Consider the following 144,179-nt stretch of genomic DNA (forward strand, 5'->3'; position numbering starts at 1 on the left):
GAAGAGCAGCTGACCGGACCAGGCACCGGTGGAACAGGCACGGGCCGTGCCGGACTGGACACACGCACCACTGGCTTGGTGCGAGGAGCAGGAACAGGCCGGACCGGGCTGGCGACACGCACCACTGGCTTGGTGCGAGGGACAGGAACAGGCCGGACCGGGCTGGCGACGCGCACCACTGGCTTGGTGCGAGGGACAGGAACAGGCCGGACCGGGCTGGCGACTTATGATAGCCAGTGGGACAACCACTTTTTTTATGGGGGGGTGGGGGAGGGAGGGGTAGAAGGATTACTTTTATACTATTCCAGGTATTCCTTAAAGAGGTAGGGTTTCAAGTGTCTCCGGAAGGTGGTCAGTGACTCCGCTGTCCTGGCGTCGTGGGGGAGCTTGTTCCACCATTGGGGTGCCAGAGCAGCGAATAGCTTTGACTGGGCTAAGCGGGAACTGTGCTTCCGTAGAGGTAGGGGGGATAGCAGGCCAGAGGTGGATGAACGTAGTGCCCTCGTTTGGGTGTAGGGTCTGATCAGAGCCTGAAGGTAAGGCGGTGCCGTTCCCCTCACAGCTCCGTAGGCAAGTACCATGGTCTTGTAATAGATGCAAGCCTCAACTGGAAGCCAGTGGAGTGTGCGGAGGAGCGGGGTGACATGAGAGAACTTGGGAAGGTTGAACAGCAGACGGGCTGCAGCGTTCTGGATCAATTGTAGGGGTTGAATGGCACAGGCAGGGAGCCCAGCCAACAGCGAGTTGCAGTAATCCAGACGGGAGATGACAAGTGCCTGGATTAGGACCTGTGCCGCTTTCTGTGTGAGGTAGGGTCGTACTCTGCGAATGTTGTAGAGCATGAAACTGCAGGATCGGGTCACAGCTTTGATGTTAGCGGAGAACGACAGGGTGTTGTCCAGGGTCACGCCAAGGTTCTTTGCACTCTGGGAGGAGGACACAATGGAGTTGTCAACCGTGATGGCGAGATCATGGAGCGGGCAGTCCTTCCCCGGGAGGAAAAGCAGCTCCGTCTTGCCGAGGTTCAGCTTGAGGTGGTGATCCGACATCCACACTGATATGTCTACCAGACATGCAGAGATGCGATTCTCCACCTGGTTATCAGAAGGGGGAAAGGAGAAAATTAATTGTGTGTCGTCTGCGTAGCAATGATAGGAGAGACCATGTGAGGATATGACAGAGCCAAGTTACTTGGTGTATAGAGAGAATAGGAGAGGGCCTAGAACTGAGCCCTGGGGGATACCAGTGGTGAGAGCACGTGGTGCGGAGATGCCCAACTCAGAGAGGGTGGAGAGGAGGATCTGATGGTTCACAGTATCAAAGGCAGCAGATAGGTCTAGAAGGATAAGAGCAGAGGAGGGAGAGTTAGCTTTAGCAGTGCGGAGAGCCTCCGTGACACAGAGAAGAGCAGTCTCAGTTGAATGACCAGTCTTGAAACCTGACTGGTTTGGATCAAGAAGGTCATTCTGAGAGAGATAGCAGGAGAGTTGGCTAGAGACGGCACACTCAAGAGTTTTGGAGAGAAAAGAAAGAAGGGATACTGGTCTGTAGTTGTTGACATCGGAGGGATTGAGTGTAGGTTTTTTGAGGAGGGGTGCAACTCTCACTCTCTTGAAGACGGAAGGGAGATGGCCAGCGGTCAAGGATGAGTTGATGAGCGAGGTGAGGTAAGGAAGAAGGTCTCCGGAAATGGTCTGGAAAAGAGAGGAGGGGATAGGGTCAAGCGGGCAGGTTGTTGGGCGGCCGGCCGTCACAAGTCGCAAGATTTCATCTGGAGAGAGAGGGGAGAAAGAAGTCAAAGCATAGGGTAGGGCAGTGTGAGCAGGACCAGCGGTGTCATTTGACTTAATAAATGAGGATTGGATATCGTCAACCTTCTTTTCAAAATGGTTGACGAAGTCATCCACAGAGAGGGAGGAGGGAGGGGGAGGAGGAGGAGGATTCAGCAGGGAGGAGAAGGTGGCAAAGAGCTTCCTAGGGTTAGAGGCAGAGGCTTGAAATTTAGAGTGGAAGAAAGTGGCTTTAACAGCAGAAACAGAGGAAGAAATGTAGAGAGGAGGGAGTGAAAAGATGCCAGGTCCGCAGGGAGTCTAGTTTTCCTCCATTTCCGCTCGGCTGCCCGGAGCCCTCTTCTGTGAGCTCGCAATGAGTCGTCAAGCCACGGAGCAGGAGGGGAGGACCGAGCCGGCCGGGAGGATAGGGGACATAGAGAGTCAAAAGATGCAGAAAGGGAGGAGAGGAGGGTTGAGGAGGCAGAATCAGGAGATCGGAGGGAGAAGGATTTAGCAGAGGGAAGAGATGATAGGATGGAAGAGGAGAGAGTAGCGGGACAGAGAGAGCGAAGTTTGCGACGGCACATTACCATTGCTCTCTTTCAACGAACCAACCCCTCCTCCAACGGTATGAAACACACAGAGAGAGCCAAGCTAATGTTAACTAGTCACCCATGTCTTGAATTCCTTTTGAACGACTCTGGTTACCAGTATGTAAAAATTAAATTAAAATAAATGTAGGTTATAACTTACCCTTAGTAGGTACTGTTAACTAGTTACGTGTAAAGCTAGCTACTGAATCGATTTAGCCAGTTTGAGTCTGTCCCAACAGAGAGAAAGCGTCTCCAAACATTACAGCTAGGTCGTTCCAGCTATTGTTTAGTTAGCTATCCAGGTAGCAACAAGCTAGCTACATTTCGAGTACAGTAGCTACTAACTACCTAACGTTAACGCTTCAGATAATGAGGTTAGAAAAACAGCTGAATGGTAGGTAGCTAGCTGGCATAATTACAGGTACTCTTAAGCGTATACCAGGCGGTGATGCAACCAGTCAGGATGCTCTCAATGGTGCAGCTGTATAACTTTTTGAGGATCTGAGGACCCATGCCAAATCTTTTAAGTCTCCTGAGGGGGAATAGGTGTTGTCGTGGCCTCTTCACAACTGTCTTGGTGTGTTTGGACCATGATAGTTTGTTGGTGATGTGGACACCAAGGAACTTGAAGCTCTCAACCTGCTCCACTACAGCTCCGTCGATGAGAATTGGTAGTTACCCTTTAATTGACGCACACACCTACTGTAGCAAGAGGCTGTTGTTTTGCTGTGATTTTGTAGCGCACATGTGATGTCAGAGTTTGCAAAACAAATACCCACTGGATTGATTAAAATAATCATGATATCATTCTGCCAGGTAAGCAGAGCCTCGTGAAATTATGCAATTACATCCTAAAGTTTGTAGCTAACATTTAAAGGTGCACTATGCAGAAATAGCACCGCCATTTCCTGGTTGCTAAAATTATAATCGTTTGCCTAATTTCAGTTTATGTGACAAAACAAGCAAGTATAGTTTAGAGAATCATTGTACCATCTAAACCAAAATATTGTATTTTCAGCTGTTTGAAGCTGGTGTACAAAACCAAAAGTAAAAGACGCAAAAACGAAACTTGAGAATGGGAAGCATAGAAATACCGCACATGGAACAGATCTACTGTTTCTTAGACTTGCTTTCAATGAGAATGACAGATCTATAACTCACATTTCTATGTGAATTTAGTCAGGTCGTCCAAAAAGTGACATATTGCAGCTTTAATTGAGAAGGTTTTTGGAAAAGCCTTTCCATCTACCAGAAGACTGTTTTCCTTAGCTAGCATCATCGCTAACAGCTACACAAAGTGGTAGATGCATGCACCGCGCACACACACACAGACAGGGACATTCTCATTGCCTCTTCAGAAAGTTGCAGTAAATAGGAATCACTGATGCATTCTGTTCATATATGATAAACTTGGGCAAATTAATGCATTTTAAATACATTTAGTTGATTCCCTAGTATGCTCAATACATTTTTGAATATTGTTGAATTCCGTTTTAATGTCTGGATTCCATGATTCTGTCCACATTCTGCGCACAGCGTATTTTATAAGACTCTAGGATAGGAACGTATTATTTTCCAACATACACAATACCGGCTCTTCTAGCAGCCAAGAAAAACAAACGTGTATAACCTTTGAGAACAGGACAGGTAGGCCTATAACCTACGAGAACAGGACAGGTAGGTCTATAACCTATGAGAACAGGACAGGTAGGTCTATAACCTACGAGAACAGGACAGATAGGCCTATAACCTACGAGAACAGGACAGGTAGGTCTATAACCTATGAGAACAGGACAGGTAGGCCTATAACCTACGAGAACAGGACAGATAGGCCTATAACCTACGAGAACAGGACAGGTAGGTCTATAACCTACGAGAACAGGACAGATAGGCCTATAACCTACGAGAACAGGACAGGTAGGTCTATAACCTATGAGAACAGGACAAACAGATTTACACATTTTCTTTCTGGACTTCAGAACAATAACACTATACACACTCCACTCACTCCAGAGGACTGCATGAGTTATAAACCTGTCAGATATAAAACACAGTATAGGCTAATCAAAATCACAAACTGCAGCTATGAGCAGAGTACGGGCCCCCCTATTCCTCTGCAATAAATGCTTCATTTCCCAAAATCCTCAGGAAGGGAAAAGGGAGGATCTGCTAGGTCTTGGAAAGGGAAATGTTTATCTTTACTGGGACCCTAAATCATATACAGTGCATTCAGAAAGTATTCAGATCCCTTGACCTTTTCCACATTTTGTTACGTTACAGCCTTATTTTAAAATTGATTAAATTGTATTTTTTTCACACAATAACCCATAATGACAAAGCAAAAACAGGTTTTAAAAAAACGGAAATATAACATTTACATAAGTATTCAGACCCTTTACTCAGTACTTTGTTGAAGCACCTTTGGCAGCGATTACAGCCTTGAGTGTTCTTGGGTATGATGCTACAAGCTTGGCACACCTGTATTTGGGGAGTTTCTCCCATTCTTCTCTGCAGATCCTCGCAAGCTCTGTCAGGTTGGATGGGGAGCGTCGCTGCACAGCTATTTTCAGGTCTTTCCAGAGATGTTAGATCGGGTTCAAGTCCGGGCTCTGGCTGGGTCACTCAAGGACATTCAGAGACTTGTCCTGAAGCCATTCCTGCGTTGTCTTGGCTGTGTGCTTAGAGTCGTTGTCCTGTTGGAAGGTGAACCTTCACCCCAGTCTCAGGACCTGAGCACTCTGGAGCAGGTTTTCATCAAGGTTCTCTCTGTACTTTGTTCCGTTCATCTTTGCCTCGATCCTGACTAGTCTCCCCTCGACTCAATCCTGTCTCGGAGCTCTCCGGACAATTCCTTCGACCTCATGGGTTGGTTTTTGCTCTGACGTGCACTGTCGACTGTGGAACCTTATATAGACAGGTGTATGCCTTTCCAAATTATGTCCAATCAATTGAATTTACCACAGGTGGACTCCAATCAAGTTGTGGAAACATCTCAAGGATGATCAATGGAAACAGGATGCACCTGAGCTCAATTTCGAGTCTCATTGCAAAGGGTCTGAATAATTATATAAATAAGGTATTTCTGTTTTTATTTTTAATACATTTCCAAAAAAATCTAAAAACCTGTTTTTGCTTTGTCATTATGGTGTATTGTGTGTAGATTGTTTAATTGAATCCATTTTAGAATAAGGTTTTAACGTATCAAAATGGGGAAAAAGTAAAGGGGTCTGAATACTTTCCGAATGCACTGTACAAAGGTTATTGTTGACTGGTAGTGTTGCATACCAGAACAATTTCACACCGCAGAGCTGTGAATTGTGAGTCGGGGTCAAGAGCACTGTCAAGAACACTACTTTCCCCTGACATGGTTGTGTTTTACACCAAGCTGGATACAGTGCAATAACCTTCCAGTAACATCTGGGCAATTCCACTCTGATTGGATATGCAATGTGATTATGACCTTGTAGTCACTCAAGGATTTCTCGTAACCCTTTTGTGTACCACTACCAAGTTTACAATGCACGGAACCCTCAACTGTATTCTTTTAATAAACTACAGTTCCTATATTTCCCACTGGTGAGTTGTATTCATATTGTTCCGCCTTTCCTTTTTCCTTTTATATCCTTCCTATTCTTTCGCATGTCCGTTTATTTTTAACCTCCCTGCATCCTTTGGGGTTTGAATCACAAAACAATTTTGCTTCCATTTACCGCTCAGTCTTTGTTTTTTTGTTTTTATGGGGTCTCTGTATGTATTTCGAGATTGTTGTCCCCGGTGACTGTCTAGTCTAGCAATGTGGAAGCCAACCATAGTCTTGAAGGGCTGCAGGTAGGCTACTATAGAGTTTAGCTTATGCCTTGTTCCAATTAGGTACAGTATTCCTCGTCATTTAAAGAGTCACTAATGATAAACATTAATGATTGGCTGAATTCCACTTACTGGTCTCCCAGGTCTAAAACAAAAAGTGTAGGCTCTATAACCAGAGAAGAAGAGGCGAAGAGAGAGGGTTTACTCTGCCCAAAATCTGTCCACAAAAATAAGACCACGAAGTGAGGAATTTCTGCATGGAAGTCAATGTGTGTTGAATTTGGTCAACAACAAATGTTATTGCTAATGTGCTACGTCAGGCTTATTTGATCGAATAGAATGTGAGGCTTATTTGATCGAATAGAAGTTTCATAATGGTTGGGCTCTCGCCTGCTCCCGCCTGCATTCCATCTTTGAGGATATGTATTTCCATTGTGAGAGTGGTCACTCGACTATCTTGTCAATAATAGATCATATTTGCTATAACTCAAACACCTCAGTACCTGTGGCACTCCAGGACCAGGGTTGCCTATAATAAGCCTGATTAATATGAAGGGCAGGTTTATCAAGCAGATTATTGCTCTGCTGTTTTCTGTTTCTCAAGGAGTAAATTACAGGCAATTTGCTAGTTGTTCCTGAGGAATAAGTGGGCAATAAGGACTACAATAACAATATACAAAGTATCTATATCAAGTTGATGATGTAGAATGTTACCATCCTGCAATTGATATCACTTCAAGTTCAAGACAGACGTCACGTGACAGTCAGTGGATATTTTTTTCTCCCACAAGGCTGTATCAAAACAATGCGCGGCTTTTGCTGTTCTGTTTAGGTTGAGAAGCGTATAATATTGGGAAATATTGTGTCACGATTCAGACAGACGACCAGAGGACCACAATTGCGTCACACCAGAAAGTTTATTAAACTTAAGGGAAAAGGGAAGTAGGGAGTGAATGAAGGCTCCAGGGGTAACAGGGATCCCGTCCAATGCGCTGGGTCTGTGCCCCCCCCAGTGGCAGCGATGCGTCCTATGAAGCCGGTGGTGGGTGGTCCAGAAGTCCTGGGGGAGACACAGACACAACAGGGCGGAATGAAACCAGGCAGCAGTACAGTTCAAGGGAAATCCAAAATACGTAGTAGCAAGGCAGAAGGCTGGTCAGAGTTACCGGGATAGAAGAGTAGTCAGGAGTCGTAATGGCAGAAGCAGGTCTGGATCTCCTGAGGCAGAAGAGTATCCAAAAACAGGCAGGTCCGGGGTCACAAAACCAGGGTGAGCCAGAAGCGCGAGCAAACAGGTTCCGGGTGTGAGCTTTGCAGACGATCTGACACCGGAGAGCTGAAAGACAGGGCCTTAAATACTGGGAGAGGTTAGTGGGTAATGCAGCGCAGCTGGCAGAGTAATTAGAGCCGAGCAGAGCAGGGACAGGTGGAGCTAGTTAGGCTGAGTAGAGAGAGGGAGGTGAGCAGAGTGGAAGATAGTGGAAACAAATTAAGGTGGTAACCCGGTGGAGTGAGAGGGCTCATGACATATTGTTGTAGGACATAACTGAAATGTTATTCATATAATACGAATAGAACCTGAGTGGTTTGTGCCAACATAAAAAATAACTTGCTGATGTTGATGGACACAGCTCGAGCTGAATTAGCCTTTGACTAGTGACCTCTTACCTACTTTCACGTTATGTAGTGTTACTATCATTTGTGAGTTATATCACAAATATCCATACCCACGAAAGCTATATTAGTTAACTTTCTTTGTGAAATTGAATCATTATTTATTTATTCTGTTTCTGTGTTTCATTGTTGTCGTGCTATGCTTTGATAGCTAACTGGCTAGCTAGGCTAGCACTCTTTCATACCTTTTTGAGAAACTCCTTCAGTGCAAAATGTTCTATTGTGTAGAGTATATAATCAGCCGTTGTCTGCGAACTACTGGTGGCTTTGGGTTTAGATGACACATTTCCAGTCAGCTTCATTGTACTGCTAACCAAGGTTAATTTGTAGAAATGACGGCCACCTACAAAGCTTCTTCAAGCAGAGCCATTTCTGTGCAAGTGACAGTTGTGTGTGCGTTTAGGATTCGCTCATACGCAATGGTCGTGTCAGGTATAATTGCAGTTGGCATAGGTTATGCCAGGCAAAGTATCAAGGTGTAGCGTACCAAGGCTGAACTTTATAATGGCAGGTGGTGACTAAAACATACTTGCTGCTTACTTTCCCGTTGACCTTTTTCCATTGAAAAAGCACTTGAAGAAAAAAACTACAGATGGTGCACACTCTGCAACATGGGAGACAAGCACTTTACTGACAATATAAACCATCCAACAAAGCTCTGACAATCATTGTCAAAAACAACTCTTATTCACTGCTTCAATCCAGGGAGATTCATTTACATGGGTTCATGAGGTTTATATTTATATATTCAGAAATGTACATCTGTTTTTTTTTTTTTTTTTTTTTTCGCTTCCTCTCGGTTGGCTAATGGTGATCCAGCAATGTTTCTTAGGTAGGGGGAATGTCCTTGTGCACTAGAGAGGGTCTAATCGGTGAAAGGAAAGCTCCTCTGTCTGTTCTGACTCCTGTCCTCTTCAGCAGACGACACATCCACCTTTCAACTCCTTGAATGGGTTCTTGTCCTCTGCGATGCCTTTGACCAGGGTGTCGTCTTCCACACCGGCCTGAACGGCCTCCATAAACTCAGTACAGCACTTAGACGTCTGTCGTACGAAAGAAGGGTAAACCGTTAACACACAACTGTAATATCAAGAATGCCATTACAGTCTCATTTGATGACCAATCCATTCCACTTATTGTTATTACATAGATATTACTTTTACAACTGGAAAAATTATCAATCAAAGTAAGCTGGTCGAATTTACCAGCCATCTCTCAAGCTTGACTTCAATCTTCTTTTGGTCTCTTTCCATTTTAGCCTTATCCACATCTGTCAACTCGTCCATATTTATCACCCCCGGCATTGTCTGTCAAATAAAATAAATACATTGTTGCCGAAGGGAAGGTAAACATTATTCTTAAAGTAGAGCCACACTCACAAAAACTATTTTAAAATGTGTCTCGTAGAAGCTAAATAGTCATCATTGCATGCATTAGGTGGTACTTCATTAGTTGTTTTGTTGATTAGGGTTGTGAATATTCATTGATAATTTTTTTAAATAGTCCCCAATCCTATGCTCAGATTATCCCTTCCCTATGATTGCTAGATTAATTAATTAAATAATATTAATTTATCAAATATATATTCATTACATAAAAGACAAGGAACAAAAAGACTTACAGCGTCTTACAAGGACCAGTCTTCCACCCCTGAATACTGCCAGAGAAATCCCTCTCCTCTCCCTCAATCCGGGTTATAAAGTAATCTGCATAAACATCCTAATCTCTTAATCTGATTAAAACCAGGCCCTTTATTCCAACACTGCAGAGGCCAAAGGTTCACTCTCCGAAGTACAGGTGTTATGAGTCTCTTTTGTTTTAACCACATGGCAGTTGTGTTGTTGAGACGTCGAAGAGTTGCAGTGTGAGTGGAAGAATATGAATAACATGTGGATACGTACAATATGTTGCCTGTGATTGTCTTCACTGTTCCAGTGCAGATAAGGGTCAAGGGGAATGACACAGCAGTTCATGTTAGCATGATAAGAAGACTAATCTGTATTTACCTTCAACCTGTCATGTTGAAGGATACATCATCATTAGGATCATCTGCATTGTTGGAAAAGGACCTGTAAGTAAGCATTTCACTGTTAGTCTAAACCTGTTGTTTAGATATAAGGGATGGATGAGCTTGAACTGAAATCATAGAGATACGGCTGCATCCATGAGATAAACTGGCTGGTTCGAGCCCCGAATGCTGATTGGCTGACAGCCATGGTGTAAGGGTTGGTGTGAGGTGTGACCCAGGTGCGGTGCAGGATAGACAGTAGGCAGTAGGCAGAGATGGTGAAACCAGGATCTTTACTGGTGGTCCCAAAACCAGGATACAAAATAACGGACTTGTCACAATAAAATAAAGGAGGAGCAAATTGGTCTCCAAAAACAGGCTGACAGCAAACATTCAAACTACTAAATACGACTGAAAACAACAATGAAACAGGGAGAACACTTCTCAAGTACCTGTACATATGTCTCGCGATCAGACACTGATTAGTACTGTTTGGCATTGAGAAACTAGCAGAGAAAACAGAGCAAGGGAACACAGGGAAGTGAGGGCATAAATACACAGGTGAACAGGTAGACACAGGTGACACCAATAGGGTCATGATTAGTTCAGACTGTGAGTGAGGAGGTGCCTAAGGTTGTCGGAGGATGACACCTAGTGGGTCGCTCCGGAACTGCGACCCCCTCCTGTAACACCGTGGTATGTGAGACCATATACCACAGGTATGACAAAACTTTAATTTTTACTGCTCTAATTACGTTGGTAACCAGTTTATAATAGCAATAAGGCACCTTGGGGGGTTTGTGGTATATGGCCAATATACCACAGCTAAGGGCTGTATCCAGGCACTCCGCGTTGCGTCATGCTTAAGAACAGCCCTTAGCCATGGTATATTAGCCATATACCACACCCCCTCAGGCCTTATTGCTTAAGTATAGTCTAAGTAACTATAAGTCTACATTTTCTATGGCTTTGGGATGAAGCAAGGTAACAAGCGTTTTCAGTGTAGAGTCTAGATCTAGGAAAGATACTGCAACTGATGCATCCATGAGATGTGTTCCTATGTATCTATTAGCCTACATGTTCTATGGCTTTTAGATGTAGCATAGTGGTCACTGGTCAGACATTATCCTGTCAAGGGAGAAAGAGTATTGTGCCATGGCGAGAATGGGGTGGCGAAGGTCATTTCTACTGAAAGGATGACAGCCTCCTCTACAATATACTGAGAGAGATGGGATCAAGGTTTAACTAAGAGGACAGTCAGGGAGAGAAAATGGCCTTGGTTTAAAATGAGTTTGTGAATGGGTTCATGTTATGAAATCATTTCCCCCTCCTGTTGCTGTTCTCTACTAGCTCTCCACCTATGTAATTGAAATGTATTGAGATTGAGGAATAGGCCTTTCTCTTCTTAGACCAAGGCTCCTATTCAATATTCAATCAATTACAGGTCAGGTACTGAGGATAATTCTGCAGTCTAGCCTACATTTGAATTGTGCTGCCTGTACGTTTTGGATTCAGGCACAGAACAAAACAGGGTGTACAGTGTGAAACAGAAAGAATCTCCACTGCAAATGAATTGGAACATGTTTGGTGCTCTGCATGAGGGGAGACAAGGTAGGTTTCTATCCAATTTGCGACAGATTTTCATGCATATATTCTAAAATCTGCATAAAACAATATGTGCATTTTCCCACCTGGTATGTGTTTCTATCAAACGGACTTTTTGCAGATAGAAGGCTGTGTGTGATGACATCGTGCACATAAAAATTACTTTTGCGGTTAAATTCCCATGTAATGAATGAAAAATACAAGTTAAATGTTTGTTTTTTTCTGTACTTTTTAACCACTTATTCGTGATATTCAATTGGTAGTTACAGTCACAAAATATGCTACAAAAGGTGGGATCTTTTTGTGTCAGTAAAATTAATTATGCAAGAAATTGCGGTGGCAACGCTTTTATGCACAAATATTGATATAATAACCATCATATTGAAGAAAACTTGGAGTCACGTGATGACATGTTGCGTGGTCCTCCCACTACAACTCGGGAAAGCATGCAGTTTATTAGGCTACAGATTAAATAAATTAGGATGAACTTCACAGGGTGGTGAAAGTGAATGGGGATGAGTTTCATGCTCATTTCCAATAAATATCGAGGGTCTTATTCTGGTGACATGATGATCGATGCTTTGCCGTTTGACAAATACAAATAATCTCGCTATTTTGTCCATAATAGTCTCATTATGTAGTAGGCTATACCAGCACTGTATCTGCGATTTGTTGGCTAGAGCGCACGTGGCAATACCAGAGTGGGCATATTCCCTATATAACTCACAAATGTTTGTGACAAAACCACCAGTAGAGTTCAAAATGCGATGGAAACCCATTTCAATTATATTTTTTATTCGGTACATGGGAATTTAACGACCAAAGTTATTTTTATGTGCACCACGTCATCATACACAGCCTTTTATCCTCAACAAGTAAATATGTTGGAAACACATCTCTGATGGGAAATGCGGAATTTTAGAATATTCGCATGAAAATCTGTTGCCAAACCTGGCTAGTTCACACACATACTGTACATCTATATAATTATATGGAAATTACAAATGAGTCATTATCAGCTATAGCCCGCCCCTACGGTTCGTTGGGAAAACCTTTATAAGAGTATAGATGTCTGCACTTCTCGTGCGTAAAGTTAGAAAAGTTTGGATAGTTGAATTTGGAACCGATCTACAACAATGGAGTTCAGTTTATTGATTTTTCTGATGCTTTCATGCTCGCTTTGTTACGTTTTTGCATTGTCACCGAAACAAGGTAAAGAAAAATGTGATTATCTTGTATGAACTTTATTCTTAATACCGTGACTGCTAGTCACATGTTGATTGTATTCCTTTTGAGAGTTCTCAAAGCACCAAACTACCTTTCAATCCCATGATAATCAATTAAATAGGCGTTGGCTCATGCCTTTCTAGTAGTGATAAAGTTGTTGTTGACATGTACTTCAGCATGTGAAATTCATTTACCTAGGGGCTCTATTCGATCCGTATCGCGGAAATACAGCGTTTCAGTTTGATTGACAGTTAAAGGCAACGTTCCCTCATTAGCGGAGACCGCATTCATGGTAAACGCTTCAGGTTTAATAGGAATTTACCTTTCAATTTCTAGCATGCTATCTGTAACGCTAATTACAAAGCCAGCAATAGTGTTGATGTTGTGTGTTTCTTCTCATTCCAGAGGTGTGTCTTCTTCAAGTAGATGATGGACCTTGCAGAGAAGATATCCAGCGTTACTACTACAATACAATCACTCAACAATGTGAGGAGTTCAGCTATGGAGGCTGCCAAGGGAATGAGAACAACTTCATGAGTTTTCAGGCATGTAAGAAAGCATGTTTTAGGATACCAAGTAAGTTGACCTTTATTTGTATTTTTTATAAAAGTCTGTATTCGTTTAGCAATTTTGCCTTTGCATTGAAAATTTTGCTATTTTAAATAATGTATTCATTTATTTGATATGCCATCAAAACTATTGTAACCATTCAAATCGTGAAGTTTGTGGAAATCTGGCCATTAAAGCACTATTTAGTGTTTTTGAAAACGTTTTGAAATGGACACTTAAACTTATTTAGGGTAAATGGCAATACACCGTGACACGTTTCACTTTTTAATAGTTATTCTAAGAATGTGTGTCTTTGCACCTTCTCCCCCCACCAGAGATCCCCCAGATCTGCAGGTTCCAGAAGGAGGAGGGTCCCTGCCGTGCCATGCACTGGCGCTACTTCTTCAACATGACCACCATGCAGTGTGAGCAGTTCATCTACGGCGGATGCCAGGGCAACGAGAACCGCTTCCAGGACCAGATGTCTTGCATGGAGTACTGTAGACCACACAAAAGTATGTGGAGAATGGTCAAAGTCAACAGTCAGGCTGTGTTCTATCAGCTGTGCTGCACGATAGGGAAAGCATTTCCACATTCAGTGTTGAGTACATAGGCTCATTCCACGTAAACAATGCTATTTAGAAACAGATTCTACTGTGTTCTACTGTGTTCACTCTGTTGTGTTATTAACTTTGTATTAATTTTGAGGAAACATATTTAACTTTGCTCGCAAGAATTACACATTATGTAGAAACAAGATTAGAGGAACCTTTTTCATGAAATCGGCCGAGCAATTTGATTGTAAACACCCACATCCTCGTCACACCCTAGCCATGAGGTCATGTAATAGTTGATGTTTACAGATGTAGGATCTTAATTTACATCTTAATTTGATCACACTGTTGCAGGACAACTTTCCTGCAATGCAGGACATTTTAAACTTGTAGTGTATTTGAGGTTTAAAAAGGCTTCTGAAGTTTGTAATTTCCACTTTAAAATGTCATACTTGATTTTCCCTTATGAAATGTATCAACCCCTACAAACATTACCATTAAAGATGCACTATGCAGAAATGTCTTCACCATTTCCTGGTTGCTAAAATTCAAATAGTTAGCCTAATTTCAGTTTATGTGACAAAACAAGCAAATATAGTGTAGAGAATTATTGTACCATTTAAACCATTGTGAAATATATTTTCCATTACCAAAACTGTTGTATTTTCAGCTGTTTGAAGCTGGTGTACAAAACCGAAAGTAAAAGACGTAAAAATGTAACTTAAGAAGCATAGAATTAGCACACATAAAACAGATCTACCGCTTCTTAGACTTGCTTTCAGAATGACAGATCTACAGTGAGTTAAAAAAGTATTTGATCCCCTGCTGATTTTGTATGTTTGCCCACTGACAAAGACATGATCAGTCTATCATTTTAATGGTAGGTTTATTTGAACAGTGAGAGACAGAATAACAACAAAAACTCCAGAAAAACGCATGTCAAAAATGTTATAAATTGATTTGCATTTTAATGAGGGAAATAAGTATTTGACCCCTCTGCAAAACATGACTTAGTACTTGGTGGAAAAACCCTAGTTGGCAATCACAGAGGTCAGAGGTTTCTTGTAGTTGGCCACCAGGTTTGCACACATCTCAGGAGGGATTTTGTCCCACTCCTCTTTGCAGATTTTCTCCCAAGTCATTAAGGTTTCGAGGCTGACGTTTGGCAACTCTAACCTTCAGCTCCCTCCACAGATTTTCTATGGGATTAAGGTCTGGAGATTGGCTAGACCACTCCAGGACCTTAATGTGCGTCTTCTTGAGCCACTCCTTTGTTGCCTTGGCCGTGTGTTTTGGGTCATTGTCATGCTGGAATACCCATCCACGACCCATTTTCAATGCCCTGGCTGAGGGAAGGAGGTTCTCACCCAAGATTTGACAGGTACATGGCCCTGTCCATCGTCCTTTTGATGCGGTGAAGTTGTCCTGTCCCCTTAGCAGAAAAACACCCCCGCTGCAGGATTTCAGTCCTTCACGGCGTAGTGTGTTACCAATTGTTTTCTTGGTGACTATGGTCCCAGCTGCCTTGAGATCATTGACAAGATCCTCCCGTGTAGTTCTGGGCTGATTCCTCACCGTTCTCATGATCATTGCAACTCCACGAGGTGAGATCTTGCATGGAGCCCCAGGCCGAGGGAGATTGACAGTTATTTTGTGTTTCTTCCATTTGCGAATAATCGCACCAACTGTTGTCACCTTCTCACCAAGCTGCTTGGCGATGGTCTTGTAGCCCATTCCAGTCTTGTGTAGGTCTACAATCTTGTCCCTACCATTAAAATTATAGACTGATCATTTCTTTGTCAGTGGGCAAATGTACAAAATCAGCAGGGGATCAAATACTTTTTTCCCCTCACTGTATAACTGACATTTCAATGTGAATTTAGTCAGGTCGCCCAAAAAGTTACATATTGCAGCTTTAATTATAATCTACATACTAATTCACATTTCCTGTTGCTGTAAGATTTTTTTTTCCTGCTGGCTCAAATTAAGATCATACATCTGTAAGTAAAGAGGAAATTAAACAAGATAAAAGGAACAGTACAAAAATACCAACCCTGACTCTAACAGCCTGCTCTATCAATACAATACTCAAGGGTCTCACAGTATGCGAGTTCCTTAATTTTCCGCAAAAATTGCCCTGAAATTATTCCATATGGCCCTCTATACAGTTGTGCTTCTGTTTATGTTCAGAAGCCGGAGATGAGCCTCTTGGTCTAAAATGAGACAATGCTAGCCGAAGAGTAGACTGCAATTACAGAGTTCTTGTTGTCCTTTTTTTTAGACACCTTTATTCCGAAATGATTCCATCCAGTGCCCTCGCTCAATTTTACATCTACTAATGTTATTAAGACACCAGAGATTAGCTTCTTGGTTTAAAACTAGATAATGTTAGCTGAAGATTAGCCTTCTCTCTCACAGAGTTCTTATAGTTGTTTTGTGTGATTGCCAGCTACTCCTGTGCTCTGCCTGGATCCCCTGGATAAAGGAGGCTGTGCTGCATCTATACCACGCTACTACTACAACTCAGCCTCCAGGATGTGTGAGCGGTTCATCTATTCAGGCTGTGGAGGAAGCAGCAACAACTTTATATCCAGGCAAAGCTGCGTGGACGTCTGTGCTAAAGGTATGATAATGGTCATGACACACATACGCATGCACATACGTGCACGCACGCACACACACACACCTACCCACACAGGTGTACCTGTGTGCATATGCACGCGCACACACATACAAACACGCACACACAGTATCCTCTATTCTTTGTTTATCTGAAGATAGAACTGGGGGGGTGTTGTTGAATATAATGAACAACAGACTTATTACATTTGTCAGCCCAACAACCATTTACATGTTCCCCATAATTGCAGTAATGGCTACAGGGCTTCTCATTAGCGCAAGCTAACACACTGAATATATTTTTAGTATCCCAGTAATAATTTAAATGTGGCAGTTTATAGACAGGTTAAAGTTACATGTAGCTGTGTTTTTTGGTGATTATGTGACTGGAATACTGAATAGATGAACCGCTCTGTCACGAGTTACAAAGCCAGAACCCAGAAGCAGACCAGGACAACGTAAGTTGAAACGAAGGTGAGTGTTTATTTACAAATTCAAGAGTGATGCTGAATAGTCCAGGGAACAGAGCGGGCGGCGTTGATTAGTTGTTGGGGGTGCAGTGGTTGATCCAATCATGGCTCGGCAGCCGCCGACCACCAGGCAGAGGTTGGATGAAGGTTCCGGACGAGTGACTGCAGATGGAACAAAACGGAGGTAAGTAAACAACAAACCAACAAGGTGCAAAACAACAAAACTAACGCTAGGAGCTCTAAGACTGATACTCTGGTAAACCTACTGTTCATGGCTAACGATCCGGCAGGGAATGGATGTTAGGCCAGAGCCTAAGAAGGGTGATGATCAGGACCAGGTGTGCAGATTGCTGATGGGATGCAGGTCCCCGGAGCGTTCCAGAACCCTCGGGAAACTGGAGATCCCGAGCAGAAAAACTAGTCCACAGACAGGACCCGACTCAGACTGCCGGGATCGTTACAGTACCCCCCCTCCGACGAACGCCACCGGGCGGACTCCCCGGAGCGCCAGGATGGAGGCGGTAGAAGTCACGGATGAGGTCAGCATCTAGGATCTGTTGCCGCGGAATCCAACTCCTCCATACCCCTCCCAGTCCACGAGATACTGGAAACCCCGGCCCCGCCGTCTGGAATCCATGATGCGTCGCACCGTGTAGGCAGGACCACCTCCGATCATCCGAGGAGGAGGAGGAGGAGGCGGAGGAGGCAACAGAGGACTGAGGAAAACAGGCTTGAGGCAGGAGACATGAAAGGTGGGATGGACTCTGAGCGTCCTCGGGAGTTTGAGTCGAACTGCCACCGGATTGATCACCTTCTCCACCACAAACGGACCAATGAACTCGGTAACAACTTCCTAGACTCAGTCCGTAAAGGAAGATCCCGTGTGGCCAACCAGACCCTATCTCCGATGGTGTAGGTGGGAGCGGGGATCCGGCGACGATTCGCCTGGAGCTGATACCGGTCCGAAACTCTAAGGAGTGCCTTTCTGGCCCGATGCCAGGTCCGGTGGCAACGACGAATATGGGCCTGAACAGAAGGCACTGAGAGCTCCTTCTCCTGAGAAGGGAACAAGGGAGGTTGGTAGCCATACAGGCACTGGAAGGGAGACATCCCAGTGGCAGATGTAGGGAGAGTATTGTGGGCATACTCAACCCAAGGCAACTGAGAGACCCAGGAGGTGGGGTTGGAAGAGGCCAGGCAGCGTAGCGTGGATTCCATCTTCTGGTTGGCTCTCTCCGCCTGACCATTAGATTGGGGGTGAAAACCAGATGTGAGACTGACTGTAGCTCCAATGGCCAAACAGAAGGACTTCCAGACAGCAGAGGTAAACTGAGGGCCACGGTCGGAAACGATATCACTGGGCAACCCGTGGACCCTGAAAACCTCCCTAACCAGGATCTCGGACGTCTCCGAGGCAGAGGGAAGCTTGGCAATTGGCACAATCATATGGTCGGTGGGGAGGAAGTGACAGAGCCTTCTGCTTACTGAACACTTCCCCCAAATCGTGATATGTCTCGGGAACCAGGGACAAATCTGGGGGTTTAGCCTCAATCACCTGACTGGGAACCGAATGGGGACAGGCAGTCTTGAGACAGTTAGCATGACAATCAAGGCTCCAACTCGTTACCTTGCCCGTCACCCAATCGAACGTGGGATTGTGTTCCTTCAGCCAGGGGTATCCAAGGACCAGAGGAACATGGGAAGACGGCAGAATGAAGAATGAAATCATCTCCGAATGATTCCCCGACAACAGCATCTTAACCGGTTCAGTCCTCATCGTGATACGTGCCAGACTACTGCCGTTCAGAGTGGTCGCTTCAATGGCTTCCGGCAATTGCTCCTTGGAAAGCCCCAGCTGTTCCACCAACTTCGGCATCAAGAAAGCTTCCATCGGCACCTGAATCGATAAAAGCGTTAATCGCTAAGCTCTGATTCCTGTTCACAAGGGTAGCCGGGAAACGGGGTCTGACAGAGGTACTGAGAGGTTGAAACTGGCTCGCTAAAAGTCCTCCCAACTTTAGCGAGCCGGGCAGTTTGACGACCGCCGGGAACAAGTGGAGATGTAATGTCCCGAGCTACCACAGTAGAGGCAGCAGTTGGTCTTACGTCTATGTTGACGCTCCTCCTTGGTTAACCCGTGCCGCCCCACTTGCATGGGTTCAGAATCGGGAGAGAGGACCTCTCCACTAATCCTTTGTGGTGGAGAATGATCGACGTGTTCTGGTCCACCACCCGACCCGACTGGGAACTGAGAAGCTGATCGATTGGACGGACCCCATTGCTTCTCCCTCCTTCGCTCTCGGACTCGATTATCCACCCGAATAGACAAGGCTACCAAGCTGTCCAGGTCACTAGGCTCCGGATAGGAGATCAACTCATCCTTGAGCTGCTCCGACAGACCCTGGTAAAAGGCCGCTTGCAGAGACTCCTCATTCCACCCACTCTCCACAGCCAACGTCTTGAACTCGATCACGAAGTCGGCCACGCTGCGAGTTCCTTGGTGAAGCGAAAACAGGCGCCTAGCTGCGTCCCTCCCTCGGACGGAATGGTCGAAGAGCTTCCTCATCTCGGCCGTGAACCCCTGGTATGAAGCCATGCAGGGGTCTTGTCGTTCCCAAACGGCTGAAGCCCACTCCAGCGCTCGACCACGCAGCAACTCAATCACAAAGGCTATCCTAGCCTTGTCTGTGGCATAAGAGTAGGGCTGTAGATCGAACACTAACCCACACTGCATAAGGAAAGAACGGCATCTTCCCAGCTCCCCCTCATATTTATCCGGCGTCGGAACCTTGGGCTCACGGAAGGGCACAGCTCCAGACGCGGCAGGCGAGATGGGTGAAACCGGTAGTGGATCCTCCACCGGAAACTTGCGCTGGTTCTGGACCTCCGTCAGACCGGTAGAAAGGTTCCGAACTGACAACGCTATCTCCTGTAGTGCCGTGCTATGTTGTCCCAACATCTTCTCCTGATGGGAAATGGCATGGCGAACAGAGTCCAGGTCCGCTGGGTTCATTACTGGCCGGATCGTTCTGTCACGAGTTACAAAGCCAGAACCCAGAAGCAGACCAGGACAACGTAAGTTGAAACGAAGGTGAGTGTTTATTTACAAATTCAAGAGTGATGCTGAATAGTCCAGGGAACAGAGCGGGCGGCGTTGATTAGTTGTTGGGGGTGCAGTGGTTGATCCAATCATGGCTCGGCAGCCGCCGACCACCAGGCAGAGGTTGGATGAAGGTTCCGGACGAGTGACTGCAGATGGAACAAAACGGAGGTAAGTAAACAACAAACCAACAAGGTACAAAACTAACGCTAGGAGCTCTAAGACTGATACTCTGGTAAACCTACTGTTCATGGCTAACGATCCGGCAGGGAATGGATGTTAGGCCAGAGCCTAAGAAGGGTGATGATCAGGACCAGGTGTGCAGATTGCTGATGGGATGCAGGTGCGGAAATCAAGAGAGCTCCCCGGAGCGTTCCAGAACCCTCGGGAAACTGGAGATCCCGAGCAGAAAAACTAGTCCACAGACAGGACCCGACTCAGACTGCCGGGATCGTTACACGCTCACACATCCTGGAGGCTGAGTTGTAGTAATAGTGCGGTATATGGATCAGATTATAAGAAAAATGCTTTATGACTTTGTCAATTTCTAACTGGGGATCAAGCGCAGCCAGCTTTCAATGCAGTACAGTGCCCCAAAACAGCTGGATTACACCTCAATCTCTCAATATTGGCCACATTAATTGGATATTTGAGTAATATAAAATACAATTATACTATAAATGACAAGTATGTGTTGTTTAGATTAATCTGCACACAGTTTTCAATAGTTTTAGATGGTTTTAGTCGTGGTCAGGCTCTTCCTGCCCCCCAGCAGGCAAACCGAACGTTCTGCACGTGACTGTGATGTATTAATAACCTGTATGTAATTTTCTTTGTTTCAGCTGGGAAACCATGGAAAATCAGAAAAACAGGCATGAAGAGAACAACCACCAAAAACCGCATTAGAATAAAGCCTAATAACGGTATTAAACGGTCAACAATTTGATTCAGTGATTTTTATTCAAAGGGACATGAATTGACTGTAAATGAACAGACATTGATATGTTGAATTGTATGTTTTTTACTGCACCAGAAGTAACTAGCTACTTGCACTGCCTTTTCTATAGACCTAAACTGTGATGCACAGATGAAAATAGCGAACCAACCACTCAAATGTGAATCAACCTACACCAGCAGTATTTTTGCTGAGTAGCTTTCTCAAGACAGTGTCGGGGGCCAGTATGAAAAATGTATGCACTCACTAACTGTAAGTCGCTCTGGATAAGAGCGTCTGCTAAATGACTAAAATGTAAAAAATGTAATGTATTGTAGAATACATTTACCATGGCAACTATCATACAATATAGCATTTTATTTTTGTTAGCAAAATAATTAATGTATTTTTTGTGTTTTTAACATAGTACTTTTCAACAAAAACCTTTGGTTAGCCTTATATGGCATATTTTGGCATATTTAGGATATTATTTAAAAAAAAGCTAAACTTTGCCTTGTCTGGATAGTCCTGTTATTAAGTATGAATAAGAACTGAATGTGTGTTAATACTTCTTCATTTTCCTCTGGCTCCTCATTTGTCACGTATGCTTGCATCGTCACCTTGTCCCTTCTGGGTTTCCACTAGATAGCACAGCCACAATGTCCAAATTGGCTATTATCATAAAAAGTAATGAGAACAAAAATGCGCTTTTTGGTCTTCATTTAAGGTTAGGGTTAGTCATAAGGTTAGCAGTGTGGTTAAGGTTAGGGTTAGGTTTCAAATCAAATTTCAAGAAGATAAATAGAGAAACAGGCAGGTTTTATGACTTTGTGGTCACAAAGTCAACACAACAATGCAATCTGTGGTACATAATAACACACGGACACATTCCCGCCCATTATACAATAACATGACATGACATTTCACATGTATTTAGTTGTTTTGACATGAACCCTAACTTACAAGTTTTTGTTGAGAAACAAACATCAGAATAGAAAAGTAATAACCTGTTCTGTTTACTCTCATACATTTTATTGTATCTGGAAATATTCGTTTTGGCAGCATAATCAGTATACACAGTGCTTGACTTGGTCAGGAGCTCACCGCAACTGAGTACTGGCACCTCAAAATGTCTACTGCTTCAGTTCCTGCACCTCTGATAGAATATTGGCTTAAAACTATTGCAGAGTTCCTGCACCTAAATACAGTATAAACAGTACCGGCACACAAAATGAGTACCGGGACCAATTTCAGTCCAAGTCAAGCACTGAGTACACAGACATGTCTTTCTTGTTTTCAGTGTTGTTCCCTACCATCTCAGACATGGAAAAAAGTTTCATACATCTTCTCAAGTAGAGTCTCATAAAACTGGGCCTAGGAGCCATTTGTTGTCATCCACTCCGTTTTACCCATCCTGTGCTTTTTTCACATGATTCAATCATCCCATAAAATAACAGTTGTGGCGCTGTGATCCAGCGGCAATAAATATTTATGGAAGTCATCAAAGGTAAATTGCTAGCCCATTCAGCTGGGATATAAATAGCATAAAACCTGTCTGACTGGTTCTCTATTAGGAGTCCAGGGTAAATCATCCATTACTGAGGAGATGATGTCATAAATAGACTATATCTGGCCGTGGCTATCTCCCTGTCCTTAGATGGAGTCACAGGATGCTAGCGTTAGGAAGGAGGCGGACAGTGACACAACTCAGCAAATCCAATAGAACACCACCGGACCAGAAACGTAGGAAGCATTAAAAAGGATTTAGAAGGAATTAAAATGTTCCCATATTTTTCTGTATGCAAATTGCTACTTTGAAGTTTGAACTCCTCGCTTTTGTCAAAAAACAAAGACACATTTCAGAGAAGATCGTTCTTAAGTTTAATCACATAGAAAATGTATCCCTGTTTTTTGTTGCTTTGTTATGAGATAAAACCTCCAGCAAAAGCCATTAAAAGCTGCCCATCTCTGTAATAGACTTGGTGGTTTATTTTCTATTACAGACAAACCATCTGAAATGGAACCTATTCATTCTAAATGGTGCTGATTATGAGAGATTTGACTCACATAAGAGTACTTGAGGCCACTGTATTAATCACAGGACATTAGGTAGGGCAATTTACTGGTAATTCATTCACTGTTTTAATTAAATTACTTTTATATAGAGAACCATGAGTTCCATGTGCTAATCAGTCCATTTCATGAGTAATCAGACCCTTTAGCCCTATACCTTACATAATGTATAAGCCTAGCCTGTTGTTCTAGGGCAATTTTCAGTTCTATATACAATTGTCATTCTCAGACCCGTCGCCAGACCTCAGTCTTAAGGGGGGCATATGAAATGCATGGGAGGGCAGGGCACAATTATTATTAGCCTACAGTACGTATATTTAATAATAAATTCCCTCAAGTGGGGGGGCACAAGCATTTTTGGGGGTGGGCCCGGCCCCCTATGGCCCGCCCATAGCGACGGGTGTGGTCATTCTATATACATTTAAATAATAAAACATGAGTATTTTTCATAAAAGCGATTGCATGTATACCAAATAATCATGTGTTCTATAAATAATATAATTGAAAGTGCTGGAAGCTAAAAGATGGTAGTTAACCAAGTTTGAGGATGACTTGGGGACTTAGGTAACAGAACTTTAGGCGCCTCCTCGTGGCAGAATTACACCCGTTACAGCTGCCCTTGGCAAACAAAAATGGATGTGCATTCCAAATGGCACCCTATTCCCTGTATAGTGCACTACTTTTGACCAAGGCCCATAGGACTCTGGTCAAAAGTAGTGCACTATATAGGGAATAGGGTGCCATTTGGGACGCAGACACTGTATGCTTGAGAAAGTGGAAAGCTATGCAACACAGGTAAACCATCCAGTAGCTCCATGTGGACTGTATATTAGTATCCATAATAAACAGAGTCTATTACCAGCATTATACCAGAGTATATTACTTCTAACTACTTTATATGTGGATGGATACGGTCCTCCGTCTGTTAGGACCTCACAGCTTGGCAAGCAGGGCCCAGAGCATAAACAGCCACTGGGTGGGGATCCAAGGCAACGTTTATTAACTGCTGGATTGAGCACGCAGCAGCACCCCTCTCCTTTCCATCCCTTCATCATCCCTCTGAATTATCCCAAAAAGGGAATCAAGAAGTTTGTTCATGTTGAGGTGACTGATATAATAAAGAACCGAATTAAATAATCCTATGAAAGAAGTACATTTTCTGACCTTTGCTCACCAGCTGGCACTTTTTGGTGTCAGTCTCCAGGTACGTCTTAAATGGCACCCTATTCCCTATATACTACACTACTTTTGACCAGAGCCCTATCAGCCCTGGTTAAAAGTAGTGCACTACAAAGGGACTACAAAGGGAATAGGGTGCTATTTGAGATGCATCCTAAACCAGGTGGTCCTCTGTAGCTCAATGTGGTCCTCTGTAGCTCAATTGGTAGAGCACGGCGCTTGTAACGCCAGGGTAGTGGGTTTGATCCCCGGGACCACCCATACGTAAAAATGTATGCTCACATGACTGTAAGTCGCTTTGGATAAAAGCGTCTGCTAAATGGCATATTATATTATTATTATAAACCAAACATCTTCTGACTGAGTGCTCTGGCGCCTGGCTGTTTCCGTACCAGCACATGGCATCACACTTTCCCCAGAGTCCATCATCCAGTGTGGGATTAAGAGGAGTGTCTCTCTCTCTCACCCCTGCATGAATTGATCTCTCTGGTCTGGTCCAAGGCTGGGCTGGGCTGGCCTGGCCTGGCTGACACTCCCTGTCTATCTGTCTCACCGCCTACGTTCTCTGTCACGTGGCCATGTTATGGAAACACAGATCAACTGTACTGTATACCTCTGCTGGAGTGATGTAGTGGTGAAAAAAGTAGTTGTGGTGAAAAAAGTTACTCTCCCTATACTTTCAATGCATTTTTCTGCAAAGGGTGGGTAAACTGTCAAGCAAAAAAATTAATAAAAAACTGGGTAAACTGCGTTTACTTGCGTTTACCCTCCACTACACTACTGCTCTGCTGTAGACATTGTAATGGGCTACTGGACTATGCATTGCTGGACTATGCCCGCCCCCACATCCAGAAAGCTTGGTATCTTAAGATCTACATGCACAAAATAAGAGCATTAATGTGATTTGAATATTCAAAGGATGTAATCAAAGGCTCTATCATTTCATCTGAATACCTACGAGAAAAGTAAAACTCCCCTAAATTAAATATTCTGCATTCACTGAACACTGGGTTTGATAGTGAATATTTTATTTTAAATCATCTGTGTTTATTCACAGACTTTTGTTATATGATGGGCGGAAGCATATACCTTTAGTCTGTAGGTAGAATCTTCCTTTGTTTTATGATAATAATATAATATAATAATATGCCATTTAGCAGACACTTTAATCTAAAGCGATTTACAGTCATGCGTGCATACATTATTTATTTTTTGTGTATGGGTGGTCCCGGGGATCGAACCCACTACCTTGGCGTTACAAGCGCCATGCTCCACCAGCTGAGCACCTTTAGTCTGTTGTTAGAATCTTCCTTTGTTTTATGATAGGCGGAAGCATACACCTTTAGTCTGTAGGGAGAATCTTCCTTCATGGCACACATGCTATGACTCTCAATGGAGATAAAGTAGATCCACCACTGTAGCCTGCATGCTGCTCGCGTGCCAGTTCGTTTTCAATCAAAGTTTGGAAGATTAAAAATTACTCAAACAAATCCCCTGAATACAGACACATTTCTTTAACCTGATGGATTTTCCAACACATTCACAAAGTAAAGAGAAAAACTTTTTCAATCTGTGCACTCCACGTGGCAGCCTCCAAAGGTTAATAACTTTATATCAAAAAGAAATGTCATCCGTTCTCAGCAGACTTGGCGCTATTGTATTCGTGTGTCTTAACAAAGTAATATTTTTTGTTAGGTTTGTGGATGGAGGCTGCTCTAGAGTGCTCCACCTCCTGAGAGCTGAACTTAGAACCCCTTGAATAAGCAAGGCGTATGCAGATGAGAGGCATGGAACCATCCTTCTTCTGTGATTACCTCCGTAGATCAAACAAAACGTTATTCTGCCAATCGAGCAAAGCTCAGAGGAACGGTCACAAAATGCTGGCCTGGCACCAGGGGAGACTGAGTGCCTCCAGCCTAAGGGTATATATGCTTCCAGCACCACAGTTTCTGGAGTAGAGTTGTAGTGGGTCTACAGCAAATATAATGCGTCCCACAGTATTGCCACTACAAAAAGTGAGTTTCATTGTCTACACACAATAAGTCAGACAACATTTTGACCATAAAGGTCTTCTCCAGCTGATGGGCTCTACAGAAATTGTAATTTCTCATATGACAGTGACATGTGATGTGTGTGACATCACTTACCCCACTGTGCGTAGACCTGCAGGTCTTAAGATTGTGACTTTGATAAACAAATTTGGGAGGTTTGAATCTGGATGGGCATCCGTCATTTTCGACCCTTCCATAATCAAGGACCTGTAAATTCAACACAATCTACAGATGTATTTGTTACCAAAGATGCAAATTGGAGGAGTTGGAGGAAGTCTCCAGATTTTGCCAGAGGGATCCTCTCTGTGGATCCAGACAATTGATGCCCGTGACATTATCTGCCAACGGTCGCCAGTACATGCCTTTATTTTCACCTCTAGAGCCTGAAATGTAGCATCTCCTCGTGAAACAGGTGCCGGACTGGTTCCATTTCCTCTCTAGCTGGCTCAAACAATGGCCATGGTGGGCTTAAGCTGGCTGAAGATCTCTCCCTTGCTTTTGAAGGTCACTGTGGCTCCCTCATATCTATTAAAACATGGAAAACAGTGGGCCGCTTAACCACACTGCTAACCTTATGCCTAACCCTAACCTTAAATTAAGGACAAAATGCAAATTTTAGTTTTCATTAATTTCCACGAATTTGCCAATTTTGACTTTGTGGTTGTGGTAACTAGTGGAAACCTAATGCTGCCTGATGAAGGGTCAAGTGAGGACAGCTTGGCTCAGTGTTTCACGCCGTCTAAACCTAAAACCTAAAACCTAAAACCCAGGTGTAATTGCCTTTTCAAAAGACCAACTCTCCCTGGTCTCTAATGGACAGATGAACTAGGGGAGAGAGGCTGAGAAGCTGGTGAGAAAGCCCCTGTGTAGTGTGGTTATTATCACCAGGGCTGTGTCTGAAATGGGACCCTATTCCCAATTCCTACATAGTGCACTGCATTTGACCAGAGCAATGGAGGCTGTTGTCAAATGTAGGGCACTATATAGATAATAAATTGCCATTTCGAACGCATGCCAGGAGTTTCTTTTCTCTACCTTGTTAAATGAATATTGTGGCATCACTGATGCGCAGTGTGTATTAAAAGCATCACTAGGAGATGGGAGTTTAATTTGATATGCGGCAATTAAGGTTAATCAAATGATCTCGTGGAGACATGAACAAACACTCCTCACATATATGGAATTACTTGTGTGCCTTTAATATCAAGCAAACCTTTTGAATTCAAGAAAATTCTTAGTATTGCAAACAAAACGAATGGTTCATCCTATTTTTTTATATCCCAGCTAGCAGCTTAAAACGATCTCTAATACAGCGATGTTAGATAGCTAGCTAGCTGGCAATGCTGAGAGGCAACAGTATTTTCTGCTAACTAACCAGCTAGTGTATAAAAAAACCTTCATTGTTTTTTATTTAACTTTTCCATTGCGGATAAAAAGGGCTCAGTGGCTACTAGCTACCTAGCCCAAACTGGAACTGACTAGCCTAGCTAGCTAACGTTACCTTTACAACAAGGAGGACATCGGGAAACACCCATAGGTAAGTGTCTTCTGTGTCTTGTAATTTCCCATTTAGAAGATGCATTAAGACAATTAGCTAGCTAGCTAACGCACATGGTTATATAATTGTTATTGCAGCCAGCAAGCAAGATATGATGCACTGAAGTTACTCTGAAGTTACTCTGAAGTTACTCTGAAGTTACTCTGGTGGTATGTGGCTATTCAAGAACAAGGGCACTACAGGTACTAGCCCTTCTCATGACTCCAGTGCTGTATGGCCTTTGGTTCTCCAGAGCTAGGTCACTACTATCTGAAAGCTTTTCATTAAATAAAATAAAATAAAATAAAATTGTATTTGTCACATGCGCCGAATACAACAGGTGTAGACCTTACCGTGAAATGCTTACTTACAAGCCCTTAACCAACAATGCAGTTTTAAGAAAATAGAGTTAAGAAAATATTTACTGACTAAACTAAAGTAAAAAAAAAAATTTTAAGTAACACAATAAAATAACAATAATGAGGCTATATACAGGGGGTACAGGTTAGTCGAGGTAATTTGTACATGTAGGTAGGGTTAAAGTGACTATGCATAGACAATAAACAGCGAGTAGCAGCAGTGTAAAAACAAAGGGGGGGGGGGGTTGTCAATGCAAATAGTCTGGGTGGCCATTCGATTAATTGTTCAGTAGTCTCATGGCTTGGGGGTAGATGCTGTTAAGGAGCCTTTTGGACCTAGACTTGGCGCTCCGGTACTGCATGCCGTGCGGTAGCAGAGAGAACAGTCTATGACTTGGGTGACTGGAGTCTTTTACCATTTTTTGGGCCCTCCTCTAATATATAGGTCCTGGATGGAAGGAAGCTTGGCCCCAGTGATGTACTGGGCCGTACGCAATACCCTCTGTAGCGCCTTACGGTCGGATGCCGAGCAGTTGCCATACCAGGCGGTGATGCAACCGGTCAGGATGCTCTCGATGGTGCAGCTGTAGAACTTTTTGAGGATCTTGGGAACCATGCCAAATCTTTTCAGTCTCCTGAGGGGGAAAAGGCATTGTCATGCCCTCTTCACGACTGTCTTGGTGTGTTTGGACCATGATAGTTTGTTGGTGATGTGGACACCAAGGAACTTGAAACTCTCAACCTGCTCCACTACAGCCCCGTCGATGTGAATGGGGGCGTGTTCGGCCGTCCTTTTCCTGTAGTCCACAATCATCTCCTTTGTCTTGCTCACATTGAGGGAGAGGTTGTTGTGCTGGCACCACACTGCCAGGTCTCTGACCTCCTCCCTATAGGCTCTGATCGTTGTCGGTGATCAGGCCTACCACTGTTATGTCGTCAGCAAACTTAATGATGGTGTTGGAGTCGTGCTTGGCCACGCAGTCATGGGTGAACAGGGATTACAGGAGGGGACTAAGCACACACCCCTGAGGGGCCCCCTTGTTGAGGATCAGCGTGGCAGATATGTTGTTGCCTACCCTTACCACTTGGGGGCGGCCCGTCAGGAAGTCCAGGATCCAGTTGCAGAGAGAGGTGTTCAGTCCCAGGGTCCTTAGCATAGTGATACGTTTTGTGGGCACTATGGTGTTGAACGCTGAGCTGCAGTCAATGAACAGCGTTTTCACATAGGTGTTCATTTTGTCCAGATGGGAAAGGGCAGTGTGGAGTGCGATTGAGATTGCGTCATCTATGGATCTGTTGGGGTGGTATGCAAATCTGTTGGGTCTAGGGTTTCCGGGATGATGGTGTTGATGTGAGCCATGACCAGCCTTTCAAACCACTTCATGGCTACCGACGTGAGTGCTACAGGGTGGTAGTCATTTAGGCAGGTTACCTTTGCTTTCTTGGGCACAGGGACTATGGTGGTCTGCTTGAAACATGTAGGTATTACAGACTCGGTCAGGGAGAGGTTGAAAATGTCAGTGAAGACAATTGCCAGTTGGTTCCCGCATGCTCTGAGTATACGTCCTGGTAATCCGTCTGGCCCCACGGCCTTGTGAATGTTGACCTGTTTAAAGGTCTTGCTCACATCGGCTACGGAGAGCGTGATCACACAGTCGTCCGGAACAGCTGGTGTTCTCATGCATGCTTCAGTGTTGCTTGCCTCGAAGCGAGCATAAAAGGCATTTAGCCCGTCTGGTAGGCTCGGGTGACTGGGCAGCTCGCGGCTGGGTTTCCCTTTGTAGTCCATAATACTTTGCAAGCCCTGCCACATCCGACGAGCGTCAGAGCCGGTGTAGTAGTTTGTCTGAGGGCATAGCGGAATTTCTTATAAGCGTCCGGATTAGTGTCCCGCTCCTTGAAAGCGGCAGCTCTAGCCTTAAACTCGGTGCGGATGTTGCCTGTAATCCATGGCTTCTGGTTGAAATATGTACGTACGGTCACTGTGGAGACGACATCGTCGATGCACTTATTGATGAAGTACACTATACATTATACACTATACAGTACTATAGACAATTTTGTTTGGCATTTGTTTCTTTTTTTTGTGGCCTGGCTCTCACACTGTCTGTCCTGCCTGCCTGCCTGTCTGTCTGTTTAGGAGTTCCAGATGTGGCTGGAAGAAAGTGGTGGAGGGCATCTTCACTGAGTTGTGGGCACATGTAGGAGCTCATCCTCATGGAATTCATCTACACCAGCTGATAGTAGGTATTCTATATTAGGTAGGCTTACTACTACTTGGATAGATAGGAGGTGGAGGTTGCAAGCACAGAGGTAGATAATGTCTACAGTATCTAACGCTACAAGTCATTACTTGGCACTGATTCTCCTCAAAGGTAGTACCAATATGAGTTTGACCTAAAAGTCATGTTATTGCATCCCGATTCTCCACCCTTCTCCCCAAAGTGTCCACTTGCACACTTTCTTGCATGGATTTAGCAATGCCAGGGTTTTTTCTGGATCAAAATGGGGTTTAGGTGGTGGGTGTGGTGGGGGCGTGGCCAACGTTGCACTCCAAGACCAAACATTTTTTCAGCCCTCCATACACATGTAGCAGAAACGGCAAAGTTATTTTCAAAGTTGGAAGAAGAAAAAACATAAATGAAAAGATTGCTTGCCCACCCCGTTCTCCCCAGTGAATTACATGTCTATCTTCTCAGCATTGTGTATCGCTGCTGTTTGAGACTAAGAGATGAGGCATAGAGATGACAAGACCATCATGCATTTCAGTATAATAATATGTCATAAATATGCAGCTTCACGCCCCCATAACCCCCTCTCTGTGTGTGTGCGTGCGTGCGTGCATGTGTGTGTGTGTGTGTGTAGAATACAGACGGATAAATGCTAAAGCTGTAATGACATTGACGTCAGTCGAACAACTGGAAGTGCACTAATTAGGTGGGTATAGAAAAGAAAGAGCGCCAGTCAGAAGAAAGCGCACACTGAGATGCTCGCGCCTCGACGCTCTGTGTCTTTAACAGAGTGCTGAAACCTACCAGGCAGTCACAATCCTAGGAGGAACTCCGCGAAACCGGAGGCAGTTAGATGCACTTGGATTACCGGTTGGTGAACTGTCACAGAGTTAACGGCTACAGACTGGTGCATTATCACCGCAAAAACGTAAACCACGCGTCAGTCATAAAAAGTAGCTTTCATAGATGCAATGAAATCAACAAAGGCAATTGTCGCAGTTGATTGATTTTATTATTATTTCTATATCGAGTGGATATTCCTTGTCCGGGTGAAAAAAAATATTGTAAATTGACATTTGGTTGAGTTAAATAGAATCACGGACGATGGAAGTCATTCTCAGAATAAGCCTGTCTACATAGGCTGCACCACCGCGCTCTATTGGACCCCTTACAGAATTTAAATCTTTCAACCAATTTTTTAGCAAGGTAAGAGCTTTCAATTATGTTGTTGCATTTATTCAATCCCATTTGGATTCATTCACTACTTTTAACGTGACTGTCACAATCGTAAAAAAAAAAAAAAAACTACAATAAACGAGTATAGCCTGCCAATAAACCTGATCATTGTTCAATTTTGCCATTTGACATAAATAAATTGCGTGCTCAGCTTGTGCTGAGCGGCTGGCAGTGACCTTTGCTTTCCACCAACTCTGTTTATAATACTGGCTGATATGGCAAGAATGAGACCAAGGGAATACAATGTTATAAACACCAAAGAAGCACAATGGTAAATGTTTTATGAATTTATCCGTGACCATAAAAGGGCATATGTGTAGGTCTACTGGTTGGTTTCTGATTGATGAGCTCCCTACACGCATTAGTCATTAGTCAATGGGATGGCATATTTCGTTGACCATATCAAGCAATCGGTCTCACACAATTTAACATGGTTTGTAGGAATGTGACATTTATTTAATATCATAACAAAACAAATCACAAAATTAAATGCTGTATTGACTTTTAGAATGTTTCATACCTTAAAAGTCTACACCCATCCCTCCCAAATAGACTAATGCTGTTGACACATATTCTAGATTTTAGTTTCAGCATGTGAAATATGCTGATTCTCCCAAAGCTTATGTAGAAAACATTGCTTAGCCTACAATTTCCCGTTCCCATACCATACTGTATAGGCACTCTCAAGTCATTTGGGCAGATTTGTAAGTATAATCAGTTCAGGGATCTAGCAGTACCATTTAGTGGAGCACATCATTTTACATGTGAATCAAAGTAGCCAGTTGAGCATTAAACATTGTGCAGCACTTGCCCCTCATGAGGAGTGTGTAAAGGAGATGTCATTGTGATTGGGACTGGGGAGACTGTGGCTGTTGTCAACATACAAAAAGTGTATCATTGTCAACCACCAGGCTAAATTATAATCAGTGTGGTATATCTTAGTATTATCAAAGCACCACAAGGTGTCCACTCAGATGATTTGATAGTGAGAAGAGAACTGCTGTGACACAACCTGGAACCATTCCCATTATACATTGTTGTAGCATATTTATGAAGAAGATCATTAGCAATCAATTATGTCATTCCATAGGCTACTTATGTCAAATCCATACTTGTAGAGCATCAGTAAGGCTACGTCCCAAATGCCTCGTTGAATAGATGAGTTCTGTTAATGTAATCATGTTTAAGGAAATGTATTACCCTCTGTCTGTCCGTCTAACTTTATGTCTGTCTGTCTGTCTGTCTGAACGGGCATTGATTTGAGACGGGATGATGGGCTGAAGAGGCGATGTGCACAAATATGATGGGATCCTGTCAGAAACACGCATGAACACACACACACACACACACACACACACACACACACACACACACACACACACACACACACACACACAAAGTTGCAAAGGTCTGGTTGCTCTTTCTATCTGTGAGATTGGGGAGTGATACATCAGCTGTCTGATCAGTGACGAGCAGAGCGGCAAATATGCCAGACTGACGGGACAGCAGAGAGAGCCAGGAGGGAGATCAAATTTAAATGAAAGTTAAACCTCGGTGCTCTCATGCCCTGAAATGGCACACACACACAGAGAGAGATTGAGATTGGCACGCACGCACACACGCACACACACACACACACACACACTCACACTACCCACCCACCCACTCCCCTCCTCCACACACACTACCCCTCCACCCACCCACTCCCCTCCTCAACACACACAGGTGAGGACACAGGACACAAAGACATATGTAACTAAGAGCTCTCTGTACCACACAATATGCTGCCCATATTCATTATATCACGTACGCCACTCTGCCTCTCTCTGTCTGTCTCAGGCTATGGCTCTGTTGTCTACAACGCTCCATTCATTGTACAGGGTAATCTGACAGAGCAAAGATACTCGTCATAATTGTTTCCAGTCTAAATAGAAATGCTGCCCATTTAAAGGTACAGTCTGGGATCCGGGGAATCCGTTCAATAGTAACATTAAGACTAACATTAAGACTAGCATGTGCAACTTGGAATGCATGTAAAGTGAACTCAGATGAACAGTGGAGAAGACTCTTGTGCTGAAACTCTACAGAATGCATACTGCAGATAAACACAACAACAACCTCGCCACACTCATTCTTCCATGTTGTTGTCTTTCGAATCCCAGACTGTAGCTTTAAATGAAATGGGATTGAAATATGTTAGTTGTTGTGGGGACATGTTGTCCTTCGGCCTTTTGTGTAGTGTAGGTTGTGTGTAAGACGTGCTTTTGTGCAACTTCATGTTGAAATAGTTTTCTATTTGTCTTCCTCTTTCATTGACCTTGTAAAATTTCACAGCATCAAATTGTACTATGGGCTAAGTCAAGACGTTAGCCAGCCAGAATGACGTGTGGAGGTTTTTCCATTATAAAATACACAGTAGTGCATGAAGCCAGTGTGAGAGAATACAGCTCCCTTTCGGATACTTGTTCTCGCGGATGTGTGGATGCAGCTGCTCTCACAAACAATTATTAAGTCCCCGTAACATAGTAAAGACATTTACAGAACTAGCGATGATATGATGTAGTTATTACATTACATGTGTAAGTGTTTCAATATGTGTGCTGTCATTTTGAAATTAGTGCATATCACTCATGTTCTTGAAGCAACACGATCGGCTGTCTTCGACCTACCCATGAAATGACACCGTGGTGAAATATTTTCTTAACATTTCCTTATTCATTAAACTGCTCCAACACAAAGAGGAGCTGTTCTCTCTGGGTCTATTTTTGGATAGTCCCGGTGCGCCAGTTCTCCCCACCCTAATCGGTGAACAATTTCCAGTGATTGCCCGCGCTGTGTCTACCTAACGTTTACTCCAGGGAGAAGTTTCCCCTAGGTACAATTCTAGGATCAGCTTCCCCTCCTTCATTCCTAACTTTAACCATTAGTGGGGGAAACGGACCCAAGACCAGCGTCTAGGGGGTTACTTCCCCCTACTCTCCTATACTACAGTGTCTATAATATACTGAACACTAGTGATGGGGGGAAAATCGATACAGTTACATATCACGATATTATTTTTTTTGATATAGCGTATCGTATCGTTTTGACAATATCGCAATATTATTTTTGCGCTAGTTGGCTGTACCTGCACCAAAACGTTTTCTTCATAGGTTGTTCTCCATCTTCTTTTTAAATAGGGAGCCAATTTGTTTTCAGCACTTTTATTTCCATGACTGATCAAGACTCATTTTCTCATGGCTCTCTCTTGTCTGCAGCAGACATATGGTGAGCAATACGTTTTCTTACATCGAATCGGAATAAAATCACAGTATCGAATCACAATACATATAGAATCGTGAGAATCGCAATACATATCGTATCGGCACCAAAGTATTGTGATAATATTGTATTGTGAGGTCCCTGGTAATTCCCAGCCCTACTGAACACCCCGTCTGCATCAGTAGATGGAGCTGATGCACAGTATAGTTGTGTGCTACGATCACACTTGATCCTATGCAGAGCTTATCAGAGTAGAGATATAGGCTATGATTCAGATGTAATGTACTCCAAATGAGGGAGTTCTATGTGTTCATGTAATTTTACTTCGAGGCATTTTTCTATTTGTGAAAGGTGTAAAATTCATTCCAATTAAGAAATGTCAGAAATGTGTTTATGTTTTTATCATAAAAACATGATGGACCGACTCAGAACCCAGCCCATAGCCGTTCTTTCTCATAAGGACGAATACACTTCTACAGAGAGGCAATTTGCTTGGACAGTTGCAGCAACCATGCTTTCATACTCCAGGATTGATACAATGCACCTAATGAATCCAATCTAAAATGCTTATGTTCAGTGAGCAGAAGACCGGAGATCACTAAGCCATAATGAAATGTTTTGTTTATTTTCGCGTTGAATTCACGTTAGTTGACCAAATGTAAACCAAAACTAGATGCTGAAATGACGTCCGTGCCCAGTGGGAGGGTTGAAATCTGTCTGCAGATTATTTGAGATCTCTGTCGTGAGGATGTTGACCATAGATATCTTTTGATTAATGAGCAGATGTTCTATGCGTCATACATCTACGTACTGTACAGTATATCATGAGGTTGGGATGAAAAAAGCAGAATGGATCTGTCATCCTCTGATAAAACTGAGGAAAACACTGACACAGTCAGAATTGAAATCTTAGTTCTCATTCCAGCCGTAAGAACAAGACTTTGCCTAAGTAAAAGGCCTCCCCACTGTTTTACAATAAAGGTCTTACACAAGTCTCTATCAGAGAGACTGGAATAACTGTCTGGTTGCAAATTATAATTCATACAGCTGTATGTTTTCTCTCAGAGATTCCTTAACAATTGGGAGACGTTTATAATTCTGACTGATTATGCTTCCCCTTTCCAAGTCTCTTGGTCAGGATAATCCCTCAATGGGAATTGATTTTCCTACTCCTAATTGATTGTGCTTTGCCTGGCCACCTATACGTACAGTTGAAGTCGGAAGTGTACATACACTTAGGTTGGAGTCATTAAAACTTGTTTTTCAACCACTCCACAAATTTCTTGTTAACAAACTATAGTTTTGGCAAGTCGGTTAGGACATCTACTTTGTGCATGACACAAGTAATTTTTCCAACAATTGTTTACAGACAGATTATTTCACTTATAATTCACTGTATCACAATTCCAGTGGGTCAGAAGTTTACATACACTAAGTTGACTGTGCCTTTAAACAGCTTGGAAAATTCCAGAAAATGATGTCATGGCTTTAGAAGCTTCTGATAGGCTAATTGACATCATTTGAGTCAATTGGAGGTGTACCTGTGGATGTATTTCAAGGCCTACCTTCAAACTCAGTGCCTCTTTGCTTGAAAACTCAGTGCCTCTTTGCATGGGAAAATCTAAAGAAATCATCCAAGATCTCAGAAAAATATATGTAGACCTCCACAAGTCTGGTTCATCCTTGGGAGCAATTTCCAAACGCCTGAAGGTACCATGTTCATCTGTACAAACAATAGTACTTAAGTATAAACACCATGGTACCACACAACCGTCATACCGCTCAGGAAGGAGATGCGTTCTGTCTCCTAGAGATTAACGTACTTTGGTGCGAAAGTGCAAATCAATCCCAGAACAACAGCAAAGGACCGTGTGAAGATGCTGGAGGAAACAGGTTCAAAAGTATCTATATCCACAGTAAAACGAGTCCTATATCGCCATAACCTGAAAGGCCGCTCAGCAAGGAAGAAGCCACTGCTCAAAAACCGCCATAAAAAAGCCAGACTACGGTTTGCAACTGCACATGGGGACAAAGATCATACTTTTTGGCGAAATTTCCTCTTGTCTGATGAAACAAAAATAGAACTGTTTGGCCATAATGACCATCTTTATGTTTGGAGGAAAAAGGGGGACGCTTGCAAGCTGAAGAACACCATCCCAACCGTGAAGCACGGGGGTGGCAGCATCATGCTGTGGGTGTGCTTTGCTGCAGGAGGGACTGGTGCACTTCACAAAATAGATGGCATCATGAGGAAGGAAAATTATGTGGATATATTGAAGCAACATCTCAAGACATCAGTCAGGAAGTTAAAGCTTGGTCGCAAATGGGTCTTCCAAATGGACAATGACCCTAAGCATACTTCCAAAGTTGTGGCAAAATGGCTTAAGGACAACAAAGTCAAGGTATTGGAGTGGCCATCACAAAGCCCTGACCCCAATCCTATAGAGAATTTGTGGGCAGAACTGAAAAAGCGTGTGCGAGCAAGGAGGCCTACAAACCTGACTCACCCAACTTATTGTGGGAAGCTTGTGGAAGGCTACCCGAAACGTTTGACCCAAGTTAAACAATTTAAAGGCAATGCTACCAAATAGTAATTGAGTTTATGTAAACTTCTGCCCCACTGGGAATGTGATGAAATAATTAAAAGCTGAAATAAATAATTCTCTCTACTATTATTCTGATATTTCACATTCTTAAAATAAAGTGGTGATCCTAACTGACCTAAAACAGGGAAGTTTTACTAGGATTAAATGTCAGGAATTGTGAAAAACTGAGTTTAAATGTATTTGGCTAAGGTGTATGTAAACTTCCGACTTCAACTGTAACTGTCATTTTGGCACTTTAGTGCAGCAGCCTATAGTTATTCAATGTCATAAGGTACGCCAGGAACACCAGGAAAAATCATCCCCAGATTGTTTTTTTCTATTCTATTGATTATTAACCCTAGGGACTTCTTGGTGACTTCAAAGGAAGTTTGCATCCCAAAGGGCACCCTATTCCCTATATAGTGCACTAGTTATGACCAGGCAAAAGTAGTGCACTATGTAGGGAGTAGGGTGCCATTTGAGACGCCCCCGAACTGATTAATATTATTTGTTAAACCTTCTTAATCTCCTGTTTGTGTGGGGGCTATTTCTTCTGGATAGGTATTCGAGAACGAAACAAAAGTGGATACTGAAGACGAGTTAGAGATTTTAGATTTTTTTTTTCAAATGTTCAAAAATATTATTGAAATGTTTTGTATACTTTACCAATTGTAATCTAATTTAGGCTACTGTTTTGTGAACACTGTTTACACAGTGGAATTGTCTCCGCCTAAATGAATATGCTACCAATTTCCATTGGTAGCAATGTAAATTATGCAACAATGCTGTGGTATCAAATCTCTATATACTCTCTATACTTGATAAATGTATTGGTTTTAGAATTGGTTAAAAACAATTGATTAAAAGCTATTGTTTTCGACATTGCAGCTCTAACATGCATCAACTCAGCCTTAGATAACCAACAATAAAAGGGTCTGTTGAGCATTACTAACCATAGTCAGTGTCGAACAGGCCCTCGGCTACCGTTAAACAAGCTTGTCAGAGCAATATAGCGGCCCGACTTGAGTTCTCCGTCCCAGAACCAGAGCGTGCTTCTCAGTGAACTATTTAACGAGAGACCGGGGGCTCGTGATTAAATAACTAGTGTCCTCTCTGTACATTGACACTGTTCTCTCTCTCTCTCTCTCTCTCTCTCTCTCTCTCTCTCTCTCTCTCTCTCTCTCTCTCTCTCTCTCTCTCTCTCTCTCTCTCTCTCTCTCTCTTTCTCTTTCGCCATCTCACCCCCTCAATGTTTGTATTTTATTTCACACAGCAAACTCTTGTGATGTTTTTTCTGAGACTCTCCTCCCAGCTCTGGTGCTTGTTTTAGTTTTGTGTGTCTGTGATAGCTGGACCGTGCTCCTAGCTCATCTGTCCTCCTCTGATTATCCACACCCCACTACATCCAGATGCAGCCCAGTTAGTCCCACACCCAAAAGACTATACTGGAAAGCTCAGTGCAGAAGGGAATCCTAATGCTTCTCGGCTTATCTCGAGCCACACATTATTTTAATCGCTTTTCCCATTTCTGCCAGCCGCAAGTATAAGCCTACTTCCTCAATGATTACATGTGGGAATTTGTCTTTCAGGACAAAGGGTGAATTTTGTTTTGATTAATATTTGGATATGAATTTCGCCTACACTGCATCTCAGCAAGTTGTTTTGTTCTTTTGATGAATAGTTTTTGAGTTTATTCAGCATTTGATAAAATGTTGGTACTTTTAATTCACATTACAAATTGTTGTCTTTGAAACTCCAGTAATGCTATCTAATTAGCTACCAAACTGTATTAAAACTGTATTGAAAATTAAAAGTTCTCCAGAAACTTTGGAAATGTTTTCTAAATGTCTGCCATGCCGATGTTCAGAGAGATAGAACCTTTGATTACAATGAGGTCGTTTTCTCATGATGTGGATAGATAATGATATATGCTGCCTCTGCCTGTCTTTGCCTGTCACTGCCAGGTTGAGATGATGAGTGATAGAGAAGAAAAAGGAGAAAACGTTAGAAAAGCGCATCACTCCGTCTTCGAGATGGAAAGGGAGGGAGGGTAAGAAGGGATTCTTGGGAAAGGACTTCTCTCCTGGTGATAATTGAAAGCACACACTAAAAGAATGTGAGTGAGTTTTTCTTGAAAAAGGAGGATATCAAAGCTCATGAGTTATGATCCACAGATGGATTATCATATATAGAAAGGCTTATACTGAGTCAACATACAGTGCCTTGCAAAAGTATTCATTACATTTACGTCATTTAGCAGACGCTCTTATCCAGAGCGACTTACAGTTAGTGAATACAATTATTTTTTTTTATACTGGCCCCCTGTGGGAATCAAACCCACAACCCTGGCGTTGCAAACGCCATGGTCTATCAACTGAGCTACATCCCTGCCGGCCATTCCCTCCCCTACCCTGGACGACGCTGGGCCAATTGTGCGCCGCCCATGAGTCTCCCGGTCGCGGCTGGCTGCAACAGAGCCTGGATTCGAACCAGGATCTCTAGTAGCACAGTTAGCACTGCGATGCAGTGCCTTAGACCACTGCGCCACTCAGTGGCATCCCCCTTGGCATTTTTCCTATTTTGTTGTGTTACAACCTGTAATTTAAATTGATTTTTATTTGGATGTCATGTAATAGACATTCACAAAATAGTCAAAATTGGTGAAGTGAAAGGAAAAAAATAACTTATTTCAAAGAATTCTCAAAAATAAATATCGGAAAAGTGGTGCGTGCATATGTATTCACCCCCTTTGCTATGAAGCCCCTAAATACGATCTGGTGCAACCAATTACCTTCAGAAGTCACATAATTAGTTAAATAAAGTCCACCTGTGTGCAATCTAAGTGTCACATGATCTGTCACATGATCTCAGTATATATACACCTGTTCTGAAAGGCCCCAGAGTGTGCAACACCACTATGCAAGGGGCACCACCAAGCAAGCGGCACCATGAAGACCAAGGAGCTCTCCAAACAGGTCAGGGACAAAGTTGTGAAGAATACAGATCAGGGTTGGGTTATAAAAAAATATCAGAAACTTTGAACATCCCACGGAGCACCATTAAATCCATTATAAAAAAATAGAAAGAATATGGCACCACAACAAACCTGCCAAGAGAGGGCCGCCCACCAAAACTCACAGACCAGGCAAGGAGGGCATTAATCAGAGAGGCAACAAAGAGACCAAAGATAACCCTGAAGGAGCTGCAAAGCTCCACAGCGGAGATTGGAGTATCTGTCCATAGGACCACTTTAAGCCGTACACTCCACAGAGCTGGGCTTTACGGAAGAGCGGCCAGAAAACAGCCATTGCTTAAAGAAAAAAAATAAGCAAACACGTTTGGTGTTCGCCAAAAGGCATGTGGGAGACTCCCAAACATATGGAAGAAGGTACTCTGGTAAGATTTCTGGCCATCAAGGAAAACGCTATGTCTGGCGCAAACCCAACACCTCTCATCACCCCGAGAACACCACAGCCTCATGCTGTGGGGATGTTTTTCAAAATAATTAGGAATACACTGTTTTTGATTTGCCAATATAGAATGAATGACCATTGTTATTTTTCATGAATTTGTTTAACAAATTGTTCTATCCATTCTAAATCATACTAGCTAATTCAAAAGTAATACAATGTACATTCCCTCACACTTACTATGAAACTCCTACCAAATGTCTGAAAAAAATAGAATATTCTACAGCAGTTCATGAAATATTATTATCAGCCTATCAAACTCTCAAAAATACACCAACGTGTCTGTGATCTATAAAGACGTACAAAACTCGGCTCAAGTCTAGATTGACATAATTTCACTTGTGGCATGCTCACCCTAATGCCAAGTCACAGACTCAGGGCCAGGGAAGTGTTTATCAACATTTTCCTGGACCATCCGACGTATCTTTTAGTGCCAATGGAAGAATGAGAGGAGAAAAATTGATTTATGATGTCTTAAAAAGATAACCGCTACTTTTGCCACACTTGCAGAGTTGTTATATTGCAAGAAATACAAATGTGATAAGGAAAAATGCACTGGCCTGCTGGTGAACACCAAACAGCTTCTGGCTGAGAAGGATTTATTGCCTTCTCTTCTAATCAATGCAACACAATGGATGGCCATTCTTCATCATTAGTTTTCTAGAATCAAATGTCCCCTGAGACTTCCCAACACTGCTAAATAGTCCTGATTGATTTGCATCTACTGTATTATCGGAAACAAAAATGCTTTAAGACTGAATAAAAAGAATACCATCACAAAGGCTAATGCCTCAACGTAATGATTTCACATTACATAGCATTGGACCACACAGCATTATAAGATAAAATCAGCAAAGTCCTTTTCATTTGTTTGCCTCACCTCTATTATTTGTACTTCTCCACATAAAATGATTCATCTTAGTTAAATCTGTGCAGTTTATCTCACCTTAGACAGACCTGGGAAATTAGCCTAAAAGATGGGGGGGGACAGAGAAACTGTATGGATGTATCTCTGTATCTTCTCTCTCTCTCTCTCTCTCTCTCTCTCTCTCTCTCTCTCCTTTTCACGTGGAAGCCATTTCTTTAAGGGTTGTTTTGGACACAGGACATGCAACTGTATGGATGTGTCTGGCTTCATTGAGAATCTCTCTCTCTCTCTCCCTCTCCCTCTCTCTCTTTCTCTCTCTCTCTCTCTCCCCTTCTCATGTGGAAGCTATTTCTTTAAACGGAACGCAATTCCTTCGATTGAACATTCCACCGTAACAAAAACCTTTCTCATTGTGACATTAAAGGATCCTGGATTCAAGGTATGCAGTGATCAAAAGCCGCTCTCCCACATGGCTCGGAAAGGCATAGCAGTAATCAGGTTAATAATAGATTTCTCCCTCCAGTGTTGTTGTCACATGTAGTTCCTCTTACGTCCCCAGTAGGGGTCGATATGACAGAATGCACTACAGTGAATAGGGGACGCTAGCGCCATAGAAATAGAATAGGGCATTAGAACGGGATCAATTATTATATTTTGATAGAATTAGATCCATTATTCAGGCTCAATTAAACTGGGGAAGAATGTGCTGCTGGCGCTGTTCGTTAATGATTTGGGAAATCTTTCAACGTGGCCACGTTCCAGGACTGGGAATACGGTGGCAGCTCCGCTCTGATCTCGTGTGACTGACGAATCTGCTACAGAAATCAGATCCTTTCTATTCCCAGCTAAAAAAAACTATTGACTATTGACACAACATGTGATTGAATATGTGGCAAATAGGTTAAATGTTTTATTTTATGGGTGTGATTAATGATGAGGATTAGTTGGCCAGGGAGAAGGGTCCAGGGCTGGGCTGTCTTCTAGAGTGACTCTGTCCCAACGGGTGCCAATGCAGCTGAACTGTCTGTGTTGCCTGACAATGAGCAGAGCTTCAGAACCAGAACCCTCTAGTCTCAGGCTACATTAACAGTTTGGGACCATCACTCATTTTGATTGAGATTTACTGTAATACTTTTATTAAAAAGCTGACAAAGCGATGAGTTTTGTCATAAAATGAAGTGAAATGTAGGTTTATAATCATGGTGTGTTTAAATGGTTTATTTTAGCTGTACATCTTTAAATCATTTTGCAAAATGAAAAAAGGCCAGTGAAGAGAAAAGGTCGACGTCAGAATCACAGCTGAACTGTACATGCACTAGTAGACTAGCATCCTATACACCTTTCATGTCTCTGTCATTTCTGAAGGAAACTGGGTGTTAATAATAGGTTTATCACGCTGAGTTAGGGATTCCTTCTTTGGCTGTCCCTGAAAATACATCAAAGCTGGAATAACCATACAAAAATACTGTATACACTGTATAAACTCTAACATACACAATGTTATGGTTTAGTCACTGGTAATGTGTTTATGAGAGTGTGGAGGAGAGAGAGAGAGAGAGAGAGAGAGAGAGAGAGAGAGAGAGAGAGAGAGAGAGAGAGAGAGAGAGAGAGAGAGAGAGAGAGAGAGAGAGAGAGAGAGAGAGAGAGAGAGAGAGCAGGCAATCAATTCTGTGGTTTGGTGGTAGCTGTCATGCTGACTGACTGATGCTCAGAGAACCAACAGAATAATGAGATGATACCACTCCATTCTTCTAAATTCTCTTTAACCCAACCTCTGCCTCTCCTTTCTCCTCCCATACCTAATGTATATCTGTCATAATGTTCTAATGGCTGTGCTTTCCAGGTTTGCAAGTACGCTCACTCATTTGCATAAGAAATTAAATTTTATGTTCCCCAGTGCTAGTAAAAAATATATGTTGAAGAGATTTGCATGGAATGAACATTGGACAATTATTGTTTTTTTATGGTACACAAGCAATATTTATGTCTTGTTTTCAGAGAGAAAGACTGGTAAATGCATCGTTAGGTAAAGATTTTCCTCTGAAAGTAAGTTGGGGGGGCTTCTTTCCATGGGGGGAAAGAAGCCCAATAACAGTCCTCTTCGCATTAAGGTTAGTCAGTGTGTAGCCTACCCCTTGGCCATATTGCATCATGGAAGACCGACATCCCCCTCGAGTCTCCATTGACTTGACTGGGCTCTCTCTGCTTCTCTGCTCTCACAGAGGCTGCATCCCAAATGGCAGCCTATTCCCTATATAGTACATGACTCTGTCAAAAGTAGTGCACTATAGAGGAAATAGGGTGCCATTTAGGATGCAGACAGAGCTATTTCTAGCAGTTTATCGGCTCCTACCCGCTCTGATTTATCGGACTAATGTTGCTTCCCACAGCTCTTAGACGCTCCCTTTGTGCACCTATATTTCTCCTTGAGTATGTCTGTGCACTTTCTCTTTGAAGCTTTGAACCTCTCCGTTTGAGTCCCAAGATTGAGTGTTAGGATTAAGTAGGATTTCTGACCTCTTTGGCCTTCCACCTAGTCCACAGATCTATTATCTCTCCTAGATCCTTAGCTTTTGACCTTATCTTGGTTTGACTGGATGTGTCCTAATGCTTCAGCAACAGTTGTGCTGTTATGATCACATTCTCCTATTTCAAATCAAATCAAATTGTATTTGCCACATGCGCCGAATACAACAGGTGTAGACATTACAGTGAAATGCTTACTTACAAGCCCTTAACCAACAATGCAGTTTTTTAAAGAAAAAGCTAAATCAAAAAAGTGTTAAGTAAAAAAAATAAAAGCAAATAACTAAAGAGCAGCAGTAAAATAAAATAACAGTAGGGAGGCTATATACAGGTTGGTACCGGTATAGAGTCAATGTGCGGGGGCACCGGCTAGTTGAGGTAATTGAGGTAATATGTATATAATATATGCATAAATAATAAACAGAGTAGCAGCAGCGTAAAAGAGGGGGATGGGCTGTGGTGGGGGGGCAGTGCAAATAGTCCGGGTAGCCATGATTAGCTGTTCAGGAGTCTGAACTTGGGGGTAGAAGCTGTTGAGAAGCCTTTTGGACCTAGACTTGGCGCTCCGGTACCGCTTGCCGTGCGGTAGCAGAGAGAACAGTCTATGACTAGGGTGGCTGGAGTCTTTGGCAATTTTTAGGGCCTTCCTCTGACACCGCCTGGTATAGAGGTCCTGGATGGCAGGAAGCTTGGCCCCGCATCACTACCCTCTGTAGTGCCTTGCGGTTGGAGGCCGAGCAGTTGCCATACCAGGCAGTGATGCAACCAGTCAGGATGCTCTTGATGGTGCAGCTGTATAACTTTTTGAGGATCTGAGGACCCATGCCAAATCTTTTCAGTCTCCTGAGGGGGAATAGGCTTTGTCGTTCCCTCTTCACGACTGTCTTGGTGTGTTTGGACCATGATAGTTTGTTGGTGATGTGGACACCAAGGAACTTGAAGCTCTCAACCTGTTCCAATACAGCCCCGTCGATGAGAATGGGGGCGTGCTCAGTCCTCTTTTTTTCCTGTAGTCCACAATCATCTCCTTTGTCTTGATCACATTGAGGGAGAGGTTGTTATCCTGGCACCACACAGCCAGGTCTCTGACTTCCTCCCTATAGGCTGTCTCATCGTTGTCGGTGATCAGGCCTACCACTATTGTGTCGTCTGCAAACTTAATGATGGTGTTGGAGTCGTGCCTGGCAATGCAGTCATGGGTGAACAGGGAGTACAGGAGGACTCTCAGTAGCACCCCTGAGGGGCCCCCGTGTTGAGGATCAGCGTGGCAGATGTGTTGTTACCTACCCTTACCACCTGGGGGCGGCCCGTCAGGAAGTCCAGGATCCAGTTGCAGGGGATGTGTTTAGTCACAGGGTCCTTAGCTTAGTGATGAGCTTTGAGGGCACTATGGTGTTGAACGCTGAGCTCTAGTCAATGAATAGCATTCTCACATAGGTGTTCCTCTTGTCCAGGTGGGAAAGGGCAGTGTGGAGTGCAATAGAGATTGCATCATCTGTGGATCTGTTGGGGCGGTATGCAAATTGGAGTGGGTCTAGTGTTTCTGGGATAATGGTGTTGATGTGAGCCGCTACAGACGTGAGTGCTACGGGTCGGTAGTGATTTAGGCAGGTTATCTTAGTGTCCTTGGGCACAGGGACGATGGTGGTCTGCTTGAAACATGTTGGTATTACAGACTCAGTCAGGAAAATGTCAGTGAAGACACTTGCCAGTTGGTCAGCGCATGCTCGGAGTACACGTCCTGGTAATCCATCTGGCCCTGCGGCCTTGTGAATGTTGACCTGCTTAAAAGTCTTACTCACATCGGCCTCGGAGAGCGTGATCACATAGTCATCCGGAGCAGTTGATGCTCTCATGCATGCTTCAGTGTTGCTTGCCTCGAAGCGAGCATAGAAGTGATTTAGCTCGTCTTGTAGGCTTGTGTCACTCGGCAGCTCGCGGCTGTGCTTCCCTTTGTAGTCTGTAATAGTTTTCAAGCCCTGCCACATCCGACAAGCGTCAGAGCCGGTGTAGTACGATTCAATCTTAGTCCTGCATTGACTCTTTGCCTGTTTGATGGTTCGTCGGAGGGCAAAGCGGGATTTCTTACAAGCGGCAGCTCTACCCTTTAGCTCAGTGCAGATGTTGCCTGTAATACATAGCTTCTGGTTGGGGTATGTACGTACGGTCACTGTGGGGACGACGTCATCGATGCACTTATTGATGAACCCAGTGACTGATGTGGTGTACTCCTCAATGCTATCGGCAGAATCCCTGAACATATTCCAGTCTGTGCTAGCAAAACAGTCCTGTAGCTTAGCATCTGCGTCATCTGACCACTTTTTTATTAACCGAGTCACTGGTGCTTCCTGCTTTAGTTTTTGCTTATAAGCAGGAATCAGGAGGATAGAGTTATGGTCAGATTTGCCAAATGGAGGGCGAGGGAGAGCTTTGTATGCGTATCTGTGTGTGGAGTAGTTTGTTTTCCTTTGGTTGCACATTTAACATGCTGGTAGAAATTAGGTAGAACAGATTTAAGTTTTCCTGCATTAAAGTCCCCAGCCACTAGGAGCGCTGCCTCTGGATGAGCTTTTTCTTTTTTTTTTATGTCCCGTTGGTAGGATAACCTTAATCTTAGGTCATCTAATTTATTTTCAAATGCTTGAACATTGGCTAATAGGATTGATGGAAGAGGCAGTTTACTCGCTCGCCGTCAGATCCTTACAAGGCACCACGACCTACGTCCACGATATCTCCGTCTGTTTCTCATGCGAATGATGGGGATTTGGGCCTTGTCGGGTGTCTGTAGGATATCCTTCGCGTCCGACTCGTTGAAGAAAAAATCTTCGTCCAATACGAGGTGAGTAATCGCTGTCCTGATATCCAGAAGCTCTTTTTGGTCATAAGAGACGGTGGCAGAAACATTATGTACAGAATAAATTACAAATAACGCAAAAAAACACACATAATAGTACAATTGGTTAGAGGGCTGTAAAACGGCAGCCATCTTCTCCGGCGCCATTTCTATCTATTTCTATTCATGACTGTCTTAGCAGTTCCACTATGACGCTGACCCTTTTATTATCTAGTAATACCTATGCGAAACAGGCATAATAAACTTTCCTTACAATTCAGTTCTAAGTTTAAAAAGATGGCAATATTGTGCACTTGTTGTCTGACATATAGGAACATTTATACACTCATACAATATATAGATATTTTTTACAATCATCGGGATGTCATTTTTCTCTGTGTTTTCCCTTTTCACTGCCTAAAGGGCCTAAAGCTCTGCCAGCAGTATTGAATACGCCACTCTGGATCTGTCCTTCACTGTCTGCTTTTGGAGAGGAGAGGAACAAATGTCACTCGCTGACAGATGAGATGTACGTTGGTGAAAAAGTCAAAGGAAATGAACAGACTCAGTATAAACAGAGGGAAAGTTGGCTAGATGAAAGGACTTGTTATTCTCCCCCTTAAAATAGCCCTCATTCCTCATTCAAACGTAGATATCCGCAAAATAGGCCTGAAATCAAGGATTTTTTATCCCCTCAAATACAACTATTATTCAATGTTAGAGAGGGGCCTGAAATCAAGGGGTCTACCTAGAAACAGAAGAGCAAAACAATACAAAATCAGTCCAGGTATAATCAAAATGGCGGAACTGTCAGAACAGAATCTGTTCGTTGGAAAGAAAAGAGCACTGTTGTTCCTTTTAATGAAATTACATTTTTCGTTTGTTTCCGTTTGTTGATATCAAAGAGCAGACAACTTTGAAAATACAGGGGAAATGATAGGATATTTGACAGCTGTCTGCCACCCCAGCACAGCTGCATGCCTTCATTGCCTTGCAGTAGAGCAAAAAGAGGATGTCATGATCGTGCAAGCATTAATACCCACAGGGCTGGAAGCAGGGTGGATTTACAAGAAGAAGTGTGTAGGATTTAGAGATAACTGGTTGTCTGCAACAGCTCCTGAATGAAATCCTGAGAGAAAAACTAAGTCCTAGACCAGTCCTAGACCACAGTTTAACAGTCTGGTCTTGCAAGTATTTGGGGTTCATGAATGTGGACTATTATCCTGGTTAGATACTGTACACCAGAACTGGGTTACAAATACCTACATCGATTCAAATACTTTATCTGTTGCTGTTTGAGCTTGCCTGGCTAAATAAACAAACAGGACAAACAAACAAACAAGTCAAAAAAACTGCAAACCCTGCCCATATGGCACTTCAAGTAGACTCAAGCAAACGTTCCAAGTATTTGAATAAAAAATATATATATTTGAAGCCCAGGTCTGTGGTACACATGGTGTTTTCATCCATATAGTAACTCTCCATGTACTTCCGATGTTTTCAACATCACAGGAACATATCAATGTACTGTAGTTCTGTGTGACCTGTGAATGAACTAACATGTTGGTTCCAATCATTAGTTATAATTCTTCTCTATACTGTTGGCACAGTGGCGAAAGAAGCTGCAATAGAAACATTTTCTATTTGCAGGTAAACAATACATTTGTTTGAATCTCTGAGTAGCGGCACCACTGTCTAGATAATGAATTCCAAGTAAGTACATGTATGTCACTTTCACATTACCTAGTTCCAGTACATAGTGATAGTGAGGAGAGTGAGGGAAAATGGTCAATCTTCCTCTTTATTCCAACACCTCCACCGCGTCCCAGGGGTCCCAATGTCATAAGCACAGAATGCAATCACACACATGTAAATCAGTCTACAGAGATGTTAAAGCAGCAATCAACCAGGGCCCTTAGTGCACTACTTTTGACCAGGGCCCTTAGTGCACTACTTTTGACCAGGGCCCTTAGTGCACTACTTTTGACCAGGGCCCTTTACTTCCTCCTAGTGAGTGTGTTAATGAATCATGCTTTAAATATGTAGCATGCTGTTACTAAGAATGAATAATACCCTAAATATTCATACTGTTACTAAGAATGAATAATACCCTAAATAGTCATACTGTTACTAAGAATGAATAATACCCTCAATATTCATACTGTTACTAAGAATGAATAATATCCTAAATATTCATACTGTTACTAAGAATGAATAATACCCTAAATATTCATACTGTTACTAAGAATGAATAATACCCTAAATATTCATACTGTTACTAAGAATTAATAATACCCTAAATATTCATACTGTTACTAAGAATTAATAATACCCTAAATATTCATACTGTTACTAAGAATGAATAATACCCTAAATATTCATACTGTTACTAAGAATTAATAATACCCTAAATATTCATACTGTTACTAAGAATTAATAATACCCTAAATATTCATACTGTTACTAAGAATTAATAATACCCTAAATATTCATACTGTTACTAAGAATTAATAATACCCTAAATATTCATACTGTTACTAAGAATTAATAATACCCTAAATATTCATACTGTTACTAAGAATTAATAATACCCTAAATAGTCATACTGTTACTAAGAATGAATAATACCCTCAATATTCATACTGTTACTAAGAATGAATAATATCCTAAATATTCATACTGTTACTAAGAATGAATAATACCCTAAATATTCATACTGTTACTAAGAATGAATAATACCCTAAATATTCATACTGTTACTAAGAATTAATAATACCCTAAATATTCATACTGTTACTAAGAATTAATAATACCCTAAATATTCATACTGTTACTAAGAATGAATAATACCCTAAATATTCATACTGTTACTAAGAATTAATAATACCCTAAATATTCATACTGTTACTAAGAATTAATAATACCCTAAATATTCATACTGTTACTAAGAATTAATAATACCCTAAATATTCATACTGTTACTAAGAATTAATAATACCCTAAATATTCATACTGTTACTAAGAATTAATAATACCCTAAATATTCATACTGTTACTAAGAATGAATAATACCCTAAATATTCATACTGTTACTAAGAATGAATAATACCCTAAATATTCATACTGTTACTAAGAATGAATAATACTCTAAATATTCATACTGTTACTAAGAATGAATAATACCCTAAATATTCATACTGTTACTAACAACAGGACTTTGTTCTCTGCCTGACATAAATAAAAAACCTGAGTGTATTTCGGACAGCTGTTAATGCCCAAATGTTTTTTAGAGAATGGAGATGGAAAGATGGAAAAAGCTGGCTCATTTTGAGTTATTGCCTCGCTCTAAAAAGGAGCGCTTAAAGGTTCTATCCTCAGAGCACACAGACAGTCGAGTAAGGAAGCTTATGGGTCTGAGTTATGACAGGGCGGACTGGGAGTTACGAGACCTGACAGTATTCCATGTTGTTATATTCAAAGTGTTGAAGGAGGAAATGCTTGTTGATTCTCAGCAGGAGCCTTCACAAACATTAAACCCCCGTTGTAAATCTCCACCCAATGCTGCCTGAGAAGAGCCTCAGGCTCCAAAACACTGTCCAACATGGCCTTCTCCTGTTAAAACAAAACTATTTCCTTTTTCATATTGTATCCACTATCCATATTACTCCCCCTCCCTAGCCCTGTAACGCTCTCCCCATTCCCCCATCTCCACCCTCCGTTCCGCTGCTGGCTTGTAAAGGAAATGTTTGGGTTGCCGTATAGCGTGCCGAATCAAGTGTACATGGAGTAGTAAACGCCTGATGGCTTGCATTGAAGAGGCTCACCACCAGAGTACTTGACACTGCCTGCCTCTCTCTTCCTGTCTTCCATTCCATTCTGTAGAAAATAAAAGCTGCTCTCACAGTGAAGGGTGCTCCTTCTCAATGGCAGGAAAGGATAGGAAAGAGCTGGGGTGTGTCTCAAAAGGCACCCTATTTCCTATATGGTGCACTTGTTTTGAAAAGAGCCCTATGGGCCCTGATAAAAAGTAGTGCACTATAAAGGGAATAGGGTGCCATTTGGGACGCAGCCCTGGCCTGCTCAGGCAGGGAATAACCCCCTTTTCTCTGTTAGAATAACTGGGAGAAGGACCAAGTAAACATTGGGTTACAGATCAATAGCATTTGCTCTTATGACCCGTAAATATTGAACTTTACTTGGATTTTTTATAACAAAATGGGCTTAAAAATGTTATTGAACAAGATAAGTATTGGTCTTTAGGATAAAAATGCTGACTGTGTCATTGGATGCCTTGACACATGTAGTTATCCATTACTGAAAGGATAGGCGGGTTACTGAGCTCTTTTATCCAAGCTGGTCTTCACAGTAACAACATTGGTATAGAAAATTGTTCTATTTAATTTTTTGTCCATTCAGGTGTTAGCTTGCGGCTCAAAGTTAAACAACAGAGATCTAAACACTAAACATTTGTTGTATCCAACACAGGCAGGAGATTATGGCTGTGTATTATCCTCCTAAATACAGTATCTGCATGCGGCACCAAATGTACAAATCCAATTTACCTGGATCTGACTCCAAGACGGAGATTAGAATAAAGATCTCTCATTCGGCGAGAACGGCAGAATGCTGCACACCGCCGCCGTTTGGTAGGCCTCCAATTTAATCACACCCAACAGGTTTTGTGCCCATAAAGCCACAGCTAATATAAGTCATTCTGTGGTTAATTGCTTACAGTTGCCGTTTTCCCTCCATTAGTTTTATATAATTCCATATTTGTTTATGCTGTCAGGCCAGTCTCCGGGGGCTGCGTCATTGAATATATGCATTGTCTGATTCTGGGGGAATAGCAGCAGCTGGATCACATGTGGAAATGGGGCGGAGAGGCGGAGACGGATATACTTGAAATGGGACAAGTCTCAATAGAGGAACTCTGTTTGGAACAGAGGAGGAGAGGATATAGAGGTTCATGAATCAGGAGATCAGGAGGAGAGGATAGTTCATGCATCAGGGGATCAGGAGGAGAGGAGGAGAGGATAGTTCATGAATCAGGGGATCAGGAGTAGAGGAGGAGAGGATAGTTCATGAATCAGGGGATCAGGAGTAGAGGAGGAGAGGATAGGTCATGAATCTGGGGATCAGGAGGAGAGGAAGAGAGGATAGTTCATGAATCAGGGGATCAGGAGGAGAGGATAGTTCATGAATCAGAGGTTCAGGAGGAGAGGAGCAGAGGATAGGAGTTTCAAGTTGTATTTTATTAGTCATATGTACAGGATACACAAAAATGTACAGGATCCAACGAAATGCTTACTTGCAGGTTCCTTCTCAACAATGCAACAACAATAAGAAATAATAAAATATAAGAATACAAACATAAAGTAAATGGCAGTAGAATAGAATAAACATTTTAGCATCAGTATAATACAGGAAGACACAGTTTATAGGAGAGGAGGATATAGAGGTTCATGAATTAGGGGATCAGACTACGGAGGAGTCACTCTGTGATTGGGGAGGGGGACAGTAGGGGGGACGAGGGGGTGACACTAAGCACATGAGGATTCTCTTGCGTCAGTGGGATCCCACATCTGGGAATAATAAGACCCAAGGTCAATCATTAGCAGTGAGTGAGAGTGACTGTCATCCAGACAGTGATAAAAGTTTCACTGAGGTAATTTACCTCTTTAACTTTCCTCCTGTACCAGATTACCCCCGACTTGACCTGAACAACTAACACATGTGAGCTGAGCTTAGTGGAGAATGAATGGGACTCTCAGGTATTGTGTGGATTCTAGAGAATGTGTTACCTCCGCTATTCAAGACGTCTTATTTACACACAATAAACATGTCACCCGCAATACATATGCAACACTCCTATACAAACCTCCCCCATGAATGTACATAAATATGGCATCGTTGTCACAAATATAATTTATGCACTCCAAGGCCAAGCCACTCTCTATGTAAACATACACATTACTCCTACAGAACATACACTGAGTGTACAAAACATTAGGAACATGACATAGACTAACCAGGTGAACACAGGTGAAAGCTATGATCCCTTATTGATGTCACTTGTTAAATCCACTTCAATCAGTGTAGATGAAGGAGAGAAGACAGGTTAAAGAAGGATTTTTTAAAGCCTTGAGACAATTGATACATGGATTTTGTATGTCTGCCATTCAGAGGGTGAATGGGCAAGACAAAATATTTAAGTGCCTTTGAAAGGGGTACTGTAGTAGGTGTCAGGCTCACCAGTTTGAGTTTGTCAAGAACTGCAATGCTGCTGGGTTTTTCCCAAAGGACATCCAGCCAACTTGACACAACTGTGGGAAGCATTGGAGTCAGCATGGGCCAGCATTCCTGTGGAACGCTTTTGACACCTTGTAGAGTCAATGCCCTGACGATTTGAGGCTGTTCTGAGGGCAAAATGGGGTGCAACTCAATATTAGGAAGGTGTTCCTAATGTTTTGTACACTCAGTGTACACTATTATGTTACTATCTCCCCCATACAAAACTCCCTACGTGTACTGCTGCCTACACACTTCCAGAGCCATATATTTAAGATAGATATAATGAATCATTATAATAACATTTTAATAACAGTTTTAATGTATGGCTCTGCACACGTCCATTTAGTCAGGTCTGGCTCTGGTTTAAAGTAACTGTCCAGTTCTTCCAGATTTTTATGAAATATTACCTATAATTAATTACAATATGAGTGAAAAAAAATGTAATTAAGTATGTGAAAAAGCAGCTTTTCTGTGTTGGAATTGTGTGGGCATACCCCAACAACAGAATGTTGTGGGTGTTTACTGGTCAAAAATATTCATAGACCGCTGATTGGCCAGCTCATCCTCTTCAGGAGGATGACATTATCCTCTATGAGGAAAATAGCAAGCATTTTTTAATACAAGTTTGAGGTGGGGTTTTTGAAGTGTTTTTTCTTTAATTTATGTTTTGGCCACAAATAAGAGTATAGGATGAGCCAACAACATTATTTGGGTATGAGTTAACAGAATATGAACTTTTAAAGGTGAGATTTTCACTGGACAGTTACTTGACTCATGTGGCCAAACCCATGACCAAATAATGATGTCTAATACAATGACATGTCAGGGCCAGAGAATATTCACCCTGGAACAGATCATACTGGCTGGAAAAATGAACCCTGGAACCCCCCCAGGCCCAGACAGAGAGGTGACGAACGACAATACCAGCCCACCAAGAGGTGACAGACATACTGATAACTAAAACAGAGAGAGATAGAGAGGAAGGGGGAGAGAGATGAAGCGAGAGCGAGAGAGTGAGAGATCGAGTAAGAGAGAGAGACAGCGAGAGAGAGAGAGAGAGAGAGAGAGAGAGAGAGAGAGAGAGAGAGAGAGAGAGAGAGAGAGAGAGAGAGAGAGAGAGAGAGAGAGAGAGAGATACCCAGTGGTAATGAAAATACAAAAAAATATCATAACAATTTTGGCTAGCTACACCTAAATTCAAGTCTCCAATTTAAAGCACTTCAAACCCAAGAGCTGAGCCCAGAAACTATCCCCCGGTTAGCTGGTGTTGGACCTAACTAACCAAGCTGATCCTTACCAAGTACAGGCTGAGTGACCACCAATTGGCAATAGAAACCGGCAGACATAAAAAGACATGGCTACCCAAAGAGGAGCGTGTATGTGGTCACTGCACGACAGGGGAGGTAGAAACAGAGTTGCACTTTCTCCTTTACTGTGAGAAATATTCCTCACCAAGAGATTCATTATTCACAGAAATTACAACATTTATTCCAAACTTTGACTTATTAAACCTAGAGGAAAAACAAATAATACTCATGGGCAAAGGAGCAACGTCTCCTCTTGCAGCCAAATATGTATTTGCCTGCCATAGCCTGAGGGACAATGAATAATAACATCTGCATAGTAAGCAGTAACTTACTTATAATTAGTATTATTGTTATTACTATTATTATTGGGTGAAATACCTGAGTCTGCCATCACAGCAGCAAGATTTGTGACCTATTGCCACAAGAAAAGGGCAACCAGTGAAGAACAAACACCATTGTCAATACAACCCATATTTATGTTTATTTATTTTCACTTTTGTACTTTAACTATTTGCACATCGTTACAACACTATATATACACATACAGTGAGAGAAAAAGTATTTGATCCCCTGCTGATTTTGTACGTTTGCCCACTGACAAAGAAATTATCAGTCTATAATTTTAATTGTAGGTTTATTTGAACAGTGAGAGACAGAATAACAACCAAAAAATCCAGAAAAACGCATGTCAAAAATATTATAAATTGATTAGCATTTTAATGAGGGAAATAAGTATTTGACCTCTCTGCAAAACATGACTTAGTACTTGGTGGCAAAACCCTTGTTGGCAATCACAGAGGTCAGACGTTTCTTGTAGTTGGCCACCAGGTTTGCACACATCTCAGGAGGGATTTTGTCCCACTCCTCTTTGCAGATCTTCTCCAAGTCATTAAGGTTCGAGGCTGACGGCAACTCAAACCTTCAGCTCCCTCCACAGATTTTCTATGGGATTAAGGTCTGGAGACTGGCTAGGCCACTCCAGGACATTAATGTGCTTCTTCTTGAGCCACTCCTTTGTTGCCTTGACCATGTGTTTTGGGTCATTGTCATGCTGGAATACCCATCCACGACCCATTTTCAATGCCCTGGCTGAGGGAAGGAGGTTCTCACCCAAGATTTGATGGTACATGGCCCCGTCCATCGTCCCTTTGATGCGGTGAAGTTGTCCTGTCCCCTTAGCAGAAAAACACCCCCAAAGCATAATGTTTCCACCTCCATGTTTGACGGTGGGGATGGTGTTCTTGGGGTCATAGGCAGCATTCCTCCTCCTCCAAACACAGCGAGATGAGTTGACGCCAAAGAGCTACATTTTGGTCTCATCTGACCACAACACTTTCACCCAGTTCTCCTCTGAATCATTCAGATGTTCATTGGAAAACTTCAGACTGTCACGAACAGAAGAGGACCCAAGAGCGCAAGTTCAAATTCAGAGTTCTTTATTCAAGGTTACAGGCGGGAAGAGGAGTCCCAGGGGTGTCAGGGGTCTTTCAGGGTCCTCCTGTGGGTACCTGTGCTCCGGGGGTCACCAAATGTCCGGGGGTGTCCAGTCCAAGTGCTTAGTGTGTGTGTTCCCCAGTGATGGAGCGGCGTATCGGGCTGAGGGTGGTGAAACGTCTGGGCACGCTCATCTGGTGGTCGGAGACCTGGGGAACACACACACACAACAGCAATATGAATGGCAGGCAGAAGTACAGATCAGGGCTGGGCAAATATCGTGGTGAGAGACAGAAGGCAGAAACGAGTTACCGGAGGGGCTGAAGATCGGAGAGTAGTCGAGGTCCAGAAGGCAGGTTGGGATAGACGGGGCAGTAGAACAAGGAGGCAGTCAAGAAAGGATCGGTATCACAAACAGGAGTCAGAGCGCAGACAGGCAGGTTACTGGTCCGGGGTTTGAAGACGATCTGACAGGGCTTGGCTGAAAACCAGGGCTTGATATACTGGGAGAGGTAGTGGGGAAATGCAGTTCAGCTGGCAGAGTAATTAGAACAGAGTGAGGCAAGGTGAGGATGGTGAGTGGGAAATGCAGTGCAGCTGGCCAGGTAACAAGAGCAGAGCAGGGCAGGTGGAGCTAGTTAGGCTGAGTAGAGAGAGGGAGGTGAGCAGAGTGGGAAGATAATTGAATGCAATTAATGTTGCTACCAGGGAGAGAGAGTGCTCATGACAGGACCCCCTCCAAGGGACGGCCCCAGAAGTCCCAAGAACAACATCATGCCGGGAGGGTGGAGGGGAGCAGGCGGCGGGTCAGAACTCCTCCGAGCGGTCCGAGTGAATCTCCTCATCCTCAGAAGGAGCTGGAGGGTCACGGTCGGGAGACAGGACAGGCACTGAGACAGGAGCAGGGCGGGCCGGACGGCTAGGAACCCCTCTTGGACGGCCCCTACGGATTGCAGGCTGATCAGGATGTAGTCGGTGGAAGTCAGTGATAAGGGTCCGGTCCACTATCCTCCTGGCCGGGATCCAGGTCCTCTCCTCTGGACCATATCCCTCCCAATCAACGAGGTACTGGAGACCCCTACCCCCTTCGCCTAGAGCGGAGCAGCCGCCGGACGGTGAAGACAGGACCGCCATCTACGAGGCGCGGAGGAGGTGGCGCCGGAGCTGCAGGGACCAGGGGACTTTCATGGACCGGCTTGACCTTGGAGACGTGGAAGGTGGGGTGGACCCGCATGGAAGCGGGCAACTGAAGTCGGACCGCCGTTGGACTGATGACTTTCTGCACAGGAAAAGGACCAATGAAGCGAGGGCCAGCTTTCGTGATACAACCCGCAGCGGCAGATCCCGGGCAGACAGCCAGACCTTCTGACCAACCCGGTAAGTAGGTGCTGGGGTCCTCCGTCGGTTGGCACCGACGGCGTAGCTGGTTCCAGACTTCAGGAGCACAGTGCGAGCCTGGGCCCAAGTGCGGCGGCAGCGGCGGGCATACGCAAGAGCAGACGGACAGGTGGCATCCGCCTCCTGGCTGGCAAACAGTGGAGGTTGATACCCGTAGACACACTGAAAGGGGGAGAGCCCGGTGGAGGAACTGGTGAGTGAATTATGGGCATATTCCACCCAGAGCAGGTGTTGAGCCCAGGCCCGGGGATTTTGGGAAGCCACACACCTCAGTGCCTTCTCCAGCTCCTGGTTCATGCGTTCAGTCTGGCCGTTTGACTGCGGGTGGAATCCAGACGATAGGCTGGCGGTGGCCCCAAGGAGATGACAGAACTCCTTCCAAAAGGTTGCTGAGAATTGCGGGCCCCGGTCTGACACTATATCCTGGGGTAGGCCATGGATACGAAACACATGTTCCAGGACCACCTGGGAGGTCTCTTTAGCAGAGGGTAGTTTGGGAAGGGGCACGAAGTCTTACTAAAGCGGTCAACAATGGTAAGGATGACTGTGTGTCCGTCAGAGGGCGGAAGGCCCGTAACAAAGTCCAGTGAAACGTGGGACCAGGGCCTCTTGGGTATGAGTAGGGGTTGCAGCAACCCAGCAGGAGGCTGGTTGGGAGTCTTGTTTCGGTTACAAGTGGGACAAGCTCGGATGAATTCTCGGACATCCCGTCTCATCCCCCGCCACCAGAACCGCTGGCGGACCAGATGAAGGGTGCGAGTGATGCCGGGATGACAGGCCAGACGGGATTCGTGCCCCCCACTGAATCACAGGTGACCTGAGATTTGCTGGAACAAACAGACGGTTGGGGGGCGCTGGTGCTTGGACCTGGCTGGTCCCGAAGAGCCTCCATGACCTGCTTCTCGATCTCCCAGGTGAGGGCCGCTACGACCAAGTGGCTGGGAAGAATGGGAGCTGTCATGGCGGTGGTCTCGTCCTTCTGAAACATCCGGGGAAAGAGCATCAGGTTTGATGTTGCGAGATCCCGGGCGGTAGGAGAGCGTGAAATTGAAGCGCGTAAAGAACAGAGACCACCGCTGTTGACGGGAGTTCAGCCTCCTGGCTGTTTGGATATACTCCAGGTTCTTGTGGTCTGTCCACACTACGAATGGTTCCTTTGACCCCTCTAACCAGTGCCGCCATTCTTCAAGGGCGAGCTTGACAGCCAACAGCTCGCGGTTCCCAATGTCGAAGTTGCATTCGGCAGGGGTTAGCCGACGGGAGTAGAAGGCACAGGGGTGCATCTTGCCATCCTCAGCTGCTCTTTGAGAAAGCACTGCACCCACTCCCACGTCCGAAGCATCTACCTCCACCACAAACTGCCTTGCTGCATCTGGCATCTGGAGGATGGGAGCAGAAGTGAAACATGTCTTGAGGATATTGAAGGCCTTATCAGCAGCTGATGTCCATTGGTACGGTTGTTTAGTGCTGGTTAGCGCCGTGAGGGGTGCAGCCACTGTGCTATAGTTTCTGATGAATCTCCTATAAAAGTTGGCAAAGCCCAGGAACTGTTGCAACTTCTTCCGAGACTCAGGAACTGGCCAGGAAGTGACAGCCGACACCTTCGTGAGATCCATCTGAATGCTGCCCTCGGTCACCACATACCCCAGGAATGAAACGGTCTTGGCATGGAACTCGCACTTCTCTGCCTTCACGAAAAGAGAGTTCTCCAGCAGGCGGCGCAGGACCAACCGGACGTGGTAGCGTGTGTTCTGACAGAGTCTTTGAGAATATTAAAATATCGTCCAAGGTACACAAATACGAACGTATTTAGCATGTCCCTGAGGATATCATTCACTAGGGCTTGAAAAACTGCTGGGGCATTGGTGAGGCCGAAGGGCATGACGAGATATTCATAGTGGCCGGTTGGTGTGTTGAACGCTGTCTTCCATTCGTCTCCCTCCCTCATCCGCACCAGATGGTAGGCATTGCGAAGGTCCAGCTTAGTGAATACAGTGGCTCCCTGCAGCAGTTCGAAGGCAGACGAAAGTAAGGGCAGTGGGTAGCGATTCTTAACCGTGATGTCGTTCAGACCCCGGTAATCTATGCATGGACGAAGAGAACCGTCCTTCTTGCCGACAAAGAAGAATCCCGCTCCTGCGGGGGAAGACGACGGTCTAATTATCCCGGAGGCAAGAGAGTCATTAATGTAGTCCTCCATGGCCTTTCTTTCCGGGGCTGACAGTGAATACAGACGACCCTTGGGAGGTGCTGTGCCAGGCAGGAGATCAATCGCGCAGTCATAGGGTCTGTGTGGGGGTAGAGATGTCGCCTTGGATTTGTTGAACACCTCTTTCAGGCTGTGGTAACAGGCCGGAACATTGGATATGTCGGAGGTAGCGCTAGATCCTTCCCGGTGAACGGGCAGGGTGGCCCCCCTTAAACAGGTCTGGTGACAACTCCTTCCCCACTCACGGACTGTTCCTGTCTCCCAGTCGATGTGGGGGGTTGTGCTGACGGAGCCACGGGTATCCAAGAATGAGTGGTTGGCCAGGTGAGTGTAGGAGGTGAAACTGGATGGACTCCTGGTGGTTTCCTGACAGCAGGATTGTCACAGGGGCGGAGATATGAGTGACAGTGCCAAGATGATGCCCATCCAGGGCTCGTGCAGGAATGGGTTGTGTCAGTTGATGATGGTTCACGCCCAGTTGCTGTGCAAGCTCAGGGTCCATGATGTTTGCTTCGGCCCGGAATCCACAAGGGCGGCCAATGTATGAGTCTTGTCAGAAAGCTGAAGGCGGAGATGAAGCAGGGTCTTTCGGATGGAGGGAGACTGAAGGCTTGTTGAGCTCACCCGGATCTCCCCTACACCTGGTGAGCTGCGGCTTTTGCCGGACAAGTAGCGACACGGTGATTCTCGCCACCACAGTAGAGGCAAAGGTTGGAGCTTAGACGGCGCCGACGCTCCTCGGGAGTCAGAGAGGCACGGCCAATCTCCATGGGCTCAGGCTGATTGAGTTGGCTATGGGACTTGACAGGCAGGGGCTGGACAGAAGCGGTATCGACCCGAGTACGGATGGCAGGTTGACTGAGACGGCCCTTCTCCCTCCTCCGGGTCTGTATACGGCGGTCAATGCGAACGGCAAGGTCAATGGCGGCATCAAGCGTTGAGGGCGGGTCATGGGAAACAAGCTCGTCCTTGATATAGTCCGCCAGGCTATGGAGGAAGGCTTGCACCAGTGCCTCTGGGTTAAACGAGCTTTGACTGGCCAGGGTACGAAAGTCAATGGAGAAGTCTGCCACTGTCCGATTGCCCTGACGGATGGTGAGCAGAGCTTGTGACGCTTCGGCTGTTGGCGAGCCTAGGTCAAAGACCTTTAACATCTCCTCCTCAAAGGCACTGAAGGAGGCACAGGCTGGGGTTTGCCGGTCGATTCCGCCGTTCCCCACAACCGAGCTCGACCGGTGAGATGTGTGATGACATACCCCACCTTGGCTCCCTCTGTTGAGAAAGTCCTGGGCTGTAGTGCAAACTGGATTCGGCAGCTGCTCAAGAATGGTCTTACTTGCTTCTGGTTGCCATCAAAACGTTCCGGGTTCCCAATCCTTGGTTCAGGAGCGTGGGGATCTGGTGGCAGCACTGCCGGGCCTGCAGCATTGGGACCTCCAGCGGAGGGATGAAGGAGTATCGGTGGTACAGGAACAAAAGGACCAGGGGGTGCAGGTGGAGTAGCCGGGCTTGAGAGTAGTTGCAGGGCTTGGGCTAGCTGTTGTTGCTGCAGTTGGAACTGTTGTTGCTGCTGGTTGAATAGCTGGAGAAGGGAAGCGATGTCGCCAGCCATCCGATTTATGTCTCCCTCAGAGCGTTCCAGTCGCTGTAGGGCAGTCCTCTCTGGCTCTTCCTCCATCGTGGTCAGGGAGTGCGCTGGGTCCATCGTGGTCAGATCGTTCTGTCACGAACAGAAGAGGACCCAAGAGCGCAAGTTCAAATTCAGAGTTCTTTATTCAAGGTTACAGGCGGGAAGAGGAGTCCCAGGGGTGTCAGGGGTCTTTCAGGGTCCTCCTGTGGGTACCTGTGCTCCGGGGGTCACCAAATGTCCGGGGGTGTCCAGTCCAAGTGCTTAGTGTGTGTGTTCCCCAGTGATGGAGCGGCGTATCGGGCTGAGGGTGGTGAAACGTCTGGGCACGCTCATCTGGTGGTCGGAGACCTGGGGGAACACACACACACAACAGCAATATGAATGGCAGGCAGAAGTACAGATCAGGGCTGGGCAAATATCGTGGTGAGAGACAGAAGGCAGAAACGAGTTACCGGAGGGGCTGAAGATCGGAGAGTAGTCGAGGTCCAGAAGGCAGGTTGGGATAGACGGGGCAGTAGAACAAGGAGGCAGTCAAGAAAGGATCGGTATCACAAACAGGAGTCAGAGCGCAGACAGGCAGGTTACTGGTCCGGGTTTGAAGACGATCTGACAGGGCTTGGCTGAAAACCAGGGCTTGATATACTGGGAGAGGTAGTGGGGAAATGCAGTTCAGCTGGCAGAGTAATTAGAACAGAGTGAGGCAAGGTGAGGATGGTGAGTGGGAAATGCAGTGCAGCTGGCCAGGTAACAAGAGCAGAGCAGGGCAGGTGGAGCTAGTTAGGCTGAGTAGAGAGAGGGAGGTGAGCAGAGTGGAAGATAATTGAATGCAATTAATGTTGCTACCAGGGAGAGAGAGTGCTCATGACACAGACGGGCATGTGTATATGCTTTCTTGAGCAGGGGGACCTTGCGGGTGCTGCAGGATTTCAGTCCTTCACGGCGTAGTGTGTTACCAATTGTTTTCTTGGTGACTATGGTCCCAGCTGCCTTGAGATCATTGACAAGATCCTGCCGTGTAGTTCTGGGCTGATTCCTCACCGTTCTCATGATCATTGCAACTCCACGAGGTGAGATCTTGCATGGAGCCCCAGGCCGAGGGAGATTGACAGTTCTTTTGTATTTCTTCCATTTGCGAATAATCGCACCAACTGTTGTCACCTTCTCACCAAGCTGCTTGGCGATGGTCTTGTAGCCCATTCCAGCCTTGTGTAGGTCTACAATCTTATCCCTGACATCCTTAGAGAGCTCTTTGGTCTTGGCCATGGTGGAGAGTTTGGAATCTGATTGATTGATTGCTTCTGTGGACAGGTTTCTTTTATACAGGTAACAAGCTGAGATTAGGAGCACTCCCTTTAAGAGTGTGCTCCTAATCTCAGCTCGTTACCTGTATAAAATACACCTGGGAGCCAGAAATCTTTCTGATTGAGAGGGGGTCAAATACTTATTTCCCTCATTAAAATGCAAATCAATTTATAACATTTTTGACATGCGTTTTTCTGGATTTTTGTTGTTGTTATTCTGTCTCTCACTGTTCAAATAAACCTACCATTAAAATTATAGACTGATAATTTCTTTGTCAGTGGGCAAACGTACAAAATCAGCAGGGGATCAAATACTTTTTTCCCTCACTGTAATATGACATTTGAAATGTCTTTATTCTTTTGGAACTTACTGTTCATTTTTTTTGATTGTTTATTTCACTTTTGTTTATTATTGAAATGTAATGTAATTTAATTGAGAGAGAGAGAGAGAGAGAGAGAGAGAGAGAGAGAGAGAGAGAGAGAGAGAGAGAGAGAGAGAGAGAGAGGCAGTTAGATAGTTCATTCGGAAAGTATTCAGACCCCTTGACTTATTCCACATTTTGTTACGTTACAGCCTTATTCTAAAATGGATTAAATAAATAAAAATCCTCATCAATCTACACACAATACCCCATAATGACAAAGCGGAATAAAATCTTGCAAATTTATTAAAAATAAACAACAGAAATACCTTATTTACATAAGTATTCAGACTTTGCTTTGAGACTCGAAATTTAGCTCAGGTGCATCCTGTTTCTATTGATCATCCTTGGGATGTTTCTACAACTGGATTGGAGTCCACCTGTGGTAAATTCAATTGATTAGACATTATTTGGAAAGGCACACATCTGTCTATATAAGGTCCCGCAGTTGACAGTGCATGTCAGAGCAAAAACCAAGCCATGATGTCGAATGAGTTGTCCGTAGAGCTCCGAGACAGGATTGTGTCGAGGCACAGGTCTGGGGAAGGGTACCAAAACATTTCTGCAGCATTGAAGGTCCCCAAGAACACAGTGGCCTCCATCATTCTTAAATGGAAGAAGTTTGGAACCACCAAGACTCTTCCTAGAGCTGGCCGCCCGGCCAATCTGAGCAATCGGGGGAGAAGGGCCTTGGTCACGGAGGTGACCAAGAACCCGATGGTCACTCTGAATGAGCTCCAGAGTTCCTCTGTGGAAATGGGAGAACCTTCCAGAAGGACAACCATCTCTGCAGCACTCCACCAATAAGGCCTTTACGGTAGAGTGGCCAGACGGAAGCCACTCCTCAGAAAAAGGCACTTGACAGCCCGCTTGAAGTTTGCCAAAAGGCACCTAAAGGACTCAGACCATGAGAAACAAGATTATCTGGTCTGATGAAACCAAGATTGAACTCTTTGGCCTGAATGCCAAGCATCACGTCTGGAGGAAACCTGGCACCATCTCTACGGTGAAGCATGGTGGTGGCAGCATCATGCTGTGGGGATGGTTTTCAGCTGCAGGGACTGGGAGACTAGTCAGGATCGAGGGAAAGATGAACAGAGCAAAATACAGAGAGATCCTGGATGAAAACCTGCTCCAGAGCGCTCAGGACCTCAGACTGGGGCGAAGGTTCACCTTCCAACAGGACAAATACCCTAAGCACACAGCCAAGACAACGCAGGAGTGGCTTCGGGACAAGTCTCTGAATGTCCTTGAGTGGCCCAGCCAGTGCCGGACTTGAACCCGATCGAACATCTCTGAGAAGTGGCGCCGGAGAAGATGGCTGCCGTTTTACAGCCCTCTAACCAATTGTACTATTATGTGTGTTATTTTGCATTATTTGTAATTTATTCTGTACATAATGTTTCTGCCACCGTCTCTTATGACCAAAAAGAGCTTCTGGATATCAGGACAGCGATTACTCACCTCATATTGGACGAATATTTTTTCTTCAACGAGTCGGACGCGAAGGATATCCTACAGACACCCGACAAGGCCCAAATCCCTTCATTCGCATGAGAAAGAGACGGAGATATCGTGGACGTAGGTCGGGTGCCTTGTAAGGATCCGACGGCGAGCGAGTAAACTGCCTCTTCCATCAATCCTATTAGCCAATGTTCAATCATTTGAGAACAAATTGGACGATCTAAGATTACGGTTATCCTACCAACGGGACATTAAAAACTGTAATATCTTATGTTTCACCGAGTCGTGGCTGAAAAACGACATGGACAACATACAGCTGACGGGATATACGCTACATCGGCAGGATAGAACGGCTGACTCCGGTAAGACAAGGGGTGGCGGTCTGTGTATATTTGTAAACAACAGTTGGTGCAAAACATCTAATACTAAGGAAGTCTCGAGGTTTTGCTCGCCTGAGGTAGAGTATCTCATGATAAGCTGTAGACCACATTATTTACCAAGATACTTTTCATCTATATTTTTCGTAGCTGTCTATCTACCACCACAAACCGATGCTGGCATTAAGATTGCACTCAATGAGCTGTATAAGGCCATAAGTAAACAGGAAAACGCTCATCCAGAGGCAGCGCTCCTAGTGGCCGGGGACTTTAATGCAGGGAAAGTTAAATCCGTTCTACCTAATTTCTACCAGCATGTTAAATGTGCAACCAGAGGAAAAAAAACTCTAGACCACCTTTACTCCACACACAGAGACGCATACAAAGCTCTCCCTCGCCCTCCATTTGGCATATCTGACCATAACTCTATCCTCCTGATTCTTGCTTATAAGCAAAAACTAAAGCAGGAAGCACCAGTGACTCGGTTAATAAAAAAGTGGTCAGATGATATAGATGCTAAGCTACAGGACTGTTTTGCTAGCACAGACTGGAATATGTTCCGGGATTCTTCAGATAGCATTGAGGAGTACACCACATCAGTCACTGGCTTCATCAATAAGTGCATCGATGACGTCGTCCCCACAGTGACTGTACGTACATACCCCAACCAGAAGCCATGGATTACAGACAACATCCGCACTGAGCTAAAGGGTAGAGCTGCCGCTTTCAAGGAGCGGGACTCTAACCCGGACGCTTATAAGAAATCCTGCTATGCCCTCAGATGAACCATCAAACAGGCAGAGTCAATACCGGACTAAGATTGAATCGTACTACACCGGCTCTGACACTCGTCGGATGTGGCAGGGCTTGCAAACTATTACAGACTACAAAGGGAAGCACAGCGGCGAGCTGCCCAGTGACACATGCCTACCAGACGAGCTAAATCACTTCTATGCTCGCTTCGAGGCAAGCAACACTGAAGCATGCATGAGAGCACCAGCTGTTCCGGATGACTATGTGATCACGCTCTCCATAGCCGATGTGAGTAAGACTTTTAAGCAGGTCAACATTCACAGACGGAATACCAGGACGTGTACACCGAGCATGTGCTGACTAACTGGCAAGTGTCTTCACTGACATTTTCAACATGTCCCTGACTGAGTCTGTAATACCAACATGTTTCAAGCACACCACCATAGTCCCTGTGCCCAAGGACACTAAGATAACCTGCCTAAATGACTACCAACCCGTAGCACTCACGTCTGTTGCCATGAAGTGCTTTGAAAGGCTGGTCATGGCTCACATCAACACCATTATCCCAGAAACCCTAGACCCACTCCAATTTGCATACCGCCCCAACAGATCCACAGATGATGCAATCTCTATTGCACTCCACACTGCCCTTTCCCACCTGGACAAAAGAAACACCTACGTGAGAATGCTGTTCATTGACTACAGCTCAGCGTTCAACACCATAGTGCCCTCAAAGCTCATCACTAAGCTAAGGATCCTGAGACTAAACATCTCCCTCTTCAACTGAATCCTGGACTTCCTGATGGGCCGCCCCCAGGTGGTAAGGGTAGGTAACAACACATCTGCCACGCTGATCCTCAACACAGTGGCCCCTCATGGGTGCGTGCTCAGTCCCCTCCTGTACTCCCTGTTCACCCATGACTGCATGGCCAGGCACGACTCCAACACCATCATTAAGTTTGCAGACGACACAACAGTGGTAAGCCTGATCACCGACAACGATGAGACAGCCTATAGGGAGGAGGTCCGAGACCTGGCCGTGTGGTGCCAGGATAACAACCTCTCCCTCAACGTGATCAAGACAAAGGAGATGATTGTTGACTACAGGAAAAAAAAAGAGGACTGAGCACGCATCCATTCTCATCGACAGGGCTGTAGTGGAACAGGTTGAGAGCTTCAAGTTCCTTGGTGTCCACATCACCAACAAACTATCATGGTCCAAACACACCAAGTTGTGAAGAGGGCACGACAAAGCCTATTCCCCCTCAGGAGACTGAAAAGATTTGGCATGGGTCCTCAGATCCTCAAAAAGTTATACAGCTGAACCATCGAGAGCATCCTGACTGGTTGCATCACCGCCTGGTATGGCAACTGCTCAGCCTCCGACCGCAAGGTACTACAGAGGGTAGTGCGTACGGCCCAGTACATCAATGGGGCCAAGCTTCCTGCCATCCAGGACCTCTACACCAGGCAGTGTCTTAGGAAGGCCCTCAAAATTGTCAAAGACTCCAGCCACCCTAGTCATAGACTGTTCTCTCTGCTACCGCAAAGGCTTTATTGTTCATGCATAGTCACTTTAACTCTACCCACATGTACATATTACCTCAATTACCTCGACTACCTGGTGCCCCCGCACATTGACTCTGCACCGGTACCAACCTGTATATAGCCTCCCTACCAGTGGCGGCTCCTGAAAAAATTCTCAGGGGGGGCAATTTTTCTGATGATTTAGGTGACCTACACACATTTTAAAAAAGATATGTCCAGCAACAACATGAAGACAGGGGCAGCATATAAGTCAATACTGATATACACATTACTTGCTTCAAAAAGGCCTCATGGTTGAATTGGAAATATGTGCACCTGAGCATAATTCACAACAAGCAAGCAGGAGCTTTTGATAGAGGCTACTGAAAACATTGATGCAAGTTATTGGTAATAAGAAATTTTTATAGACTTCCATATTCTGCCCTCTTGTATAGATTTGTGAAAATGAACAGTGATAGACATTTTGCCTGAAAACAGAATTTGAAAATAATTTCTAGAAAAGGGAAACACAGCTATCTGTATGGCTTTGTAAAAATGAACAACCATATTCTGGCCAATTGTATAGATTTGTAAATATGATGATGTCTCCTTTCATGCATACATTTTCAAATAAAGCTCTGCTTTGAGAAAGATCGAATGATATTGTTTAATCTTACCTTATGGCCTGCACACTGCTTGTGAAGCTGTCGAGGGCACGTTTGATGAAGACAGCATCGATGTCCTTCTTCTGTAGCTTCTGGTACAGAATGTCGACGTGGGGCATGATTTTGTGAAAAAGCCCCAGGAAAAAAATAAAATCTTCTTGCTATCTATGTACCTCAGCACAAGCACCAGCTGTGTCTGTGTAGAAACGTCCGTGGTCTCGTCAGCTTGGATAGCTACGAAGTTCGCCGACTTCACCTCCTCCACAATATGTTCCCTCATGACCGCTAGCATACACTCCAGTAGCTCGTTTTGAATGGTCTTTGATGTGCCCTTGAAAACTTTAGCATTTTTAAGATGGTCATCAAACACCTCATCTAATTGTGCCACAAAGTTGACAAGTCCAAGAAAAATACCAGGGTTGGTGGAGCCCTCAGTTTCATCTTTGCCTCGCAAAGCTAACTCAAACACTCCGCAAAACTTCACACACTGGATTAGCCGGCTGAGGATGTGGCGGTTCTTGCTAACCTCATCGTTGTGGCAGTAGTACGTGAATTGATTGACGCTGCTACCCGCTCTTTTCTTAGTTACGTTCATGGTTATGTTACGTATGACGAAAGCGCGTAAGTGCAAGCCCTCCCGGAACCCATAGAGATTGTATTGAAAGCTCTGATATTTGAAAAAAAAAGATTTTACATGACAGGCTATGAGAGACTTCTGGGCGATTTTCAACCTGACTGAAATCGCCCCAAAACGGGCGGGGCCATTTGAAGCACGACTTTAGCCTGATTGGACATTTAGTGGCAGATCAGACGTCTAGATTAGAACACTGATAACTACTGTTGCCGTGATATAATTGATTAGAAAAAAAATCCCTTCCTTTTCCCGTTTGGCAGTGCGTCGCCCATATCGCCCTAATGAACACACCGCCCCTGCTCCCTACTGTTATTTTATTTTACTGCTGCTCTTTAGTTATTTGCTTTTATTATTTTTTACTTAACATTAAAAAATGCATTGTTGGTTAAGGGCTTGTAAGTAAGCATTTCACTGTAATGTCTACACCTGTTGTATTCGGCGCATGTGGCAAATAAAATTTGATTTGAAAATAGCTGTGCAGCGACGCTCCCCTTTCAACCTGATAGAGCTTGAGAGGATCTGCTGAGAAGAATGGGAGAAATTTCCCAAATACAAGTGTGCCAAGGTTGTAGCTTCATACCCAAGACGATTCGAGGCTGTAATCGCTACCAAAGGTGCTTGAAGAAAGTACTGAGTAAAGGGTCTGAATACTTATGGAAATGTCATATTTATTTATTTTACAAATTTGCAAAAATGTCTAAAAAACTGTTTGTCATTATGGGGTATTGTGTGTAGATTGATGAGGGAAAACAACAATTGAATCCATTTTAGAATAAGACTATAACGTAACAAAATGTGGAAAAAGTCAAGGGGTCTGAATACTTTCCAAATGCACTGTAGATAGATAGATAGATAGATAGATAGATAGATAGATAGATAGATAGATAGATAGATAGATAGATAGATAGATAGATAGATAGATAGATAGATAGATAGATAGATAGATAGATAGATAGATAGATAGATAGATAGATAGAGGGAGGGAGGGGGGGATGGAGGGAGTTTGGGAGGGAGGGAGGGAGGGAGGGAGGGAGGGAGGGAGGGAGGGAGGGAGGGAGGGAGACCCAGGATGGAAAAGCAACGGTGCTCAGTGTCAGCCAGCATTCCCTCACTTTGAGATATCTCTTTTCACTTCCATAATGAAATAACTTTTAGGGATGAAGTTGTTATTCTTTCATTGAGTTTGTGGCTTGAGCATTGGTATGAATACATTTTGGGTCTGCTTTGAATTCAAAAATTATTTTTCTAGGTAGGACATAAGAGCAAAGAGCTACATTATAAAATGATGAACCACTTAAAATAGCATAAATTGATTCACAATACAAGTCCAAAAATCTAATAATTTATTACACGTTAATTTGAAAACTTTGCTGTGGCGCATGGCCTAATTTTTCCCAAACTACACTACCAGTCAAAAGTTTGGACACACCTACTCATTCAAGGGTTTTTCTTTATTTTGTACTATTTTGTACATTGTAGAATAATAGTGAAGACATCAAAACTATGAAATAACACATATGGAATCATGTAGTAACCAAAAAAGTGTTAAACAAATCAAAATATATTTTATATTTGAGATTCTTCAAATAGCCACCCTTTGCCTTGATGACAGCTTTGCACACTCTTGACATTCTCGCAACCAGCTTCACCTGGAATGCTTTTCCAACAGTCTTGAAGGAGTTCCCACATATGCTGAGCACTTGTTGGCTGCTTTTCCTTCACTCTGCGGTCCGACTCATCCCAAACCATCCCAATTGGGTTGAGGTCGGGGGATTATGGAGGCCAGGTCATCTGATGCAGCACTCCATCACTCTCCTTCTTGGTAAAATAGCCCTTACACAGATTGGAGGTGTGTTGGGTCATTGTCCTGTTGAAAAACAATAAATAAAGAAAAACCCTTGAATGAGTAAGTGTGTCCAAACTTTTGACTGGTACTGTACTTGCTGTGGCTTGCGAAAGTATTCACCCCCCTTGGCATTTTTCCTATTTTGTTGCCTTACAACCTGGAATTAAAATGGATTTTTTGGGGGTTTGTATCATTTGATTTACACAACATGCCTACCCTTTTGAAGATGCAAAATATTTTTTTTTGTGAAACAAAAGAAATAAGACAAAAAAACAGAAAACTTGAGCGTGCATAACTATTCACCCCCCCCAAAGTCAATACTTTGTAGAGCCACCATTTGCAGCAATTATAGCTGCAAGTCTGTTGGGGTATGTCTCTTTAAGCTTGGTACATCTAGCCACTGGGAGTTTTGCCCATTCTTCAAGGCAAAACTGCTCCAGCTCCTTCAAGTTGGATGGGTTCCGCTGGTGTACAGCAATCTTTAAGTCATACCACAGATTCTCAATTGGATTGAGGTCTGGGCTTTGACTAGGCCATTCCAAGACATTTAAATGTTTCCCCTTAGACCACTCGAGTGTTGCTTTAGCAGTATGCTTATTTTTTTCTTTAAGCAATGGCTTTTTTCTGGCCACTCTTCCGTAAAGCCCAGCTCTGTGGAATGTACGGCTTAAAGTGGTCCTATGGACAGATACTTCAATCTCCGCTATGGAGCTTTGCAGCTCCTTGAGGGTTATCTTTGGTCTCTTTGTTGCCTCTCTGATTAATGCCCTCCTTGCCTGGGCCGTGAGTTTAGGTGGGCGGCCCTCTCTTGGCAGGTTTGTTGTGATGCCATATTCTTTCCATTTTTTAATAATGGATTTAATGGTGCTCCGTGGGAGCTCCGCCACAACTTTGTCCCTGACCTGTTTGGAGAGCTCCTTGGTCTTCATGTTGCCGCTTGCTTGGTGGTGCCCCTTGCTTAGTGGTGTTGCAGACTCTGGGGCATTTCAGAACAGGTGTATATATACTGAGATCATGTGACAGATCATGTGACACTTAGGTTGCACACAGGTGGACTTTATTTAACTAATTATGTGACTTCTGTAGGTAATTGGTTGCACCAGATCTTATTTAGGGGCTTCATAGAAAAAGGGGTTGAATACATATGCAAGCATCACTTTTCCAGTTATTTTTTTAATTTCACTTCACCAATTTGGACTATTTTGTGTATGTCCATTACATGAAATCCAAATAAAAATCCATTTCAATTACAGGTTGTAATGCAACAAAATAGGAAAAACGCCAAGGGGGATGAATACTTTTGCAAGGCACTGTATATGTATTGATGTTTTCTTCCTGGGAGATCGCTGGTCAGATTTTCTCATATATAAAACGTCAGCAACTTATTATCTTTACTGTCGTGTTCTTCTCTCCTAATCTAGTTCTCAAATTTCTAAAAACCAAACCACTAGCCTAAGTGGCTCGGTAGAGGTCCCTACCCCTCTACACGTAATCCTTGTAGCCCCACTTGATCCACATCACCTTCCTGTCCCCTGCGATGTGCCTGGAACAGTGCTACTGCTGCTCTAAAGTGCCATCTTATTATAGATGGACTCTCCAGCTAGTGAGTGCCTTTCTCTGTTCTCTGCATGGGAATTACACACACAGAGCCCCATCTCAGTTGTGGGTCCATTCACAGTATTGTAACTCCACATACCACACTTGTCATAGGCACAGATAATGGCCCATTGATTTTAAGGTCTTCATATATCTCTGTGTAGAGGTTGTTGAGCTACTGAGCTAATGGGTTAAGCAGAGATACTGTAGCTCTGTGAATCCTCCAGCTGGAAAATAAACATGCCCAGAGAGTTAAATCAGTTATAGTCTGGGGATTAGCCTATGAGGCTGGGGTTAACTAGCTAATGTGTGCCTAAGATATTAAGGCTCATGCAGAATGGAAGGCACATTATTTATTTATTAAGGCAGAGTGGATAGTACTGTTCAAACTTATCCTGGGAAAAACTATTTTGTTGAGAGAAATTGAGAGGGAGATGGAGAGAGAGAGAGACAGACAGAGAGAGATTTAGAGAGTGAGACAGAAAGAGAGTAAGAGAGAGAGAGGGAAAGAGAGAGAGGGAAAGAGAAAGAGAGAGAGTTTGAAAGAGAGAGAGAGCGAGAGAGAGAGAGATTGAATTGAAATTGAATTGAGAGAGAGAGAGAGAGAGAGAGAGTTTGAGAGAGAGAGGGAAAGAGAGAGAGAGAGATTTAATTGAAATTGAGAGAGAGAGACACCCAGGATGTACCTAGGAAGTCTTTCAAGTCAACACACATATCCCTATATAAACTGAACAAAAATATTAATGCAAGATGCAACAATTTCAAAGATTTTACAGAGTTACAGTTCATATAAGGAAATCAGTCAATTGAAATAAATAAATTAGGACCTATTCTTTGGATTTCACATGTCTGGGAAAACAGATATGCACCTTAAAAAAAGGTTGGGGCGTGGGTCAGAAAACCAGTCAGTATCTGGTGTGACTACCACTTGCCTCACGCAACGCAACAAATCTCCTTCGCATAGAGTTGATCAGGCTGTTGATTATGGCCTGTGGAATTTTGTCCCACTCCTCTTCAATGGCTGTGTGAAGTTGCTGGATATTGACGGGAACTGTAACACGCTGTCGTACACGTCAATCCAAAGCATCCCAAACATGCTCAGTGGGTGACATGTTGCATTTGTATTATTGTTCAGTGTAATATATTATTATATTATATTATATTATTATATTATTATAATATATTACATTATATTATTATATTATATTATTATATTATATTACATTATTATAGGATTCTATTATATTACATTATTCTATTATATTACATTATTATATTATTATATTATATTACATTATATTATTACATTATTATATTATATTACATTATAAAATTATAAAATTATCATATTATTATATTATAATATAAAATGATTATTATATTATATTATTATATTATTATCTTATAGTACATTATATCCATAAAGCCTATAGTGTTTCTCCTTCTGTCTTTGTCCAAACACTTGATAAACTGTTGACTATAATGGCTCGCAATTCACTTATGTCCAATTTTAGTCAATGGATATCAGTATTGATGTTGACTGGAGTGTCATTCATCTTGTTGAAACTCAATTTCTGTAATATAGTTCTTTCTCTAATGTGCCACACGTCTTAGAGGGCTGTCTGAGGCAGGTAGCACTGAATAGGGAATAGGGTGCTATTTGGGATGCAGTTAAAGAACCAAGAAGACTAACGGCGCTCGACTGAGTGTGAATACAACTGAGTGTGAATTCAAACAGCTTGTATCCTAATGGGTGGTTGCTAGTTTCTTAATAGTTTCTCAAGCTCTGACCCATTTACGATCTATCTTCTTCCGCTGCTGTCATTTGATTTATGTAGTTGTTGGTTTGAGTTTCATACATTTTTAAGGCTAGTCCCTCTGGTTGTTCCCTGTGGTATACTCTGTGGACCGTGTCCTTGAATGAAGGTCAGTTTTTCTCCACATTCCCCACAGGTCAATGTGTTCCCAAAGTTTTCGTTTCTGGCAACATAATCTCCTGCGGACAGATTGCGTAAACATAAGTGATTCAGTGGATCTGTCACGATACAACAGGATGCATGACATGACGAGCAGCATTAGTTCCGGTGCTGAGGAACAAATCACAATTTAATCGAGCATCTTAACAATTGGGTGAGACTTTAGTTCTGGGTTAACCGAGATTACAGGCAACACTACAATGTCACGTTGAAATATCCAGAACTTTCTCCAAAATGGACATTTCATGAAAAACTTACTCTTCAAGCAATAACTGTCTCTGTTCCCTTGATGTCTTGGTTTATAACTTAGTTTAGCAACAGTATCAGAGGAGTTCCTGTATGGTATTTATAGCCCATAACAGTATATAATTAACACTGTGCCTTCGGATCAAAGATCCAACACATGCTAGCCTGAGGGACACTGCCTCACAGTAGTAAGACAGGATCAGGATCAAGGTAAAAAGGTAGAACTGGCACTTACATTACTATCCCCAATCCCCACCCTTCTCTCCTGCCTTCCTTCTCATGGCTGGGTGCCACAGAAATGTACACTTACCCCGCAATTCCCATTTTTCTCTCTGTGCACCATTTCACAGGCGGGTGGGTGGGTAAGCCATGCCAGCAGCAGGTAAGTGCCTTGTTCTCTGTGTAGTGCTGCCCTCAGCCATCTGGCAGGGGTAGGAGCTGGAGCTGGCATGCTGAGACAAACAGGAGCTTTAACTGGCTGTGCTCGGCAGGAGTTCAATGGAGTTCCACCTAAGCATTGATCTGTGGTCAGTTTTACTGTTTCCCCTACTAATGGTTAAGGTTAGAATTCCGGGAGGTTATGCTGATCCTAGATCTGTGCCTACAGGTAACTTCTCCTCCAAGCTGTTCAGATGACCATGTCTGTTCTGAGGATGAGTTTTCAGGATGTATGGTAGTGAATGCACTTGCACTGATATCATTTCCTTTCCTACACTGCTCCTTAGCCACATCAATACTGTTCATATAGGGCTTATAGTTTTTTATTGACACATTAAAATAATGAAGTGCTTAATCACAGCAACTTTAATTAAGTGCTTAATCACCTCTCCAGTTCTTTCTCCTCTTAGACTGAACACACTCCCCCAGCCCCCGTCTGACCTCCAAAGCCAGTCACAATGACATGCTTACTGATGTATGTCTATCAACTGAGAGTGGAACCTGCTGTGGAGCCCCAGTGAGGTGTGGAAAGCTAACAGCAACGCACTGATTGGCGTAACACAGCATAGCAATGGGTTTACAATGGGGATCTGCAGGGCCAACGTAAAGAGACCTGAGGGGAATTCTAATCTAACTCCCATGCATGGCAGTCCAGTCACTCAACCTGAGAAAGAAGCACCACTGTTGACAGTACAGTGATTAACTAACATGAACTATTTTGGTCTGCCTCTTGTTTTGTCTGCCTCGATCGATCTCATTCTCTCTCTCTTGATTGCTCATTATCTCTCTCTAGCTCTAGTTTTCTCTCTCTCGCTCTAGTTCCCCCCCCCCCCTCTCACACTAGTTTTCCCCCTCTCTCTCTCTTTTTGAGCAACTATCATTAACTTTTTTGTGTCAGTCAAATACATGAATGCACACTACACACACACATACACACACACATAGACACACACACACTACACACTACACACACACACGCTCACACCGCAACCCGGGACAGAAAAACTTGAATTGCCCCAGAACAGTCAATATAGGAACCACTGTTGCAGTATATTAGCATTCAGGAGAAATGAATGTTGTGCTGTACTCAACCCTCAAGGCCGCCTAATCGTGATTGAAAACAACAACCTGGTTCTGTTTGTTTATCCAATTTCCTGCTAGAAAAACGAATTTTCCTTTCTCTTCTCTGTCTCCACAGACTTGGCTGGGACCAGACAGTATGGGGTTAAAAAGCTCCTACTGGCTTTTGATATCTTTCATGGTGGTGAGTACATCTTCAGCTTCTCATTAACATAAATAATTGTTGTTAGATTACTTTTTTTGCTGTGTTTATTACTGTAATACAGTTGATATATTACTGTAATTTTTTACCAAATTGTACAGGATTTGTTCTGTAAATGTGTTTCAACTTGATAAAATACCATGTATTGTTTCAAAGTCCAAATTAAACTGCAATACGTTTTGCTATGCTGGTTTTCAATGCATAGAGAAAATCAGAGAGATTCATTTGATGTAGTTCACTAATGCGTTAATCACTAATTGGTTCAGTTTGGCAACTAGAGGCATGGATGATCTTTCAGCCATGACGCTAAAGCTCTGCAGATACTTTCTATGAATGGTTGGCTGGCTGGCGTGCATCTGCGTTTGTGTGTGTGTGTGTGTATGCGGGTGCTGGATGCATCCCCACTTGTTTTCCAACCCTCATCATACTTTACTTAAACCCAATGGTCAGCTGGCATAGAAAACCAATGACCTTAGCACAAATGCCACTGTCTTTACCTTTTGTTTCTTTATGATCTTGAAACTCACCGTTATCAAGGCAGCAGATATCAGCCTAATGTATTATTCATGAAATGCAAAGGGTATTATGTGTGATGGTAATTTGTTAGAACATTCATGTAATTACAGTTCGTAAATACCATGTCTTGTTTTGAGGTGTTTTTACTTATGCACGACTATGCTAAGGAGGGGGGGGTGGTCCAACTCGAGGTGTTAAAAAAAAAGCCCCCCCCCAGAAGGCTGAGGGTTCGCCGACCACAGTCTCCTTGGCTGTCTCATTACACTACGATCAGAGCCGGCTGCAGAATATGATCAACTAGGGGTAAATCAGATTTTCAACATTTTATGTTATATTTATAATTATATCAAATATATGCAACGGATTTTCCACCAACAGGTTTCTGTGCCAATGCACCACACACAACCAATAAGCAATGAATAACTGCATAACGATTACCGCATTCGAGCGCTTATCATCGTGGTTTGCGTTTTCAACACCACAATCAAATAGAGTATGTCAATCTCGACAAACAGAAAATACATCCCTCCCTACTCAGTATCGAAGGCTTGGTTTGGCAATCTCCGAATGTCATTAAACTTTTTTGTGTTTTGTAACAGATTTTTTTGCCGTTTTGTCTCTTTCCGTTAATCAAAAGGTTGTTGCGCAGTTTGGATGCTGGAATTAAATTAGAGTGGAGTGGATGAATGTGCGCAGGTAGCCTACAGGATACTTTTGAAGTAGCCTAATCAGATGAAAACATTGTGACTAGTTGTGTTTATGCCACACATACATTTAGACTATATTGAAGCATTAGGTTCTAGGTAGAGGAATAGCCGCTATGATCGGAAAGGAGGCAGAACGCTTGTTAAACTTTCCTGAATAACTGTGTTACAGCCTGAATTTAAAATTAATTACATTGAGATTTTGTGCAACTGGCATACACACAAAACCCCTTAAAGTCAAAGTGGAACTATGTTTTTTTACAAATTAATTACAAATGTAAAGCTGAAATGTCTTGTATAAGTATTCAACCCCTTTGTTATGGGAAGCCTAAATATGTTCAGGAGTAAACATTTGCTTAACAAGTCACATAATAAGTTGCATGGACTCACTCTTTGTGCAATAATAGTGTTTAACATGATTTTTGAATGACTACCTCATCTCTGTACCCCAATTTCAAACACAATTTCAACCACAAAGACCTGGGAGGTTTTCCAATGACTCGCAAAGAAGGGCACCTATTGGTAGATGGGTAAAAATTTAAAAAGCAGACATTGAATATCCCTTTGAATACTTATGTAAATGAGATATTGCTGTATTTCATTTTCAATACATTTGCAAAAAAATATATAAAAACATGTTTTCACTTTGTCATTATGGGGTATTTTGTGTAGATGGGTAAGAAACAAAATCTCAATTTAATCCATTTTTAATTAAGGCTATAACACAAGAAAATGTGGAATAAGTCAAAGGGTATGAATACTTTCTGAATTCAATGTATGTGGCCACAGGATGACTTGGGAGAATGATGATCGGCAACAGACAGGAGACATCAGTATCACAAGTAGAAATACAGCCAGACTGCTTCTGTGCCTTTCTAGAATCTATCAGAGTAGACCCAAAACTGAAACAAATGGAATGAAACATTCAAATAACAGGGCTTTTACGCCATTATTCAAATGACATTTTCACTGCAGTTTACAGCCTAGAGTAATAGAATTGTACTCACTTGAAAACAATAATGCAGTTATTCATTGGCTTGTGGTGTTGTAGGCTTGTCTAGGTAGGATAATTGTATTGTCCCTAAACAAGATCAATAGGGGAACTTTTGGAACTGTGTGTCTTCATGAATGAATGACATTTTATTTTTTGTGTGAAATGACAAGTTCGCAACCCATCCCTTACGGGATCAATTGACACATAAATAAATATTACAATAATTCACTTTGATAATTCAGTGATAATTGTTACGGTGTTCTGTGCAGTGCGCACCACATAAAGAGTGAAAAAGAAATCACTACATAATAGTAAATAAGGTTATCCAAGCAATATTTATAACCATAGAGCAGTAAAAATAATAAATACAAATAAATACAGATAAATAAATACATGTCCAATGACTCACCTGGCCTCTCCGCTGCCTATCAGCTATTCCTCTATCTTGTGGATATATATTGAAAATGTGTGCAGATTTGAATGATTTTATCTGTGGTATGATTGCTAGTTAGCCTATTGCAGATCTGAACAAACGATCCACCTACCACTATCGTCACTATGAATGGTGGATAGAGGGCAGGATAGACCTTTAGACTGGTAGACTATACTGACATGTGGCAAAGTAAGCGCGCAGAAAAGCGTAATGCATAAGGGAAGTACTGATGATAATACCTTTGTACTGATGATAATACCTTTGTACTGATAATAATATCTTTGTCCATTTGGTCTTCTATTCATCAGTGTCGATGTGAAATTAAATGTTCACCTGATGATAAGTTGGCTGTCGATAAGTGTTTGTACGATATAATTACATTAAATTTGCCTGCCTGGCTGAGTGTAAAAGGTCAATGGAATTTATGCTGATCTTTTTCATCTGGCTGATGTTCATGCACTTGTCTTTGTTTTCTTTGTGTCCAGTGAAGCTTTACTTTAACGCTTCTGAAGTAACTATTATTTCAGCAGGACACGTGGAGGAAAGGATAGAGGAGTGACCTTTGTGAGGTTTACTCACTGTCTGGACCTTTAAAGCTGACATTGGTGGTGGCCTGGTGGTCGTATGTATGACGTCATTTACTTCAACGTTTGGAGTGACATCATATGTACGGCTGCTAAACTGCTACATGGGACATCGTCAATATTCCGAAAAACTCTCTCAGACGAAAAAAATAAAAATCTCCCCCCTCATTCCTTTTATGTTTGTGTCTGTAGCTCAGTATGCTTTAAATTGTCAGGTAAGACTGATGTACTGTTCCCAGGAGAAGGAAAAGAACGCTCCAAAAGTTAAACAGGAAGAGATTACAGTAATTAAAAAAGAGAGAAAGGGATGAGGGAGGAGGTTAGGGTGGGTGGGAGGAGAGAGGAGGAAGGAGGGAGGAGGGACGGAGGAGGTTAGGCGGGTGGGAGCTGTTTGCGAGCAAATCTCTCCAAGCTATTGTGTTAATATTTATGTAGAATTAATTAAAGTGTGGAAGTGGAGAGAGAACAAGAGAATAAGAGAATAGAGAGAGAGAGAGAGAGAGAGAGAGAGAGAGAGAGAGAGAGAGAGAGAGAGAGAGAGAGAGAGAGAGAGAGAGAGAGAACAAGCCACGGTGCTTTGAGTGGCTAAATTCTCAGTAGAAATATTAGGAGAGGTGAGTCACACTCACGGCGACATATTGGACACAGATGCTATTAGAATCTTGATTTCCTTCTCGTCTTTGTGCAGCGAAGTGTTATCTACATCAGCGTTGGAGACGAGACGAGCTCCCATGGTTTTTTAAGCTTATTTTCCAAACCACACAATAGGAGAACGGACAGGATCAGAGAGATGCTCTTGTCCTCTTCACATAAAAAAATCAACCCCTTTTTATAAGTTATTTTGTGAGTTCTCAAATGCATTTGACTGTGTGGCGGGAAATACATGAATGAGTCAACCACGGTTTGACAACACTATCGATAGAGTATTCGTAGGTTCTTGTATGCTAGTCATCTGGAACCACTTCAATACACGTTTCAAGTACAGCATTGTGACTCTCACTTAAGAAAAGCACAAGATGATACTCTATTTGTCTATTGCTTTAAGCATGAAACACCAGTGCATGTGGGAGTATACTGTCAATAAATCGCTCTCACAATTCTCACAACACAATACAAATTGATTCAGCTCAGTGCAATTAGTTTCAGGGCAGCACAACCTAAGTGAAACCTACACATACATCACTATCTAGTCACTTAGGTGTTCAATAGCTATATTGTGGTAAGATGAAGTGGTTGCTGTGTCTTTGCAGAGCGGAACTGTTGCCGGGGAGTCCAGCTCTGAGCCTGCTAGCCCAGACACATCTCTCAGGCCTGTCCTTACCATAATGGAGGATGAGAGGCTGACCATGACCGAGGGTCAATACAAATGTCTTGAACTTTTCCGCCGAAACCAGCAGCACAACAGAACAGGTGAAGCACAAATCACTCATTTGAAAGTACAAAAATTGATGTACCAATCCCAGATTGCCCCTTTAATCTAATCACACTACTTACTGGGAGACTGGGATCTGATTACTGGAGCTCTTTGAGAAAGCACTAGTGTTGATGCTATGACCTTTGTTGCGTAAGTACATCTTAGTGGATGGATGTGTAATCAGTGCTCCCTTGATGCTATAGGTAACAGAAATGCTGTTACCTGGACTTAAAGGAAAATTTCACCCAAAAACTATCTTTTGGTTTTTGTTTCATTAGTCCATTGTTGACAGTCTCAAAATGTTTTGCTTGTCACCAATCAAGTTTTCAAGATAGTATGTAACTTTGAAAATACATAAATAATTCCCATATAATGCAAAACGCAGCATCATATGATGCAAAATGCATCATACGGAGATGATTTCTATATTTTGAAAGTTACATATCTTGAACATTTGTTTTCCTTTAAGTGTAGTGATATATGCCTATAAAATATTTAAACTCAGTGATATAGGCCTATAAAATACTTAAATGCAGTGATATATGCCTATAAAATACTTAAATGCTGTCACGACTTCCTCCGAAGCTGCCTCCTCTCCTTGTTCGGGCAGGCTTCTGCGTTCGTCGTCACCGGCCTTCTAGCCACTGCCGCTCCTCTTCTCATCATTCCATTTGTTTTGTCTTGTTTTTTACACACACCTGGTTCATATCCCCTCATCAGTCCCTATATAAGTATTCCCTCTGCCCCCTATGTCTTTGTGTGTGATTGTTTCCATGTGGAGGTGTCGATAGCTCGGTGGAGCATTATGTACTTTATCGCCGGGATATTCACCCGTGTTTTTTTTTCCACAGTGCGCCGTTAATTTGCACTGTAGTTGTTTTACGCATTGCTGTGAACCGCTGCATTGGCCGAATAAACCATTATTCTGTGATTTACACCTCCTGCGCCTGACTCCGTCCAAATCACCCGCTACAAATGCAGTGATATATGCCTATAAAATACTTAAATGCAGTGATATAGACCTACAGAAAACTTAAATGCAGCGATATAGACCTATAAAATACTTAAATGCAGTGATATAGGCCTATAAAACCACCATAGCTAAATGGATGGAGCATCTCGGCTATTATGGAAAGTGCTAGACATGAATCGTTAACACATGGTTCAGCAATAGGGAGGTAGCCTGAAGTGTTATTAATGAACAGCTAGCTATAGATATTAAAAAGTAATTCTCCCTGATGCAGGTGTGTTCTGTAGTCGTATGTGGGATGGCTTGTTGTGTTGGAACGAGACTCCAGTGGGGAGCTACGCCACACAGAACTGCCCAGACTACCCCAGCCTGGACACCTCTGGTAAGACCACACACTGATAAATGATCCAATCTCTGCAGAGGGAATTGGCCAGGCCACAGGTCGATTATAGAGATGATAGGGGTGACTAGAGGTCATTTTGACCAATAGTCTCTATAGGAATGACAATATAGCATCTTTCTGCACCTGCTTTCACTCGAGTTCTGATGTAGGATCAGTTTGCCTTTTAGATCATAATGAATAACATTATAATGGGAAGGAGGGACCTGGTCCTAGATCTGTATCAAACAACAATCTAGGATCAGGTCCTCCCTGTCCATGTAATCTTATTGAATGTGATCTAAAAGGCTAAATTGATCCTAGATCAGCACTCCTACTCTGAGATGCTTTTTGAATACAGGCCCTTATCTGACCAATCCGACCAGTGACGCAATGACTGCAATGAGAGTTGGACTAAAGAGCGTAGAGTATATACAGTGTCTTTCAAAAGTATTCATCCCCCTTGGTGTTTCTCCTATTTTGTTGCATTACAACCTGTAATTTAAATGGATTTTTATTTGGATTTCATGTAATGAACATACACAAAATAGTCCAAATTGGTGAAGTGAAATTAAAAAAATAACTTGGTTCCAGAAATTCTAAAAAATAAATAACGGAAAAGTGGTGAGTGCATATGTATTCACCCCATTTGATATGAAGCCCCTAAATAAGATCTGGTGCAACCAATTACCTTCAGAAGTCACATAATTAGTTAGATTGCACACAGGTGGACGTTATTTGAGTGTCACATGATCTGTCACATAATCTCAGTATATATACACCTGTTCTGAAATGCCCCAGAGTCTGCAACACCACTAAGCAAGGGGCACCACCAAGTAAGCGGCAACATGAAGACCAAGGAGCTCTCCAAACAGGTCAGGGACAAAGTTGTGGAGAAGTACAGATCAGGGTTGGGTTATAAAAAAATATCTGAAACTTTGAACATCCCACCATTAAATCCATTATTAAAAATGGAAAGAATATGGCACCACAACAAACCTGCCAAGAGAGGGCCGCCCACCTAAACTCACGGACCAGGCAAGGAGGGCATTAATCAGAGGCAACAAAGAGACCAAAGATAACCCTCAAGGAGCTGCAAAGCTCCACAGCGGAGATTGGAGTATCTGTCCATAGGACCACTTTAAGCCGTACACTCCACAGAGCTGGGCTATATGGAAGAGTGGCCAGAAAAAAGCCATTGCTTAAAGAAAAAAATAAGCAAACACGTTTGTTGTTCACCAAAAGGCATGTGGGAGACTCCCAAACATATGGAAGAAGGGACTCTGGTCAGATGAGACTCAAATTGAGCTTTTAATTTCACAAGAAAAAATATTTTGCATCTTCAAAGTGGTAGGCATGTTGTGTAAATCAAATGATACAAACCCCCCAAAAATCAATTTTAATTCCAGGTTGTAAGGCAACAAAATAGGAACAATGCCAACAGGGGTGAATACTTTCACAAGCCACTGTAGATTGTTATCACTGGTGATGCAACAAGGTTTTTAATGATGTCACCCTTTTTTGGTTCGGTTGAAGCCAGCTGTCTTGGAAAGCTTGGCTGGGTTTTATGTACAGAACCGTTGATTAGCTGCTGGGGGATGACCGGCTGCTGGGTTAGCGTGCTTACAGAGAGGGAACATTGTGATCTCAGGCATTATCGAACAGGAGATTCAACTCACGCTTTAGGGATTAGAGCAGGGAAGAGTTTCCCCAAGTCTGTTATATTAAAGTATTGTGTGATGCCCATAACTTACATCTTAAGCTTTGGTGGTAAATTAGTTGAATAACAAGGAGCTGGCTCTCAGTGTTATGGAATAACAAGGAGCTGGCTCTCAGTGTTATGGAATAACAAGGAGCTGGCTCTCAGTGTTACGGAATGACAAGGAGCTGGCTCTCAGTGTTATGGAATGACAAGGAGCTGGCTCTCAGTTTTATGGAATGACAAGGAGCTGGCTCTCAGTGTTACGGAATGACAAGGAGCTGGCTCTCAGTGTTACGGAATGACAAGGAGCTGGCTCTCAGTGTTATGGAATGACAAGGAGCTGGCTCTCAGTGTTACGGAATGACAAGGAGCTGGCTCTCAGTGTTATGGAATGACAAGGAGCTGGCTCTCAGTGTTATGGAATGACAAGGAGCTGGCTCTCAGTGTTATGGAATGCAGTCATGCTCAATTGAGTAACAGAGTACCACTTAAAGGGGCAATCTGCAGTACAAACAACATGAGAGAAAAAACTACCCACAGGTCACAAACTGGTTGAATCAACATTGTTTCCACGTCATGTAAAAAATGTTGAAACTGGTTGAATCAACGTATTGGATAAAAAAATATATATATATGTTAGGGAATTTCTTATTTTTTTCACCCAACTTTTAACCCAATGACATGGTGAAATATTTTGTTATTTTTACATTGAATTCACGTTAGTTGATAACTCAACCAAATGTTAATCAAAACTAGGCGTTGAACTGACGTCTATGCCCAGTGGGTAACTATTGCCTCTACAGTTGATATTACAGTCCAGTCAGCTATAGCAGTGGCTTCATATATAGCACCTATCACACTGATGGATTCAACAGCTGCCAAGTCACCATTACTCATTGCTGAAATTATATCGCTAACAATTAACGTTACCATTCATTTATTTTGTTGTTGCAGGAAAAGTGTCAAAATATTGTGATGAATCTGGTAATTGGGTCCAAAGTCCCTTCATTAATAAGACCTGGTCCAGATGTCTGAAGTTCTCGAAGGACAAATTAAAGGTAATTGGAGATTGATTCGTTCTCAGTTGATTAATGGACAAAACGGTACAGGTCTGTGTGGGATGGTCAATGCATCCCAAATGGCACCATATTCCCTATAAAGTCCACTACTTTGGACCAGAGCCCTATGGGCCCTGGTCTAAGGTATTGCACTATTTAGTGAGTAGGGTGCCATTTGGAACGCAGCCTGGGTGTGTAGGCAGGACCGCAACAGCTCTAGTCAAACTATTCTTAATCCTTATTCTGTTTGTGTTGTCGGTCTGTTGTGTTTCCTGGTTATTATTCCTTTGATAGTTTAACGCCATAACTAGAGCCAGGAGGTTTTCCTAGTCTGGTCTCTTGATCAGGTACAACTCTGGGCCCCGCCTACCCATTCTGTATGTTGTCTGTAGTGTTTTCTGCTTGTTTTTAAAATGTTTTCTACTTTACTTTTCTTCTATTACTTATTTATTTGTCTTTTTATAATCACTGCTACTGTTCGCTGTTGACAAATAGAAATCCTCCTGCTGTATTCTATCTGTGTGTGTGTTTCTTTATGGTGTCTGTCCCGTTACATGTTGTTCTTCCCCAGAAGGTGACTCCCCATGGTCTGCTAGAGCCAGGGTCTGTGGAGCCCACTGTGGAGACTCCAGTCAGCCAGAAGGTGACTCTCCATGGTCTGCTAGAGCCAGGGTCTGTGGAGCACACTGTGGAGACTCCAGTCAGCCAGAAGGTGACTCCCCATGGTCTGCTAGAGCCTGGGTCTGTGGAGCCCACTGTGGAGACTCCAGTCAGCCCCAGGGTCAGTCAGGAGGTGGAGGAGAGGAAGAAGATCATCGACGGTCAATACAAATGCTTTGAGAAGATGAACAGAGACCAGCCTTATAACAAATCAGGTAGTGATGATGTGCGATACTCTAATACTGCTTTCACATAGGATTTATGGTATTTTGCCTGTACTTTTTGGGGGGCATTTTTACAATTTCTACAAACATTTTGCCTGCATAAGCCTTTCATACCTCCCATGCACATGCTGGCATCCTGGTGAGGAGTTGTAGTAGTGGTGTGCAGATGTGGGTGGGCATCTATTTTAATAAATCCATTGAGAAAATACACAGGTCCTAAGAAACATTATAAGACTAATCAAATTTATTTTCAAAAGAATAGAATGCCATATTTTGAATTTAATTATGTTACTGGTCTGTGCAGCCTATATGGCTGCAGCATGCACTTGAAATCAATAGTTATTTTGTTAATTAAACAGACAAGACACACTTAGGCTAACCTGATCACAGTCAACACATATATTTTATAGTAGGCTAAGAATAAAATACGAATAATATTTTTCCCACACAACTTGCGTCATGGCAACGCATGGAACCGCTATCATATAAAAAAAGGTGATATTTTGAAACAGGGCCCAAGGCAAGCCCATGCTTTTTTGATCCACGTTTCATCTCTTTCCTACCCTCACTCTGCCTTGTTAGGGAGCAGGCATTAGGGTCTTACATTGAGAGTATCTTCATCATGATACCCATGGAAAATAATATAAATAAAATAAATCTATATTTTCAAAAGCATGTGAATCTCCTGTTCATATTTCACATCCTCGGCGGGCTTTTGGAGTTACCTGTACGCGATCTAGCAAAAATAATGGCCTACACTTGATTTAGGCTACATTATTTGACTCGGTACCGGTACCCCCTGTATATAGCCTCGTTATTGTTATTTATTTTATTGTCTTACTTTTTATTCATTTTTTTACTTTAGTTTATTTAGTAAATATTTTCTTAACTCTATTTCTTGAACTGCATTGTTGGTTAAGGGCTTGTAAGTAAGCATTTCACGGTTGTATTCGCATATATGATTTAATTTGATTTGATGCTAAATGTTTCTGATCAGTGATAGAGGACCAAATGAGCTATACCACCTCCTCTTATTTGCCCAGCCAGAGAATTAACCAAATATACAGACGGAGATTCAGTGAAACAAAATCACATTGATTGATTGAGACAAGTCACAGGCTTTTGGTCGGGAGTAAGCCTAGGCTACTAAATGACTGCGAGTGAAGAGCAAAATAATCCACTTGTAAAACTACATAACATGCTGGCAAAATGTTTTGATCAGTGCTAATAAATGAGCCAACTAGACAAGATGATTATGAGCAGCCCTCAGCTCAACTTGGTTAACATCTCCACAGCCTAGTTGTAAACTAACCAACATCCAAACAGAGATTCAGTGAAAATAAACATCTGACATTGATTGATTTGATCAAGACCCCAGGGTTGTCTCAAAGCAGCGCTTAAACAGTTGACCACACGTGGGTAGGCTATTGTTTACATTGTATTATAACAATATTGGATGACTGGGCAGTTTCAGTAAGCAACAAGTTGATGCCTTCCATTGCATTGGCCTACTTTATTCCAGTATTTTCCTAATTCAGTGATTATTTATTCCCACAGTAATTCTTTATGGATCCGTCCAGTTGTGGTTAAGAAAGTCATGCATGTGGTGGGCTTTGGGAAGAGATGGGTGAAGTGACTTACATGCCTTGTAAAGTTTAGAACTGCCAAGGAGGATTGTAGTAACAGGCGCTGCTTAGCAACCACCTCGAGTTTAAGAGCGTAGTGCGTGCCAAAATGCCGCCTAAGCATTACGGCTACATTTCATAGTAGGCAGAACTTTACCTCAATCATGACTAGGTCGGTTGCCGGAAATAAAAGTAGAGGCTTTGTATCCAGCAATACCTTTCATATATAAAGAAAAGTTGGCAAAAAGTTGACGGGATGCTAAAGTTGGCAGAAAAACGTATTGGTTTAAAAGGTGTATCATAATACCGACTCAGAGTGTGTGATTATTCCAGAATATAATTAGAATAGAATACTTTTCACAGTCACTTCAAGGTTACAGCACACAATCAGAAGAACCCACAAAGACAGGTACGGTCACAATGTCACTGTGCAGAATTCCGATAAACATGCTATTCCAGTAGACAGATGACAGACGAGTGTGGCCAAATGGTTCATGTAGCCTACAGCTGGTTTCACTAAGCTAAATTACGTAGTGTATTCACAGTGAGTCTTCATTAGTGTGCTGTGTCTGGTTGTGTGTTGCTGGCGGTGCAGGGCTGTACTGTAACCGGACCTGGGATGGCTGGCTGTGCTGGGATGATACACCTGCTGGGACAGTCACCTGGCAGAACTGTCCCAACTATTTCCCTGACTTTGACTCCACAGGTAAGGCCTGGCTATAGGAGGTGTTTGTGTTTGTGTCCTGTTTGTCCCTATGTGTGTGTGTTTGTTTTCAATGCTATTTTTTACTATGTCAATTCTGCATTTCTTTACTTTCTGTAAACTACAAGCAAGAATAAATAAAGTCAAAGTTCTGGTTGGTCAGATGCTCCAATGCTGACTTGTTAATACATTTTGGATCATTTTAATTTAAAACAATAACAGTAAGGTACTTAATTGTTACCCAGAAATGATTTGATTTGACATAAAAACAGCTGCAATTGGACCTATAATTCAATATTCATGGTGTCTAGTGGTTGCAAAGCTTATGGACATGTTGCACAGTTTAAGTGTTTATGTTTAAAGGTCAACTTTGGGCACACAAAACGGTCCAACTTCGCCTCTTTCTCAATTTTCAAACAAAAATGGGGTGTTAATTTGGTGGTTCATCGATGTGTCATCCTGGTCATGGGCGCCGCGACCGACGTAACTAGTTTGTTAGCTAAGCTAGCCACTTGTAGCTAGCCAGTAACTCCCCTGTATGTGTTAACGTCATTTCACAGGATTTGTTTTTGGACAGAAGCTGTAGAGATCGATAAGAAATGGCACTTCTGTAGCCAAATATCTCATTCATAATTTTTTATTTAATATTTTTGCATTAAATGACCTGGTATGATGGTGCATTGATCAGTTATACAGTTTAAAGCTGTTATTTTTGCATTTTTTGTCCAAAGTCGACCTTTAAGTGTTAGACTACCATAGACTACTTTCAGGGGGAGGAACCATCTAACATCAAGTTGTAAAATAGTGAACTACTCCTTTAAGTGTCTAAGTGTTAAACATGTTTCATAGCGTGTCATTAGTCCTACTTGATTGTTTCATCAGAAAAAGCTACAAAGATCTGTAGCGAATCAGGACAGTGGTTCCGCCACCCAGACACCAATAGGACGTGGTCCAACTACACCCTGTGTAACTTCCACACTACAGGCAAGCTGAAGGTAAGGGTTGTAACGGGGTGATCCATCAATCCCATTTATTCATGCTATTTTGAGCATACTCTTGATCCATTTTACAATCACAATAAGGGGACATTATGTCAAGGGGATAATACAGGTATATTCAATGCAGAGGAGGTCATAGAGGGAACAATTGGTCAAATTAAGCTAGATATGGTAAATATGGTACAGTAAATGTACCAAAGCTTACACTTGATTACATTTTACAATCATGATATATGGAGGAGGTCATAGAGGGAACAATTGGTCAAATTAAGCTGGCAAAGATTTATATTTCTGACCAGTGAGTAGTAGTAAAACTCCTGACCCTAGCAATGGGAAACAGGCAGGGCCGGTTTCTTAAATCAATCATTGACATTTTAGTCATTTAGCAGACACTCTTATCCAGAGCGACTTACAGTTAGTGAGTGCATACATTTTCATACTGGCCCCCCATGGGAAACTAACCCACAAACCTGGCGTTGCAAGCGCCATGCTCTACCAACTGAGCTACAGGGGACACACATTTCTAATTGATTTATAAAGCCCTTTTTACATCAGCAGATGTCACAAAGTGCTATACAGAAGTGGGACATCATGAGGACACAAAGAACGCTATGACTATTTGTCTACATCAGTGTTCACCAGCCTTTTCTGAGTCAGGATCTCTTTCTGAGTCAAAATACAAGCCGAGATCTACCGCTCAGTTAAAAAAAAAAAAACATGACTTGAAAAACAAGCCTATGCAACACTAACCAATTAAAAACAGTTCTGGAGCAATGAGGTTTGTGCAGTAGGCTATAGGCCCAATACATTATCACTGCATATTGGCTATGCTTGAATTGCCCATGATCTTCTCAGACAATTTTGAAATTATATTTTACAAATGTAGGTATATGATCACACTGGTAATAGATAATTTGTTTTATTACTTGTGAGGCACAGCTGAGTGAGCATAATCATATTTCTTTTTTCTACTGGGCTGATGGCCTGCATCTGATGATCAGCCTGAGGGGAGGGAGGGAGCAGCAGTGAGGCTGCCTCTCACCTGACTCATCGTCTCTCCCTTCTCCCTCCCTCCGCTGAGAAAAGGGGACACAGTCTTCCAGCTGATGGCGAAACTCAAGTCACACTGCATTATTTCTGCCTCATACACCATTTCCTGTTGTTACTCCTATGACCAGAGAAAGTGAAATATTCCTAGATATAAAAAAAGACACAAGCCGCTAATAATAACAACGCAAGCTTATCGGAACACTTTGCTATACTCCATGGTGCAGTGATGCCTGGAGAAGTGGGTATACTCTAATTTTGCCCAAAAATAATTAAATGGCCATCCCAGCGAAAGAAAGGCACCCTGTGTGAAAAATGCTATGAGAAACAGTGACATACACTCTGAAGGACTTAAAATTATAAATCCCATGTTGGTCTTTCACAGTCAGGCCAACCCAAGCTGTGCTGTACTGTGCAAGTAGGCTAATCGTAGGCCCACTATTGAAACAGAAATCAGAAATTCACAGGTTTCAGATTTTCCCCAATTTTTTCAGGTTTTAGCTCTCAAAGTCACACTTTCTTAAACAACAAAATATGATGTTCTAAGTCCATAACAATGCTTGAACCACATCAGAAGACCAAGTTTGAGGTCTGGGAACAATCTAAGAAATGTTGATTCTTTAGGGTAGTTACCCTTTAATTCAAGTGTGCAGGCACCTATCACTGTTGTTTGGTTAGCTGTTTCTGTCACATGAGATGGAGTTTGCAAAAGAAATGGCAACTGGATTGATGCATATAATCATGATATCATTCTGACAGTTAGGGATAGGCTACTTTGTAGCTGGGAAAGCCTTTCCATCTACCAGAAGACGGTTAGGCCTATCATTAGCATTGCTATATTTGTCCTGTTCCTTAATTGTTTGACAGATTTTTATTTCATATTATGAGGCATGTCTTACCTTGCTTCAAAGTAGCCTATAGCCAAAATCCCACCATAGAAACGTGGAGGCAATTATGTTTTATAAAGACTTACTCATAATATACGTTCTCCTGTGCTATTGGTTTTCTTTCAACTTTCTTTAATTGTCTAGCAGCCAAAGTCATTATCCTAGTCATATTAGCAATACATGATAGTTGTTGCATCTTTAAATTCCTCCTCTTTCTAAATGTCTAATGGATATTTCCATCTCTGTCCATGAACCCGCTCTCATGTGCATTTTAGAACAGTGTTTTCCCGCAATTGCATTTTGAAAGGTTCACACATAGGCCTACATTGCTGCGTCTAAAATGTGAAGAAATAATAGTTTATCAACATTCTAGGCTAAACATTCTGATCTGTTCCATCAGCCTTATTAATTGAATCGGCGTATACTTCCACTACACTACTTTGATACATATCAGTGGGGATTAAGAAGTGAGTATACGCAATGCCCACTGAAAAATAAGTGGGTATGTGACATATACCTGCGTATACCCTCCACTACACCACTGGCTATACTCATTCATTGCAGCTGCAGTGCTGGTTGTAGTGTGAGTGGAAGTAGGGAGAACGTGAATTATATGGCTTATAAAAGTGTTGAACAAAGTTTTGACAGTGCTGAATAACAACTTAAACATGAACTTACTCATAAAAACAGCAGCTCTTTGCTGTCTCTAGTCAATATCACAGTATCAACTTTGCTGTGCGTTCGAGGTTTCTTTTTACAGTCTATGGCTCGAGGAAACTGTGCAGACACAGTGATCTGAGCTATCTGATTGGCCAGCAGTAGACCTATACGTGCACTTGATTTGCTCTCTGGGCCTGCCGGGTAGGCAGAGTTCTACCTTCAGACATATAAAATGGTTAAAAATGGGAACACTTTGCCTTCCCGGCGCTAGGGCTGCTGAATCAAGTGCACCTGCCACCAACAGCTCAAAACTAATACAAAAAATAGGAACGCAAGGCTTTATCGTTGTTGTTTTTTTACAGAAATGTTTGGTGATTGACTAGGAATGCCTTGGAGATTGACCAGTCGATCGCGAACAACCAGTTGGTGACCACAGTTCTACATGATAAATGGTTCAAGCGTGGCTTAGTCATACCATGATTAGAGTATGGATGAAAACCAGCTGTGCTGCAGATCTTAAGGACCTGATTTGAAATATCCAGGTCCTAAACCTTAAAGGGATGCATTGGGATTTTGGCAGTGAAGCCCTTTATCTGCATCCCCAGAGTCAGATGAACTCGTGGATACCATTTATATTTTAGCTATTCCTGTAGCCTTTGACATTGCGGTAACACTAGTTAATATTGGCTCGCAAACACTTCCTTCCTACTGGACATAGAGTCATAAAAATGGTATCCACAAGTTAATCTGACTCTGGGGAAGTAGATAATCATAATCATAATTGCCAAAATCCCGAAGTATCCCTTTAAGGTCCTAGTCTCACCCCTTTCATATTTTGTTTACATCAAGGAAGCAAATGGAAGTCAGGGATAATTAAGCAATAAGGCACGAGGAGGTATGGTATATGGCCAATATACCACGACTAAGGGCTGTTCTTATGCACAACGCAACGCGGAGTGCCTGGCTACAGCCCTTAGCCGTGGTATATTGGCCATATACCACAAACCTCAGAGGTGCCTTATTGCTATTATAAACTGGTTACCAACGTAATTAGAGCAGTAAAAATACATGTTTTGTCATACCTGTGGTATACGGTCTGATATACCACGGCTGTCAGCTAATCAGCATTCAGTGCTCGAACCACCCAGTTTATAATGGTTCATGAATGTCCTTGATGCACCACTGTATGGTCCTATTTGTTTGAATGTCCATGTATCTGTGTTTTCCAGATGGCCTTTATCCTGTACTACATGGCGATTGTGGGCCATGCCTTCTCCATAGCCTCCCTCCTGATCTCTCTGGCCATATTCTTCTACTTCAGGTAATTATAGATGCTGCTGTTGATTTCTTTATGAGACAAACTACTGGTTTGATTAGGGAGAGTATTCTGTCTTGGGATTCTCAAAGCTTTTTTTTTTTTTCACTTGATTAATAAATACTTCTGATGATGGTAATAATGATGACGATGATGATGATGGTGATTATGATAAAGATGAAGATGAAGACGCACCTAATCGTGATGAAAATGAGGATGTTGATGATGATAGTGGTGATAAAAATGATGAAAACTATGATAATAATGATGACTGTGATTGATACAGTTCAGATGGTATAATATATTTCTCCTAAGGATCTGAGAGTGCTTTATCACTCATCTTGTCATTATTCAACTGAAAAGATGGCCGTGTGTTTCCTCTGAGATAACTTAATTGTAAAGATGGCCGTGTGTTTCCTCTGAGATAACTGAATTGTAAAGATGGCCGTGTGTTTCCTCTGATATAACACTGGCAGTGCGGACGTGTGAAAATGTAATCTTCACATTGAGGCTAAATGTGTTTCCCACACAATTATGGAAATCTTCTCAACGGATTGTGATTGTTACCTTTATACAACACTCTGGTTTCCAGTTTGTCATTTTCTGTGATTGTGTTGGGTAGCATTTGAAGGGAAGACGTATTGATTGGATAATATTGTTTTCTTTTCCTCTCCAGAATTTCTTAATATATTGTTTGACATTATGATTATCACACACTATTTCAAGTTTTAACATCTTTAGAAGCTGAACATCAGAAAATAAGCTTGGTTTGTTATCTGCATTGGATTATGGTCCTTGACATCCAGCCTACCCTCTTAGAAAAAAGGGTGCTATCTAGAACCTAAAATGGTTCTTCGGCTGTCCCCATAGGATAACCCTTTTTGGTTCCAGGTAGAACCCTGGTTCCGGGTAGAACTATTTTAGGTTCCATGTAGGACCCTTTCCACAGAGGATTCTACATGGAACCCAAAAGGGTTCGACGTGGAACCTAAAAGGTTTCGGCTATGGGACAGCTGAAGAACCCTTTTTTCTAAGAGTGTAATGAAACTGAATCTCTCATATTTAGGAGGAGCAGTAACAGGGTCACTGAATGTTTTACTCATTCTGATACATATGGCCTTTCAGTTTCATGCTGGCTTATTTCAGTGTAACTACTTTAAAGTTCACGACCAAAGAACCATGAATTCAGGACAGTTTAAGGAATGTTTTAGTCATTTAGCAGATGCTCTTATCCAGAGCGAGTGAGTGCATACCTTTTTTTTGTTTTTGTTTTTTGTTTTTTTATACTGGCCCCCCGTGGGAATCGAACCCACAACCCTGGCATTGCAAGCGCCATGCTCTACCAACTGAGCTACACGGGGCAGGAATGAGTTGGCTGTGCTCTTATTTAAGTGCAGGGCAACCTTAATGGTACTCCCTTACGGGTTCTCATTCTAAATATAGGTTGAGAGTACACACTTAAGGAGGAATTGCATATTAAGGAAAACTGCTGGGGAATTTCAATGGAATAGGGGTCAGAAAAGGTGATTACATCAAAGCTAATCACCTCAGAGCAATCCGTACATGCAAGTGCAAGCAACTGACTACCAAGATCTTGTAAAATAATGATTAGTCTTATCGAAAATGAATTTTCTTCAAAAACAGATTGCAAGGAAAAATTAGAGAAGTTAAGAGTATGTTGAAAACTTCACATTCTCCATCTCCCAAAAAAATAAGCAACAGAAAAAACGACACAATATGGCCATCAAATTATTCAAAACAGACTGTGAAGAAATGTTTGATAAGCTATGAATATGTCCATACACTCAAAAAAAAGTGCTATCTAGAAGCTTAAAGGGTTCTCCGGTTGTCCCCATAGGAGAACCCTTGAATAATCATTTTTGGTTGCAGGTAGAACCCTTTCTACAGAGGGTTCGTTCTATATGGAACCCAAAAGGGTTCTACCTGGATCAAAAAGAGTTCTACCTGGAACCAAAAAGGTTTCTCCTGTGGGGACAGCCGAAGAACCCTTTTGGAACCTTTTTTTCTAAGAGTGTATAACCATTAGGCCATTATCCTTGAAGAAACGTTATGGGGGATATAACTGCAGGAGCAAAAACAACATTTCTGCATCATATTGGTTAACACCGACTTGGGATAGTTCTCATTTGGCTCAGTTGCCAGTGTGGAAATTCAGAAAATGTGGACATTTGGCATGTTTCAAATCTCAATGGATATAGCAAGTAGGGTGTTAACCAGCAAATGCAGCTGTGGGTCAACATAGGTCTTGTAACAGACTGCAATGTTCCACAAAGTTTATACCTGCTCATAAATCTAGCTAAGACATAGTGCAGGTGCACATCTTAGATGCTGAATAGCTGCTATCCAAAACAAAAGTAAACGCTCAAACTACACTGTGTCTGTGTCTTGACAAGAATCAGATACAATACATCCTTTCTTGGCATTGTAAAGCGTCAATGGACGACCAAAGCGATCAGCTAATTATGACCTCAATGAAGTTTTAAAGATGGCAAGCTTTTAGGGGAACATCGTTTTTATGATCATGGCACTATATTTATAGGCTGATCCCTTTAAACCTGAAAGTCTTAATGTTGTATTATACTTCCCAGATGTGCAGTTTACAGTGGCATTTGACGCAGTACAGCTGCACTATCTTTTTATTTATGGCCTCCCCTTCAGCACTGCCAGGACTCGCTGATAAAAATACTCTGGCTTGCCGTGGAAAAGTAGAGTTGGGTTAGCTTTAAAAATATTGTATCACTGTGCGGTCTGATCCTGTCCTAATGCATACATGATGCTTGTTGTCATTAAATGGCTGTCTGTTTTGACAGAGCCTGTCTGATTAAAGGGTCAATGTACATGCGGTTAGCATTTTGGTAGTTCCTGCTTTTACTGTACCTTGCATGTCAGAAGTTACCCTGACACTCCTTTAGCTTGTTTAGGTGTAGTCTGAGAACATCCTTACAGCATCTTCAGATAAAGAACGTTCTTCTGTCTGTTCTATTTTCTGCTTATCCTAGTTTGAAGATATTCTGCTAATACACTTCCTTCGTCCTTTTACTTGTGTTGGGCCATTTAAAGGTAGCCTCATTCTCAAAGACATCACATACCACTGACCCAGAACACGTAATTTTCTTCTTCTTCTTCTTCTTCTTCTTCTTCTTCTTCTTCTTCTTCTTCTTCTTCTTCTTCTTCTTCTTCTTCTTCTTCCTTTTCTTCTTCTTCTTCTTCTTCTTCTTCTTCTTCTTCTTCTTCTTCTTCTTCTTCTTCTTCTTCTTCTTCTTCTTCTTCTTCTTCTATAAACAACACATTTACAGCAAGACTGCTACATTAGCTTCCTAATGACTGGAGACAGATAACAGGACCTTGTTGCTGTACACAGGTTTGGCACAAGGTGTTTTCACTCCAGTAAACACTGTTTCAACCTATCTTTAATTGCTCCTGCTTGGCATTACTTTACTAACCTTTTATAGAAAAATAGTATCATTTGTTTCCACTGCCATCTACAGTGGGGAGAACAAGTATTTGATACACTGCCGATTTTGCAGGTTTTCCTACTTACAAAGCATGTAGAGGTCTGTAATGTTTATCAAAGGTACACTTCAACTGTGAGAGACTGAATCTAAAACAAAAATCCAGAAAATCACATTGTATGATTTTTAAATAATTAATTTGCATTTTATTGCATGACATAAGTATTTGATCACCTACCAACCAGTAAGAATTCCGGCTCTCACAGACCTGTTAGATTTTCTTTAAGAAGCCCTCCTGTTCTCCACTCATTACCTGTATTAACTGCACCTGTTTGAACTCGTTATCTGTATAAAAGACACCTGTCCACACACTCAATCAAACAGACTCCAACCTCTCCACAATGGCCAAGACCAGAGAGCTGTGTAAGGACATCAGGGATACAATTGTAGACCTGCACAAGGCTGGGATGGGCTACAGGACAATAGGCAAGCAGCTTGGTGAGAAGGCAACAACTGTTGGCGCAATTATTAGAAAATTGAAGAAGTTCAAGATGACGGTCAATCACCCTCGGTCTGGGGCTCCATGCAAGATCTCACCTCGTGGGGCATCAATGATCATGAGAAAGGTGAGGGATCAGCCCAGAACTACACGGCAGGACCTGGTCAATGACCTGAAGAGAGCTGAACCACAGTCTCAAAGAAAACCATTAGTAACACACTACACCGTCATGGATTAAAATCCTGCAGCGCACGCAAGGTCCCCCTGCTCAAGCCAGCGCATGTCCAGGCCCATCTGAAGTTTGCCAATGACCATCTGGATGATCCAGAGGAGGAATGGAAGAAGGTTATGTGGTCTGATGAGAAAAAAATAGAGCTTTTTGGTCTAAACTCCACCCGCCGTGTTTGGAGGAAGAAGAAGGATGAGTACAACCCCAAGAACACCATCCCAACCGTGAAGCATGGAGGTGGAAACATCATTCTTTGGGGATGCTTTTCTGCAAAGGGGACAGGATGACTGCACCGTATTGAGGGGAGGATGGATGGGGCCATGTATCGCAAGATCTTGGCCAACAACGTCCTTCCCTCAGTAAGAAGATGGGTCGTGGCTGGGTCTTCCAGCATGACAACGACCCGAAATACACAGCCAGGGCAACTAAGGAGTGGTTCCGTAAGAAGCATCTCAAGGTCCTGGAGTGGCCTAGCCAGTCTCCAGACCTGAACCCAATAGAAAATCTTTGGAGGGAGCTGAAAGTCCATATTGCCCAGCGACAGCCCCGAAACCTGAAGGATCTGGAGAAGGTCTGTATGGAGGAGTGGGCCAAAATCCCTGCTGCAGTGTGTGCAAACCTGGTCAAGACCTACAGGAAACGTATGATCTCTGTAATTGCAAACAAAGGTTTCTGTACCAAATATTAAGTTCTGCTTTTCTGATGTATCAAATACTTATGTCATGCAATAAAATGCAAATGAATTACTTAAAAATCATACATTGTGATTTTCTGGATTTTTGTTTTAGATTCCGTCTCTCACAGTTGAAGTGTACCTATGATAAAAATGACAGACCTCTACATGCGTTGTAAGTAGGAAAACCTGCAAAATCGGCAGTGTATCAAATACTTGTTCTCCCCACTGTATATGGATGATGAAGCTTTTGATTACTGCTGATTTTACCCCCTCTGATTCGTCAAATGACTTATTATGTGACTGATATCAGATTCCGTGTGAATCAGGAATCTCCACAGGGACCTCAAATACAGTTGTCAGTAATATTTTTTGACAACTGATTCCACTTGTCGAGCGTCGTGCGTGCCATTATTTAACACGGCTGAACCGAAGCAAATGATTTCAGTTCCTTTGGTGTTGCTTGAGAGAATTATTGTATATTGTTATACCAGTTTACAGCATGCTCTGAATGGAATGACAATCTTTATTTATATTTTACAAGAGGATCCTTCGTTCAGATGACTGCAACATCTGACAAAGTCATTATGGGCCAGAGTTAGACGTTCCAATGGTTCATATTATTTATCGTCCTGTTTACTTCATCAAAGCTTGAGAAAAAAAATCAGTAGGATGAAATATGTTAAAGTTGCAGATGAGTTTTTATTGCAACATGCAGAATGGATTTTTCATCATGAATATTCATTATTTGACAGATATTTAAAATGTGGTCTCATTCGAAATTCGATTTGCATACATTCCCATGAAACAATTTTTATTATTGCTCATGACAAGAATAATATTCCTCCAGTTTGCAGATTATATTCTCATCTGTCTATTAACTGTGAAGTTATTTTTCATATTTCGCATACTAATTATTTATATTGAAGCTTGTTCTCTTGTTTCAGACTTACAATTTACACTCTCTCTGTAGCACAACAATTCTGTAGCCTATGTTCTCGACAGCATTCCTTGCATATTTTCACACTAGAAAATTGGATAACCAGCTTCATCTTTGGCTTCTATCATTTAGTAAATTGTTTGCTGTAGCTCTCTCTGTGAATGTCTGCTGGGGTAACCGCAGCCAGACCCACATCATATGTTGCTCTCTCTGTGAAAGTCTGCTGGGGTAACCGCAGCCAGACCCACATCATATGTAGCTCTCTCTCTCGAATTTCTGCTGTGGTAACTGCAGCCAGACCCACATCATATGTAGCTCTCTCTCTGAATTGCTGCTATGGTAACTGCAGCCAGACCCACATCATATGTAGCTCTCTCTGTGAATGTCTGCTGGGGTAACCGCAGCCAGACCCACATCATATGTAGCTCTCTCTGTGAATGTCTGCTGGGATAACCGCAGCCAGACCCACATCATATGTAGCTCTCTCTCTGAATTTCTGCTGTGGTAACTGCAGCCAGACCCACATCATATGTAGCTCTCTCTGTGAATGTCTGCTGGGGTAACCGCAGCCAGACCCACATCATATGTAGCTCTCTGTGAATGTCTGCTGGGGTAACCGCAGCCAGACCCACATCATATGTAGCTCTCTCTGTGAATGCCTGCTGGGGTAACCGCAGCCAGACCCACATCATATGTAACTCTCTGTGAATGTCTGCTGGGGTAACCGCAGCCAGACCCACATCATATGTAGCTCTCTCTGTGAATGTCTGCTGGGGTAACCGCATCATATGTTAATGTTATTATTATGCTATTTGTTTGTCTTCTCTCAGGAACCTGAGCTGTCAAAGGATCACCCTTCATAAGAACCTCTTTGTTTCCTATGTCCTCAACTCCGCCCTAACCCTCATCTACCTCATAGCAGTGGTCAACAACCCAGATGTGGTGGGAAGAAATCCAGTAAGTTTCACTTTACTCTAGTTTACTTTACTCACCCCATATCACAGTCAAATACATCACAGAAATACATTTCACCTTTAAGGTAAAGTAGATAAATGGGAAGAGGAAATATAATGTACATCTCTCAGTGTTGCACTGCATGATCAAAAATAATTGTTTGAATTCTTAGAATGATGTAACACAGCCCTCAAGCACTATTTTATTTCATTCAAATTAGTTTACTCTATATCAATCAACTGCAATGCAGCTGTTTTTTCTAAAAGCGTTTGTTCAAATATAATTTGTTCTTTTTTAGCATATCTTTTAATGTGTTATGCCATTAACAGACTGCCCAGAACTATCCTTCTCTTAGCTCTCAGAGTTCTATCATCTGTCAGACTTTTGAACAGCTGCAACTCGTTGAGATTCAGTCAGATGTGAATTCTTTGTATCCTGAGGTCTGTTAAGGTGAAGATAGTAAATCTGCCTCCATGGAATGAATGTAACATTACTGTATATGGAATAATCATCCCTTTCTGGTACTTTCAGTATTGTCTTTTAAGGGACATTTTCATTGTCCACCTTTCAAGGAAATTATTTGAATAAATCAGCTTCTTATTATACAGTATTGTGACTCAGCAAGACAGAGTTACAGAGTCGCAGGCTTCTGTTCCGAAAAAATACAAAGAAAAAATCAAATAAAAAAAACAAGTCAGAGAATTGTAGAGATTATCTTAATGTCGAAAAATCACTTTAGAGATGTCCTTCAGTTTAGCCAGACACAGAAAATAACTACCGTCTGGGTTTGATTTCCAGCCTCTCTTCTGCTCTTCTCCCCGTACCATCACGTTCTCACTGGAGAAACACACTTCAAGCCTAATCCAACTGGCATATTCACAGTAGAAGGTTTATTCAGATATACCAGCTGACCCTGGTGATCCAACCAACAGGGAGGAAGGAATGACAGCTTTCAAAATGAATATGAATAGCTATGTTCTAGCAGCATTGGCTCAGAACCATCTTTCCCAATCTGTTTAAAATTTATTATAATCTGCTTGTTTTGAAAAGCGACAGAACCAAATTGCAGTTTGTCTTTCACACCTCAGACAACATGGTCTTGATTTCCAGGGGAATACACATACTACACATCTTTAGTGGAACATGTTGAAATTCTGGAGCGCCAAATTTAGACTGGGTCGGTCTGTGTTCTGACTGCATGTTTGATTTAGGGATGTGATGCTCTGTTGGGAGAATATACTCAGCTCTCTCTGAACAAAAAGAACAAGGTCTCTTTCTCTCTGGCGGATCACAGCAGAGACTAGTAGTCGGCCAGTAGTGAAAGAGGAGTGGATCCCTAGTGCTCAGGTCAAGTAGGCCAAAGACATGAGACACACTTTGGAATCATCAGACATTAGTGCCTTAAACTCTGTTCCATAAAACATTGAGAACCATCCAGACTGTCCCATTACATTAGACTGGACGCCTCAGTTGGGGCTTCAAGTTGAGGTTTAATGTGGTTATGAAGTGGTGAGAAATGAAGTGTTCTGATCATACCAACAGACCTTAGTGATGAGTCGACTGTCTTTCAGCATACATGTAATGGCACATCTGGACTCCATGTCAGTGCCAGGAGTCGTGAAGGGCAGGGAGTGAGTGAGGGAGGAGAAAAAGGGAGATGGAAGGAGGAGAAATAGGAGGAGGAGGAGGAAGGAGGAGGGTAGAGGAGGAGGTGACATATGGCTAAGAGTTTGTGGGTGACTGACAGGTTTTGAAGGCTGCGTATGCTGTGTATACGGACCTCAGGGACAGAAGACTAGCTAATACCAATGCCAGTATCTTCTAATTAGATCAGCACACTTGGAGACAGAGGGCTGAGAACCAGGAATCTCAACATGGAAAAACTAGAGGATGAGCCTCAGTGAATATGCATGGGCCTGTCGCAAATGGAACTCTATTCCCTATATAGTGCACCACTTTTGACCAAGTCCCATACACTGTAAAAAAGGTGCTATCTAGAACCTAAATGGGTCCTTCGGCTGTCCCCATAGGAGAACCCTTTGAAGAACACTTGTAATTAGTAGGAAATACAGCTGCGGAAAATATTAAGAGACCACTGCAAAATTATCAGTTTCTCTGGTTTTACTATTTATAGATATGCGTTCGGGTAAAAATAACATTTTTGTTTTATTCTATAATATACTGACAACATTTCTCCCAAATTCCAAATAAAAATATTGTCATTTAGAGCATTTATTTGCAAAAAATGACAACTGGTCAAAATAACAAAAAAGATGCAGTGTTGTCAGACCTCGAATAATGCAAAAAAAATAAGTTCATGATCATTTTTAAACAACACAATAGTAATGTTTTAACTTAGGAAGAGTTCAGATATCAATATTTGGTGGAATAACCCTGATTTTCAATCACAGCTTTCATGCGTCTTGGCATGCTCTCCACAAGTCTTTCACATTGATGTTGGGTGACTTTATGCCACTCCTGGTGCAACAATTCAAGCAGCTCGGCTTTGTTTGATGGCTTGTGACCATCCATCTTCCTCTTGATCACATTCCAGAAGTTTTCAATGGGGTTCAGGTCTGGAGATTGGGCTGGCCATGACAGGGTCTTGATCTGGTGGTCCTCCATCCACACCTTGATTGACCTGGCTGTGTGGCATGGCACATTGTCCTGCTGGAAAAACCAATCCTCAGAGTTGGGGAACAATGTCAGAGCAAAAGGAAGCAAGTTTTCTTCCAGGACAACCTTGTACGTGGCTTGATTCATGTGTCCTTCACAAAGACAAATCTGCCCAATTCCAGCCTTGCTGAATCACCCTCAGATCATCACCGATCCTCCACCAAATTTCACAGTGGATGCGAGACACTGTGGCTTGTAGGCCTCTCCAGGTCTCCGTCTAACCATTAGACGACCAGGTGTTGGGCAAAGCTGAAAATTGGACTCATCAGAGAATATGACCTTACTCCAGTCCTCTACGGTCCAATCCTTATGGTCTTTTGCAAACCTCAGCCTGGCTCTTCTTTGCTTCTCATTGATGAAGGGCTTTTTTCTAGCTTTGCACGACTTCAGCCCTGCCCCTAGGAGCCTGTTTCGAACCGTCATCGCCGTGCACTTCACTCCAGCTGCCGTTTGCCATTCTTTTTGTAGGTCACTTGATGTCATCCTACGGTTGTTGAGTGACATTCGAATGAATTGGCGGTCATCCCGGTCAGTAGAGAGTCGTTTTCGCCCTCTGCCGGTCTGTAGCTTTGTTGTCCCCAATGTCTGCTGCTTGACCTTGTTCTTATGAACCGTCTTTGAAATGTTAAGGATGGAAGCAACCTGACGCTCACTGTATCCCTCTGCCAGTAAAGCCTGAATTGACTCCTCACTCAAAACATTCCTTTTCAACTCTTTTGGCATGGTCAATAGTTATTTTTTGATTAATATTACTTTTGAGGTACTATTAGCACTGTTTTTGCCATCCAGCTGGTCCTATTGCAAGAGGATAGTGATGACCACAGCAGTGGTTTTTATACTTTTCGTTAAATAAAATGTGGTTCATGTGATCACCTAATCAGTACCTAATTCAGTAGAATGAGAGGTGTGCCTGTGTTGGAATTCAACAGACACTGGAATGGAATGGCTGTCATACATGTAGAGATGCTGATTTAAGAAACATTTGCAGTGGTCTGTTAATTTTCTCCACAGCTGTAGGGTGCCATTTGGGACTCAACCCCATAAAAAAAAAAGGTAGTGAGTAAAAGACAGAAAGAGGCATATGATAGTATGGTGTTGACTGACAAGAATGTGGGGACAGTGGCGGCTCCTGAAAAAATTCTCAGGGGGGGGCAATTTTTCTGATGATTTAGGTGACCTACACACATTTAAAAAAAGATATGTCCAGCAACAACATGAAGACAGGGGCAGCATATAAGTCAATGCCAGAAGCATTTATTGACTGATCTCAAAAGTGTTGGCTTACAAAAGCAAAATAAGTTATCACAGTAAAAATAATCAAGGGTGTTCTTTCACATTCCTCAACACTGCATAAACAATATGCATTTCCATAAACAAATGAAATATCAGCTGAAAATACAGCATCTTGGTATTTGTTCAGATTGCAGGATCAACAAGAGCTTTTACCACATTTTTTGCCTCATGGTTGAATTGGAAATATGTGCACCTGAGCATAATTCACAACAAGCAAGCAGGAGCTTTTGATAGAGGCTACTGAAAACATTGATGCAAGTTATTGTTAATAAGAAATTTTTATAGACTTCCATATTCTGCCCTCTTGTATAGATTTGTGAAAATGAACAGTGATAGACATTTTGCCTGAAAACAGAATTTGAAAATAATTTCTAGAAAAGGTAAACACAGCTATCTGTATGGCTTTGTAAAAATGAACAACCATATTCTGGCCAATTGTATAGATTTGTAAATATGAACAACCATATTCTGGCCAATTGTATAGATTTGTAAAAGTGAACATGAACAGATTATTTTATTTTTTTTACTTTTTTTTAAATGAAAAATAACTATTTTAAACAACATCAACTGTGAACTGATTTGGGCGTGTGTGTGTTAAAGAGACAGACAGGGAGGGACAAAGAGAGAGAGAGGCTACATTACTTGTACTGAAACTGTTCTCTTCTCTCTTTCAATGCAGCAAAGCGGTCAATGACTTTCTCATTGAAATCAGGCATGCTGAGGACTAGTTCCCTCTCCATGGAAAGCATGGCCAGTGCATTCAGACGTTCCTGGCCCATTGAATTTCGCAGGAATGTCTTAACTCGTGTCAAAGTTGAGAAACATCTCTCAGCTTCAGCTGTTGTCATGGGAGTAGTTATGAGGATGTTCAACAGAGTCACAGTCTCAGAGAACGTCTCCTGGAGGTTGTAGCTCATGAGAACCTGGTACAGTGCCAGTGCACCACAGTTTGACTTTCTCGTCATCGGCAAAAAGACCGTTCAGTCTCTCCAAAAGCACACTGGCGATTGAGACTGAGGTTGATTCCGAGATGGGAAGGAACTCAAAAAAGCGCTCCTGCACTTTGTGGTTGCTATCTATGTACCTCAGCACAAGCACCAGCTGTGTCTGTGTAGAAACGTCCGTGGTCTCGTCAGCTTGGATAGCTACGAAGTTCGCCGACTTCACCTCCTCCACAATATGTTCCCTCATGACCGCTAGCATACACTCCAGTAGCTCGTTTTGAATGGTCTTTGATGTGAACTTCTTTCAAAGAGACAATCGAGTTGCACTGAACGCTAGCCATCTTGATAGTAGTACGTGAATTGATTGACGCTGCTACCCGCTCTTTTCTTAGTTACGTTCATGGTTATGTTACGTATGACGAAAGCGCGTAAGTGCAAGCCCTCAGAAACCCATAGAGATTGTATTGAAAGCTCTGATATTTGAAAAAAAAAGATTTTACATGAGAGTCTATGAGATACTTCTGGGGCGATTTTCAACCTGACTGAAATCGCCCCAAAAGGGGCGGGGCCATTTGAAGCACGACTTTAGCCTGATTGGACATTTAGTGGCAGATCAGACGTCTAGATTAGAACACTGATAACTACTGTTGCCGTGATATAATTGATTAGGAAAAAAATCCCTTCCTTTTCCCGTTTGGCAGTGCGTCGCCCATATCGCCCTAATGAACACACCGCCCCTGTGTGGGGATATTATTGAACAGAATGTAGGCTGCTTAACAGTCTATTTTTCTTATTTTTCACATAAACATAGTGTAATGTGGAGCGAGGGATGCACTGTGGCTCGAGCAGTAGGGGGTAAATGGATAAACATCCTCCTCTCGGGAAAATCATAATACCCCGCTAACGATTTTGTGTCAGGGCTGGTTGAGTGTTGGGCTTTGTGTTGTTGTTATTGTCTCTGTGTGACTCCCTGTGATCCTAATCCCCTGCAGGTTGGCTGTAAGGTGTTGCACTTCTTCCACATGTACATGCTGGGCTGTAACTACTTCTGGATGCTGTGTGAGGGGATCTACCTGCACACGCTCATTGTGGTGGCTGTGTTCGCCGAGGAACAGCACCTCCACTGGTACTACCTCCTGGGCTGGGGTGAGTCTCACTACCTGCCTTAACCACAGATCTAGGATCAGATTACTTTAAACCAACAACAACAAAAAACTCCAAATGGTATGCAATAAGGCTTTCTGTATTGGTTATAGCCAGCAATAAAAGGTTAGCAGTCAATTGAAAGATGAAAGGTCACAAAAACAAAAACTAATTTAGGCAAATCAAAAACTACTAAATGTCCTTCAAATCCGATGTCCCAAAAACTGTTAAATTCTTTCCACTAAAAGATAAATTATAAGAAGTGTAGGAGAGTCAATCAACAAAGGAAAAAACAATCTGATTATCTACATACTGACAAGATGCTGGACCGCTCATATGCTGTGTTCATAACCAAGTGAGAAGGTGGTATTTACCAACATTTTCGGCAATTAAATGCAACAAAAATAACATTATTTATAAAAAGCAATCTAATTAATATGTTTTTTTTAACACAAAAATGTGTTTACATGCATGATAGTTGTACTTTTAGTAGCTTGTGGCCATTAGCCAATCAGCGTTTCTGAATGAGTTCAAAGCCTGTGAATGCATCCAACTGGTATGTACGGCTTCACAACTGGTAATTACCACCTTCCCACTTGGTTATGAATGCAGCATAACAATGGGAATAAACGTCCACAAAGGCGGAAGGCAAGCGGGAGGAGGCGGGATCAGGCTGGAACATTCTAGCTCATAAGAAGGCACATACGCATGTGAACAGCAGCGACAACTCCGATATAAAATCGTTTTTCTCAAAGTTGCCAGAATGCCATGTGTGTCCACTTATGTCAGTACATTCGTAACAACCTAAACATTACGAAACTTCTATTTGATCAAATAAGCCTCACATTGTAAATTAGAAATGTCATTATTTGTTGACCAAAGTATTTTCTGCTTCTCGCTGTATTTTCGCCCGGACAGATTTTGGGGTGCATTTAGGCCTCTCACGTCACATCTTTCTCTCTGGATAAACTCACCTTCGTGATGATAGGAAGTCCATATGTGAGAGTAGTCCAGTAATTCCCTTTCTCCAGGCAGATAACCCAAAGGAACAGGTTTCTACCACAGGGGGCCAGTGGCACCTTAATTTGGTTAATTGGTTTCCATGTGTTTGATAAAGTACCATTCCATTCACTTCATTCCAGCTATTATGATAAGCCGTCCTCCCCTCAGCAGCCTCCTGTGGTTCCTACAGCACACACTATTTTAAATGTCATTCATTGTTCCTCAAACAACGGCCATTTCCCTCTCCTCTTTCTACTCACATGACCCCATACTTAAAGTGACAGGTGTCATTTTTAACCATCAAGAGACATTAAATGTAATGATGCAGTCGTTTAGCCAGAATGTTTTTATTCAACGGATAAATCAGAGGTAGGCTATTCACCTTTATGTTGACCTCGCTAGAACTGAACCAATAACTTTGACAGTACACCTTGCCCATCTGTTTTTGGGTCACATAAAAGAACATTGTAAACAGCTCCCACCATCGCTGAACCACACATAGATCAACTTGTGTGTCACACAACAGAACGGGACACAATCTGTGTCGGGACACAGGATCAGAGACAACCCTGAGGTCACTGTTAACCGCAACACTCCCCGTGTGTCGACCCCGCCACACCCTGCATTAGATTGACAGCTTTATTATTATGAGTGACGTGTTATATTATGAGCCCTGGCCATCCGATAAGTGGTACAATATAACTGTGAATGGTCAGCCATTATTAAAGATGCCACGATATAACCTTGGGGCAGTAGCTACAGTATCATACACACAGCCACCCAAAGGGATGGAGGGATGGATGGAGAGAGGGCGGGAGGGAGGGGTGGATAAGAGAGAGGGATGGAGGGATGGATGGAGAGAGGGCGGGAGGGGAGGGGTGGATGGAGAGAGGGATGGAGGGATGGATGGAGAGAGGGCGGGAGGGAGGGTGGATAAGAGAGAGGGATGGAGGGATGGATGGAGAGAGGGCGGGAGGGAGGGGTGGATAAGAGAGAGGGATGGAGGGATGGATGGAGAGAGGGCGGGAGGGAGGGGTGGATGGAGAGAGGGATGGAGGGATGGATGGAGAGAGGGCGGGAGGGAGGGTGGATAAGAGAGAGGGATGGAGGGATGGATGGAGAGAGAGGGCGGGAGGGAGGGGTGGATAGGAGAGAGGGATGGAGGGATGGATGGAGAGAGGGCGGGAGGGAGGGGTGGATAAGAGAGAGGGATGGAGGGATGGATGGAGAGAGGGCGGGAGGGAGGGGGGGATGGAGAGAGGGATGGAGGGATGGATGGAGAGAGGGTGGGAGGGAGGGGTGGATAAGAGAGAGGGATGGAGGGATGGATGGATGGAGAGAGGGCGGGAGGGAGGGGTGGATAAGAGAGAGGGATGGAGGGATGGATGGAGAGAGGGGCGGGAGGGAGGGGTGGATGGAGAGAGGGATGGAGGGATGGATGGATGGAGAGAGGGCGGGAGGAAGGGGGTGGATAAGAGAGAGGGATGGAGGGATGGATGGAGAGAGGGCGGGAGGGAGGGGTGGATAAGAGAGAGGGATGGAGGGATGGATGGATGGAGAGAGGGCGGGAGGGAGGGGTGGATGGAGAGAGGGCGGGAGAGAGGGGTGGATAAGAGAGAGGGATGGAGGGATGGATGGAGAGAGGGCGGGAGGGAGGGAGGGGTGGATGGAGAGAGGGCGGGAGGGAGGGGTGGATAAGAGAGAGGGATGGAGGGATGGAGGACCTTGATAAATGACTTCCAAATGGACCCGCAGTTCGGAATCATCTGTTTCATCTGTTTATGGCCCAGCAAATGAGAACCCCAATAAATACTGGCATGGTTGTGTTGTTTATAGGGAAAGGATTTAACCAGACTCGGTAAGTAGAGGAAATGGCTCCGTGTGGGGTTGTTCTTGCTCAGCTTGTAGCAGACAACATGATGCTATAAGCTTGTTTTGACTTTAGAAAGAGCTTCCATTGGCTATTTGGTTAACTGTCTATTCTGTCAGGTATCTTCACTTTAAATTACATGATCATGCTTAACAGCCTTAAAGGGATAGTTTAAAGGGATATCCACTTACCTTGGCTGTGTTTATGCTAATTTCTATTTTAAGTGAACTTCCCCTTTAACTTCTTCTAAACAGGCTACAGTACAGTAGATATACAATAAGTTACGCTTATAACTGAGGAATTACACACTAATTACTGTAGTAAAAACATTATAACTGTTTACGTTATAATAAACACAACATAATTAATTCATGAATTGATTAATTAACGTTTTGCAGATGTCCTTACAGTGTCTGTCTTCTTGTTTCCAGGGTTTCCCTTAGTGCCTGCATCCATTCACGCTGTAGCGAGGAAGAAGTATTTTGATGACAAGTGAGTAATGGTCCTCTGCAGTAGTATTGTAAATAAGCTGAGCAGCTGTGTGGTCGGCTGCAGTACACAGATCTAAAAAGAGAAGAAGAATACTTTATTGTCTGTTTGTAGAGAGGGACTTGTTTGACGGCGGATGTTTCTCCTTCCTGTAGCTGCTGGATGAGTGTGGAGACCCATCTGCTCTACGTGGTCCACGGTCCCATCATGGCAGCGCTGCTCGTAAGTCACACCCTACTCAATTTAAATTCCTAAAGTGGACACATAGACTAGACGTAACATAGCAAATGTAAATCCGGGACACGCAAATTAGTATGATATGTTACATTTGGTATGGTTACATAAGACAGAAAGTTACTTAATGCGAACATATAGCAACTCAAAGGTTGCACTTACGAATCTCATCACGGACAACTTTAGCAAATTAGCAACTTTGCAACTATAATAGTCAAAAATATAAACGCAACATGCAACAATTTCAAAGATTTTACTGAGTTACAGTTCACATAAGGAAATCAGTCAATTGAAATAAATTCATTAGACCTTAATCTATGGATTTCACATGACTGGACAGGGGTGCAGCCTTGGGTGGGCCTGGGAGGGCATAAGCCCACCCACTTGGAAGCCAGGCCCACCCACTGGGGAGCCAGGCCCAGCCAATCAGAATGAGTTTTTCCCCACAAAAGGGCTTTATTACAGACAGAAATACTCCTCAGCATCACTCCCACCCCCCCTCAGACGATCCCGCATGTGAAGAAGGCGGATGTGGAGGTCCTGGGCCGGCGTGGTTACACGTGGTCTGCGGTTGTGAGGCCAGTTGGACGTACTGACAAATTCTCTAAAACAACGTTGGAGGCAGCTTATGGTAGAGACATGTACATTAAATTCTCTGGCAACAGCTCTGGTGGACATTCCTGCAGTCAGCAAGCCAATTGCATGCTCCCTCAAGACTTGAGACATCTGTGGCATTGTGTTGTGTATCAAAACTGCACATTTTAAAGTGGCCTTTTACTGTTTAATCAGCTTCTTGATATGCCACACCTGTCAGGTGGAGGGATTTTCTTGGCAAAGTATAAATGCTCACTAACAGGGATGTAAACAAATGTGTGCACAACATTTGAGAGAAATAAGCTTTTTGTGCTTATGGAACATTTCTGGGATTTTTTATTTCAGCTCATGAAACTTGGGACCAACACCTAACATGTTGCGTTTATATTTTTGTTCAGTGTACTTACTACTTTTGATCTACTTTGCAACTACTTAGCATGTTAGCTAACACTTCCCCCAAACCTAACCCTAACCTTAACCCTTTAACCTAACTCCTAACCTTAACCCTAACCTTAACCCCTGACCCCTAACCCTAACCCCTAGCCTAGCTAACTTTAGCCACCTAGCTAACATTGGCGTTAGCCATCTAGCCACCTAGCTAACTTTAGCCACAACAACTTGGAATTCGTAACATACAGTACCAGTCAAAACCTTGGACACAACTACTAATTCCAGGGTTTTCCTTTATTTTTAAAATGTTCTACATTGTAGAATAATAGTGAAGACATCAAAACTATGAAATAACACATATGGAATCATGTAGTAACCCAAAAAGTGTTAAACAAATCAAAATATATTCTTCAAATAGCTACCCTTTGCCTTGATGACAGCTTTGCACACTCTTGGCATTCTCTCAACCAGCTTTACCTGGAATGCTTTTCCAACAGTCTTGTAGGAGTTCCCACATATGCTGAGCACTTGTTGGCTGCTTTTCCTTTACTCTGCGGTCCGACTCATCCCAAACCATCTCAATTGGGTTGAGGTCGGGGGATTGTGGAGGCCAGGTCATCTGATGCAGCACTCCATCACTCTCCTTCTTGGTAAAATAGCCCTTACACAGCCTGGAGGTGTGATGGGTCATTGTCCTGTTGAAAAACAAATCATAGTCCCACTAAGCCCAAACCAGATGGGATGGCGTATCGCAGCAGAATGCTGTGGTAGACATGCTGGTTAAGTGTGCCTTGAATTCTAAATAAATCACAGATAGTGTCACCAGCAAAGCACCCCCACACCATAACACCTCCTCCTCCATGCTTTACGGTGGGAACTACACATGCGGAGATCATCCGTTCACCCACACCGCGTCTCACAAAGACACGGCGGTTGTAACCAAAAATCTCTAATTTGGACTCCAGACCAAAGGTCAAATTTCCACCGGTCTAATGTCCATTGCTCGTGTTTCTTGGCCCAAGCAGGTCTCTTCTTCTTATTGGTGTTCTTTAGTAGTGGTTTCTTTGCAGCAATTCGACCATGAAGGGCTGATTCACACAGTCCCCTCTAAACAGTTGATGTTGAGATGTATCTGTTACTTGAACTCTGTGAAGCATTTATTTGGGCTGCAATTTCTGAGGCTGGTAACTCTAATGAACTTATCCTCTGCAGCAGAGGTAACTCTGGGTCTTCCATTCCAGTGGTGGTCCTCATGAGATTGGGTGAATGCACCAATTTGTAAGTCGCTCTGGATAAGAGCGTCTGCTAAATGACGTAAATGTGCCCTTGAGCAAGGCACTTAACCCTAATTGCTCCTGTAAGTCGCTCTGGATAAGAGCGTCTGCTAAATGACTAAAATGTAAATGTAAATCATGACAGCCAGTTTCATCATAGCGCTTGATGGTTTTTGCAACTGCACTTGAAGAAACTTTAAAAGTTCTTGACATTTTCCGGACTGACTGACCTTCATGTCTTAAAGTAATGATGGACTGTCATTTCTCTTTGCTTATTTGAGCTGTTCTTGCCATAATATGGACTTGGTATTTTACCCCCCCTACCTTGTCACAACACAACTGATTGGCTCAAACGCATTAAGAAGGACAGAAATTCCACAAATTAACTTTTAAGAAGGAACACCAGTTAATTTTAATGCATTCCAGGTGATTATCTCATGAAGCTGGTTGAGAGAATGCCAAGAGTGTGCAAAGCTGTCATCAAGGCAAAGGGTGGCTATTTGAAGAATCTCAATATAAAATATATTTTGATTTGTTTAACACTTTTTTGGTTACTACATGATTCCATATGTGTTATTTCATAGTTTTGATGTCTTCACTATTATACTACAATGTAAAAAATAGTAAAAATAAAGAAAAACCCTGGAATTAGTAGGTGTGTCCAAACCTTTGACTGGTAGTGGACATACAGGTTGGAGCAGGGGGCTGCCATACTAGGCGCACGTGGAGCAGTTGTTGTGGGAGGTTAAGTGCCTTGCTAAAGAGCAGAATGGCAGGAAATGGCATCTAGGATTCGATACCAGCAACCCTCCGGTTTGCCTGCTCACTTCCCGCCAGATTTCTCCCGTCAGACTCGGGATTCAAACTGGCAACCCTCCTTGTTGCTGGCTCACCTCTCCAACCGCTAGGCTACCTGCCTCCTGCATATATACATATGGTTCATGGATTTTCTGCTAGATCAAAACTTAATAGGTAGCTGTTATTGGAGCTATAATCCTGTATTGTTATACTGTTGAATGTGCAACACTTCAATCAAAGCAAATGGTTTTTTATGCTGGTGCTAAGACTTCCATTGTTCAGGCAAAATCATTATAATCAGATTAGATTTCAGCTCTTTCAGACACTGCAACCATTTTCAGCCATTTATAAAATCCCTTCTTTCTCTTTTTTCCCAGGTGAATCTGTTCTTCTTGCTGAACATCGTGAGGGTGCTGGTTACCAAGCTGAGGGACACCCACCGGGCAGAGTCTAACATGTACATGAAGGCAGTGAGAGCTACCCTGATCCTGGTCCCTCTCCTGGGCATCCAGTTTGTAATCTTCCCCTGGAGGCCAGAGAACCGCCTGGCAGGGGAGGTTTACGACTACATCATGCATATATTAATGCATTACCAGGTAATGACTACATCATGCATATATTACCAGGTAATGACTACATCATGCATATACAGTATTACCAGGTAATGCTACTGATCGCTATGACTACATCATGCATATATTACCAGGTATGACTAGATCATGCATATATTACCAGGTAATGACTACATTATGCATATATTAACACATTACCAGGTAATGCTACTGATCTCTATGACTACATCATGCATATATTACCAGATATGACTAGATCATGGATATATTACCAGGTAATGACTACATCATGCATATATTAACACATTACCAGGTAATGCTACTGATCTCTATGACTACATCATGCATATATTACCAGATATGACTAGATCATGGATATATTACCAGGTAATGACTACATCATGCATATATTAACACATTACCAGGTAATGCTACTGATTGCTATGACTACATCATGCAACTGAGTGTATGCCAGCAGCACAGTCCTTGCCAAAGCTCTGATCTGACATATGGTAATATTAGCGAGAGTATCTGATGTTTGTTTGTTTGTTTTGCTTTTCCTCCAGGGATTACTAGTGGCAACGATATTTTGCTTTTTCAATGGCGAGGTAAGCATTACTGTGCTAGCACAACTTTTCAACAAAACACAAGGGATATTTTTCTTCCCTTCCCATTCAGTTCAACTCTTGGATAATTTGTTTGTTGAGGTACAGTAGACAGTATACAGTAACAGTTTACGCTTGAACCTCTGAAGAACCCTTACCCTTTGTTAAAGTACAGTTTTAATTGAACCTCTGAAGAACCCTTACCCTTTGTTAAAGTACAGTTTTAATTTAACCTTGAAGAACCCTTACCCTTTGGTAAAGTACAGTTTACGCTTGAACCTCTGAAGAACCCTTACCCTTTGGTAAAGTACAGTTTTAATTGAACCTCTGAAGAACCCTTACCCTTTGGTAAAGTACAGTTTTAATTGAACCTCTGAAGAACCCTTACCCTTTGTTAAAGTACAGTTTTAATTGAACCTCTGAAGAACCCTTACCCTTTGGTAAAGTACAGTTTTAATTTAACCTTGAAGAACCCTTACCCTTGGGTAAAGTACAGTTTTAATTGAACCTCTGAAGAACCCTTACCCTTTGTTAAAGTACAGTTTTAATTGGCCATGTTGAGGGGATGACAAGTCAGATACCAATGAAACAGCTCATCGCTGCCTGGTGGCGTTTCACCTGACACGACTCGTCTGTCCCGTCACGCACACCATTTCACTGAGCGTTTCCAGGTCAACAGGCGGCCATCTTGTGCACCTGATAACACATTGATGAGTGGCCCGTGGTGATAGAGTTATCCCTAATGAGTGGGAGGGAGCGTCTCTGCTGCTGACTCCTGTACAGCAGCAAGGACAACAGCAGTAAGGCCATCTCAGATGAAGAGGAAAGAAGACAGACACTTGAACCTCTCCGGGGCGAATCACCCACCCTGTCTGTCTTTCTGACTGTCGCCCACTCAGCTCAGCCTGCAGCTGTTTGCTGTCAAGATTCACCTGCATGAACTTTACCTTTTGAATTTTGAAAGGACATTGCTGTTTTTTTTTTTTAAGAGACTGTGTAGACTTGTTTTGAAGTCATATTGAAGATGATGTCATCTAGAACGCCAGAGGTTTAAACCCATGCCCACCCACCCAGTCAGTTAATGTCATACATTGAGAGAACGCATTTGATAGGTCAGGGTTTGCGTACTACTTGGCCAGTCAGAGACAAGAATAGGCTGACTGAGCATTTTCTTCGCTTGAGAAACTAGAAAACAAAAGCAATGCGCAGACCAAGAAAAACTGAGACCTAATTTGAATACTCAGCATGAGGTGGTATCTGGCACTGACAAAAACACAGTGAATTAACACAGCGTTCGTTCATTATCAGGCGCAGTGTTAAATCATGTTTTATACATTGGGAATTATTTCTGGGCCGGGAAAACAAGCCAATCGTTAGCTCATGCATGAGCAACCAGACCTCATCAGCGTCACTCCATCGGCTCCCGTAAACAAGTTCGACGTGTTGGAAGAACAGATTCAGTTTCGGGGGGGATAAAAGGCGCATTGACACAAAGTAATTGTTTTTTCGGTTGGGGAATGTTTGTTTGCTTTGCCGCATAATGGTTCGTACTGTCTCTGGGACATTCGTTTTTGGGGCTGAGTTCATTCCCCGATTTGATTCTGTGGCCAAACTGCATAGACCTAGTGTGCATTCCAAATGACACCCTATTCCCTATATTCCCTACGGGCACCCTTTTCCCTAAGGGCCCTGGTAGTGCACTACAGTATATATGGGAATAGGGTGCCATTTGAGACTCAGCCCTAACTACACAGTCTGTTGAATAGCTCTTGTCAAGTTAAGCCAATGGGAAAAAAGTAGTACTTATTTTTATGTTTTCTAGGTTACGTCTGAAATGGCACCCTATTCCCTATATAGTGCACTACTTTGGACCAGAGTACAATTAGTTGATAAAAAAGGAAAGAGAAACCCTGTGCACAGCAGTGTGTCTAGGTCCAGCTGCTGGTTTTGGCAGGAACAACGAGTATTACAAAACAAGAGTAAAAACAGGACACTGAAGAAAGAAATGCGATCGGTCGCCTGTCTTTTTTCATTGTGCGTTTCTTTCTTGTTTTTGAATGCTAGTTGTTGATATGCTCTGCATTAGATAATGGGAGAGTGTAGTGTGTCCTGTCCTCATTTTCCCTCAGTAATTAGTGTGCCGTTGTTCAGGAATTAGACATTCCTTGTTCTGCCTCAGCCCGTTCTTCTGAGTTAACTATTGGCTCTATTCATTCTATATCGCGGAAGTTAAGCGTTACAGCATGATTGACATTTAAAGGCAATGTTCCCTCAATAGCGGAGATTGCATTCACTATAAACGCTGCATATGTCGGCTCAATCGGAAATTACCGTTACATACTTTATGGCACAATCTGTAACTCTTCAGCGATACAGATTATAATAACAATAATTATTGAATAGAGACCTATGTCACACACTGCTTTGATTAACATTTTTAGACTGCACACGTTTCATGCAGTATAACGTTATCAAACAAGATAACGCTCCTTAATCAGATCGGTGCTGTGCTCAAGAAGTTGATAGTCTCATAATGTAAAATGTACAAACTTAGTTGGTGATTTTCAAAAGAGTAACAGCAGATAAACTAGCCTAAATGGACACTTATGTTCACGTGTCTCTTTTGAAAAGTGCCTAACTGTTGCATAAATGCCTCAAGCTACTCTACCTGCACTAAACTCAGTGAGGAAGGAAGGTATTACCCTTCAAGTAATCACAGGAAATGGGAGCCTAGATTGTGATTCAATTCGGTTCTTGCCAAATTCATGTCTACAAACTTCCATTAACATTTATCAAATCAATCCACATTTCCTGAGCTGTCACATTAAATTGAGTTAATGATCAAGCATATTAAATTGAGTTAATGATCATGCATATTGATGAAAGTGTGTGGTTAGGCACTAAAATGTAGCCTAATTCTCATACACTCACATGCACACACACATTATTTTTGTATTTTTTTGTGTGTGATTACTGATAAATTAATTTATACATTTATAATTAGTAGGTTTTGTTATCTGTATTAATACACTTTTTTATTTATTTTTTACTTATATATGAACAGTCGTGGTCAAAAGTTTGGGAATGACACAAGTATTGGTCTTCACAAAGTTCGCTGCTTCAGTGTTATGAGATATTTTTGTCAGATGTTACTATGGTATACTGAAGTATAATTACAAGCGTTCCATAAGTGTCAAAGGCTTTTATTGACAATTACATTCAGTTTATGCAAAGAGTCAAAATTTGCAGTGTTGACCCTTCTTTTTCAAGACCTCTGCAATCCGCCCTGGCATGCTGTCAATTAACTTCTGGGCCACATCCTAACTGATGGCAACCCATTCTTGCATAATCAATGCTTGGAGCTTGTCCGAATTTGTGGGTTTTTGTTTGTCCACCCGCCTCTTGAGGATCGACCACAAATTCTCAATGGGATTAAGGTCTGGGGAGTTATCTGGCCATGGACCCAAAATGTTGATGTTTTGTTCCCCGAGCCACTTAGTTATCACTTTTGCCTTATGGCAAGGTGCTCCATCATGCTGGAAAAGGCATTGGTCATCACCAAACTGTTCTTGGATGGTTGGGAGAAGTTGCTCTTGGAGGATGTGTTGGTACCATTCTTTATTCATGGATGTGTTCTTAGGCAAAATTGTGAGTGAGCCCACTCCCTTGGCTGAGAAGCAACCCCACACATGAATGGTCTCAGGATGCTTTACTGTTGGCATGATACAGGACTGATGGTAGCGCTCACCTTGTCTTCTCCGGACAAGGTGTTTTCCGGATGCCCCAAACAATTGGAAAGGGGATTCATCAGAGAAAATGACTTTACCCCAGTCCTCAGCAGTCCAATCCCTGTACCTTTTGCAGAATATCAGTCTGTCCCTGATGTTTTTCCTGAAGAGAAGTGGCTTCTTTGCTGCCCTTCTTGACACCAGGCCATCCTCCAAAACTCTTTGCCTCACTGTGCGTGCAGATGCACTCACACCTGCCTGCTGCCATTCCTGAGCAAGCTCTGTACTGGTGGTGCCCTGATCCCGCAGCTGAATCAACTTTAGGAGACGGTCCTGGCGCTTGCTGGACTTTCTTGGGCGCCCTGACGCCTTCTTCACAACAATTGAACCTCTCTCCTTGAAGTTCTTGATGATCCAAAAAATGGTTGATTTAGGTGCAATCTTACTAGCAGCAATATCCTTGCCTGTGAAGCCCTTTTTGTGCAAAGCAATGATGACGGCACATGTTTCCTTGCAGGTAACCATGGTTAACAGAGGAATAACAATGATTTCAAGCACCACCCTCCTTTTAAAGCTTCCAGTCTGTTATTCTAACTCAATCAGCATGACAGAGTGATCTCCAGCCTTGTCCTTGTCAACACTCTCACCTGTGTTAACGAGAGAATCACTGACATGATCGCAGCTGGTCCTTTTGTGGCAGGGCTGAAATGCAGTGGAAAAGTTTTTTGGGGATTAAGTTCATTTTCATTGCAAAGAGGGACTTTGCAATTAATTGCAATTCATCTGATCACTCTTCATGACATTCTGGAGTATATGCAAATTGCCATCATCAAAACTGAGGCAGCAGACTTTGTGAAAATTAGTATTTGTGTCATTCTCAAAACTTTTGACCACGACTCTACAGTTATTAAAACTAGTTTTTCAACCACTCCACAAATGTCTTGTTAACAAACTATAGTTTTGGCAAGTCGGTTAGGACATCTACTTTGTGCATGACACAAGTAATTTTTCCAACGATTGTTTACAGACAGATTAGTTCACATCAGAAGTTTACATACACTAACTGTGCCTTTAAACCACTTGGAAAATTCCAGAAAATTATGTCATGGCTTTAGAAGCTTCTGATAGGTTAATTGACATAATTTGAGTCAATTGGAGGTGTACCTGTGGATGTATTTCAAGGCCTACCTTCAAACTCAGTGCCTCTTTGCTTGACATCATGGGAAAATCAAAAGAAATCAGACAAGACCTCAGAAAAAAAATTGTAGACCTCCACATGTCTGGTTCATCCTTGGAAGCAATTTCCAAACGCCTGAAGGTACCACGTTCATCTGTACAAACAATAGTACGCATGTATAAACACCATGGGACCACGCAGCCGTCATACCGCTCAGGAAGGAGACGCATTCTGTCTCCTAGAGATGAACGTACTTTGGTGCGAAAAGTGCAAATCAATCCCAGAAGATGCTGAAGGAAACAGGTACAAAAATATCTATATCCACAGTAAAACGAGTCCTATATCGACATAACCTGAAAGGCCGCTCAGCTACGGTTTGCAACTGCACATGGGGACAAAGATCGTACTTTTTGGAGAAATGTCCTCTGGTCTGATGAAACAAAAATAGAACTGTTTGGCAATAATGACCATCGTTATGTTTGAAGGAAAAGGGGGGCGGCTTGCAAGCCGAAGAACACCATCCCAACCGTGAAGCACGGGGGTGGCAGCATCATGCTGTGGGGGTGCTTTGCTGCAGGAGGGACTGGTGCACTTCACAAAATAGATGGCATCATGAGGAAGGAAAATTATGTGGATATATTGAAGCAACATCTCAAGACATCAGTCAGGAAGTTAAAGCTTGGTTGCAAATGGGTCTTCCAAATAGACAATGACCCCAAGCAGACTTCCAAAGTTGTGGCAAAATGGCTTAAGGACAACAAAGTCAAGGTATTGGAGTGGCCATCACAAAGCCCTGACCACAATCCTATAGAAAATGTGTGGGCAGAACTGAAAAAGCGTGTGCGAGCAAGGAGGCCTACAAACCTGACTCAGTTATACCAGCTCTGTCAGGAGGATTGGGCCAAAATTCACCCAACTTATTGTGGGAAGCTTGTGGAAGGCTACCTGAAACGTTTGACCCAAGTTAAACAATTTAAAGGCAATGCTACCAAATATTAATTGAGTGTATGTAAACTTCTGACCCACTGGGAATGTGATGAAATAAATCAAATCATTCTCTCTACTATTAAATAAAGTGGTGATCCTAACTGACCTAAGACAGGGAATTTTTACTCGGATTAAATGTCAGGAATTGTGAAAAACGGAGTTTAAATGTATTTGGCTAAGGTGTATGTAAACTTCAGACTTCAACTGTAGATTTGTGGTGTGGTTTTCGTATAAGCCCTTGGGCTTCCAACCACAACTGCACGCCCATTTTTTATTTGATTTGTTTATATCTGTATTGTTGTCTATCACTTGTTTTCTTAGGTGCAAAAAAATATATATAAAAAAAAGAGTTTGTGTGATGAGCGTGAGGTACAAACAGGCTATGTGTATTTGTTCTTTGCACCTGTCTCTGCCTAACAAGTCTATTACTCTCTGGATGTCTGTAGAACCCTGATGAAGGCAACAGCTGAAATGCATTGATTTAATAATAAAGAAGCTTTTATGGAATGTACTTCCATTGTCCTCCAAGAGTGGCTAAAGATGGTTGTACCCCCTCTCTCTCTGTGAGTGTGAGTGTGTATGGGTGTTTATGCATTTTGCATGTGTACTCACCCATTAGAGAAAACAGTTGATAATCTGAATGTGCCTTTTTCTCAGGTGCAGGCGGCTCTGAAGAGACAGTGGATTCAGTACAAGGCCCAGTGGGGTCAGAGACGGCGGGACCACTGCTCCATGCGCTCTACCTCCTACACCGCCACTTCCATCACTGAGGTGCCCGCCTTCATGTACCACCACGACTGCAACAGCGAACACTTAAACGGCAGACACACCTCTGAGGACTCTGAGCTGGTGGCTCTTAAGACAGGGGAGACGTACGCCTGACAAGCGGGAGGCAGTCTGAGTGTCGGAGGAGAGAAGAGTTAGTAGAGGAACCAAGATGGAGATGTTTCTCTACTATCCCGCCGCAGTTCCACATTTCAGAGACAGAATGGGTGGGTTCAGCCCCAGACTGTGAAGGACAAGACAGTGTGTGTCTGGACAGTGATACAGTGATATCTCTCCCATGAGTTGGCCAATGATGGCTGATGCTTCATTTACATGACTTTGCTGCTGCTATGGCTGCTTATTAAAGACACTAAGATATACAGTACAAGAAACGGGAGCCGCGTTTGAAATGTGGCACGTCCTAAAGCTGCTATCTGTGGGACTCTTCCCACACATTATGGGAATGTTGAGGATGATGGTGATGATTATAATGATGTTGATGATTATAATGATGATGAATAGGAGGAGGATTATAATGATTATAATAATGATGATGATAATGATGATGATGATGTTGATGGTGAAGGTGATGATGATGATGATGATGATGAAACTGTATTGTTGCTTTGCCTATACCAAAGGGTGTGTGGGGTGGGCTGCCAGTACGAGAGGCATGCTCTGTGTGAACTGAATCCAACACTGAAGAGATCCCCTGAAGGTCACATACTGACGGACAGCACAGTGCATGTGTATGTGTGTGTGTCCGTGGCGACACAAGAGGTCAAAGGTTTAAAAGGCTCCCTGTGCCTAAGCTCTGGAATCCTGTACATAATGGTTCACCAGTTTCACTTTAAAAGTGTCAAAGTGTGTTTTAGAGGATTTTATTTTTCGGACGAAATGTTTTTGTTCTTGCCAACGACTTGTTCTTTAAATACCTGCCATCTGTCCCGTGAAGCTAGCGAGCTCCTCCAGCCTGCTTTACTGTTAGTACAGCTGCTGACTGTGCTTGTGTTGTTTCAGTCACAAGGACTGGATTTAAAGAGTGCAGAAGATACAGAATGGCTTGAAATGGGCTCAAAAGAGAAAGAGTAAAAAGGGTTGATTAACTTAGTATAAAAATAAAGACAGACTGAAGGTAACGTGTTTAAGAGCCACGTGTTTAGCAGACACATGTTTGAGTACCACCTGGCTCTTGAGACTATTTTCAGTGAAATAGTCTGTATATCGTTTGCCGTGTCCATTTGCCAAAAGGTCTAATGTGAAGCTTGTATGATTCCACAATAATCATAATTTTTTGTTTTGTGCTTAAATTAAATCCATTCCAATATGTTCAAATTATTTTCTATATGTCATATCAGTTATAAATAGAGATGACAGGGAATGAGGAGGGAGAAGCACAAGCATTTCGCTACACTCGCAATAACATCTGCTAACCATGTGTATGTGACCAATACATTTGATTTGATTTGTGAAGAGGAGAGGAGAAAACATGGTTACCTGCATAGTATTCATACATCAATAATAATAATATAAACAATAACAATATACACTTTTTAAAAGAAAAGTCTTGACAATCTAGGCCTAGGAAGATGTTTCAAGGTAGAACCCTCATTTCCCCAGGCAATTATCTAAATCGAAAACATAATTACATTGAAGTAGCATCCTTCTATTGTACAGAATCTGTCAAATGTGAAGAAAATCGTTCTATTTGAGGGCTATTTCAAAGATTCTGTTGACATTTATCTTGTGGTGAATACATGCATCTAATATATCATGCTCTTAGATCCTAAATGAAAGTCTTTGAGGCATTTCAGTCAGGGGTCAATTCAATCCGTAGCGCAGAATATCTGAATTGAGCGTAGTGAGGAATGCCTTGCTCTTAGCCAATCTGCTAGCACAGGCTAATTTCTAGGAGTGTGATTTTGGTTTTATGTCACAAAGGCTGTCCTAAGGAGTCAGGAATAGAAACAGTGAGGTTATAGCTCTTATTTACCTTCTGTTTCTCAGAAATCCTAATCTCCACCTAATCTCAAATGTATTCCTTTGTAGGTTGCGCAACCATAACAGATTCCTAAATTAGACACATGGAAAACCAATCTAAATCATTGAAATTGAACGTAATCGCTTAGCACACTGCTTTGTATTGAGTTAAGATGTGTGTGAGTGTTTATCAGTGTGTAAAATAGAGATAGTGATCCATGAGCCTTGAGGCCTTCTGATGTTTAGATTATTCCCATCTTCACATTAATGGTGTTTAAAGATAGCCATCTGCTAGGATTTAACTCCAGGGGACATTCAGAAACAAAGAACAGCTCTGGAGCAGCCCTGATCTGGATATAGTGTACACTCTTAGAAAAAAAAAAGAGTTCCAAAGGGTTCTACTGCTGTCCCCATATAACCCTTTTTGGTTCCAGGTAGAACCATTTTGGGTTCCACGTAGAACCCTCTGTGGAAAGGGTTCTACCTGGAACCAAAAAGGTTTTCTCAACAGGTTCTCTTACGGGGACAGCCAAAGAACCCTTTTAGGTTCTAGATAGCACATTTATTTCTATGAGTGTAGCACTATGCTAGATAGATACCAATACTTTAGCAGAACACCGAGGACAGCCTAGGGGACTCGAAATAAGTTTTTTACTCATATTTAATCCTAAATTGTGCATACAATGAAATCCACAGCAACAATGTGATTTATAAATCTAGAACAATTTATAAATGAGGCCTCAGGTGCCCTGACCCATAGCAGACTAGTCTGGACTTGAATGCCAAAGACACATCTTCCTTTGGGGACAATCAAGTTTATCTTATCTTATCTTAGACCCTGTCACACTAATTGAGCCAATCTAATGTATATTACAGCTTAAATTCCTATTAGGCCAGGATCAAATAAATATTTACACTTGCACCAACGTATACTGAATCCAATATCTTTGTGGTTGTGGGGCCATCATGGAAGATTTGAGACGGAGACAATCAGTTTGAAATGGAAGAAGGCCATTAGATGAGGTCTCTATAGGCTGTATTCAATCTGGAAGTTCAGCGTTACAGCGTGATTGAAATGTAAAGGCAATGTTTCCGCGTTAGCGGAGACTGCATTCACGGTCATATGAGCTAATTCTGTCTGTTTGATACCGAAGAAGGTGTTAACCACTGTGAAGCCTTATAGATGATTTAAAAAGTGTTTGATCCATCCATATTTTGAGGTTTATTTGTTCTGGATATGAACACAATGTTACGTATTTTTTTCCATTTGGAGGAAGATTAATATTTCTGTATATTTAGTATGTTCATGGCTATGTTGTCCAGTGCCCCTGTAAATATGACAGCAGAGTTTGTGTAATAGATGTTCACACTGTGAAATGTTTTGACCGCTGTTTTTGGTTCTTTTGTTTCGCTTGTGTTTGGCTCTCGACCTCCCTCTAAGCTCTTTGTGTGGCGTTACTTCAAAGAAGATAAAAACACTTCTTTTTTTTTTGCACAAATTGACCAGCTTTTTGTTTGAAAGCTATTACAATCAGAAATATATTGGAAAAGATTCTCTGTTATTTATTTACTTCCTGCACGATAATAGGTTACCTCTAGTGTGTGTGTGTGTGTGTGTGTGTGAAAGGGAGCAGAAAAATATGGTTTTAAAAGTTCAAAAATACCTCATCACAGATGTACATCTCAACAGACAACAAACAATCCTCACTGTATTATTTGTCTATAAAAATGTCCCCCCTAAATTATTTAGGCGTACTTTGATATCTAGTGTCCTTTATGGAAAAATACACATTTCAAGGTTCAGAAGATTTGGTGGTAAGTATGTGAGGGAAACGATGTATAGTGAGTTTGACTTCATTTATATTCCTGCTCTCTCATTCATCAAACCATCATACAGTAATGCTTTTGACACCCACTATACAACATGAAGGATGTGTCTCAAATGGCACTCTATTCCCTACATAGTGCACTACTTTTGACGAGGGTCAATAGGGCTCTGGTCAAAAGTAGTGCACTATGTAGGGAATAGGGTGCCATTTGAGACGCAAACAAAGTGTGGGCACATCAGAGCTCAGTTGTCCTCTGAAAAGGAGCGTTCTTCTCATCATTAGACTCTGGTAAAGGTTGTTATCATCCTAATAAGGAAAGCTTTTGCTTTTCTAAGAGCCCCCACAACTATAGGGTATCTATAACATGAAGTACAATTTCAAGGTCTGTTGGTTCCTAAGCACAGCTAAAAAGGAAAAAGCATTCCGCCCCCATATTCATAGCATTGTATGTTTGTAAACTCATAATAAGTCAGTCACAATGAAGTTGGATTTGTAAAGCCATTCCAATAATATTATTCAAATTGCTGTTTTACAATACCGTATACAGGCAAACCCCAACCCATAAAAGGGAATCATTAAATGATAGTGTTCAACTTGAAACTGGAGAGGAAAATTGAGCTGTATGCAGAGAGACTCCTGTTCAAGATGGAGGACGTTCATATTCATTTTGCTCAATATTTATTAATACACAATAGGGGGAAATCCTCAAACTTTAATGTTGCAGGAATATACGGTATAACCTACAGTTGAAGTCGGAAGTTTACATACACAAGTCTGGTTCATCCTTGGAAACAATTTCCAAACACCTGAAGGTACCACGTTCATCTTTACAAACAATAGTATGCAAGTATAAACACCATGGGACCACGTAGCCGTCATACCGCTCAGGAAGGAGACGCGTTCTGTCTCCTAGAGATGAACGTACTTTGGTGCGAAAAGTGCAAAGGGTGTTGCTTGCAAGCTGAAGAACACCATCCCAACCGTGAAGCACGGGGGTGGCAGCATCATGCTGTGGGGGTGCTTTGCTGCAGGTGGGACTGGTGCACTTCACAAAATAGATGGCATCATGAGGAAGGAAAATTATGTGGATATATTGAAGCAACATCTCAAGACATCAGTCAGGAAGTTAAAGCTTGGTCGCAAATGGGTCATCCAAATGGACAATGACCCCAAGCATACTTCCAAAGTTGTGGCAAAATGGCTTAAGGACAACAAAGTCAAGGTATTGGAGTGGCCATCACAAAGCCCTGACCTCAATCCTATAGAAGATTTGTGGGCAGAACTGAAAAAGCGTGTACGAGCAAGGAGGCCTACAAACCTGACTCAGTTACACCAGCTCTATCAGGAGGAATGGGCCAAAATTCACCCAACTTATTGTGGGATGCTTTTTGAAGGCTACCTGAAACGTTTGACCCAAGTTAACCAATTTAAAGGTAATGCTACCAAATACTAATTGAGTGTATGTAAACTTCTGACCCACTGGGAATGTGATGAACGAAATAAAACCTGAAATAAATCACTCTCTACTATTATTCTGACATTTCACATTCATAAAATAAAGTGGTGATCCTAACTGACCTAAAACAGGGAATTTCTACTAGGATTAAATGTCAGGAATTGTGAAAAACTGAGTTTAAATGTATTTGGCTAAGGTGTATGTAAACTTCCGACTTCAATTGTATTTATTTAAACACATTTGTTCATTCATAAGGATTGGCTTGATGCATACTTTACACTGCAGATCTCATTGAAGGATTGGAGACTAGTCTATTGGAATTCAGAGAGTTCTCCTCCCTTTCTAACATGGAATAAACAGGTGGTGAATTCACCATGTCTGTGAAGTTTCATGAATATCCTGAATCACCTTCTCTTAGCATTCAAACTAAGTAACGGTAGACCTATCTCAGAGACCAGACATAGACATACATAGATAGACCCAGGGTGCAGAAAGGGACTCAAAATTGCTTGTTGTTGTTGTTTGAGAGCCTTTTATTCTCTTCCTGTTGGTTGGGCATGTCTGTGTCCCCTAGTCTCCCACGCTGAGACGCCAGACCCAACCACATCTCCTCTCATTCCCTCCCTGGCCCTGTAAACTTCAGTCCTGACCCCTCTCTCTCCCATCCTCCTCCCTCCCTCCCTCCCTCCCTCCCTCCTTCCTTCCTTCCTTCCTTCCTTCCTTCCTTCCTTCCTTCCTTCCTTCCTTCCTTCCTTCCTTCCCAAGGCAGTAATATTTTCACCTGTTATGCAATCCAGCTCAGTGATCCTAGCGGTAGGGGTCTGTACAAACGTCTTATTTTTGGTATACAGCGTTTCACGTGACCACAAAACATTGTTTAATTGGGATTGTCTCATGACTGGACCTGCATCAGCCTATTCCAGCGCTAAGCTTATGGTCCTCATTGAGCATTGACCCCAACAGGAGCAGCTAATGGTCAGATAAAGCTGTACGTTACCAGGGATAAGGTGACCACAGGGGAGTAATCATGTACAATGTACTTTCTATACCCTTTGGAATTTTACCTCACACCAATGTTTACAGAATGTCTCCTGTCAATGGTTAAAGCTTTACATGCTTCATTCATTGCTGCCTCTCAAAACTCAATGTCATAGTGTCCCATCTGCTGTGAATGCACTGCACCAGATTACCTTTGGCATTAGATTTTTCATATTGGAGAAGATCTGTACTATCAATCATGGGTCTAATAATGGAAGTCCTTCACAAGTGATTATGTAACAGCCTACAATTAGTTTGTGTGAGAGTGCAACTATTTATTTTCTTCAGTATTGTTTATAGAGCAGTTTTATTTTGGGCTTCCTCCATGTGCTGGCGTTGTTGGCCCCCTACTGGGATAACGGATCTCCTACCAAACACACACACACACACACACCATCATACACATTGATCAGCAGATCTGTCAGCCTTTAGGTCCAATCCATCAGGAGGGTCCAGTACAGTGTGTGTGTGTGTTTGTGTGTGCGTGTGTGTGTGTGTTTCTGTGTGCGTGTGTGTGTGTTTCTGTGTGCGTGTGTGTGTTTGTGTGTGCGTGTGTGTGTGTGTTTGTGTGCATGATGCTTTTCTAACCGCAAATCACGCATTCTGATCTTCACCCTCAAAGACAGGGTCTGCGTCCCAAATAGCACCCTATTCCCTATATACACTATCGGTCAAAAGTTTTAGAACACCTACTAATTCAAGGGTTTTTCTTTATTTGTACTATTTTCTACGCTGTAGAATAATAGTGAAGACATCACAACTATGCTATAACACATATGGAATCTTGTAGTAACCAAAAAAGTGTTAAACAAATCAAAATATATTTGAGATTTGAGATTCTACAAATAGCCACCCTTTGCCTTGATGACAGCTTTGCACACTCTTGGCATTCTCTCAACCAGCTTCATGAGGTAGTCACCTAGAACGCATTTCAATTAACAGGTGTGCCTTCTTAAAATGTAACTTGTGGAATTTCTTTCCTTCTTAATGCGTTTGAGCCAATCAGTTGTGTTGTGACAAGGTAGGGGGGGTATACAGAAGATAGCCCTATTTGGTAAAAGACCAAGTCCATATTATGGCAAGAACAGCTCAAATAAGCAAAGATAAACGACAGTCCATCATTACTTTAAGACATGAAGGTCAGTCAGTCCGGGAAATGTCAAGAGCTTTGAAAGTTTCTTCAAGTGCAGTCGCAAAAACCATCAAGCGCTCTCATGAAACTGGCTCTCATGAGGACCGCCACAGGAATGGAAGACCCAGAGTTACCTCTGCTGCAGAGGATAAGTTCATTAGAGTTATCAGCCTCATAAATGGCAGCCCAAATAAATGTTTCACAGAGTTCAAGTAACAGACACATCTCAACATCAACTGTTCAGAGGAGACTGTGTGAATCAGGACTTCATGGTCGAATTGCTGCAAAGAAACCACTACTAAAGGACACCAATAAGAGGAAGAGACTTGCTTGGGCCAAGAAACACGAGCAATGGACATTAGACTGGTGAACATTTTTCCTTTGGTCTGGAGTCCAAATTTGAGATTTTTGGTTCCAACCGCCATGTCTTTGTGAGACGCGGTGTGGGTGAAGGATGATCTCCGCATGTGTATTTCCCACCGTAAAGCATGAAGGAGGAGGAGGTGTTATGGTGTGGGGGTGCTTTTCTGGTGACACTGTCTGTGATTTATTTAGAATTCAAGGCACACTTACCCAGCATGGCTACCACAGCATTCTGCAGCGATACGCCATCCCATCTGGTTTGGGCTTAGTGGGACTATGATTTTTTTTCAACAGGACAATGACCCAACACACCTCCAGGCTGTGTAAGGGCTATTTTACCAAGAAGGAGAGTGATTGAGTGCTGCATCAGATGACCTGGCCTCCACAATCCACAATCCCCCGACCTCAACCAAATTGAGATGGTTTGGGATGAGTCGGACCGCAGAGTGAAAGAAAAGGAGCCAACAAGTGCTCAGAATATGTGGGAACTCCTTCAAGACTATTGGAAAAGCATTCCAGGTGAAGCTGGTTGAGAGAATGCCAAGAGTGTGCAAAGCTGTCATCAAGGCAAAGGGTGGCTATTTGAATATAAATATAAATATACAATTTTTTGATTTGTTTAACACTTTTTTTGTTACGACATGATTCCATTTGTGTTGTTTCATAGTTTTGATGTCTTCACTATTATTATACAATGTAGAAAATAGTAAAAATAAAGAAAACCCTTGAATGAGTAGGTGTTCTAAAACTTTTGACCGGTAGTGTACACTCTTAGAAAACGGGTTCTAAAAGGGTTCTTCGGCTGTCCCCATAAGAGTACCCTTTTTGGTTCCAGGTAGAACCCTTTTGGGTTCCAGGTAGAACCCTTTTGGGTTCCATGTAGAACCCTCTGTGGAAAGGGTTCTAAATAAAAACCCAAAAGGTTCTACCTGGAACCAAAAAGGGTTCTTCAAAGGATTCTCCTAAGGGGACAGTCAAATAACCCTTTTAGGTTCTAGATAGCACCTGTTTTCCCAAGAGTGTAGTGCACTACTTTTGACTAGGGCCCATAGGGCTTTGGTCAAAAGTAGTGCACTATGTAGGGAATGGGGGGCCATTTGAGATGCAGACAGAAAGCGATATGACGTAGGGATGATATGACAGTAGGGCAACCTCCTGCTTAGCTTACAGATGTCAACAACAACAACCATTTGACATTACAGCCTCTCCTTACTGTGTTAACATTATGTTGCAATAGATAGACTTCTTTAATCTATTGTGTAATTTTACACAATGACAATAGAAGATGCACAGAGGTCATAAAAACCCTTTGCCATCGACGAAGGTGGAACACAGCCCTCTGTTACATCAGAGCTTTGGCTTGCTTGTGATCCCATCCCTTTGTTTTGAAGTGCTTGCTGAATTATTCAGGAAACACAATACAATAACACAGTTATTGGATTTTAAATGGCACTTGGTGGTGTGTGTCACGCTGTCAAATTAGCATCCCTCAGATGTCTTCTGATACCCTGAACTCCCTCCTTACGGATTATAATACAATGCACACAGCATAATCATCAACAATGACCTAAGTAGCATAAATACTTTGATATGTAAGCAAGTTACTACAATACACATGGTGTAATGATCATCACTGAGTATTCTGATTTAAATCCTTTCATATTAAGTGTAAGTGGTTCAACAATGCCCACTAGAGCACCCCTTAATCCTTTTATGTAACATTTACTTTCAATTTATATTAGTATCTTTTTTTAGGAGATTAATTTGTAAAGCAGGGAATGAGACAAAAGACCAACAAACATCAGAGACTGGGCTGAAAGCTTCCATTCATAACCATTCTACTGCTGCCATTCATAACCATTCTACTGCTGCCATTTATAACAACCTACTGCTGCCATTCATAACCATTCTACTGCTGCCATTCATAACCATTCTACTGCTGCCATTCATAACTATTCTACTGCTGCCATTCATAACCATTCTACTGCTGCCATTCATAACCATTCTACTGCTGCCATTTATAACAACCTACTGCTGCCATTCATAACCATTCTACTGCTGCCATTCATAACCATTCTACTGCTGCCATTCATAACCATGCTACTGCTGCCATTCATAACCATTCTACTGCTGCCATTTATAACAACCTACTGCTGCCATTCATAACCATTCTACTGCTGCCATTCATAACCATTCTACTGCTGCCATTCATAACCATTCTACTGCTGCCATTCATAACCATTCTACTGCTGCCATTTATAACCCACCTACTGCTGCCATTCATAACCATTCTACTGCTGCCATTCATAACCATTCTACTGCTGCCATTCATAACCATTCTACTGCTGCCATTTATAACCCACCTACTGCTGCCATTCATAACCATTCTACTGCTGCCATTCATAACCATTCTACTGCTGCCATTCATAACCAACCTACTGCTGCCATTCATAACCATTCTACTGCTGCCATTCATAACCATTCTACTGCTGCCATTCATAACCATTCTATTGCTGCCATTCATAACCATTCTACTGCTGCCATTCATAACCATTCTACTGCTGCCATTTATAACCAACCTACTGCTGCCATTTATAACCCACCTACTGCTGCCATTCATAACCATTCTACTGCTGCCATTCATAACCAACCTACTGCTGCCATTCATAACCATTCTACTGCTGCCATTCATAACCATTCTACTGCTGCCATTCATAACCAATTCTACTGCTGCCATTCATAACCAATCTACTGCTGCCATTCATAACCAACCTACTGCTGCCATTCATAACCAACCTACTGCTGCCATTCATAACCAACCTACTGCTGCCATTCATAACCATTCTACTGCTGCCATTCATAACCAAACTACTGCTGCCATTCATAACCATTCTACTGCTGCCATTCATAACCATTCTACTGCTGCCATTCATAACCATTCTACTGCTGCCATTCATAACTAACCTACTGCTGCCATTCATTGCCATTCTACTGCTGCCATTCATAACCAACCTACTGCTGCCATTCATAACATTATACTGCTGCCATTCATAACCAATCTACTGCTGCCATTCATAACCATTCTACTGCTGCCATTCATAACCAAACTACTGCTGCCATTCATAACCATTCGACTGCTGCCTTTCATAACCAACCTACTGCTGCCATTCATAACCAACCTACTGCTGCCATTCATAACCAACCTACTGCTGCCATTCATAACCCACCTACTGCTGCCATTCATAACCATTCTACTGCTGCCATTCATAACCCACCTACTGCTGCCATTGATAACCATTTTACTGCTGCCATTCATAACCCACCTACTGCTGCCATTCATAACCAAGCTACTGCTGCCATTCATAACCATTCTACTGCTGCCATTCATAACCATTCTACTGCTGCCATTCATAACCAACCTACTGCTGCCATTCATAATCAACCTACTGCTGCCATTCATTACCATTCTACTGCTGCCATTCATAACTAATCTACTGCTGCCATTCATAACCATTCTACTGCTGCCATTCATAACCAACCTACTGCTTTAAAACTGCACGAGTGGTACAATGTAATGGGATTCGTTATTACTTAAGATAAGTTTCTTATTCTCCTGCCGCAACGTTTGCATCCCAAATGACCCCCCCCATTCATAACCAACCTACTGCTGCCATTCATAACCAACCTACTGCTGCCATTCATAACCATTCTACTGCTGCCATTCATAACCATTGTACTGCTGCCATTCATAACCAACCTACTGCTGCCATTCATAACCATTCTACTGCTGCCATTCATAATCAACATACTGCTGCCATTCATTACCATTCTACTGCTGCCATTCATAACTAATCTACTGCTGCCATTCATAACCATTCTACTGCTGCCATTCATAACCAATCTACTGCTTTAAAACTGCACGAGTGGTACAATGTAATGGGATTCGTTATTACTTAAGATACGTTTCTTATTCTCCTGCCGCAACGTTTGCATCCCAAATGACCCCCCCACCCCCCCACCCCCACATTTAGAGATGCTGAATGTTTCAGGACTACGATGATATACTATTTAGAGATGCTGAATGTTCTAGCACAACGATGATACACTATTTAGAGATTATGAATGTTCCAGTACAACGATGATATACTGTTTGGAGATTATGAATGTTCCAGTACCACGATGCAAATAGTCCGGGTAGCCATTTGACTAGCTGTTCAGGAGTCTTATGGCTTGGGGGATGAAGCTGTTAAGAAGCCTTTTGGACCTAGACTTGGCACTCCGGTACCGCTTGCTGTGCGGTAGCAGAGAGAACAGTCTATGACTAGGGTGGCTGGATTCTTTGAACATTTTTAGGGCCTTCCTCTGACACCGCCTTGTATACAGGTCCTGGATGGCAGGAACCTTGGCCCTAGTGATGTACTGGGCCATACGCACTACCCTCTGTAGTGCTTTGCGGTCGTAGGCCGAGCAGTTGCCATACCAGGCAGTGATGCAACCAGTCAGGATGCTCTCGATGGTGCAGCTGTATAACTTTTTGAGGATCTGAGGACCTCCTGAGGGGGAATAGGCTTTGTAGTGCCCTCTTCACCACTGTCTTGGTGTGTTTGGACCATGATAGTTTGTTGGTGATGTGGACACCAAGGAACTTGGATTGTTATTTATGTTTCACATGATAACTCTCTCCCCTTAGCTCCCTAATGGTACTTGTGCATTATGTCATTACCAGATTTTCAAGGAAAATAATTAATTTTCAGAGGGTGCTCAAAGGATGGTCTGTTCTGGAGAGTAGCTTCTCAGAACAAATCATTTATTGTCCTTTTGTGTATGTGTGTGTATGTGTATGTGTGTGCTTGTTTGTGTATGTGCATGTGCTTGTGAGTGTCTGTGCATCTGGGCCTGTGTGTGCATGTGTGTGTGTGTGTGTGTGTGTGGGTTATGAAGGACCAGTCATATCTCTTACCAGCCCACAGCGTCCCGTGTAAAACCACCAATCTGCCAGAGATGAGCTGATTAGACTCGTTAATGTTAATTGGTTATGACAGGGACAATTGTATCCCTGTGTTTTTGTGTAGAGGAAATCATTTTAACAGTGTCACTAATTGCAGCTTTACTAGAAGAAGCCACTTCCACTGGGAGAGGGAACGTAACTTTACAAATAATTACACTGTCCTAACACTTAGTTAAACAAGCTCTGATTACTACATGCTACTAAAGATGATGTTATATATTGTTTTAACAAATTAGTTAATTCATTTATAGTCTGTGGAACATTCTTCTGTTATAAAGGGGATACAAAGCTAAAATACAAAGCTGAGGTACACACACACACATACACACACACACGCACATGGATCAACAGGCAACAGGAGATGGGTAAAGAATTGACTGTACCCTCATGGCTGAGATTCATAAAGCCAATTGTTTTGCCATTTATTTAGAGTATCATACCATTATTAAACAAGGACACACATTGGACATCTCAATCAGACAGAGGGGTGGGTTTTATTTAACTCAACGTTGGCTGTATTTCATCTGAGTCTTGGATTGACAAGACCCAAATGGCACCCTATTCCCTACATAGTACACTACTAGTGCACAATAAAGGGAATAGGGTGCCATTTGGGATGCAGACTATGATGAAATAGTCTGATGGGAATGTAGAGCCTTGTAAAGCAGTGGTTAGATTCTTGAAGGGCACGGATTGAAATTATTTAAATCCAAGTTCCACATCCCTCAACCTCCACGGTGCTAACACAGTTTTACGAGGTGTCCCAGTCACAGTGGGAGCAGCGATAACTTGTTTCCATTTGCTATTCCACGGGTATAAATTCTCCGTCTGCTGGCGCTAATGAAAACCAGGTTGAAAGGTGTCTGGATGCTAGTCGGCAACTTTGATGGAAGGTAGCAAGAGCTACTATCTCTCTGTGTGTGTGTGTGTGTGTGTGTGGACTGAAAGTGGCAGGCACTCTAAAGGAAGTGTTTTTCCCTAGGGCTACAGACCAGGGTAGTTTGGAGCTGCTCAGAACCCATAGATTGGCCTTGTTGTTGACAGCCATTCAGGCCTGACTCAGGCACCAAGATCTAAGACATCACTATATCCCCTGTCAGGCCTGAGTAGAGATTCTGTAATCATCTGGTTCAGGCCAAACGTCTCCAGATATCTTCAGGATCACTCGTTATGGATGATGGAGTTCGGAGGGCTTTCTGTTCCTACAGCACAGACAACAGCATAGTTGGAAGAGTGGGGATAGATAAAGTCATTTCTCAACTGAACAGTGGAAAGTCAAACGAAAATGTGACTTTACACACACACAGATGGTTTTAAAGATATCTCAGGACTCGGGAGACAGGTTGGAAATCATTTATTTATCCTCAGCTCCTCCATCGATTGTTTCCCACTCAGATGGTGTGATGCTGCGATCTGCTGCCAATCTGCTCCCAGACACGTACAACCTGAAGGTATATTATAATCTTCATGATGAATAAGATGACAGGACTGTGAGGCAGTGGAGGAGAGAGGGAGGTGGCAGGAGGGGAGGGAGGGGGCGGTAGAGGACTTGTTGGTGAGAAATTTAAACACGACTTGCATTTCTCAATCCTGTTGTAGATCAAAGCTACTGTTTTCCTGTCATCACTAGTAGCATTATACACACTCTCACTTTCCTCCCACTGAAGCTTCAGTCAGGAAACGCTAGCAGGGAAGATTAGATCTGCATAAATAGGAAAATAACTTCATTCTTAGGACTGTTGTGGTGTACCTATTTTTTATAATACGAAGGGAGTCTAGTGTAAGGAATATATGGGCTGTGAAGTTTCAGTCAGGTAGCTGTGGGCGGAGACACCCTAAAGTGAACTGGAGATTACATCTGTATAAATAGGAAAACTAAGTCTGAATTCTTAGGATTGCTTATGTGTCAGAAAGATTTATCAATTTCGGTATAACAAATAATAAATAATAATAATATGCCATTTAGCAGACGCTTTTATCCAAAGCGACTTACAGTCATGCGTGCATACATTTTTTTTTTTGTGTATGGGTGGTCCCGGGGATCGAACCCACTACCTTGGCGTTACAAGCGCCGTGCTCTACCAGCTGAGCTACAGAGGACCACTAAGATCAGGATCAGTGAGTATAGCCTGATTCCAGATCTGTTTGTACTGTATAGCAAACTCCCGTGGTCTTTGAAACACAGCACAAACAGATCTGGGACCAGGCTACAATGAGAAAAAGTGGTCACCACTTTTTCAAAGAAAATAAATGTTCAAAGAGTGGGAAGATAAACTAATCTTAACAAAGCCTTACTGCACAAAAAGTCCAAGACCACATAAACCGTGTGCCATTGGGTAATTTGTTGTGTCGGACTGACCCAACCATAAACCTTTGCTCAGTAATACATGTATAAATCATAATAATCATCAGCGTTGACCACTGTGCCTCTGCAGAAGGGAACTCATTTCACAATAGCTAGGTTTCCATCAAATTGGTGACATATTTTCATGCAAATATTTTAAAATCTGCATAAAGAAAATATGCGCATTTTCCCACCAGTGATGTTTCCACCAAACTGATGAAATAGTGCACACAAAATGTACTTTTTCACTTACGTTTTCATGTACCGAATAAAAATCTAAAGTTCAATGTGTTTCTATCTGCATTTTCAACTCTACCGATAGTTTTGTCACAAAAACTGTTGTGTTAAATAGCAAATGTGCCTACTCTGGTCTTGGCACCTGCGCTCTAGCCAACAGCTGGTAGATACAGTGTGGGTAGGCTAGTCTACATGATGAGATTATTATGGATAAGAGTGAGAATATTCTTATTTGTCAAACGGCAGTCAAACATCGACCATCATGTCACCAGAATAAGACCCTCGATATTTATTGGAAAGGAGCATCAAGCTCATCACCTTGCACTTTCACCACCCTGTGAAGTTCATCATAACTTGTTTCATCTGTAGCCTAATAAACTGCATGCTTTCCTGAGTCGTAGTGGGAGGACCACACACCATATCATCGCGTGACTTCAAGTTTACTTTTATATAATGTTATATCAATATTTCAATATTTGCACATAAAGGCGTTTCCACAGCCATTTCTCACGTAATTCATTTTACAGACACAAAAAGATCCCACCATGTCGAACAAACAAATGATCTATCAGCATTTATAAAATTGTACCGAAACTTCCTGTTTCCATCACAGCAGTCGTGAATTTTTTTTATACGGTATGACTTTACTTGCATAAAAACTGTGGATGGAAACGTGGTTAGAGACAAACCATAGAGCTGGGGGATAGACAGGGAGACAGAGAGACAGACAGGGAGACAGCAATAGAAGATTTATGAGAAGGAGATGTTCCTCCAAGTCAGGTTTCCTGAGTGGCTATTAGCATTCTGATAGTCATGTCTGGTATAGGGGTTCTGATTCTGACTAGTGGTACTTCAGGGCATAAGGGGGAAAATAGGGTTCAACCTCCTCCCAAATCACTCAGCACACACCTATCACTAACAGCCAAGACGTGGTGGTAGCTCTTCTCAGAAAGCCTGATGAGCAAACAGTTTGTGGTTGTCTAGAAATCACAAAGTTACAAGACAGACCGTTGTTTATTCAGGCCAGTATCCTAACTGCTCAAGGCAGAATTCAACTTCAAACCTCTAGAGATGGCAGAACCATACAATTAAGAGGATAACTAGATAGATCCCTCTACAGCCCAGGGCCAGTGAGAGTAACATGTAGAGAGAAATTGAGGATTTATGTTTCTCTTTATTTGCCTCACTGGCAGGGATCCCTCAGTTGTGCATTTCACTAAAGCGGCAGCCTTTTAAACTAGACGGCAGGAGTGCTGAATGAGAAATTTCATGCACTCCATAGGGCTTTTAACCTCTACGGGATCTGTGTCCCGTATACGGGACGGTTGAGCTAACGTGCGCTAATGTGAATAGCATGACTGTTGTAAGTAACAGCAAACTTTCCAGGACATAGACATGTCTTATATATCTAAAATCCAATTTACAGTAGCTATTACAGTGAAAAACTACCGTGCTATTGTTTGAAAAGAGTGCACAACAACAAAAAACATATCACGGCAACTGGTTTGATACATTCACATCTGTAGGTAAATAATGTACTTACATTCAGTAATCTTGCTTTGATTTGTCATCCTAAGGGTCCCAGAGATAAAATGTAGCATAGTTTTGTTTGATAAAATCCATTTTTATATTCAAATGTAGGAACTGGGTTCTACAGTTTGGACCCCTGCTGTCTCTGGCTCCACACCCACCCCGCCCGGCCATCTAGATGTGTGAAAGTTAGTGTATAAGCTAATGATCCATCATGTATGACATTCCTGGGAGTGTGTAAACTTACATTTTGTATTACCATATCATGTTTGTATGTTCTCTATAGTTATGTACTTGAAAATGTATCAATTGACCAATTCGGCACATTTGGGCAGACTTGATACAAAATAGTTGAGTATTGCAACGCTTCACTGGATCAATCTGAAACTTTGCACACACACACTGGTGCCATCTAGTGGCCAAAATCTAAATTGTGCCTAAACTGCAATATTATATTGTGGCCTTTCTCTTGCATTTCAAAGATGATGGAACAAACAAAATAATAGAAAACGCTTGCTTTTTTGTTTGTATTATCTTTTACCAGATCTAATGTGTTATATTCTCCTACATTGATTTCACATTTCCACAAACTTCAAAGTGTTTCCTTTCACTGCCCTATCCCATCTGGACAAGAGGAATACCTATGTAAGAATGCTGTTCATTGACTATAGCTCAGCATTCAACACCATAGTACTCTCCAAGCTCATCATTAAGCTTGAGGTCCTGGGTCTGAACCCTGTGCAACTGGGTCCTGGACTTCCTGATGGGCCACCCCAGGTGGTGAAGGTAGGAAACAACATCTCCATTTCGCTGATCCTCAACACTGGGGTCCCACAAGGGTGCGTGCTCAGCCCCCTCCTGTACTCCCTGTTCACCCATAATTGCGTGGCCAAGCACGCCTCCAACTCAATCATCAAGTTTGCAGACGACACAACAGTAGTAGGCTTAATTACCAACAATGACGAGACCGCCTACAGAGGTGAGGGCTCTGGGAGTGTGGTGCCAGGAAAATAACCTCTCACTCAACGTCAACAAAACAAAGGACTTCAGGAAACAGCAGAGGGTGCACCCCCCTATCCACATCGACAGGACCACAGTGGAGAAGGTGGAAAGCTTCAAGTTCCTTGGTGTACACATCACTGACAAACTGAAATGGTCCACCCACGCAGACATTGTGGTGAAGAAGGCGCAACAGAGCCTCTTCAACCTCAGGAAGCTGAAGAAATTTGGCTTGGCACCTTAAACCCTCACAAACCTTTACAGATGCACAATTGAGAGCATCCTGTTGGGCTGTATCACCAACTGGTACGGCAACTGCACCGCCCGCAACCGCAGGGCTCTCCAGAGGGTGATGCGGTCTGCCGAACGCATTACCGGGGCAAACTACCCGCCCTCCAAGACACCTACAGCACCCGATGTCACAGGAAGGGCAAAAAGATCATCAAGGAAATCAACCACCCGAGCCACAGGCTGTTCACCCCCCTATCATCCAGCAGGTGAGGTCAGTACAGGTGCATCAAAGCTGGGACCGAGAGAATAAAAAACAGCTTCTATCTCAAGGCCATCAGACTGTTAAATAGTCATCACTAGCACATTAGAGGCTGCTGCTGCCTATTGAAATCACTGGCCACTTTAAGAAATGGAACACTAGTCACTTTAATAATGTTTACATATCTTGCACTACTCATCTCATATGTATATACTGTATTCTATTCTATAATATTCTACTGTATCTTAGTCCATGCTGCTCTGTTATTCCATTCCTTACTAGATTTGTGTGTATTGGGTATATGTTGTGAAATTGTTAGATATTACTTGTTATATTTTACTGAACTGTCGGAGCTAGAATCACAAGCATTTCGCTACACCCGCAATAACATCTGCTAAACACGTGTATGTGACAAATTCAATTTGATTTGATTTGATTCAAATGGTATCAAGAATATGCATATCCTTGCTTCAGGTCCTGAGCTACAGGCAGTTATATTTGGGTATGTCATTTTAGGCGAAAATTGAAAAAAAGGGTCTGATCCTTAAGAGGTTAAAACCGTCCATTACAAAGCAGTGGTATGGACACACAGCGGTATGTACACACACACACACACACACACACACACACACACACACACAGGTTGTCAGAGCAGCAAAGCAGAACACTGTGTAATTGCTATTATAAGAAAGAAACACTGTCACCGTTTCACGCTAGCTGAGGTCAAGTTAAACCTTCATTTTCTGTTGACTTGAACTGAAGGCTGTGGCTTTCCGTGGGGGAAATGGGAAAAGGGTGGAGCGGGAAGGAAACATTGAGCTACGAGACACCACACGGAGGGAAATGGATGGAATAGAATACAAATGTCATCAAAATGGAAGCGAAATAAAGAAATGTCAGATTCAGCATTTGAACAATGCTAAGTGGTCCATGACAGACAGTGGATGATTTAATAAGTCTACAACCGGTTAGCTGTCATCTTTTAATCCACAGATGGAATGGAGCTAGAGCCCAGGCAACCGTTGCCATAACTACTGGTAGGCTACTGCATTCTGACAGGATTTACCATCTACTAGGTGTGGCACACGCACACACACACACACACACACACACACACACACACACACACACACACAGAGAGAGAGAGACAGGACATATACCCCTCTTCTTAAGGACTCTTGGAAGATTAGTCCAAATGAGGACTAAAAGTGGGCCAAATAAAATCTAAATCTCCTCCTGGGATTTGTGTACCATTGGAAGGGCAGCATCCTGTTAGGGAGGTCGGCTGAGGCCTCAAAATGGTTATGCAGCTTTGTCTCCTTGATTTATCTTCTCCAAAATCAATGGGAAGGCATGCAAACCTAATCTACCTGTCAGGTAATGTCGGATTTGTCTGTTATACACTAAAGGTAAGGCTCCAGCTCTATTAGTTATATAATGAACTATAAAGAAAACAGGCTTTACATTGCCTTGTGTTCAGTACACAAACCATTAAGAACACCTACTCTTTCCATAACATAGACTGACCAGGTGACTCCAGGTGAAGGCTATGATCCCTTATTGATGTCACTTTTTAAATCCACTTCAATCCGTGTAGATGAAGGGGAGGAGACAGGTTAAAGAAGGATTTTTAAGCCTTGAGACAATTCAGACATGGATTGTGTATGTGTGCCATTCAGAGGGTGAATGGGTAAGACAAAATATTTAAGTGCCTTTGAACAGGGTATGGTAGTAGGTGCCAGGTGCACCAGTTTGTGTTTTTAATTTTAATTTTATTTTACCAGGTAGGCCAGTTGAGAACAAGTTCTCATTTACAACTGCGACCTGGCCAAGATAAAGCAAAGCAGTGCGATAAAAACAACAACAACACAGAGTTACATATGGGATAAACAAAACGTACAGTCAAAAATACAACAGAAAATATATACAGTGTGTGCAAATGTAGTAAGTTATGGAGGTAAGGCAATAAATAGGCCATAGTGCAAAATAATTACAATTAGTATTAACACTGGAATGCTAGATGTGCAAGAGATTATGTGCAAATAGAGATACTGGGGTGCAAAAGAGCAAAATAAATAACAATATAGGGATGAGGTAGTTGGGTGGGCTAATTTCAGATGGGCTGTGTACAGGTGCAGTGAACGGTAAGGTGCTCTGACAACTGATGCTTAAAGTTAGTGAGGGAGATGAGTCTCCAGCTTCAGAGATTTTTGCAATTCGTTCCAGTCATTGGCAGCAGAGAACTGGAAGGAATGGCGGCCAAAGGAGGTGTTGGCTTTGGGGATGACCAGTGAGATATACCTGCTGGAGCGCATACTACGGGTGGGTGTTGCTATGGTGACCAATGAGCTAAGATAAGGTGGGGATTTGCCTAGCAGTGATTTATAGATGACCTGGAGCCAGTGGGTTTGGCGACGAATATGTAGTGAGGGCCAGCCAACGAGAGCATACAGGTCACAATGGTGGGTAGTATATGGGGCTTTGGTGACAAAATGGATGGCACTGTGATAGACTACATCCAATTTGCTGAGTAGAGTGTTGGAGGCTATTTTGTAAATGACATCGCCGAAGTCAAGGATCGGTAGGATAGTCAGTTTTATGAGGGCATGTTTGGCAGCATGAGTGAAGGAGGCTTGTTGTGAAATAAGAAGCCGATTCTAGATTTAACTTTGGATTGGAGATGCTTAATGTGAGTCTGGAAGGAGAGTTTACGGTCTAACCAGACACCTAGGTATTTGTAGTTGTCCACATATTCTAAGTCAGACCCGCCGAGAGTAGTGATTCTAGTCGGGCGGGCGGGTGCAAGCAGCGTTCGATTGAAGAGCATGCATTTAGTTTTACTAGCGTTTAAGAGCAATTGGAGGCTACTGAAGGAGTGTTGTATGGCATTGAAGCTCGTTTGGAGTTTTGTTAACACAGTGTCCAATGAAGGGCCAGATGTATACAAAATGGTGTCGTCTGCGTAGAGGTGGATCTGAGAGTCACCAGCAGCAAGAGCGACATCGTTGATATACACAGAGAATAGAGTCGGCCCGAGAATTGAACCCTGTGGCACCCCCATAGAGACTGCCAGAGGTCCAGACAACAGGCCCTCCGATTTGACACATTGAACTCTATCTGAGAAGTAGTTGGTGAACCAGGCGAGGCAGTCATCTGATAAACCAAGGCTATTTAGTCTGCCAATAAGAGTGCTGTGATTGACAGAGTCGAAAGCCTTGGCCAGGTCGATGAAGACGGCTGCACAGTACTGTCTTTTATCGATCGCAGTTATAATATCGTTTAGGACCTTGAGTGTGGCTGAGGTGCACCCATGACCAGCTCGGAAACCAGATTGCATAGCATGAAGGTACGGTGGGATTCGAAATGGTCGGTGATCTGTTTGTTAACTTGGCTTTCAAATACTTTCGAAAGGCAGGGCAAAATGGATATAGGTCTGTAACAGTTTGGATCTAGACTGTCACCCCCTTTGAAGAGGGTGATGACCGCGGCAGCTTTCCAATCTCTGGGGATCTCAGACGATACGAAAGAGAGGTTGAACAGGCTAGTAATAGGGGTTGCGACAATTTCGGCGGCTAATTTTAGAAAGAAAGGGTCCAGATTGCCTAGCCCAGCTGATTTGTAGGGGTCCAGATTTTGCAGCTCTTTCAGAACATCAGCTATCTGAATTTGGGTGAAGGAGAAGTGGGGGGGAAATGGGCAAGTTGCAGCGGAGGGTGCAGAGCTGGTGGCTGGGGTAGCGGTAGCCAGGTGGAAAGCCTGGCCAGCCGTAGCAAAATGCTTGTTGAAATTCTAGATTATCATATATTTATCGGTGGTGACAGTGTTTCCTAGCCTCAGTGCAGTGGGCAGCTGGGAGGAGGTGCTCTTATTCTCCATGGACTTTACAGTGTCCCAACACTTTTTGGAGTTAGTGCTACAGGATGCACATTTCTGTTTGAAAACGCTAGCCTTTGCTTTCCTAACTGATTGTATATATTGGTTCCTGACTTCCCTGAAAAGTTGCATATCGCGGGGGCTGTTCGATGCTAATGCAGTACGCCACAGGATGTTTTTGTGCTGGTCAAGGGCAGTCAAGTCTGGGGTGATCCAGGGGCTATATCTGTTCTTAGTTCTGAATTTTTTGAATGGGGCATGCTTATTTAAGATGGAGATGAAAGCACTTTTAAAGAACAACCAGGCATCCTCTACTGACGGAATGAGGTCAATATCCATCCAGGATACCCGGGCCAGGTCAATTAGAAAGGCCTGCTCGCTAAAGTGTTTTAGGGAGCGTTTGACAGTGATGAGGGGTGGTCGTTTGACCGCGGACCCATTACAGACGCAGGCAATGAGGCAGTGATCGCTGAGATCCTGGTTGAAGACAGTGGAGTATTTAGAGGGTAAATTAGCCAGGATGATATCTATGAGGGTGCCCATGTTTACGGATTTAGGGTTGTACCTGGTAGGTTCCTTGATAATTTGTGTGAGATTGAGGGCATCTAGTTTAGATTATAGGACGGCCGGGGTGTTAAGCATATCCCAGTTTAGGTCACCAAGCAGTACGAACTCTGAGGATAGATGGGGGGCAATCAATTCACATATGGTGTCCAGGGCACAGCTGGGGGCTGAGGGGGGTCTGTAGCAAGCGGCAACAGTGAGAGACTTATTTCTGGAAAGGTGGATTTTTAGAAGTAGAAGCTCAAACTGTTTGGGCACAGACCTGGATAGAATGATAGAGCTCTGCAGGCTCTCTCTACAGTAGATTGCAACTCCGCCCCCTTTGGCAGTTCTATCTAGACGGAAAATGTTGTAGTTGGGGATGGAAATGTCTGAATTTTTGGTGGCCTTCCTAAGCCAGGATTCAGACACTGCCAGAACATCAGGGTTGGCGGAGTATGCTAACGCAGTGAATAACTCAAACTTAGGGAGGAGGGTTCTGATGTTAAAATGCAAAAAGCCAAGGCTTTTACTGTTACAGAAGTCAACAAATGATAGCGCCTGGGGGGTAGGAGTGATACTGGGGGCTACAGAGCCTGGGTTAACCTCTACATCACCAGATGAACAGAGGAGGAATATAATAAGGATACGGCTAAAGGCTTTAAGAACTGGTCTTCTAGTGCGTTGGATACAGAGAATAAAAGGGGCAGATTTCCGGGCGTTGTAGAATAGATTCAGGGCATTATGTACAGACAAGGATATGGAAGGATATGAGTACAGTGGAGGTAAACCTAAGCGTTGGGTAACGATGAAAGAGATAGCATCACTGGAGGCACCGATTGAGCCGGTCTCCGCGTGTATGGGGGGTGGGACAAAGGAGCTGTCTGAGGCAGGTTGAGCGGGACTGGGGGCTCTACAGTGAAATAGTACAATAAGAACTAACCGAAACAGCAATAGGCAAGACATATTGACATGGGAGAGAGGCATAAAGCAATCAACTGCAACGCTCCTGGGTTTTTCACGCTCAACAGTTTCCTGTGAGTATCAAGAATGGTCCACCAACCAAAGGACATCCAGCCAAATTGATACAACTGTGGGAAGCATTGGAGTCAACATGGGCCAGCATCCCTGTGGAACGCTTTTGACACCTTGTAGAGTCCATGCCTAAATGAATTGAGACTGTTCTGAGCAACTCAATATTAGGAAGGTGTTCCTAATGTTTGGTATACTCAGTGTATAGGACACATGACACAGGCAT

General features: G+C 42.8%; 3 protein-coding genes across 3 annotated transcripts; 2 read left to right on the forward strand and 1 right to left on the reverse strand.

Annotated features, from left to right (window-relative positions):
* Positions 1 to 8,535: 8,535 nt before the first annotated feature.
* Positions 8,536 to 9,499, reverse strand: LOC121572968 (guanine nucleotide-binding protein G(T) subunit gamma-T1-like). The gene is made up of 3 exons (XM_041885006.2): positions 9,468 to 9,499; positions 9,052 to 9,153; positions 8,536 to 8,889 (listed from the first exon to the last, which is right to left on the reverse strand). Exons 2-3 carry the CDS (start codon positions 9,148 to 9,150, stop codon positions 8,761 to 8,763), a joined length of 228 nt encoding a protein of 75 aa, XP_041740940.1. The 5' UTR covers positions 9,151 to 9,153; positions 9,468 to 9,499; the 3' UTR covers positions 8,536 to 8,760.
* Positions 9,500 to 12,517: 3,018 nt separating this feature from the next.
* LOC121572970 (tissue factor pathway inhibitor 2) lies at positions 12,518 to 21,603 on the forward strand. Its single transcript, XM_041885007.1, has 5 exons — positions 12,518 to 12,671; positions 13,092 to 13,262; positions 13,571 to 13,750; positions 16,239 to 16,412; positions 20,821 to 21,603. Exons 1-5 carry the CDS (start codon positions 12,596 to 12,598, stop codon positions 20,922 to 20,924), a joined length of 705 nt encoding a protein of 234 aa, XP_041740941.1. The 5' UTR covers positions 12,518 to 12,595; the 3' UTR covers positions 20,925 to 21,603.
* A 9,482-nt stretch (positions 21,604 to 31,085) lies between these two features.
* calcr (calcitonin receptor) lies at positions 31,086 to 120,621 on the forward strand. The gene is made up of 16 exons (XM_041885008.1): positions 31,086 to 31,548; positions 75,834 to 75,899; positions 80,399 to 80,558; positions 81,807 to 81,914; positions 84,568 to 84,671; positions 85,243 to 85,546; positions 87,776 to 87,886; positions 88,766 to 88,878; positions 92,705 to 92,796; positions 99,435 to 99,561; positions 105,464 to 105,617; positions 108,918 to 108,978; positions 109,131 to 109,197; positions 112,643 to 112,861; positions 113,404 to 113,445; positions 119,992 to 120,621. The coding sequence occupies exons 2-16, from the start codon at positions 75,855 to 75,857 to the stop codon at positions 120,214 to 120,216; spliced, it is 1,932 nt and encodes a 643-aa protein (XP_041740942.1). The 5' UTR covers positions 31,086 to 31,548; positions 75,834 to 75,854; the 3' UTR covers positions 120,217 to 120,621.
* The last annotated feature ends 23,558 nt before the right edge of the window (positions 120,622 to 144,179 follow it).

This window comes from Coregonus clupeaformis, chromosome 8 (assembly GCF_020615455.1).
Source record: "Coregonus clupeaformis isolate EN_2021a chromosome 8, ASM2061545v1, whole genome shotgun sequence".
Classification (NCBI taxonomy): Eukaryota; Metazoa; Chordata; class Actinopteri; order Salmoniformes; family Salmonidae; genus Coregonus; species Coregonus clupeaformis.

Excerpts from the sequence above, each read along its gene's own strand:
- LOC121572968 (XM_041885006.2), bottom strand. The coding sequence starts at position 9,150 with ATGCCGGGGGTGATAAATATGGACGAGTTGACAGATGTGGATAAGGCT. Across the intron at positions 8,890-9,051 it reads TCAAGCTTGAGAGATGGCTG|ACGTCTAAGTGCTGTACTGA; the intron begins GTAAATTCGACC and ends TTCGTACGACAG.
- LOC121572970 (XM_041885007.1), top strand. The coding sequence starts at position 12,596 with ATGGAGTTCAGTTTATTGATTTTTCTGATGCTTTCATGCTCGCTTTGT. Across the intron at positions 12,672-13,091 it reads TGCATTGTCACCGAAACAAG|AGGTGTGTCTTCTTCAAGTA; the intron begins GTAAAGAAAAAT and ends TTCTCATTCCAG. Across the intron at positions 16,413-20,820 it reads CGTGGACGTCTGTGCTAAAG|CTGGGAAACCATGGAAAATC; the intron begins GTATGATAATGG and ends TCTTTGTTTCAG.
- calcr (XM_041885008.1), top strand. The coding sequence starts at position 75,855 with ATGGGGTTAAAAAGCTCCTACTGGCTTTTGATATCTTTCATGGTG. Across the intron at positions 85,547-87,775 it reads CCAGCCTTATAACAAATCAG|GGCTGTACTGTAACCGGACC; the intron begins GTAGTGATGATG and ends CTGGCGGTGCAG. Across the intron at positions 109,198-112,642 it reads CCATCATGGCAGCGCTGCTC|GTGAATCTGTTCTTCTTGCT; the intron begins GTAAGTCACACC and ends CTTTTTTCCCAG.